At 42.2% G+C, this 144,179-nt stretch overlaps 1 protein-coding gene across 2 annotated transcripts; it reads right to left on the bottom strand.

Annotated features, from left to right (window-relative positions):
• Window positions 1-37,842: 37,842 nt before the first annotated feature.
• On the bottom strand, window positions 37,843-117,796 carry FAR2 (fatty acyl-CoA reductase 2). 2 transcript variants are annotated; one of them, XM_033148219.1, is made up of 12 exons: window positions 117,613-117,796; window positions 110,675-110,898; window positions 84,488-84,663; window positions 83,183-83,362; window positions 78,553-78,730; window positions 71,006-71,050; window positions 54,704-54,822; window positions 53,103-53,170; window positions 46,188-46,359; window positions 41,939-42,068; window positions 39,876-40,003; window positions 37,843-38,227 (listed from the first exon to the last, which is right to left on the bottom strand). In XM_033148219.1, the coding sequence occupies exons 2-12, from the start codon at window positions 110,861-110,863 to the stop codon at window positions 38,065-38,067; spliced, it is 1,548 nt and encodes a 515-aa protein (XP_033004110.1). In that variant the 5' UTR covers window positions 110,864-110,898; window positions 117,613-117,796; the 3' UTR covers window positions 37,843-38,064. The 2 variants fall into 2 exon arrangements, with proteins under 2 accessions (XP_033004110.1, XP_033004111.1); XM_033148220.1 differs by having other exon boundaries at window positions 117,592-117,796.
• Between the last annotated feature and the right edge of the window lie 26,383 nt (window positions 117,797-144,179).

Here is a 144,179-nt window from a genome sequence, read left to right on the forward strand (position 1 = left end):
GAAGCATGGTAGAAGCTTATTGGTGTGGTTTTAGTGCGTTTGGGCCCGAAAACAGCTCATTGGGCTAGGTTTGGGTTTCCTACGCTTAGTTTTGCTTAGTTTTGCTTAACTTGTGAAGCAACGCACCTTCAACTCAAAAACTCCAAACTAGATGAATTAAGCATGATAGAAGCTTGTTGGTGTGCTTTTAGTGTGTTTGGGCCCGAAAACAGCTCATTGGGCTAGGTTTGGGTTTCCTACGCTTAGTTTTGCTTAGTTTTCCTTAGTTTTGCTTAATTTGCGAAACAGCGCACCTTCAACTCAAAAACTCCAAACTAGGTAAAATAAGCATGGTAGAAGCTTATTGGTGTGCTTTTAGTGCGTTGGGCCCGAAAACAGCTCATTGGGCTAGGTTTGGGTTTCCTACGCTTAGTTTGCTTAGTTTTGCTTACTTGTGAAGCAACGCACCTTCAACTCAAAAACTCCAAACTAGATGAAATAAGCCTGATAGAAGCTTATTGGTGTGCTTTTAGTGTGTTTGGGCCTGAAAAGACGTCATTGGGCTAGGTTTGGGTTTCCTACACTTAGTTTTGCTTAATTTGCGAAACAACACACTTTCAACTCAAAAACTCCAAACTAGGTGAAATAAGCAAGGTAGAAGCTAATTGGTGTGCTTTTATTGCGTTTGGACCCGAAAACAGCTCATTGGGCTAGGTTTGGGTTTCCTACTCTTAGTTTTGCTTAATTTGCGAAACAACACACTTTCAACTCAAAAACTCCAAACTAGGTGAAATAAGCATGGTAGGAGGTTATTGGTGTGCTTTATGTGCGTTTCAACCTGAAAACAGCTCATTGGGCTAGGTTTGGGTTTCCTACTCTTAGTTTTGCTTAATTTGCGAAACAACACACTTTCAACTCAAAAACTCCAAACTAGGTGAAATAAGCATGGTAGAAGCTTATTGGTGTGCTTCTTGTGCGTTTGGGCCTGAAAACAGCTCATTGGGCTAGGTTTGGGTTTCCTACGCTTAGTTTGGCATTGTTTTGCTTCATTTTGCTTAATTTGTGAAACAACGCACTTTCAACTGAAAATCTCCAAAGTAGGTGAAAGAAGCATGGTAGAAGCTTATTGGTGTGGTTTTAGTGCGTTTGGGCCCGAAAACAGCTCATTGGGCTAGGTTTGGGTTTCCTACGCTTAGTTTGGCATAGTTTTGCTTAATTTTGCTTAACTTGTGAAGCGACGCACCTTCAACTCAAAAACTCCAAACTAGATGAAATAAGCATGATAGAAGCTTGTTGGTGTGCTTTTAGTGCGTTTGGGCCCGAAAACAGCTCATTGGGCTAGGTTTGGGTTTCCTGCGCTTAGTTTTGGTTAGTTTTGCTTCCTTTTGTTTAATTTGCGAAACAACGCACTTTCAACTCAAAAACTCCAAACTAGGTGAAATAAGCATGGTAGAAGCTTACTGGTGTGCTTTTAGTGCGTTTGGGCCCGAAAACAGCTCATTGGGCTAGGTTTGGGTTTCCTACTCTTAATTTTGCTTAGTTTTGCTTAATTTGCGAAACAACACACTTTCAACTCAAAAACTCCAAACTAGGTGAAATAAGCATGGTAGAAGCTTATTGGTGTGCTTCTTGTGCGTTTGGGCCTGAAAACAGCTCATTGGGCTAGGTTTGGGTTTCCTACGCTTAGTTTGGCATAGTTTTGCTTAATTTTGCTTAATTTGTGAAACAACACACTTTCAAATCAAAAACTCCAAACTAGGTGAAAGAAGTAAGGTAGAAGCTTATTGCTGTGCTTTTAGTGCGTTTGGGCCCGAAAACAGCTCATTGGGCTAGGTTTGGGTTTCCTACGCTTAGTTTTGCTTAGTTTTGCTTAACTTTTGAAGCAACGCACCTTCAACTCAAAAACTCCAAACTAGATGAAATAAGGATGATAGAAGCTTATTGGTGTGCTTTTAGTGTGTTTTTGCCCGAAAGCAGCTCATTGGGCTAGGTTTGGGTTTCCTACGCTTAGTTTTGCTAAGTTTTGCTTAGTTTTGCTTTACTTGTGAAGCAACGCTCCTTCAACTCAAAAACTCCAAACTAGATGAAATAAGCTTGATAGAAGCTTGTTGGTGTGCTTTTAGTGCGTTTAGGCCCTAAAACAGCTCATTGGGCTAGGTTTGGGTTTCCTGCAATTAGTTTTGGTTATTTTGCTTCCTTTTGTTTAATTTGCGAAACAACACACTTTCAACTCAAAAACTCCAAACTAGGTGAAATAAGCATGGTAGAAGCTTATTGGTGTGCTTCTTGTGCGTTTGGGCCTGAAAACAGCTCATTGGGCTAGGTTTGGGTTTCCTATGCTTAGTTTTGCTTAGTTTTCCTTAACTCGTGAAACAACGCACATTGAACTCAAAAACTGCAAACTAGATGAAATAAGCATGATAGAAGCTTATTGGTGTGCTTTTAGTGCGTTTGGGCCCGAAAACAGCTCATTGGGCTAGGTTTGGATTTCCTACGCTTAGTTTGGCATAGTTTTGCTTAATTTTGCTTAATTTGTGAAACAACGCGCTTTCAAATCAAAAACTCCAAACTAGTTGAAATAAGCATGGTAGAAGCTGATTAGTGTGCTTTTAGTGCGTTTGGTCCCGAAAACAGCTCATTGGGCTAGGTTTGGGTTTCCTACGCTTAGTTTTGCTTAATTTTGCTTAGTTTTGCTTAACTTGTGAAGCAACGCACCTTCAACTCAAAAACTCCAAACTAGATGAAATAAACATGATAGAAGCTTATTGGTGTGCTTTTAGTGCGTTTGGGCCCGAAAACAGCTCATTGGGCTAGGTTTGGGTTTCCTACGCTTAGTTTTGCTTAGTTTTGCTTAACTTTTGAAGCAACGCACCTTCAACTCAAAAACTCCAAACTAGATGAAATAAGCCTGATAGAAGGTTATTGGTGTGCTTTTAGTGCGTTTGGGCCTGAAAAGACGTCATTGGGCTAGGTTTGGGTTTCCTGCACTTAGTTTTGCTTAACTTTTGAAGCAACGCACCTTCAACTCAAAAACTCCAAACTAGATGAAATAAGCATGATAGAAGCTTGTTGGTGTGCTTTTAGTGCGTTTGGGCCTGAAAAGACGTCATTGCGCTAGGTTTGGGTTTCCTGCACTTAGTTTTGCTTAATTTGCGAAACAACACACTTTCAACTCAAAAACTCCAAACTAGGTGAAATAAGCATAGTAGAAGCTTATTGGTGTGGTTTTAGTGCGTTTGGGCCCGAAAACAGCTCATTGGGCTAGGTTTGGGTTTCCTACGCTTAGTTTTGCTTAGTTTTGCTTAACTTTTGAAGCAACGCACCTTCAACTCAAAAACTCCAAACTAGATGAAATAAGGATGATAGAAGCTTATTGGTGTGCTTTTAGTGCGTTTTTGCCCGAAAGCAGCTCATTGGGCTAGGTTTGGGTTTCCTACGCTTAGTTTTGCTCAGTTTTGCTTAGTTTTGCTTAACTTGTGAAGCAACGCACCTTCAACTCAAAAACTCCAAACTAGATGAAATAAGCATGATAGAAGCTTGTTGGTGTGCTTTTAGTGCGTTTGGGCCCGAAAACAGCTCATTGGGCTAGGTTTGGGTTTCCTGCGCTTAGTTTTGGTTAGTTTTGCTTCCTTTTGTTTAATTTGCGAAACAACGCACTTTCAACTCAAAAACTCCAAACTAGGTGAAATAAGCATGGTAGAAGCTTACTGGTGTGCTTTTAGTGCGTTCGGGCCCGAAAACAGCTCATTGGGCTAGGTTTGGGTTTCCTACGCTTAGTTTTGCTTAGTTTTGCTTAACTTGTGAAGCAACGCACCTTCAACCCCAAAACTCCAAACTAGATGAAATAAGCCTGATAGAAGCTTATTGGTGTGCTTTTAGTGCGTTTGGGCCTGAAAAGACGTCATTGGGCTAGGTTTGGGTTTCCTACACTTAGTTTTGCTTAATTTGCGAAACAACACACTTTCAACTCAAAAACTCCAAACTAGGTGAAATAAGCATAGTAGAAGCCTATTGGTGTGCTTTTATTGCGTTTGGACCCGAAAACAGCTCATTGGGCTAGGTTTGGGTTTCCTACTCTTAGTTTTGCTTAGTTTTGCTTAATTTGCGAAACAACACACTTTCAACTCATAAACTCCAAACTAGGTGAAATAAGCATGGTAGAAGCTTATTGGTGTGCTTTTTGTGCGTTTGGGCCTGAAAACAGCTCATTGGGCTAGGTTTGGGTTTCCTACGCTTAGTTTGGCATTGTTTTGCTTAATTTTGCTTAATTTGTGAAACAACGCACTTTCAACTGAAAATCTCCAAAGTAGGTGAAAGAAGCATGGTAGAAGCTTATTGGTGTGGTTTTAGTGCGTTTGGTCCCGAAAACAGCTCATTGGGCTAGGTTTGGGTTTCCTACCTTAGTTTTGCTTAGTTTGGCGAAACTTAAGCACCACCTTCAACTCAAAAACTCCAAACTAGTGAAATAAGCATGAGTAGAAGCCTATTGGTGTGCTTTATTGCGTTTGGGCCTGAAAAGACGTCATTGGGCTAGGTTTGGGTTTCCTACACTTAGTTTTGCTTAATTTGCGAAACAACACACTTTCAACTCAAAAACTCCAAACTAGGTGAAATAAGCATGGTAGAAGCTTATTGGTGTGCTTCTTGTGCGTTTGGGCCTGAAAACAGCTCATTGGGCTAGGTTTGGGTTTCCTACGCTTAGTTTGGCTTAATTTGTGAAACAACGCACTTTCAACTGAAAATCTCCAAAGTAGGTGAAAGAAGCATGGTAGAAGCTTATTGGTGTGGTTTTAGTGCTTTTGGGCCCGAAAACAGCTCATTGGGCTAGGTTTGGGTTTCCTACGCTTAGTTTTGCTTAGTTTTGCTTAACTTGTGAAGCAACGCACTTTCAACTCAAAAACTCCAAACTAGGTGGAAGAAGCATGGTAGAAGCTTATTTGTGTGCTTTTATTGCGTTTGGACCCGAAAACAGCTCATTGGGCTAGGTTTGGGTTTCCTACGCCTAGTTTGCTTAGTTTTGCTTAATTTGCGAAACAACAGCACTTCAACTCAAAAACTCCAAACTAGGTGAAAGAAGCATGGTAGAAGCGTATTGGTGTGCTTTTAGTGCGTTTGGGCCCGAAAACAGCTCATTGGGCTAGGTTTGGGTTTCCTACGCTTAGTTTTGCTTAGTTTTGCTTAATTTGTGAAACAACGCACTTTCAACTCAAAACTCCAAACTAGGTGAAATAAGCATGGTAGAAGCTTATTGGTGTGCTTTTAGTGCGTTTGGGCCCGAAAACAGCTCATTGGGCTAGGTTTGGGTTTCCTACGCTTAGTTTTGCTTAGTTTTGCTTAATTGCGAACAACGCACCATTCAACTCAAAAATCCAAACTAGAGTGAAATAGCCTGATAGAAGCTTATTGGTGTGCTTTTAGTGCGTTGGGCCTGAAAAACAGCTCATTGGCTAGGTTTGGGTTTCCTACGCTTAGTTTTGCTAGTTTTGCTTAATTTGTGAAACAACGCACTTTCAACTCAAAACGCCAAACTAGGTGAAATAAGCATGAGTAGAAGCTATTGGTGTGCTTTTAGTGCGTTTGGCCCTGAAAACAGCTCATTGGGCTAGGTTTGGGTTTCCTACGCTTAGTTTTGCTTAGTGTTTGCTTATTTGCGAAACAACACACTTCAACTCAGAAACTCCAAACTAGGGGAAAGAAGCATGGTAGAGCTTATGTGTTGCTTTTTGTGCGTTTGGGCCTGAAAACAGCTCATTTGGCTAGGTTTGGGTTTCCTACGCTTAGTTTTCCTTGTTTTTGCTTAGTTTTGCTTAATTCGTGCAACAACGCACTTTCACTTCAAAACTCCAAACTAGTGAAATAAGCATGATAGAAGGTTATTGGTGTGCTTTTAGTGCGTTTTTGCCCGAAAGCAGCTCATTGGGCTAGGTTTGGGTTTCCTACGCTTAGTTTTGCTAAGTTTTGCTTAGTTTTGTTTAATTTGCGAAACAACGCACTTTCAACTCAAAAACTCCAAACTAGGTGAAATAAGCATGGTAGAAGCTTATTGGTGTGCTTTTAGTGCGTTTGGGCCCTAAAACAGCTCATTGGGCTAGGTTTGGGTTTCCTGCGCTTAGTTTTGGTTATTTTGCTTCCTTTTGTTTAATTTGCGAAACAACGCACTTTCAACTCAAAAACTCCAAACTAGGTGAAATAAGCATGGTAGAAGCTTATTGGTGTGCTTTTAGTGAGTTTGGGCCCGAAAACAGCTCATTGGGCTAGGTTTGGGTTTCCTACGCTTAGTTTTGCTTAGTTTTGCTTAACTTGTGAAGCAACGCACCTTCAACTCAAAAACTCCAAACTAGATGAAATAAGGATGATAGAAGCTTATTGGTGTGCTTTTAGTGCGTTTTTGCCCGAAAACAGCTCATTGGGCTAGGTTTGGGTTTCCTATGCTTAGTTTGGCATTGTTTTGCTTAATTTTGCTTAATTTGTGAAACAACGCACTTTCAACTGAAAATCACCAAAGTAGGTGAAAGAAGCATGGTAGAAGCTTATTGGTGTGGTTTTAGTGCGTTTGGGCCCGAAAACAGCTCATTGGGCTATGTTTGGGTTTCCTACGCTTAGTTTGGCATAGTTTTGCTTAATTTTGCTTAATTTGTGAAACAACGCACTTTCAAATCAAAAACTCCAAACTAGGTGAAAGAAGCAAGGTAGAAGCTTATTCTGCTTTTAGTGCGTTTGGGCCCGAAAACAGCTCATTGGGCTAGGTTTGGGTTTCCTACGCTTAGTTTTGCTTAGTTTTGCTTAACTTGTGAAGCAACGCAGCTTCAACTCAAAAACTCCAAACTAGAAGAAATAAGCCTGATAGTAGCTTCTTGGTGTGCTTTTAGTGCGTTTGGGCCTGAAAAGACATCATTGGGCTAGGTTTGGGTTTCCTACACTTAGTTTTGCTTAATTTGCGAAACAACACACTTTCAACTCAAAAACTCCAAACTAGGTGAAATAAGCATAGTAGAAGCCTATTGGTGTGCTTTTATTGCGTTTGGGCCCGAAAACAGCTCATTGGGCTAGGGTTGGGTTTCCTATGCTTAGTTTTGCTTAGTTTTGCTTAATTTGTGAAACAACACACTTTCAACTCAAAAACTCCAAACTAGTTGAAATAAGCATGGTAGAAGCTTATCAGTGTGCGTCTTGTGTGCTTGGACCCAAAAACAGCTCATTGGGCTAGGTTTGGGTTTCCTACGCTTAATTTTGCTTAGTTTTGCTTAGTTTTGCTTAATGTGTGAAACAACGCACTTTCAACTCAAAAACTCCAAACGGTGAAATATGCATGGTAGAAGCTTATTGGTGTGCTTTTTGGGCGTTTGGGCCTGAAAACAGCTCATTGGGCAAGGTTTGGGTTTCCTACGCTTAGTTTTGTTATTTTGCTTCCTTTTTGTTTAATTTGGCGAAACAACGCACTTTCAATCAAAAACTCCAAACTAGGTGAAATAAGCATGGTAGAAGCTTATGGTGTGCTTTTAGTGCGTTTGGGCCCGAAAACAGCTCTTGGGCTAGGTTTGGGTTTCCTAACGCTTAGTTTTGGCATAGTTTTGCTTAATTTTGCTTAATTTGTGAACAACGCACTTTCAAATCAAAACTCAAACTAGGTGAAAGAAGCAAGGTAGAAGCTTATTCTCCTTTTAGTGCGTTGGGCCGAAAACAGCTCATTGGGCTAGGGTTGGGTTTCCTACGCTTAGTTTTGCTTAGTTTTTCTTAACTTGTGAAGCAACGCAGCTTCAACTCCAAAACTCCAAACTAGAAGAAATAAGCCTGATAGAAGCTTATTGGTGTGCTTTTAGTGCGTTTGGGCCTGAAAAAGACGTCATTGGGCTAGGTTCGCTTTCGTACACTTAGTTTTGCTTAATTTGCGAAACAACACACTTTCAACTCAAAAACTCCAAACTAGGTGAAATAAGCATAGTAGAAGCCTATTGGTGTGCTTTTATTGCGTTTGGACCCGAAAACAGCTCATTGGGCTAGGTTTGGGTTTCCTACTCTTAGTTTTGCTTAGTTTTGCTTAATTTGCGAAACAACACACTTTAAACTCAAAAACTCCAAAGTAGGTGAAATAAGCATGGTAGAAGCTTATTGGTGTGCTTCTTGTGCGTTTGGGCCTGAAAACAGCTCATTGGGCTAGGTTTGGGTTTCCTACGCTTAGTTTGGCATTGTTTTGCTTCATTTTGCTTAATTTGTGAAACAACGCACTTTCAACTGAAAATCTCTAAAGTAGGTGAAAGAAGCATGGTAGAAGCTTATTGGTGTGGTTTTAGTGCGTTTGGGCCCGAAAACAGCTCATTGGGCTAGGTTTGGGTTTCCTACGCTTAGTTTTGCTTAGTTTTGCTTAACTTTTGAAGCAACGCACCTTCAACTCAAAAACTCCAAACTAGATGAAATAAGGATGATAGAAGCTTATTGGTGTGCTTTTAGTGCGTTTTTGCCCGAAAGCAGCTCATTGGGCTAGGTTTGGGTTTCCTACGCTTAGTTTTGCTCAGTTTTGCTTAGTTTTGCTTAACTTGTGAAGCAACGCACCTTCAACTCAAAAACTCCAAACTAGATGAAATAAGCATGATAGAAGCTTGTTGGTGTGCTTTTAGTGCGTTTGGGCCCGAAAACAGCTCATTGGGCTAGGTTTGGGTTTCCTGCGCTTAGTTTTGGTTAGTTTTGCTTCCTTTTGTTTAATTTGCGAAACAACGCACTTTCAACTCAAAAACTCCAAACTAGGTGAAATAAGCATGGTAGAAGCTTACTGGTGTGCTTTTAGTGCGTTCGGGCCCGAAAACAGCTCATTGGGCTAGGTTTGGGTTTCCTACGCTTAGTTTTGCTTAGTTTTGCTTAACTTGTGAAGCAACGCACCTTCAACTCAAAAACTCCAAACTAGATGAAATAAGCCTGATAGAAGCTTATTGGTGTGCTTTTAGTGCGTTTGGGCCTGAAAAGGCGTCATTGGGCTAGGTTTGGGTTTCCTACACTTAGTTTTGCTTAATTTGCGAAACAACACACTTTCAACTCAAAAACTCCAAACTAGGTGAAATAAGCATAGTAGAAGCCTATTTGTGTGCTTTTATTGCGTTTGGACCCGAAAACAGCTCATTGGGCTAGGTTTGGGTTTCCTACTCTTAGTTTTGCTTAGTTTTGCTTAATTTGCGAAACAACACACTTTCAACTCATAAACTCCAAACTAGGTGAAATAAGCATGGTAGAAGCTTATTGGTGTGCTTCTTGTGCGTTTCGGCCTGAAAAGAGCTCATTGGGCTAGGTTTGGGTTTCCTACGCTTAGTTTGGCATTGTTTTGCTTAATTTTGCTTAATTTGTGAAACAACGCACTTTCAACTGAAAATCTCCAAAGTAGGTGAAAGAAGCATGGTAGAAGCTTATTGGTGTGGGTTTAGTGCGTTTGGGCCCGAAAACAGCTCATTGGGCTAGGTTTGTGTTTCCTACGCTTAGTTTTGCTTAGTTTTGCTTAACTTTTGAAGCATCGCACCTTCAACTCAAAAACTCCAAACTAGATGAAATAAGGATGATAGAAGCTTATTGGTGTGCTTTTAGTGCGTTTTTGCCCGAAAGCAGCTCATTGGGCTAGGTTTGGGTTTCCTACGCTTAGTTTTGCTAAGTTTTGCTTAGTTTTGTTTAATTTGCGAAACAACGCACTTTCAACTCAAAAACTCCAAACTAGGTGAAATAAGCATGGTAGAAGCTTATTGGTGTGCTTTTAGTGCGTTTGGGCCCTAAAACTGCTCATTGGGCTAGGTTTGGGTTTCCTGCGCTTAGTTTTGGTTATTTTGCTTCCTTTTGTTTAATTTGCGAAACAACGCACTTTCAACTCAAAACCTCCAAACTAGGTGAAATAAGCATGGTAGAAGCTTATTGGTGTGCTTTTAGTGCGTTTGGGCCCGAAAACAGCTCATTGGGCTAGGTTTGGGTTTCCTACGCTTAGTTTTGCTTAGTTTTGCTTAACTTGTGAAGCAACGCACCTTCAACTCAAAAACTCCAAACTAGATGAAATAAGCCTGATAGAAGCTTATTGGTGTGCTTTTAGTGCGTTTGGGCCTGAAAAGACGTCATTGGGCTAGGTTTGGGTTTCCTACACTTAGTTTTGCTTAATTTGCGAAACAACACACTTTCAACTCAAAAACTCCAAACTAGGTGAAATAAGCATAGTAGAAGCCTATTGGTGTGCTTTTATTGCGTTTGGACCCGAAAACAGCTCATTGGGCTAGGTTTGGGTTTCCTACTCTTAGTTTTGCTTAATTTGCGAAACAACACACTTTCAACTCAAAAACTCCAAACTAGGTGAAATAAGCATGGTAGAAGCTTATTGGTGTGCTTCTTGTGCGTTTGGGCCTGAAAACAGCTCATTGGGCTAGGTTTGCGTTTCCTACGCTTAGTTTGGCATTGTTTTGCTTAATTTTGCTTAATTTGTGAAACAACGCACTTTCAACTGAAAATCTCCAAAGTAGGTGAAAGAAGCATGGTAGAAGCTTATTGGTGTGGTTTTAGTGCGTTTGGGCCCGAAAACAGCTCATTGGGCTAGGTTTGGGTTTCCTACGCTTAGTTTTGCTTAGTTTTGCTTAACTTTTGAAGCAACGCACCTTCAACTCAAAAACTCCAAACTAGATGAAATAAGGATGATAGAAGCTTATTAGTGTGCTTTTAGTGCGTTTTTGCCCGAAAGCAGCTCATTGGGCTAGGTTTGGGTTTCCTACGCTTAGTTTTGCTTAGTTTTGCTTAGTTTTGTTTAATTTGCGAAACAACGCACTTTCAACTCAAAAACTCCAAACTAGGTGAAATAAGCATGGTAGAAGCTTATTGGTGTGCTTTTAGTGCGTTTGGGCCCGAAAACAGCTCATTGGGCTAGGTTTGGGTTTCCTACGCTTAGTTTTGCTTAACTTGTGAAGCAACGCACCTTCAACTCAAAAACTCCAAACTAGATGAAATAAGCCTGATAGAAGGTGATTGGTATGCTTTTAGTGCGTTTGGGCCTGAAAAGACGTCATTGGGCTAGGTTTGGGTTTCCTACACTTAGTTTTGCTTAATTTGCGAAACAACACACTTTCAACTCAAAAACTCCAAACTAGGTGAAATAAGCATAGTAGAAGCCTAATGGTGTGCTTTTATTGCGTTTGGACCCGAAAACAGCTCATTGGGCTAGGTTTGGGTTTCCTACTCTTAGTTTTGCTTAGTTTTGCTTAATTTGCGAAACAACACACTTTCAACTCAAAAACTCCAAACTAGGTGAAATAAGCATGGTAGAAGCTTATTGGTGTGCTTCTTGTGCGTTTGGGCCTGAAAACAGCTCATTGGGCTAGGTTTGGGTTTCCTACGCTTAGTTTGGCATTGTTTTGCTTAATTTTGCTTAATTTGTGAAACAACGCACTTTCAACTGAAAATCTCCAAAGTAGGTGAAAGAAGCATAGTAGAAGCTTATTGGTGTGGTTTTAGTGCGTTTGGGCCCGAAAACAGCTCATTGGGCTAGGTTTGGGTTTCCTGCGCTTAGTTTTGGTTATTTTGCTTCCTTTTGTTTAATTTGCGAAACAACGCACTTTCAACTCAAAAACTCCAAACTAGGTGAAATAAGCATGGTAGAAGCTTATTGGTGTGCTTTTAGTGCGTTTGGGCCCGAAAACAGCTCATTGGGCTAGGTTTGGGTTTCCTACGCTTAGTTTTGCTTAGTTTTGCTTAACTTGTGAAGCAACGCACCTTCAACTCAAAAACTCCAAACTAGATGAAATAAGGATGATAGAAGCTTATTGGTGTGCTTTTAGTGCGTTTTTGCCCGAAAGCAGCTCATTGGGCTAGGTTTGGGTTTCCTACGCTTAGTTTTGCTCAGTTTTGCTTAGTTTTGCTTAACTTGTGAAGCAACGCACCTTCAACTCAAAAACTCCAAACTAGATGAAATAAGCATGATAGAAGCTTTTTGGTGTGCTTTTAGTGCGTTTCGGCCCGAAAACAGCTCATTGGGCTAGGTTTGGGTTTCCTGCGCTTAGTTTTGGTTAGTTTTGCTTCCTTTTGTTTAATTTGCGAAACAACGCACTTTCAACTCAAAAACTCCAAACTAGGTGAAATAAGCATGATAGAAGCTTACTGGTGTGCTTTTAGTGCGTTTGGCCTGAAAAGACGTCATTGGGCTAGGTTTGGGTTTCCTGCACTTAGTTTTGCTTAATTTGCGAAACAACACACTTTCAACTCATAAACTCCAAACTAGGTGAAATAAGCATGGTAGAAGCTTATTGGTGTGCCTGAAAACAGCTCATTGGGCTAGGTTTGCGTTTCCTACGCTTAGTTTGGCATTGTTTTGCTTAATTTTGCTTAATTTGTGAAACAACGCACTTTCAACTGAAAATCTCCAAAGTAGGTGAAAGAAGCATGGTAGAAGCTTATTGGTGTGGTTTTAGTGCGTTTGGGCCCGAAAACAGCTCATTGGGCTAGGTTTGGGTTTCCTACGCTTAGTTTTGCTTAACTTTTGAAGCAACGCACCTTCAACTCAAAAACTCCAAACTAGATGAAATAAGGATGATAGAAGCTTATTGGTGTGCTTTTAGTGCGTTTTTGCCCGAAAGCAGCTCATTGGGCTAGGTTTGGGTTTCCTACGCTTAGTTTTGCTAAGTTTTGCTTAGTTTTGTTTAATTTGCGAAACAACGCACTTTCAACTCAAAAACTGCAAACTAGGTGAAATAAGCATGGTAGAAGCTTATTGGTGTGCTTTTAGTGCGTTTGGGCCCGAAAACAGCTCATTGGGCTAGGTTTGGGTTTCCTACGCTTAGTTTTGCTTAACTTGTGAAGCAACGCACCTTCAACTCAAAAACTCCAAACTAGATGAAATAAGCCTGATAGAAGGTTATTGGTATGCTTTTAGTGCGTTTGGGCCTGAAAAGACGTCATTGGGCTAGGTTTGGGTTTCCTACACTTAGTTTTGCTTAATTTGCGAAACAACACACTTTCAACTCAAAAACTCCAAACTAGGTGAAATAAGCATAGTAGAAGCCTAATGGTGTGCTTTTATTGCGTTTGGACCCGAAAACAGCTCATTGGGCTAGGTTTGGGTTTCCTACTCTTAGTTTTGCTTAGTTTTGCTTAATTTGCGAAACAACACACTTTCAACTCAAAAACTCCAAACTAGGTGAAATAAGCATGGTAGAAGCTTATTGGTGTGCTTCTTGTGCGTTTGGGCCTGAAAACAGCTCATTGGGCTAGGTTTGGGTTTCCTACGCTTAGTTTGGCATTGTTTTGCTTAATTTTGCTTAATTTGTGAAACAACGCACTTTCAACTGAAAATCTCCAAAGTAGGTGAAAGAAGCATAGTAGAAGCTTATTGGTGTGGTTTTAGTGCGTTTGGGCCCGAAAACAGCTCATTGGGCTAGGTTTGGGTTTCCTGCGCTTAGTTTTGGTTATTTTGCTTCCTTTAATTTGCGAAACAACGCACTTTCAACTCAAAAACTCCAAACTAGGTGAAATAAGCATGGTAGAAGCTTATTGGTGTGCTTTTAGTGCGTTTGGGCCCGAAAACAGCTCATTGGGCTAGGTTTGGGTTTCCTACGCTTAGTTTTGCTTAGTTTTGCTGAACTTGTGAAGCAACGCACCTTCAACTCAAAAACTCCAAACTAGATGAAATAAGCCTGGTCGAAGCTTATTGGTGTGCTTTTAGTGCGTTTGGGCCTGAAAAGACGTCATTGGGCTAGGTTTGGGTTTCCTACACTTAGTTTTGCTTAATTTGCGAAACAACACACTTTCAACTCAAAAACTCCAAACTAGGTGAAATAAGCATAGTAGAAGCCTATTGGTGTGCTTTTATTGCGTTTGGACCCGAAAACAGCTCATTGGGCTAGGTTTGGGTTTCCTATGCTTAGTTTGGCATTGTTTTGCTTAATTTTGCTTAATTTGTGAAACAACGCACTTTCAACTGAAAATCACCAAAGTAGGTGAAAGAAGCATGGTAGAAGCTTATTGGTGTGGTTTTAGTGCGTTTGGGCCCGAAAACAGCTCATTGGGCTAGGTTTGGGTTTCCTACGCTTAGTTTGGCATAGTTTTGCTTAATTTTGCTTAATTTGTGAAACAACGCACTTTCAAATCAAAAACTCCAAACTAGGTGAAAGAAGCAAGGTAGAAGCTTATTCTCCTTTTAGTGCGTTTGGGCCCGAAAACAGCTCATTGGGCTAGGTTTGGGTTTCCTACGCTTAGTTTTGCTTAGTTTTTCTTAACTTGTGAAGCAACGCAGCTTCAACTCAAAAACTCCAAACTAGAAGAAATAAGCCTGATAGAAGCTTATTGGTGTGCTTTTAGTGCGTTTGGGCCTGAAAAGACGTCATTGGGCTAGGTTTGGGTTTCCTACACTTAGTTTTGCTTAATTTGCGAAACAACACACTTTCAACTCAAAAACTCCAAACTAGGTGAAATAAGCATAGTAGAAGCCTATTGGTGTGCTTTTATTGCGTTTGGGCCCGAAAACAGCTCATTGGGCTAGGGTTGGGTTTCCTATGCTTAGTTTTGCTTAGTTTTGCTTAATTTGTGAAACAACACACTTTCAACTCAAAAACTCCAAACTAGTTGAAATAAGCATGGTAGAAGCTTATTAGTGTGCGTCTTGTGTGCTTGGACCCAAAAACAGCTCATTGGGCTAGGTTTGGGTTTCCTACGCTTAATTTTGCTTAGTTTTGCTAAGTTTTGCTTAATGTGCGAAACAACGCATTTCAACTCAAAAACTCCAAACGGTGAAATAAGCATGGTAGAAGCTTATTGGTGTGGTTTTTGTGCGTTTGGGCCTGAAAACAACTCATTGGGCTAGGTTTGGGTTTCCTACGCTTAGTTTTGGTTAGTTTTGCTTCGTTTTGTTTAATTTGCGAAGCAACGCACTTTCAACTGAAAATCTCCAAACTAGGTGAAAGAAGCAAGGTAGAAGCTTATTGGTGTGCTTGTTGTGTGTTTGGACCCGAAAACAGCTAATTGGGCTAGGTTTGGGTTTCCTACGCTTAGTTTTGCTTAGTTTTGTTTAATTTGCGAAACAACGCACTTTCAACTCAAAAACTCAAACTAGGTGAAATAAGCATGGTAGAAGCTTATTAGTCCCTCTGACTCCACCCCCCCGGGTTCTGATTGGGTAACCTGTTTAACTATTTCACGTCCAGCGCTCTCATATGTTAACGTCACAGCGGCCCATAAGCAGTTCAGCTGGACTCCGGCCTGTGGCTGCATGAGGGGTGATGTGCTGCATGAGCAAGTATTCAGTGACCCTCTTTTGCTGAGAGTACCATTCTCTCTGCCTGTCCATTGCTGGCCAGGTGAAATGGTGCCGTTAGGGCATGGCGGATGCCCAGCCCCAAGAGGTACCTTTCAAAGGTGCCTGATGTGAACTGAGGTCCATTGTCAGAGACGAGGACATCAGGACATCCATGAGTTGCAAACAGGCCCCACAGTACCCGGATGATGGCTTTGGTAGTGGTGGAGGGCATCAGGGCCACCTCCACCCATTTGGAATAGGCGTCCACCACTACCATAAAGGTCCAGCTGTGAAAGGGGCTGGCAAGATCGATGTGCACTCTTGACCAGGGTGACTTGGGCGTCTCCCAGGTGTTCCTTTAGCTGCCGGCGGTGCAGGTCTCGACTCTTGACATGCTTGACAGGAAGCAACCCAAGAGGTGATGGCATCGTCCATGTTAGGCCACCAGACGTAACACCGAGCCAATGCCTTCATTTCGACGATTCCTGGGTGGCTGATGTGTGTGCCTCGAGGACGCATTGGCGGAGTCTTTGGGGAACCATGACTCAGTCTCCCTACAGTAGGCAGCCGCGATAAACCGAGAGTTTGTGCTGTCTGGTTGCAAATGGTTGGAACTCTAATGCAAAAGGCCCCTCCACACCCAGTTGAGCACATGTCTGATGGTGTGGTCCTGGGCAGATGCAGAGGCCACATCGGCGGCTGACACTGGTGCTGCTGGGAGGTCTTCAATCAGGAGTAGCGATGAAGCAGGAGCTGGGTCTTCCACAAGTGCTGGAAGAGGGCAATGACTGAGGGCGTCGGCGTGGCCCAGCAATTTTCTCGGGTGATGGATGAGCCGGTAGCTGTAGGCTGCCAGAAAAACAGTCCATCGCAGCATGGACTTGAATGCGACCCAGAACTGGCCGACGCCTACCGTGGGAATGTCTCTCAGGTGTATGCAGTGTGGGTTGAGTTGCCTTTTAGATAGCTTGGGCATGAGTCTTTTGATGGTGCTCCAAGACACAATGGACAGGGCAGACCCAGTGTCAATCTCCATGTCACACAGAGCTCCTTCAATGAGCACTGTGATGTGTAGCTTGCATCGTGTAGGCGAGTCAACCAGTCGTGGTTCTGGATGAGCAGCAGCAGTTGGTGAGAGCGAAACAGCTACTGTTGGCAGACCGGGGTGATGACTTGGACTTGCGAGATGGTGAAGAGGCTGTGTCTGATGGAGCTGATCAGCAGACCTTAGTGATGTGGCCCTTTCTAGAGCATCGCCGGTAGATGACGTCTCTGAATCGACACTTGACACTGGGGTGGTTGCCTCCACAGCCAGCACATTCTGATTGGTCCTTGGTCCTCTGTTTGAACTTCCCGAACTCCCGCTTTGTCTGGTGCATGCCATCGTCTTTGCTGGAGGACTGCTAGCCTCCTCGTGGTGTACTGCAATTGGCTTCTTAGTAGGATGCGGGCTGCTGGCCCTGTGGATCTCCTGGGCAGAGAGTTCAGCAGCTTCTGAGGCTGCGGCCTCCTCAAAGGCCTTCTGCAGTGTGAGGTCTGACTTGGTGAGGAGACGCCATTGCAGATGGTTGCCCTGGACTCGGCAAACGATTCGATCCATCAGAGCATCATCTAAGTCTCGGAACTCACAGTATAGTGCGGCCTTTTGGAGGGCGGCGATGTAGCTGTTGATCAACTCCCCCTTTGCCTGGTTCTGGTGGTAAAATGCATGGCAGGCAGCAATTTTGGATGGCTTAGGAGCGTGGTGGCTGCGTAGCTTCTCTTGTAGCACGTCCCACCTGGACTGCTAGTGGTGCAACCAAAACTCGGGCTGTCTCAAACACCTTGGGCATGCAGAGGCTGAGGAAGAGGCCTCGATTTTGCTCCTCTGACCCTTCCATCAGCTCGTTTGCACTTCGTAGCAAGCGAACTGAGTGAGGTATGAGTCCCATGATTCAGAGGCTGGGGCAAACGGTGGTAGAGGCACGAATGAAGCCATGGTTCCGATGCCATGGTGGGCGATGGATGGAACACAGTGCTTTAGCCAGAACAGTCAGCTCTGAATTGGTTCTGTTCAGTGATTTTGCTCAGTGTTTCAGCTCAGTGGTGTTTCAGTTCAGTGATTCTGCTCAGTGAGTGCCCGAGTCTGGCTGTGCTCTGATTTCCATCAGATCCCACCTTCATCGCCAGTATTAAGTAGTGGGTGGACATAGCAGATGACACAGTGATTCTCCAAGCAGCTCTCTTTATTCTCAGGCTGGAACAGAACTGGACTGAAGGGCTCAGCCAGCCTGCTTATATAGTACTCAGTAACATGCAACAATAACAACTCTCTCTAGCTACCCAATCCGTGAACGGCACTCTCAATCCTTCATTTGCATGTTGTGGACCTGAGTGAGAACTGCAGTCACGGTGGGCAGAGTGAAACTATAAGCACAACACCCCTAGTGGCCTAGGGTGAGAACTTCAATACATAATAGCAAGGTGGGGTGGAAATATTTTAGAATTCTAGACCTCAAAATCATATACTGAAAGGACAGTTGTTGAGTTGTGTAAATGTGCCAAATTTCATAACAACCTGTTAAAAAATGCCAGATGTATAGCAACTTGAGAAAGTGTGGAAAACTGACACATTTAATTTGTACTCCATTCTGCCTCCTCTCCCCCACCCCAAGAGGCATCTCATATAATTCTGTCACATGTTAGTGAACATTATGAATGTACTTTATTCCAGCTTTTCATCGAAGGCTATCTGTGGCGTTTGCACAGAGCCCCCGGTCGTTCCACTGACTGTTGACCCTGCACCACCTCTCTTCAACTGCCACCAACCAGGTTTCCCCGGTAATATATTCAGACTCAGTCAGGTTGTAATGTATTAACAAAGATTCCAGTTTATTGTGAATGCAAACAAGTTTTAAATACATTGAAACACTGTAATCTGATTCACTCTGTCTCCCCTCTGTCTCTAACTCACTCTGACTCCTATGCCTCCCACCCACAAGAAACCAACCGAACTAACTGCCAAAACCCGTGTTGAGCCTTAAACACAGTTGAAATGGGGTAGAGATCACAGGTAAAGGACACAGTTTGGCCTTGGTCTTGTACTGCCCTGTACCTTGTCATTGGCAAATATCACATGCCTAGCAATATAGCTTGATTTGTTTGCCCATGCCTGGCCAGTAGAAGTTCTGGGCAACCCTTCGTTTAGTGCACGTTATTCCTATGTGTGCACCAAAAATGCTATTATGGGCTTGTTGCAAAATCTTTTCTCTTATATGTATGAGGGGTTACCAGTTGTTTACAGGTTCTCCCCGCCCATAGGGTGTGGCAAGGACTTCCCTATACAAAAGCCTGTTGTCGATGCAGAATCTTTCTGGACAGTCAGGGGTTAAAGGAACGGCAGGTTTTGTTGCCTCAAAACAACTGCTTAACCCAACATCCTATTTTTGCTCGCAAGCGAAACTAACCTTATGTGTGTTTTTAAAAGGAACTATAACGGCTTTGGTTTCTGCCCCACTCAAACTTTCTTAGGGAGGTTCCCTAGCACTGCCTTCACTGGCAATTGTTTCATTTCCCCCAGTATCGGGTGATTGTTGGCCCCCCTTTTGTAGCAGTGGCCCAAAGGGGCCACAATGAATATGATAATGTGAACCCAAATAAATCATTGCCTATGCTTCTATAGAGAATTATGGTAACCTGCTGCTTTAAGAAACAGATGATTTGGCATGAGACCTTCCCTACAGGGAAAGTAGTACAGTGAATACGTCAATCACACAAAGATGCCATTCATAAGCTAGAACATAAGTTGATACATGAAAATGGCTACACGTAACACTGGTTCCCATGCATTGCAAACTAACGAAAATGTAACAGATCGGTGAGAACCAAGGTTTAGTTAGAAATTGTATTGTATTAGATTAGGTAATGTACATGCGTACTAAACTGAAATGAGGTAATGAAATATGATTGGTTAATTTGAAATCCTTTGTTTGACCTTTGGGCGGGGTTGCAAGTTTGCGAAACGATTTGACTGTAACCCTTATTGCTTTGCAATAAAGAAAACAAAATGGACTCCTAGCTCCTCTAGTCTCCGAGTTTTATTGGCGTAGCTCAGAAGAAGGGCCTTTTGCTCAATGCAACATTTGGTGCCATGATTCTCGGATAAACCAAGGTTGAAGCGGGAGTATTTTGGGACTTTTTTTGTCTTCTACTACTCCAGTCGAAGTTCAGAGGATTTTTCTTCAAGGCATGAGCCAAGGGAGAATTCCTAGAAAATCGGTGAGGCAGTGGAGAACAAAGAAGGCCCAACCTGCATTTCAACCACCTATAAGGAGAGGAGCAGGAGCCCCACCAACCAACAAGCCTGGATGTGAAAGGTATGAAATCCTTTGTGTTGGGAACCTCCTTTTTAAAAAGGGGAAGCAGGATCTGATCAATCCTGGAAAAAGGTCAAAGTCCCAGTGGGGTACTCTAGTGGGCCAAATTGGGAAACCAAGTTGGGTATTGTGAGGAGAAAAGCAGCTAACCTGAGCTAGCTGAGGCAGGTAAATTGGAATCTTTGTTGCTGTGAAACAACTTATGACTCTCTGTGTGTTTGTGTGTCTTTCTGTATGTTTGTGTGGTTCTGAGTCTGTCTGTGTCAGCAGAGATCAGCCCAGGGAGGCTGTTTTCGGCTGCTAACCCAGTAGACCTTGTGAAGTGAAATTTTTGTATGTGTGGGCCTGTGCGGGTTTCCAGGAGATCAGCCTATCTTCTCTAACACACACACACACACACACACACACACACACACACACACACACTTTCTCTCCCCTCTCTCTCTGAATCTCCTCTCTCTATTTCCTTCCTTCTCTCCTCTCTCTCTCCCTCTTCTATCCCTCTCCCTCTCTCTGTTTCTGTCTCTCCTTTCCTCTCTCTCTTTCTCTCTCTCTCTGTTCTCTGCCTCTCTCTGCCTCTCCTTCCTATCTCTCTCTCTCTGTGTGTCTCTCCTCTCTCTGTGTTTCTTCTCTCTCTAAGTCTCTCCTCTGTCTCTCTCTCTCTGTCCTCTTTCTCTCTCTCTCTCTCTCTCTCTCTCTCTCTCTCTCTCTCTCTCTCTCTCTCTCCCTCTCCCTCTCCCTCTCCCTCTCCCTGTTCCTCCTCTGTCTCACTGCCTCCTCTCTCTCTCTCTCTCTCTCTCTCCCCTCACCTCTCTCTCTCTCTCTCTCCTCTCCTCTCTAAACTCCATCTCTCTCTTTCTTCGATGTCTCTCTTTGTCTCTCTTTCTCTATTCTCTCTCTCTCTCCCCCCTCCCTCTCTTTCTCTCTCTGTATCCCGTCTCTCTCTCCTCCCTCCCCACTCTCTCTTTGTTTCTGTCTCTCCTTTCTAACTCTCCCTTTCTCTGTATCTGTCTCTCCTCCCCTCTCTGTCTCCCTCTCTATATATCTCCTCTCTCTCTCTCTCTCTCTCTCTCTCTCTCTCTCTCTCTCTCTGTGTGTGTGTCTTTCCCTCCACTCTGTCTCTCTCTCTCCATCTCTTTCGGTTTCTCCTCTCTTTCTCCCTATTCTCTCTCTCTCCCCCTCTCTCTGTTTATGTCTCGCCTCTCCTCTCCAACACACACACACACACACACACACACACACACACAGTCTCCTCTCTCTCTCTGCCTCTCCTCTCTCTATGTCTCTCTCTGTCTCTCTCGGTGTGTCTCTTCTCTCTTTCTGTCTCTCTGTGTCTCTCTCCTCTCTCTCTCTCTCTCTCTCTCTCTCTCTCTCTCTCTCTCCTCTCTGTGTCTCTCTTCTGTCTCTCCTCTCTCTCTCCCTATTCTCTCACTCTCCCCCTCTCTTTGTTTCTGTCTCTCCTCTCCTCTCTAACACACACACACACACACAATCTCCTTTCTCTCTCTCTGCCTCTCTCTCCATGTCTCTCTCTCTCTGTGTCTCTCTCCTCTCTCCCTCTCCCTCCCTCCCTCCCTCTCCTCTGTCTCTCTCTGTCTCTCCTCTCTCTCTGTCTCTCCTCTCTCTCTCTCTCTCTCTCTCTCTCTCTCTGTGTGTGTGTGTTTCTCTCTTTCTCTCTCTCCTCTCTCTCTCTCTGTCTCTCTCTCCTCTCTCTACTTCTCTCTCTCTCTCCTCTCTCTCTACTTCTCTCTCTCTTTCTCCTCTCTCTACTACTCTCTCTCTCTCTGTTTCTCATTTTCTCTCCTCTCTGTCTCTCTCTATCTCTCTTTCTGCCTCTCCTCTCTCCCTCCCTCTCCTCTCCCTCTCCCTCTCTCTGTTTCTGTCTCTCCTCCCCTTTCTAACTCTCTATCTCTCTCTTCTCTTTCTCTCTCTGTCTCTACTCTCTCTGTCTCTGTCTCCCTCTCTCTGTATCTCCTCTCTGTCTCTCTCCCCCTCTCTTTCGGTCTCTCCTCTCTTTCTCCCTCTCCTCTCTTTCTCTTTCTATTATGACATAATAGGCATCACTGAAACCTGGTGGGATGAGTCTCATGATTGGAATGTAGTAATAGAGGGATTCAATCAATTTCAGAGAAATAGACCAAACAGGAAAGGAGGAGTAGTAGTGTTATATGTCAGGGATGTGTATACCTATGAAGAGATCCAGGATTTGAAACTCCAAAGCCAAGTTGAGAGTATCTGGGTCAAAATTAAGGGAGAGAAAAATAGCAGTGATCTCATTGTGGGAGTTTACTATAGACCCCCAAGCCAAACTGAGGACACAGATGATGCCTTCCTGGAACTGATGGCCAAGCATTCAAAAGGAAGTGAGATAGTAGTAATGGGGGATTTCAACTCCCCTGATATTTGTTGGATGTCAAACTCAGCCAAGAGCATAAGGTCGAACAGATTCCCCACTGGCCTTGCAGACAATTTCATTGTCCAGAAAGTGGGAGAAGCAACAAGAGGATCAGCCATGTTAGATCTGGTCCTAACCAATAGTGATGACCTGGTTAGTGGGGTAGAAGTGACCATGCTCTCCTGGAGTTTATTATACAGCAGAAAGGAGCAAGCAAGCATACTAAGACTCAAATTCTAGACTTTAAGAAAGCCGACTTCAGAAAATTTAGGGAAACGCTGTGTGTGATCCCATGGTCAGTAATACTAAAAGGGAAGGGAGTTCATGATGGATGGGAGTTTGTTAAAAGGGAGATATTAAAAGCACAACTTCAAGCAGTACCAATGTGACGAAAACATGGAAGGTGCCTAAAGAAGCCAGGGTGGCTATCTAAAGAACTTTGAACTGAGTTAAGATTTAAAAGGGATATGTACAAAAAAATGGAAAAGGGTGGAAACCACCAGAGAGGAATTCAAACAAATAGCCAGCACGTGTAGAGACAAAGTCAGAAAAGCTAAAGCACAGAATGAACTCAGGCTTGCTAGAGAGGTTAAAAGCAACAAAAAGGGCTTTTGTGGGCATGTCCGTAGCAAAAGGAAGAACAAGGAAACAGTGGGGTCACTTAGAGGAGAAGATGGTGAAATGCGAACAGGGGACAGAGAAAGGGCAGAACTCCTCAATGCGTTGCAGCCTTTTAAAAGTTGCTGTGCCGTCGATCGTGGGGGTGGGGCCTGTCTCCAGTGTGTCACCCTCCCCAGGGCAGTACCCAGGGCAGCCCGCCCCTGCCCCCTTGCTCCGCCCCTGCCTTTGCCCTTTTCTTGCCTTGTACCCCTTTCAGATTGATTCTGCACCCCTAAAAAGCATTGCTGCCTTTCTGTGTGGTTTGCATTGCTCCCTTATGGCCCTTTTGCCTTCTGGGCGAAGGGGGTGGGGCAATTGCAGTTGCGCCTTTGCCCTTTCTTGCCTTGTACCCCTTTCAGATTGTTTCTGCACCCCTAAAAGTATTAAGGAGTTTTCTTTTCTGTTTGAGGCTTGCATTCCAATCAAGAAAGGGGGGAGCAGTGGGCAGCCCTAGTATGTGTGTGTGGGAAAGGAACTGTATGTTGCTAGCAGCATGGTTTGTATCATATTTTGTTCTCTTGTTCCTTGCATTGGCCTTGCTTCCCAGACCTTTGGCGTGGGAAGGGGGGAGTGGGGTTTGTGTCTGCGTGTTTTCTGGCAAGCTTTACCTCACAAGTTACATGACAGGCTCAGGCCTTCTTGGCTTTAATTAGCAGACATGCACCGTTGTTTTATCAATAGCAGGTATCACCTGTGGCCTGCTTGCACACCTGCTACACAGATTTTTATTTTTTATTTTTCACTGGTTTCCTCCGCCTTTGGCCTGGCTTATCAATAGCAGGTATCACCCATGGCTTTCTTGCACACCTGGTTCACACATACTTTTGTTTTCTTCAGTTTTCTGCAGCTTTGGTTAATATTGGTTCTTGATTCTTATTACAGGATACTTGCTTTCTACCACTTACTGGTGCTTACTGGTCTGCTTTCCTAGCTTACTGGTTTAACTGGTTTCTATTGGTTATTGGTTCTTTTTCTGTTTCTGGCCTTTTTCTTTTAGGTCTACATTGGTTACTGGTTCTTGCTTTACACTACTACTGCAGGATACTGGGTTTGTTCTTTTTAGGTCTGCCTTTTTGTTTAGGGTTTCTGATTTGTACTCTGTGTGTCTCTCTGTATATTTGTGTGGTTCTGAGTGGGTCTCCAGGGATTAGTCAGAAGGATTGATTCACTGTGGACGCTACCAGCCTCCCTGTTGTTTTACCTGTGTGATGTATGTGTCTTTAAGTGTGGAATCTCATTGTGTACACCTGAATCCTATTAGCTGGGATACGGGTATTTAAGTTGTAATCTGTTCCCCTCCCATGCATTCATTTTAGTGCTTTACTCCCTCTGTGTGGGGGATGTCATCGCTGTATATGATCGTTTAATAAACAATGGCTGCAGCTTAGTAAAGACTGCTTTGGCAGCGTTGTTTCCTCATTGCCGAGGTCCAGGGTTTCCTTAGAGACATTACATGGTGTCAGAAGATGGATTCTTTTCGACCCCCGTGTCCTCTTGTGCTCCAAGGAAACCTGGCAGAGAATTGGAGACGATGGGAGCAAGCATTTCATGTGTATTTGACGCCGTCTAGAGCTGTCCGCTTTTCGGCAAAGAGGCAGGTTGCTGTTTTGTTGAATTGTGTGGGAGAAGAGGCGGTACAGATTTATGAGACATTTAGTTTTCCTGATGACGAAACACAGACTGTGGATGAGGTTCTGGAAGAATTTCAAAAGTACTGCACTCCACGAAAAAATGTGATATTTGAAAGGTATTCTTTTTTTTAATCATCCTTGGAAGGTGGGGGACACTGTTGAACGCTTTGTAACTGAACTTAAATTAAGAGCTGGCAGGTGTGAGTTTGGTTCAGCATTTAATGAGTTGGTCAGAGATAAGCTTGTTTTTAGTGCACCGGAGAGGTTGCAGCAGAAGTTGTTAAAGGAGTCTGACCTTACTCTCGAAAAGGCTGTAGAGATTTGCCAAATAGAACAAATAACAGCAAACCAGCTCAGTGAGATGTCTACTATGGCGGAACAGCTTGATGAAATGGCAGAGATAAAAGAGAACTTCAAAGTTCCAGTACAGACTCTTGGGAATGTGAACTCCCGTTTGGGGCAGAGACAAGACTATGGTGGACATAAAGGATGTTTTCAGTGTGGGAGTACACATAAGTTTCAGAAGTGTCTGGCGTTAGGAAAAGTTTGTCATAAGTGTGGCAAGAAAAACCATTTTGCCAGTTATCATCTGCAACTGGAGTCACTAGAGATCAAAGAAGGCGCCAAGTTCATGATATGGACTAACACAGCCTGTTTATAGGAGTACTATCTCAGGAAATGGACACTGTAGCTGTACAGCCTCCAGGATGGTTTGCGGACATTTTTTGAGAGGGTTAAAAGTGCAATTTAAGCTTGACACTGGAGCTGAGGCAAATGTTCTCCCAGTTGAAATATATGACAAGGTCCCAGGGCAGAAGAGTCTGGCCAAGACAAAGACAACATTGATGGCCTTTGGGCACAATTACTCTTGAGATCAGCACCACTAAAAGGAGTTTGGAATGGTTATTTTATGTTACTGATATATCAACCACTCCACTATTGGGAAGAGTGGCTTGTGAGGCTTTGATTTTGGTATGTAGAGTTGATAATGTGCAACAACCTGAATTGGTGTCAAAAGAGCAGTTAGTGACAATGTACTCTGATGTCTTTGAGGGGCTGGGAGAATTTGAAGGCTCTTACCATATAGAGGTGAACCCTAGTGTTCCCCCTGTAATTCATGCTTGCAGAAAAGTGCCTTATGGTTTTAGATAGACTGAAAGAGACTTTATGTCAGATGGAAGCAGCTGAAGTAATCTCCAAAGTAGAGTGCCCTACTGAGTGGGTGAGCAGTTTGGTGATTACTGGGGAAAAAATGGAAAACTGTGTGTATGCCATGATCCTCGTGATTTAAACAAGGCAATTAGTAGACAGCACTATACTATTCCCACAATTGATGATGTATTAAGCTCTTTAGCTGGTAAAAGATTCTTCACAATAGTGGATGAAAAGGATGGTTATTGGCAAGTGAAGTTAGATGAGAAGTCAGCGTTGCTGTGCACATTTAATACTCCATGGGGAAGGTATTGTTTTAATCGTATGCCATTTGGGCTGAAATCATCTAGTGAGGTTTTCCAACAAAAAAATGAAGAGACATTTGGGCACATAAAAGGACTGCACATGATAGCCGATGATATGATTATTGCAGCAGAAACTTCTCAGGAACATGACCAAATATTGCGTAAGGTGTTTGAAACAGCAAGGGCTAAAAATATTAAGTTTAATAAAGAGAAAATCCAATGTAAAGTGGATTCAGTAAAATATATGGGGCATATAATAACTGCTCAAGGTGTCAAAGTAGATGAGGAGAAGGTTAAAGCAATTCGAGAAATGCCTTCCCCGCAGGACAGGCAAGGTGTGCTTAAATTTTTGGGGTCTGTGCAGTACTTATCAAAATCCAAGAGAGGCAGAATTGACGGCACCTTTGAGGAATTTAGTAAAAAAGAGTGTGTTGTTTCAATGGATGCCCGAACATCAGAAGTCTTTTGAAATGGTAAAACAGCAACTGTGTCGGGCACGTGTGCTTCAATATTTTGATGCATCTAAGCCACTGGTGGTTCAAGCAGATGCTTCAAAGAATGGTTTGGGTGCATGCCTCCTTCAAGAAGGGAGGCCAATATGTTATGCATCCCGGGTACTTACTATGGCAGAGCAGAATTGTGCTCAAATAGAGAAAGAACTGTTGGCTGTATTGTATGCAATAAGAAAATTCCACCAGTATGTGTTTGGCAAGTTAGTATTAGTACAAACTGATCATAAACCTCTAGAGGCAATCTGTAAGAAAGCTTTAGGCAGTGCACCTGCTCGCCTGCAAAGGATGCTGTTACAATTGCAGAGATATCAGACGGAGGTGAAGTATGTGCCAGGGAAAGAAATGTACTTGGCAGACACATTATCTCGGGCCACGGTAGATCCACCAGAGAGTGATGTGGAACCCATAGATGATGAGAAAGTAATATATGAAATAGGTGAAATAGTAATGCACCCTACAGGGGTAATAGCTATACAGGAAGCAACAAAACAAGACATACAGTTACAGGAGGTGGCATCTTTAATATCACGTGGATGGCCACTGCATTTAAGAGATGTACCATCAGCAGCAAAAGCATTTTGGGCCGTGAAGGACTTGCTGCGCTGTCAGGATGGTGTTCTATATGTTGATGAAAGGGTAGTTATTCCCGTATCTCAAAGTTTTGGAGCAGCTTCATGAGTCACATCAGGGCATGCAAAGAACAAAAATGAGAGCAAAAACAATAATGTATGGGCTGGGTATGGGCAAGGAAATAGAAACATTCATAGAAAATTGTTCAATATGCGCGAGATGTGCGCCAAAAAAATAAAAAAGAACCTCTCATACCACATGAAATTCCAGAGCTGCCCTGGGAAAAGTTGGGATTAGATATTTTTGAGTACAGGATGCAACCGTTTCTGCTGGTAATAGATTATTTCTCTAAATACCCAGAACTGGTGAGTCTCCCAGATAAAACAGCAGGAGCAGTAATTAGTAGACTGAAAGCAGTGTTTGCGAGGCATGGTGTTCCAAGGACAGTTATCACTGATAACATGCCATTTGCATGTTATCAGTGAGTTCCAGCAATTTGCCCAGGACTGGGGGTTTGAACAGCGTTTCAGTAGTCCAGGATACCCACAGTCAAATGGAATGGTGGAAAGGGCAATACAGTCCATAAAACTACTCCTAAAAAAGGCAGAGCAAACACACAAAGAACCCCAATTAGCATTATTGGAGTATCGTAATACACCGGTGACTGGACTGGAATACTCTCCTGCTCAGTTGTTGATGGGTAGAGTCCTGAGAAGTAAGTTACCAGTGACTGACGAAGTGTTGCGTCCTAAAATACCTGTGGGGGTGAGGGAGAGCCTCAAAAGGAACCAAGAACGGCAAAAGTATTTTTATGATAGCACTGCAAGGCCTCTTAGGCCATTGAAAGAGGGAGATCCAGTATGGTTTGAGTCAACAGAAGGATGGTCCCCAGAAAGTGTGATCAGCCACGTACATACCGGGTAGTAACTTCATCAGGACGGGTGTATAGGCGTAATAGGCGAAGAATAAGGCCTAGGAGTGTACAAGCTGAGGAGAGAAGAGGCAGATTGATTGATAATAGAAAGAAAATGCAAAGAGATAATAATGGAGAAGGAACTGGGAGAATACCTGAAACGCAAACAGATGTAAGGCAACCCAGGTATGTGACCTCATATGGCAGGTGTGTGTATATGCCTCAAAGATATATGTCATGACCTTGGTTTTAATATGTGTGTTTATTATTGTAATTTTGACTTTTTCCTTAGCTGGGATACAGGTATTTAAATTGTAATCTGTTCCCCTCCCATGCATTCATTTTAGTGCTTTACTCCCTCTGTGTGGGGGATGTCGTCGCTGTATATGATCGTTTAATAAACAATGGCTGCAGCTTAGTAAAGACTGCTTTGGCAGCGCTGTTTCCTCATTGCCGAGGTCCAGGGTTTCCTAAGAGACATTACAACCTGTTCACACCATTTCACATTTTGTTTAGGTTTTCTACACTTTTTCACATTTTGTTTAGATTTTTCCCCAGTTTATGGTTTTAGAAGCAAAAAAGGGGGGAGGTGGTGCAGCTTGCAGCTTTGACTTTTGAAGCGGGTTGCACCTGCTCCTCCACCTGCGATGCTGTTTGTCTCATTTCTAGTTTTTATTTTGTAATGTAGCCCCTCTTGCACAACAATCTAAGCAAGAGGGACGAAGGGGGGGGCCTCACAATCCCTCCAGTGACCAGTGAACATGTCAACAGAGTTGTTATGTACTGAGGGTGTGGGAATGTAGATGAAAGTGAATGTGATGTGGAAGGAGGGTGGCAATTACAGAATGGGATGTTGGGAAAAGGAGAAGGCAGGGCTCTTGGCAGCAGCAATTGCAGTAGGAGCCCCAACACTGTGAGGACATGGGGAAACTTTGAATCATAGAATCATAGAGTTGGAAGAGACCACAAGGGCCATCCAGTCCAACCCCCTGCCAAGCCTCAGGAGAAAAGGGGGGAGAGTGGGATGCAACTGCTGTGCAAGCCGGGGGCAGACATTTGGAATGATTGAAGGAAAAAATGATGGTAAAGAGAATGTGTACACATTGAAGGCAATATTTGAAGTGTCCTTTCACCATCCTCCATGCCCATGTTGCACAGCACATTGAGGGGTGACTCCGACGTCAGAACGGAACACCGTGGAGCGGAGTTGGTGGCCCGCTAAGGAGTTGGCGCCCTGCCAAGCTGGCTGCCACAGGAGCGTGGGACGATGAGAGGAGCCTGAAGATGGCTCTGATTTCAGGAGTATTGGGGGGAATGGACAAAGCAAACACTTCAGAGACTGTGTTAAAATAGACAGAGGCCCTTCCTATTGCCCTGTCCAGAATTCGTTGTTACTCAAAAAGAAACCTGAAATTGACACCCTTTGAATGAGCACATCGAGGGATTAACTCCATTGTCCAAACGAAACACCGTAGTGCGGAGTTGGCAGCCCTGCCAAGCTGGCCGCCACGGGAGTGTGGGACGATGAGAGTTACCTACTGATGGCTCTGAACTGAATTCAATGGCCAAGCTCTGTCTGGCAACCCAACTCTGTCAGAGCTGCTCCCTATTGCCCTGTTTGCAGACCCCACCCCAAATTTCTCCTGAGGGTCAACAGTGGGCTGGTGGTTTTGAGGGACATGTATTACGTCACCAAGTGCAGTCTCTCTCCCGTGTTTTGTTTCTTTTTCTCCACAGGTGGGTCCTTGGGCATACCCCTTTGATGGCCTCTGCACCAGTGCATGAGTACACATCTGGCTGAAACAGTGAATGGACGAGCCATTAACACTGCGCTGGCGAGAACTGTTTGCTGTTTTTGCTGACCACAGACTGCGATTGCTGGGGGGTTGCTCCTTGGATTCACCTTTGATTTGTAGGCACCAGGACGTGTGCTTAGGCCCAAGACTCTGACTTGAAATTAACTTTATACCGACAGGACCCCTGCATCTGGCTCTGCCTGGAAAAGAGCCTGGCCATGGGCAATGAGAAAACACCCTGGAAACTGGTTTGCTCTATGCAGAAGAGGAAGCCTGAAGATTCTTCGACCCTAACCTCCACATCTAAAAGATTCCCCTATTATTAGCACCCTCACCCGAATATGGCAATGATGCATTTTTGGATGTTAGTAGGGGGAGTGGCTCTGATCTTATTGGCAAAACAGAATGGTGCCAACCCCATACTAAATTTAGGTGACAATCTGTATATCAATCCTTCGCAACATAGCCCAAAAACATGGCCCAAAAGCAGATACCATCAACTGCCTCAGGAGGGTCTAAATGAGTTACATAAGTGTCAAGCTGATCTGTGTGAATAGTCTCACACCTTTAGCTTGAAAGGACCCAAAGGGGCCACAATGTAGCAGTGGCCCAAAGGGGCCACAATGAATATGATAATGTGAACCCCAATAAATCATTGCCTATGCTTCTATAGAGAATTATGGTAACCTGCTGCTTTAAGAAACAGATGATTTGGCATGAGATTAGTACAGCGAATACGTCAATCACACAAAGATGCCATTCATAAGCTAGAACATAAGTTGATACATGAAAATGGCTACACGTAACACTGGTTCCCATGCATTGCAAACTAACGAAAATGTAACAGATCGGTGAGAACCAAGGTTTAGTTAGAAATGCTTATTGCGCATGAGTATTAGATTAGGTAATGTACATGCATACTAAACTGAAATGAGGTAATGAAATATGATTGGTTAATTTGAAATCCTTTGTTTGAAATGTTATAAATACCCCTGCCCAGACCTTTGGGTGGGGTTGCAGGTTTGTGAAACGATTCGGCTGTAACCCTTATTGCTTTGCAATAAAGAAAACAAAATGGACTCCTAGCTCCTCTATTTACTTATCCCACCACCTGCGTATTTATTTATCCCGCCACTGCTGGCAATTTTGTGGCATTTGCACAGAGCCCCTGGTCGTTCCACAGACTATTGACCCTGCACCACCACGGCTTATCTCTTCCACTGCCACCAACCAGGTTTCCCCGGTGATATATTCAGACTCCGTCAGGTTGTAATGTATTAACAAAGATTCCAGTTTATTGTGAACACAAACAAGTTTTAAACACATTGAAACACTGTAATCTGATTCACTCTCTCTGTCTCTGACTCCTATGCCCACAAGAAACCAACCAAACTAACTGCCAAAACCCCTGTGTTGAGCCTTAAATGCAATTAAGCTCCGCCCCTGGGCTTTCTTATTGGTCAGCCTATTAACCCTTTCTCCCCCCCAGTATGACATCTCCATAATGAGTGGGCAAACGCCACACTATCTTTCATTGGTTTAGTGATGTTCTGAAAGGGTTAATTGGTCATTAAAAAGGGGTTGAAAGGTCATTTAAAAAGTTGCAGCCATTTTTAGATTCTCCATTAAATTGAACATGGAACACGACTTTGATTTATGGCTCTGAACTAATTAAAGTGCAGAGGGCACAGAGCAACTCAAACAGTGAATTTTGAAAATTCAGGAACAGATGCAAGTTGAATCCGTGGGCCTATGCACACCTTTAATTTTCAATTACAGTACTTGTCCTTCATAGTAGTGAATAGAAACCATTTCTATAGGAGGATGTAATAGAGTACACAATTGGGACTGGAGATAAACCAGTTCTTGCTAGCTCTGGCCATTAAGATTCAGATTTGTTTCTGTCTTTATAATATTAACTTGGGTTTTGTTTCTTGGTCACACAAAAATGTGCAGAGGCTGCATATACAGTATATATTTAAAAGCACATTCCTCCCTCCCATCACAAAAAACCGTGGGAACTGTAATTTGTGGGATGTGAAACACGAGAGCAGTCAAATATAACATCGCTAGAGTGGACATGAAGGTTGCCTCAGTCCTCCAGCCGGAACTTCCTGTTCTCCTGGGCTGAGACAAACTTCCTCTGTGTAACTGGAGATTGGTGTGGCCTCACCTGTGCAGGTTAACACAAAACCACTGGGGCCAGACTCCATCTTCCTCTTTTTGATCACCTGCTCAAGAGAGCAACATCTAGTTAGGGCAAAGATGCTCTCTTGGAAGAGAGGACAAAGGGGCTTTCTCCCATATGGAGATAGTCTCCACATGTATACTATTTTCTAAGCTAAAAGTCTGCCTTCTGGGATCTTATTGTGAACAGGATGATGTATGTAAGTAAACTCTTTTTATGCTTTTATAGAAGACTGTGTAGTGTCTTATTTTGAGAGGGATTAAAAGGAGAAAATACCAGGACATTACAGAGGTTCTAGCGAACCTGAGCAAGCTATCCACTGTGTGTGTTTAGAAGGGGAATGTAAGACTCTCCTAAGTTCTGGGACTTGTTAACACAAGTTGGAATAGGATATCTTAAACAATATATCCTCTCCTGCATCCCTAAACATTCCCACATAATTTGCAAATATACTGGAAATTGAAGCTCTGTTCCCAGGAGGGGTGAGATGTGCTTTAAATGTATGGTGTGTATAATGTATGTATAATGTTGGGAAGGAATATTGTTAACTATTTTTAAATTATGTATTGAAATGGATTTTTTTGTGACACGAGTGGTTTGCCCATTGCTACTGGGTAAAACTATAGCTGAGCTGGTGTTTTAAGTCATTGCCTTGTCAACAAAGTACATGTTTGCCAGATCTCTGCTGCTCATGTATTTTCTCTCTCCTGAGATCCAGACAAGAAAAGAAGATATTTGGCATGCCTAGGAAGGATTAGTACAGTATTTCTTTGAGACAATGTTATTAAAATATTGTTTATTAATTGTTGAAAATAACAGTAATTCCAGGTTACTATATTTGTTTAATTTCTCACACCCTTTTACTTTACGAGTCATTCAAGATAAGAGCTCACAGAACACCTTAAAATCACAAACCTGATGGGCAGCTTTAATCGCTGTGAGTTGTCTTGTATATAACGAAAGAAAGACATGTTTCATTTTACAATTTTTTGGATGGTAGGAGAATCCATATTCTGCTACAGAGTGGCTTCATTTTATCAATACGATTATACATAAATGGGAAAAAGTATTCTAAACATTGTCATTTCTCACATAACAAATATAAAAGCCACAATTTCTTTATAAACAGAAAATGGGACGGAATAACTTGATTTGGTCAAACATCACCTGCTAGTTTAATGGTATGTATATTGTCCTAAGAAAGATTCAGCTTTGTTCCTGCCCAGATTTAGCACCATGTAGCAGGCTAGTTAAGAGATGCAGGTGGTGCTGTGGTCTAAACCACAGAGCCTAGGGCTTACCGATCAGAAGGTCAGCGGTTCAAATCCCTGCGACGAGGTGAGCTCCTGTTGCTTGGTGCCAGCTCCTGCCAACCTAGCAGCTCGAAAGCACGTCAAATAGGTACTGCTGTGGTGGGAAGGTAAACGGCGTTTCCGTGTGCTGCTTTGGTTTGCCAGAAGCGGCTTAGAATCATAGAGTTGGAAAAGACCACAAGGGCCATCCAGTCCAACCCCCTGCCAAGCAGGAAACACCATCAAAGCATTCCTGACAGATGGCTGTCAAGCCTCTGCTTAAAGATCTCCAAAGAAGGAGACTCCACCACACTCCTTGGTAGCAAATTCCACTGCCGAACAGCTCTCACTGTCAGGCTTAGTCATGCTGCACGCCGGCTCCCTCGGCCAGTAAAGCGAGATGAGCGCTGCAACCCCAGAGTCGTTTGCGACTGGACCTAACAGTCAGGGGTCCCTTTACCTTTAGCAGGCTAGTTACTAACAAATTTGCTGATAATGTAATGTGCTTGCTTTCTTCTGCAATTGAATCTATTTTGTGAATTTCAGTGCAGACAGCAGCAAAAGCACACAATTTAATTTCAAGCTGTGTACCAGGGAGCCCTGTTCTTTAATGAGAAAATCAACAATGGGCAGATTTCTCAGAAAGACTGTTTGCCTGCTGCTATCCATACTTGGCTGCAATGTTTAGTTGCACTGGATATGACTCCAGCACAGAGTGACAGGGAGACCCAAGAGGCTTAGCCAGTCTTCTCCCCCGGAATGGGGATACCCAAGCATCTTCTGCAGCACACTTGACAGATGCTGATGTGGGAAAGTTTATCTGAAGTTAGGAAGTCTGAAAAACACTGCTCTTATTAACAAAGTTGCAAAGTTTACAAAAAAATTCTTCCACCCTCTTTAAGACTACCGGGCAACTTTCCTTTCTGTGATCATCTAGGATTGCTAACCTCTTATCTTGTTATTAGAATCTCACAGAGGCAAATCTTTATCAACTGACATATTGGAAAAGCCTGAAATAATTAATTGTATTAATGCAGGGGAACTGTTGGTTCTCCAGGTATTTTTGGATTGCAGCTCCCATAAGCACAACATGTATGGGTGTGTTGGAAGGATGGCTTCTCAAGCCAACTTCTGTAAATACTGAATTGCCACAGGTTCCTCACCCCTAGATTAGAAATCTTTTTGTTAATGACGACTAATGGGACTTAGCCCCAGAGTTGTAGGCCAGACTCAGTCTCCAGGAAAAGGACCCATACTTCTGGCAGTCCTGGACAACCAAGCCAAGATTGGGGGTTCTAGGACACAGTGAGGTCCATTCCAGCTTTCTAGGTATTTTATCTGACCATTTGCTCCTTCAGCCTCAGAACTGTTTCGTTAAATAAATTTTCTGAGTCCCCCTGTCCCCTCTTACAGGTTTAAATTCCTATCCTGTCAGTAACTGCCAGGCATCACATCCTGGAATGCTCAGACATGAGATATGAACTCAGGTATCAAGAGGGGCAAAGAGCCAGAGAAACACACACAGTCTAGAAACCTGACCAAATCTAGCTGAGATTCCAGATGCAAAGACAGGCAGGTTTGCTATGTATTCCCAGCAGCTGATCAGACTGTACCCAATACCAAAAAAAAGCTGGCCTGAAACCACTGACACTAACAAGGCCAAGAAAGACCTAAGGACTCAGTCTTGACAATTCCTCAAACAAACACATGCCTTTCAACCATTTGCAAACTCTAGTATTATCTGGTCAATCTGGTCAATTGACAATACACTTTTTGGGGAGTAAGTCCCATTCAAGTTAGTGGGACATGAACAGAAGCAAACACAGGGGTTTTTTGGACTGTATATCTCTCCCCTTGAAATCAACAACTAAAAAGTGCTGAATTTTGGCTATGGCTTGTGCCTAGTGAGTTCTGTCAGTCATTTGTTTTTGTTTTTTACACCTCTTCTTCCTCATTGCCAGCTAATATCTTATTACACATCCCTGAAAACTCATGCAAGCAAAATAGTATTATGTGTTCTGCTATGTGGTACTCTTGTCTGTTGCTGTAGAATCCAGGCACTAGTTCCATAAAACTGCTAAAAAACCCTGCAAAGCAATATGACTACTAGGTAAAGGGACCCCTGACCCCAGTTGTGGATGACTCTAGGATTGCGGCGCTCATCTCGCTTTACTGGCTGAGGGAGCTGGCATACAGCTTCCAGGTCATGTGGCCAGCATGACTAAGCCGCTTCTGGCGAACCAGAGCAGCGCACGGAAATGCCGTTTACCTTCCTGCTGGAGCAGTACCTATTTATCTACTTGCACTTTGACATGCTTTTGAACTGCTAGGTAGGCAGGAGCAGGGACTGAGCAATGGGAGCACACCCCGGCGCGGGGATTCGAACCGCCGACCTTCTGATCGGCAAGCCCTAGGCTCTGTGGTTTAGACCACAGTGCCACCCGCGTCCCTATGACTACTAGAATTCCCCTTAAATGTGAAGACACTATATTTTCTGTGTCATAAGCAGAAACTACATTAGATGTGAATATTACCTTTCATATCTCATTTCTTTTTCATAGCTTTGGGTCATGAGAAAAAAGTATCCTACTTTGATACGCTGAATTCTCCCATAAATGTGATGACAATGGTAAAAGCCCATTCCAGGCCACTTAGCTTAGCCACCTGAGACTTACAATAATCACTGTTCTCCCTAACATGGGCTAGGGCAGCAGTAGTCTGATGTTTGCCTTCAGACTGTTCCTCCCCCCAGCTTCAAACCTGTCTTTTTTAATATTAACAAAACAGGGGGGTTCTCTGGCTATTAGCCTTAAATGAGTTGCTTTCTTACAATTGCTGAATAAGTCATTGTGGGCAAGCTGGAAAAGATTTTCAATCAGAACAGTAATCTTCCTTCTTTTTAAGACACACATTAGGAAATCATATTTGAAACACACTCAGAAAGTTGGAAATGAGCTAGTTTCTTGCACCCATTCCCTTTGCTCTTGCCTGATGTCATTAACAATCTTAAGGACAAGGTCAAAAATGGAGACCAGGAATTTCCTAGTGTACAGGTCAGCCTTACGGACCAGAATATCTGTATACAGGGCTGCTGCCACCCCCAAAAAGAGAGAATAGCATCTCCTATGTGTCATAGTATAATTATGCTGTGTGTTTTCACCACCAACCACTTGTGGGTTGTGGCGGCTACTGTGGAACAGGGAAATGCATAAAGCCACAATCTAAGGCAGAACTTTCCAAACTTTTCATGTTGGGCCACACTTTTTAGACATGCATCATTCCACGGCACAGTAGTTCAGTTTTACTAGCAAACCTAAACTCACCCCTGGACCTGGGAGAAGCAAGGGGATCATTCACGTGACACACTGCAACCAGCACACTAACATGTCACAACACACAGTTCAAAAAGCTTGGATCTAAGGATACATAAAGCTCAGGGAAATTAATTTTGCTATTTTCAGTAGCTGCCTCCACATGTTCTAATGTAATGTTTAGCTTTAGCAGCAACAGAAAAGAGAAGGCAGCATAGCTGGAATTAGAAACTTTTAAAAGGTTCTGTGAATGAACCTTGCAAGACCCAGATATGTTTCAGCATTGTCTTCAGGAGTAGTAGTAATAATAATAATAATAATAATAATAATAATAATAATAATAATAACAATAATATCATCAATTCCACTGTTATGGCACATCACTTAAAACATATAATCTCAAAAACCAACATATATTGAGTGAAGAATTACAATCTATTTGGGGTGGGGGAGAATGCCACTGAAGACGACAACATGATGTGTTGTGCTACTGTAATTTTCAATTAGCCTTTTTCATTCCCAGCATCTTAAGACATTATTCTGCTTTTCCTCTTTGGATTTCTAATTTTGGCCTTAATCATTATACTACACTTGCTATCAGGCCATTAATGGCTTTCACAATATCTGACCTGGGCTTGACAATGGGCTTCTTCAGACTGAGCAAAAGGCTAGTCAACTCTAATGCAATATTCCTCCTTTCAGCCTGAATGCCAATGTAAGGGTTGCAACATATTGCAAAAAGAAGAGCAAAGAGTTGCATCTCTCATGTAATAGCACAGCATGGTTCAAAGCTTTTGACATTTGTGCAATTGTATTCCACACAGCTGTCAAAATTGCCATGACACTGCAAATGGTAGAATCTCATTTTATCAGCATCCTATAGTTTGAGTTCTGGAAAAAGCAGTATCTGAACCCAAAAGGAATATTTGCAAATTGCTACTGTCCATATAAATGATCGTCAGGACAGGGAAGGCCCTTGAACTTTGTAATGAATTGGCCCATATTATATGGGGACGATTTATGCTACAAATATATCTGATTTATATCAGCTTAACTCTGGTGGCTTCTGCAAAAGATAAAAGGAAAAAAGGAAAATGACATACTTTTTAGACATGCATTATTTTACATCATAAAAATGAAAAAAAATCATTGAAATTGTAGTATGTTGGGCATTTTATGGTTTAGGGGCCCATAGTTTTTTTTTATCTTATTACAATTTGCAGTGCTCCCCATGAAAAAGAAGAAATATATAAAACCAGCTAAGTCTGTGGGAAAGACATGCATTTTATTGGCCATCCACCAATCTCATGCAGATTTTATTTTCTCTTGTTTATCTTTGAAATGAGGCAGCCCCATGCAAAAGCAAAATATTTAAACCCTACTCAATCTAATGAAGGGTTTTGAAAAATATACCTCCACTTAGTCAGCTATTTCTTGTTTTATCACATATTTTCTCATTTCATTTGGGGCATGGGAAGAGATGAGACTGAGGGTTGGGGTGTGTGTGTTATGTATCTGAGGTGAAATAGGGCAGCTTTGGTCATCTACATGCCTTCAGCAGGGGTAAGTGCTCTAAAATGACCTGTGTCCAAATATTTAGTTATGGCTTTGATATGTAGCCTGGTAGACTTAGAGATGGAAGATGGTGGTTTATTATTAACATATGAAATATGTTGAATGACACAGCAGCTGAGAGATACTCTGCTGCTCTGAAGCTCAAACACGCACACAGTTGTTGACTGGAGGTCCTTCCAAGAGCTGGTACAGGTATGTTCAATGCCTGAGGGTGCTGGAAACTCTAAAGTAGCTAAGGAACTTGTAGCAGAGCTGTACCACAAAGTACCACATATTTTGTGCCATTTGCGACCTTGCAATAAATATGCGCCAGATGAACACAATCAGGGTGGTGTTGATGACATATTGAATGTTTCTTAGCCTGGCAGAAAGAACAGAGAAACAAAGCTCTTACAAAAAAGAGGTTAACAAATTAGAAAAAGAATGTTAAAAATCATTATCTTTTAGGAAAGCTTAATAGGTGCTAAACAACAAGAACAACAACTAGACTGTATGGATGCACATAGATATAAAAAATTAACTACACCAACAACCAAAGCAAGCAAACAGAATACCTTCAAATGGGGTAACAGGTTGGTAAACTATTAGTCTAGCAATGCAAAGAACACCAACAAAAGAATATTGCTCCCCTATGAGAAAGGAAATCTTAGAATAAAACTTCAAACAAATTCTATAAATTATATGCAACAAATAAACCAGAGAAGGAAGAGTGAGTGATTTTTTAAAAGCAAATATTAAACTATCACAGGTTTCAAATGATACCATGTTTGGGAGAAGGGAGCACCCTTGATAGCGTAATGGCAGCCTTTTCAAAAGTAAAGATTTGGTTCTTCAGGGTACTATGATCTCTTACACAGCAGTCCAGGCTAAGTTGCAAGGAAGAAATTCTCTTGGGTTTAAGTTCTCTCAAGTTCAATCTTGTATTGAAAAATGCCTTATAAGAGAAATGACTGAATTTGAACTAATAACAAATTCAAAACCAGAGCAAGTGAAAGGTTATATGATAAAATTGGCTGAAAATATTGGGGGAAACATATTGTTGGATATCTAGGAAAATATCTGGAAAAATGCTCACAGATTTCCCTTACATATGGGAATAAGGAGAAATTGCTTTAAGATAGCGAGTAGGTGTATATCATTCCAGATACAAAAAAATGAATAAAACAACACCCAATCACATATTGGAAATATCTAAAAGTACACAGGGAGATTTATTTCACATGTGGTAGAACTGTGATGAGACAATTCAATACTGGGATAAATAAAATGTCACATTAAAATGATCTGGGGGTATGAAATCCCCCTCCACCCAGTGTTTTCTCTACTAGTTAATGTGGAATAGTTCGTGAAATCAGATGGCATCTTGTATGCTGGCTGCAGCCAGAATACTCTTTGTAAAGATGTGGAAGATGTGGAAGCAAACTTTGAGAATTTGCTGCAATGGCCTAATTGATTCACTAAATTAGATTTAGGGAACAAAAACAGAAGCATGGTAGCTTTGCAATAAGATGGAATAAAAGATTAAGGCTGCTACCAGAAGCAAACAACTTGTTTGTATACGTATCTTAAGTATACGTAAAAGTATACGTAAAAAACCCCACTCTTAATTTATTTTATAAAAGTGAAATGAATTGTCAATAACCAAGATGCTTCCAACTGGATCACTTAAATATAACTCATTATGTTTATGCTTTGCAAAGTAGTTGTAGACTTTGCAGACCCCCATGATGAGAGAGAGAGGGAGAGAGAGAGAAACAGCTGAAACATTGGTAGAGTGGCAAATAGTGCAGAAAGTCGATCAGCTACATTTTTCAGGTTGTTCTCAGAAATGAAACATTGTTGGCATCAAAATTCCAGACTGTATTTTTCTCCAACTTTATTTGATTTCATTGTTTGTGGGGGGCAATATCTCAAATACTTCTGGCTTTTTCAAATGCAATTTTACTCTGTGAGTAAAATGTCCTGTTCTGTCTGCTAAAAGTATACATGAAAGATTGTGCATGCCTTACTTTCGTAAATGCTCCTTTGCTGCAGGAATGCCAGCCAAATCTTCATTCAGCACATGCGTCTTAGCTCCTAGACAGAAACATTCTATGTATGCTGACCAATTCAACTGACGGACATCAAAGAAGAACAACTGGAATTAGGAAAAAGAAAGAACGTCAGTGCCATGTTTATTTGCATGGCTTGAGCAAGCGATGCAGCCCAGAGAGTGGGGAAAGAAATAAGGCAATCAGACTGGGGAAGGTATTAAAAAAGGCCTGAACTTTTATAGGTTCCTGCAAGTAAGCGAGACTGGCATGGCATAGGACCGTGGTGGCGAACCTATGGCATGCGTACCAGAGAAGGCACGCAGAGCCCTCTCTGTGGGCACGCACACAGTCGCCCCACCGTGCCACCCCACCCACACTTCCAAAGCCTGCAGCCCTAGTGCCGTAGCTTCTGTGCCGGGGGTAGGGGAGAAGTGAGGAGATGAGGGCTGGGTTAGGGTTAGGGTAAGAAGAGGGGGGGCATCACTGCCGTTGAAGCGGCAGCCTCCCTTGACTTGAGGAGGTGACTTGAGTGCAAAAAAACCAACCCCCCCCCAAGACGGGAGGGGATCTGGTGTGGGAATTTGCGCACGGGGGCCTTTGAAACCTTTTGCACTTTCTCAGGATGGAAGCGTTGCTGAGGTCGGTGGGGTTTACTCCCGAGTATGGGTGTGCAGAATCAGGAGGCAGGGACTCAAAGGGGGCAAAGGAATTAAGAGTGACATGGTGGGCGACACTGGGGTGTGAGAGATGGGTGTCCTCTCTGGAGGGTTGTTTCCCATTATAAAGAGTATCTGAGGGATGGATCAACAGGACTTCAGCCAGCTGAGAGGGGTGCATGTAAACATGCTTGTGTAGGTTGCATTTTGCAATAAACAGGTGTTTAATTGCTGGCAGGCAGAAGAAAGACCCTTTTCGGGTCATGTGGTTTGTGTTTACCCTTTTATCTTGTGAATGTAGATGTTTACATACGGAATAAGTATTGGAAGGGAGGAGGGTTCTTGGTTTGTTCTTGTTTTCATTATGTATTTTGTGTTTTTCATCTTGTATTTTTATGCTGTGTACTGCCCTGATACCTGCACATGAAGGGTGGTATGCAAATTCAATAAATGAATAAATAGGAGGGGGTGCGGCTTAAGAGAGAAAGGGACTGAATGGAGAAAAAAAGCACTGAGTTATACCATAAAATTATATATCAATGGAAAGATAATTTAATGAAGAATGTAATTCTTTCGTGAAGGATTATTTATTATAACAGCAGTCATAAAGAAGAAACGTGAAACACACAGAAAAAATGAGATATAATAATAATAATAATAATAATAATAATAATAATAATAATAATAATAATAATTTATACCCCGCCCTTCCCCATCAAACCGGGCTCAGGGCGGCTAACACCAATAAAATCACAACAAAAACATAAAACAATTCATTAAAATACAGATTAAAATACAATTTAAAATTTAATCTAGACTGCAGCCTCATTTTTAAGTAGCCCACTAACCACACCAAAAGAATGAAACATCAGGGTTAAACTGAAATCAACCCAAAGGCTAGGTGGAACAGCTCTGTCTTGCAGGCCCTGCGGAAAGATGCCAAATCCCGCAGGGCCCTGGTCTCTTGTGACAGACTGTTCCACCAAGTCGGGGCCAATACTGAGAAGGCCCTGGCCCTAGTTGAAGCCAACCTCGTATCCTTGTGGCTCGGGACCTCCAAAAAGTTATTATTTGAGAACCTTAAGGTGAAATTGCCGTGTTGGCACTTTGCGATAAATAAGTGGGTGTTGGGTTGCACTTTGGGCACTCGGTATCTAAAAGGCTTGCCATCACTGGCATAGGGGGCAATAAATTATTGTATTTTAACATTCTGTTGGAAGCCACCCAGAGTGACTGGGGAAACTCAGCCAGATGGGTGGGGTATAAATAATAAATTATTATTATTATTATTATTATTATTATTATTATTATTATTAAATGTGACTGCTGCAAAAATGAAGAAAACTCATCTCTAAAGATATTTTGGATTAGAACAATGCTTACTTTCTTGTCTTTTGGACTAAGTTGGTTCAGTAACATGTTCATATTGTCTGATTTCCATTCCCAGGAACGGCTGGCAAAGAAATCAAAGAGCATCATGGACTTGTGGAGGCGGTTGTACATCTTCATCATTCTGAAAGACAGAACAGAGATCCCATCCAAAATGGACGGAATTACCACAGTTGATTCACAATCCACATAGCCATGCAAGAATTCAAAACCCTCTGAAGAGATTGGCTACTCCAGACCAAAGCCTGCTGCAGTGACGTTTAAGCCTGCACTTGAAATAAATTTTGAAAGTGATTACCAGAAGCACAGAGAATGAGTTTCTTCAGGCATTCTGCAGCCTCTTAAATATTCTTTGAAGAATCTAATACCAACCATCGGACTGGCAGGCCTTCCATTCTTAACTTGCCTTCTGTAGTCACGATATGTGTAGTGCTATTCATACCGCAAACCCCTTCACTCCATGTGTAATCCACATATTCTTATTTATGCTGGTCTGTATTGTAATGCAGCTAGAGATTTTTGAGATGGTGATCACAAGCCTCTGGCAGTGATTGGCTGAGCTGCTCCAATGTTACAGAGGAATGGGAAAAGAAAACACAAAGGGGTTGGGCCTGGGAAATGAACAGGCAGTGGTCAAAGAAGAGAGAGAGGAGACAGGAAGGTTGGAAGATGCAGCAGCCAAAGAGAACATGAACAAGCAGGAAAAGACCAGAAGCGAGAGCTACAGAAAACTGATCTTTACCTAGGGATTTGAACGCAATCTGAAATCCGACTGAACTTTCACAAACCCTTTCTTGCCCATCAAGAGGGTGGACAACTAATATGGAAATAATTTTCAGGTTTGTGTATTTTTTTTTTTTAAATTGAGTTGTTAAGGGTTTGATTTACGTTTTCTGTTAGCAAAGTTTCTAGCAGTGTCAATTTTGTTCACCTTTAATACTAAAAATGTAGGATACAATGCAACACAGAGTTGAGAATCTTTAAGCCCATAGAAATTAAATCAGTGTGCACAACTTTTGTGTTGGAATGTGAGAGATGGGACTTCCGGTTGGGCACCATAGCGATCAGTCAGGGGAATTTCGCTCTGAGATTCCCTGATGTGGCAAGGGAGAGGGGAACCCGCAACTGTGCTGCGGACCCCTGAAGAACCCCAGGAAGAGTGTCCTGGGGGCATGGATGATCCGGCGGGTGCTCACTATGTCTGCCCCGCTCCCCGGTAAGCTCTAATAAGAGCCGCCAAGAGCGAGCAGTGCGGGAGACAGAGCACTGTGGATCCAGCAGCTACCCTTGCTGTGGGAAGTGGCGACGATCGCCAGGAGCGCCCAATTTCTCTAATAAATTGGATTGGAATCTATGGAACTGTAAGTAACAAAAAAGAATTGAAGTTAATTGGGAAGAAATAAGGGACTTAAAATTACGGAAGTCGGTCCCTTATCGTTGAAGCAGAAGGAACAGTAACAGCTTAACCAAGGCTGCTGTCAAAAGTACTAGAAAATAAGGAAAACTTCTGTGACTGTGTCCCTAAAAAAGGGATATTGAAGTAGGATTTATTTGTTCTGAACTCTGATTTGGAAAAAAGTTACCCTCCCCCCCCCCGTGGTCTTGAAAGATTTAGCAAGAAACTTTGGCATTATGACTGTTGGAGATACAATATAACAGATTGTTTTGGCTACAAAGTTGTTTTTTGACCTTGAAAATGACAAAGGAAAAATGGTCTGCTGCTTTTCAGAAAAGGACTTTGGATCTTTTACAAGAGATGGAACAGACTTTGAGAGCCTCCAACCAGGCTTTAGGAGGTGCAAATCAGACTTTGGAGAGCTTTGATAAAAATGCAGTTAAACAAAGGATGGAAATGACAGTGCCAGTCCTAAAGGAACTTGTGGAAGTGGAAGGAAAAGTGATAGAAATAAAACCAGCCAAAGACTTTCTATCAAGCAGAGTACAACAAGAAACAGGAATGAACAGTGAGGAACTCAATTTAAAAGGACTGTCTGGTATAGAGGAAGATATAGAGGATGGAATATCTAAAGATGAGGATTTGAAAAACAATACATTGCAAAAGAACAGAAGAGAAGCCCAATCAGCCTGGATGGTATCCTGTAAAGATAATGATATATGGATCAGTACACTGCAAAAGAAGAGAAGAGAACGAAAGACAGCATTGACTGACTTTCGGGCTCCTCAATTTCAGAGGGCTGAAGTGGGTTAAAATTGATGTATTGTGCTTTAGTTTTCTCTCCATAAGTGGCTAAAATGGTTGGATCTGGATATTGGCATTAATGAAGTTATGTTAAAAAAATTGGAGGTTGGAGGTGGGTAAAATAGCTAAAAATTTCGAGACCGGAGGTAGGGAAGGGTGCATAAAGAAAAAAATTAGGATTATAAAATTAGGTTGTAGTAAGGGGACGACAGAGGATGAGATGTTTGGACAGTGTTCTCGAAGCGAGTGGCATGAGTTTGGCCAAACTGTGGGAGGGAGTGGAGGATAGGGGTGCCTGGCGTGCTCTGGTCCATGGGGTCACGAAGAGTCGGACACGACTGAATGACTGAACAACAACAAGGGAAATTGATAAGGGTTTAAGAGAGTTTCAAAAGTCGCTAGAAGCCAAGGTATGGAAGAAAAGGAGTTAGTTTAAGTTGAATTAGGATTAGTAAAATAAAAAGGGAAATGATTGTGGTAATTTATGACTTTGTGAAAAAGGATGAAGAAATGAAAAGAAAAAACTATAATATTGTGTAAAAATAGATATGATCATGAATTTGGAAAACTGTTAAAGAGGATAGAAATTGAATTCAACAGGGGGGGGGGGGTCTGAGGAAGTCAACCTGAAGATGAACTTGAGGAAAGGATGAATATCTGGTCTGCAGAATTGGGCCAGACCTAAGCAATGATTTTTTGTATGTTAAGTATGTTAAATGTGAAATGTTTACTGTCTTTCCCGGTGAGAGAGGGGATTGGTTTGCTTTCCCTAGTGAGTGGGGGGGAGGAGATGAAACATTTAGCGGTATTGTGATGTGCTTAAAATTGTAAAAATTAATGGAAAAAAGGAATGTGAGAGATGGCCAGGATCCAAAGAGCAGTGCAACTAATTATGTGCACTTAAGAAATCCTCGAACACCAGCCTCCATGCAAAATGGAGAGAACTTCTTTCCAAGTGGAGAGAACTTCTGAATGCAGTTTGAGAAGGTGGTGACTGAAAAAAGAAATCTACTGGGAAACCCAAGACTTTGAGTATACTTAAAGTAGTTATTTCGGTCCTCGTGACTACAGACGACATTTACTTAAATTCTACTGAAATCAATGTGTCTTCAGCATATCTGCTTGTAAAACTGGGTGAAGACACAAAATTTAAACAAGCTTAAAGACAGGGCACTTTCGGATTTTTCAACTGTAATCTTGACAAATCTCTATGAACTGGTGCACCATTGCTGCTCTTTACACACACACACACACACACACACACACACACACACACTTGTAGATGTAATGACCAGAACAAGCTGTCTAGACCCTACCCACACCCTCTCTGTTGCTTCAGTGCTGAACTCATTAACAGCAATAAAGAAAGAACAACAGACAACATGGTTGCTTTTTTCTTTTTGTTCATGTATATAGCAAGTCAAATTCCCTACAGTGCTTGCCAGTACAGGCAATGGTTGTTTGGGGTAGGGGCTGCCCGTTACCCCACACTTTGGTTCCTTACCACTTCTGGGTTGCTGCAATGCATGTGTTCATGGTCAAACACCAATTGGTTGTTAACTGTACAGGTAACTCTCAATTTACGCAGGGGTTATGTTCCACGGCACCACACATTTAAGTGAAATTGCATATACAGTGGTACCTCGGGTTAAGAACTTAATTCGTTCTGGATGTCCATTCTTAACCTGAAACTGATCTTAACCTGAAGCACCACTTTAGCTAATGGGGCCTCCCGCTGCCGCTGCGCCACCAGAGCACGATTTCTGTTCCTATCCTGAAGCAAAGTTCTTAACCTGAAGCGTTATTTCTGGGTTAACGGAGTCTGTAACCTGAAGCGTCTGTAACCTGAGGTACCACTGTATTTGAAATGGCATTAGAAAACCCTGCAAACAACCCATTCAGCCCTGCCCAGTTCCACCCCTTTTTGTGATGTTTTCATGTCCCTTCCAGGTTCGATGCGATGCACATGGTTGTAGTTGCACACATATTAGACACACCTAAAATGGTCACTGCCTATTTAACCATTTAGCAGTTTCCCCTCACCTTGGCTTCCTTCCAGTTAGCCTTAAATACAAATCATAGAGAAAGGCAGGGAACTTGTGACTAACAGTTCTCCAATACTCATACGAAAAGTCGCTTTTGGTCATGCATGCATTAGGGATTCTGAAGGCTTTCTCCAGGGGAATCCTCTCAAATATGCCCATGGCAACATCGCCTGTAAAATAACAGGGGACATGGTTGTTGTTTTTGCTTTTATCAAAAGAATAATTGCATTGAAATCGTACTTGCAAGAGCATATATATAGGCCTGAATCAATTTGTTTGATTACAGAAAGGCAACGAGAAAAGGCTGCAATTAACCTTTGCACACTGTAAAAAGTATCTGGGAAACTGAGAGATCTTTTGCAGTAGGATTCATTCCATCCTTTGTCTACATACCTAAGAAAGTTAATAGGATTACAAATAGAAAGCCACCTCTGATTAGTTTGACGTAACTTCAGCTGGCGTGCATTTCCCCCCCCTTAAAACACCCACAAGAAATAATGTGTTTCTACCTTTCACTCAAGGGACGCAAGTGGCACTGTGGGTTAAACCACAGAGCCTAGGGCTTGCTGATCAGAAGGTCGGCGGTTCGAATCCCCGCGGCGGGGTGAGCTCCCGTTGCTTGGTCCCTGCTCCTGCCCACCTAGCAGTTCGAAAGCACGTCAAAGTGCAAGTAGATAAATAGGTACCGCTCCAGTGGGAAGGTAAACAGTGTTTCTGTGAGCTCCTCTGGCTTCGCCAGAAGTGGCTTAGTCACGCCGGCCACATAATCCAGAAAAACTGTCTGCAGAAGCAGACAAATGCTGGCTCCCTCGGCCAGTAAAGCGAGATGAGTGGCGCAATCCCAGAGTCGTTGGACTTAACTGTCAGGGGTCCCTTTACCCTTTACCTTTCACTCTGCCTTGAACAGAAAGATAATGACAAGGCCCAAGGGGCATTTCTGATCTTCCTTACGTGTGTTATCCCCCCGTTTGGACGGTTTGGAACCGCAGCAGGGTGGAAGTGTTGGATTCTGTCTCTCTGACATCGACCAAGGGGTGACTGCGGGGGTAGCTGAATTTTTGGCAGCAGTGCTTCAAGGAGCACTTTAACAGGAGGAAATTTTAGATTTTACTAACACACACCATACATCAGCCCATGAGTTTAAATGTTGTTTCTTTGTGTATATATATTTTAAAGTTTTTGTACGTGATTCTTGATCTTGCAATTTTACATGTAAATGCCTAATAAAGGTTTGATAAGTGATAAGTGTGTGACCTTCCTTACACTTTCAGTGAAGGCAGTGATGGAGTGGAATTAGAAATTCTGTCTAGAGGAGGAAAGGCCATCTGGGGATCCAGGAGACTAACTTTTGGCTGAGTTGTGAGCCCTTCCTGGCACTACTACTCACAGAACTACTTGTATCTGTAACTGTTGATTTACACTATCCCCCTTAGAGATAAACTACATTAAGGACACTTAAAAATCACCACATCACATTTTCCCAGAGCACGTAGCTTCAGTAGCTTCAGGACCCTAAGGCTTCAATTCACAAGACTTTAAATCTTCTAAGATTCTTACATTTCAGTGGTTTTAGCCATATGGACTCTAATGCCAACTGACATAAGTCACTGTGTGAAATAGCTTCGGAGCAGTTTTGCCAAAGGACCTTGTTATGTACTGAGCTGAATAGGATCCAAACTGCAGCAGTCTGATTGGTCCTAGAACAATAGGATTGAGATTGCAGCAGTGTGACTGGTCCCAGAACAATAGGATTGAGATTGCAGCAGTCTGATTGGTCCCAGAACAATAGGATTGAGATTGCAGCAGTCTGATTGGTCTGCAGGAGCCACCCAATCCAGCTCCAGGTGGAAGTGAATCCGCACTCTGATTGGCATACAGGAGTATCCCGGAATTAGCCAATCACGTGGGGCCCATTGTGTAAATAGTGTATATAAAGCAAACGTTTTGGGGGAACTACATTCCTCACTACTGTGAGCTGAATAAAGAGCATGAAAGTCACACTGGACTCCGAGTATCTTTCAGACCTTGATTCTATTCTGTTCCCCTGCTGCTGCTTTTTGATGGGCACACTCTGCATTTCATCTCCACTGCACACTCTGCATTTCATCTCCATACAGAACTCCTGCTGACCTTTGTGCATGATATGCAACAAGGGAGGAGATTTACTGAGTGGAGCAGAGAAAATGTACAGAAGCTGAATTGCGTAATTACATAAGCACTAGAATTGTTTCAGACCTAGGAAGGATAAGATCTGACAAACAAGAACAAAAACATAGAGGAAACAGAGAAAAAATGATGAGCAGAGGAAGGGGTAAGCCATGGATGTTGTTGTTTAGAATGTTTAGTCGTGTCCAACTCTTCGTATCCCATGGACCAAAGCTCACCAGGCACTCCTGTCTTCCACTGTCTCCCGCAGTTTGGTCAAACTCATGTTAGTAGCTTCGAGAACACTGTCCAACCATCTCGTCCTCTGTCGTCCCCTTCTCCATGTGCCCTCCATCTTTCCCAACACTCAGGGCTGATTTCCTTAAGAATGGATAGGTTTTCGTGCTCTTCTGGAGTTTATTATACAGCGGAAAGGAGCAACCAAGCATACTAAGACTCAAATTCTAGACTTTAAGAAAGCCGACTTCAGAAAACTTAGGGAAATGCTGGGTGTGATCCCATGGTCAGTAATACTAAAAGGGAAGGGAGTTCATGATGGATGGGAGTTTGTTAAAAGGGAGATATTAAAAGCACAACTTCAAGCAGTATCAATGAGATGAAAACATGGAAGGTGCCTAAAGAAGCCAGGGTGGCTATCTAAAGAACTTTGAACTGAGTTAAGATTTAAAAGGGATATGTACAAAAAATGGGAAAAGGGGGAAATCACCAGAGAGGAATTCAAACAAACAGCCAGCACGTGTAGAGACAAAGTCAGATAAGCTAAAGCACAGAATGAACTCAGGCTTGCTAGAGAGATTAAAAGCAATAAAAAGGGCTTTTGTGGGTATGTCCGTAGCAAAAGGAAGAACAAGGAAACGGTGGGGTCACTTAGAGGAGAAGATGGTGAAATGCGAACAGGGGACAGAGAAAGGGCAGAACTCCTCAATGCCTTCTTTGCCTCAGTCTTCTCCAAAAAAGAAAAAAAGCCCGACCTGAAGAATATGGAGCAGATGATTCAGCAGGGGAAACACAGCCCAGAATAAGTACGGAGGTAGTACAAGAATACTTGCTAGTTTAGATGTATTCAAGTCTCCAGGGCCAGATAAACTACATCCAAGAGTATTAAAAGAACTGGCAGAGGTGATTTCATGACTGCTGCCACCACCTGCAGTGATAATGGAGCCCAAGAAAGTAAAATCTCTCACTGTTTTTGCTGACTGTATAGAGCTTCTGCATCTTTGGCTGCAGAGAATATAATCAATCTGATTTTGATGCTGCCCATCTGGTGATGTCCATGTGTAGAGTCATCTCTTGTGTTGCTGGAAAAGAGTGTTTGTGATGACCAGCTTGTTCTCTTGACAGAACTCTATTAGCCTTTGCCCTGCTTCATTTTGAACTCCAAGGCCAAACTTGCCAGTCTGCCTTGGATTCGTATCGAGCTCATTCTATCATTTTTGAGATTGCATCCCAGTACAGCTTTTGCCTTGGGACGCAGATGGCGCTGTGGTGTAAACCACTGAGCCTTGGGCTTGCCGGTCAGAAGTTTGGCAGTTCGAATCCCCGCAATGGGGTGAGCTCCCGTTGTTCAGTCCCAGCCAACCTAGCAGTTCGAAAGCATGTCAAATTGCAGGCTTCCTGTTTCCAGCAGTGAGAAATGGCTGACTCCCACACAAGTGGACCTCAGCCGTGCTAGTAATTCAGGGTTAATATGGGGGTAATTAGCCCTGGCAGACTCCCCAGGGTGGGGGAAGACTGTCTCGTGGACCCGCAGACTGTCCGAGATTGTCAGCTTGCAACAAGGTGCAAGTGGCAGGATGCTGGGTCCCAGAGCACGACATGGCTGGCACTCTCTGAAATCTCACAAGCTGGAAATATCTGTTTGATAAAATAATTAGATTTGGACAATAAACAGACATTGTCTGGACTAAAGAAGACTGAGGAAAAACCTGCAGAACCTCACAGTCCCTGCTGTTTAAGATCATACTTCAAAGAGATTCTCATCATGGTGTTTGGATTTACGGAGATAAATGGTACATTCTTTTTTTCTTCTCAATACCTACAATTGTTTTTCTATGCCAAGCCTCATTAAGAAACCTTTAAAAAAAGTACAGATGGACTTCTATTTATAATTAAGTACTCAATTGCACAGCTTTACTTAGACTTGAAAGACTTGAGAAAGATGAAAGAAGAAACAAGATGGCGCTTGTTAATACGACGCAGCACGGAAAAATGAGAATTCCTCCCTTTTTCAAGCGAAGTGGGAAATGCTTGCTAGCTGACTTTATAATGACTTGAAACAACAATTTGGGATAACATACAGTGCATCTGTTTGCAGAATTTCTTCATTATGAGCGAGAGACAAGGCTAAATGGATGTCCAGCAACCCCCCTTCTAGGGCCCAGAGGGGGAGATTGTGTGGTCTCCGGGAAAGCTGATCGATCGCCAAATGACTTATATCTGTGGAATACAGTTCATATTGCAAACAGTATGCTCAACAATTTAGCAATGGGAAATCATTATGAACTGTAATAACTTAACTTGGAAGTTACTGCGTCATTAAATTTCAAACAACAGGTTTGGATGAAAGCCCGGATTGGAGTAATTTAACAACTTGGGAGTTGCTGCGTCATTAAACTTCAAATGATATTGGACAACAGCCTGGATTGGAAGATTGGAATGAAGTCAGGAAAAGCTGCGCCGGCAAATAGACAGTTGAATATATATATATATATATATATATATATATATATATATATATACACACACACACACACACACACACACACACACACACAAATAAAGCTGTACTTAATGGATAAAAGGATATATGATTTCTGAAATGATTGAGAATCACATAGCCAGGGATGGAGAACTTTAAAATGTTAAGATCGGAATGTGGAAAATATGAGAACAAGAATAAGGCAGGAACAAAGATATTGGAGATATACTTCAGAGGTCCAGACTATGGGAAGCCTGGAAAAATTATTAATTAATAATTTGGATTGTAATTTGATTTTTTTTATTTTAGTTTTCTGTTTTTAATTGGATTATGATCATGATTTGATGGATTTGTTAAGTGGCTGCTTTTATTGGAAAATTAATAAAAATGATTTAAAAAAAGAAAGAAAGCACGTCAAAGTGCAAGTAGATAAATAGGTGGGAAGGTAAACGGTGTTTTCGTGCACTGCTCTGGTTTCACCAGAAGCGGCTTCGTCATGCTGGCCACATGACCTGGAAAAACTGTGGACAAACGTAGGTTCCCTCGGCCAGTAAAGCGAGATGAGTGCCGCAATCACAGAGTCATTCGGGACTGGACTTAACTGTCAGGGGTCCTTTACCTTTACAGCTTTTGCCACTCTTTTGTTGAATATGAGGGCCACTCCATTTCTTCTTTGAGAGTCTTGCCCACAGTAGTAGATATGATGATCATCCAAACTGAATTTGCCCATTCCCGTCCATTTTAGTTCACTGTTGCCCAGGATGTCAATATTTATTCTTGTCATCTCATTTTTGACCACATCCAGCTTACCACGGTTCATGGTTCTTACATTCCAGGTTCCTATGCAATATTTTTCTTTACAGCATTGGATTTTACTTTTGCTTCCAGGCATATCCGCAACTGAGCGTCCTTTCGGCTTTGGCCCAGCCGCTTCATCAGCTCTGAATCTACTTGTACTTGTCCTCTGCTCTTTCCTCAGTAGCATGCTGGACGCCTTCCGACCTGAAGGGCTTATCTTCCAGCGTCATAACTTTTATATGCCTGTTGTCTTTGTCCATGGAGTTTTCTTGGCAGGGATACTGGAGTGGCTTGCCAGTTCCTGCTCCAGGTGGATCACATTTAGTCAAAATTCTCCACTATGACCTTTCTGTCTTGGGTGGTTCTGCACAGCATAGTTCATAGCTTCTCTGAGTTATTCAAGCCCCTTCACCATGACAAGGCAGTGATCCATGAAGGAGAAGCCATTGATGTAGCAACTGTGAAAGTGACACCCTGTTCAGCAGATGATGAGCCAAGCAGAAAGACTGTCTGTCTGTCTGTGTGTAAAGACTGTGTGTGTGTGTCCCATAGCAAGTAACAACACATAACTCTAGGTTGAGCTGCAGCTCGGTTTCATTGGCTAGCTCCACAGATGCCTCCACAGATGTTAAAGAGACCTTGCCTATTTTAACAGTCAATGGCTCCACTGACCCTCAAGAACCAAAGGGCAGCAATGCAACCTCCTCAGGCCACAGAGGTGCTGTATCAGATGTTTCAGAGCAGGAGGGTATTCCAAGGCAGGCTCTGAGGGCTCTCGCCTTCTGATGCAGTCATGACACCATCCCACCACTGCCTCAGGAGTGTCTTTCCTGTGATGGTTGGGCTTGGCTTGTTTGGTATCACTGGTGTGAACTGCATACAAGATGAGGGGAATGGATGCAGGGCCAGATAATATCACCTGCCCCTATGGTAATCAGAAACCACAATATATTTTGGACTTTGAGTTCTCTCTCACCACTGGTTTGTGACTGTGCTTGTTCTGGAACAAGCAATGGAGCACAACATAAAATTTCAAGTTGCCAAAACATTGGGGCTCTTTGCTTTTAATTTTATAAAGGAAGAGACAGAAGGCCACAGGGTTAATCAGAGTAATTCATAACGGGGCCTTTAACTGTGGATGTACCAGGGCAAGCTTTCAGGATTGCATTGGCAGAATCCACCAAATATGTGCCATGTCTGAAACCTCTGATTTTCATGGAATCCACCTTGCACTTTAAAAAATAAACTTACGCATTTCTCCCCAGGAAAATGGGTTGATGGTACTTGTTATACAGTTGTATACCAACAGTGACTTGGGCCTGAAAAATAAGCAAGGAGGGAAAGAATGAAATGGAGGAGAAAGAAAAAAACCACAGTATTGTTTGGTTTCGAATGGCTATCATTCTAAATTTCCTAAATTTCTAACAGCTGTCATGCTTCTTTACTGAATTTTAAAAGGGAGGTTTAAAATTAGAGGAACTTTTACATCCCAAAGGTTTACTTTTAAATAGCAAATACCCGTGCACTTCTGCATAAATCACCAATCTTACAGTTTAGGAGGAGCCCAGCCCAGAGCAGTGACTCATGCAGAAATGCGGCATGTTGCACATCTTTGCTGGGGCAGATGCCATCCCACACCTGATGTAATGGGCATGGCTCTTACTTTGGTACAATAGCTTAAATTGTAGTAAAACCAGATGTTTCTACACACACACACACCCTCCATCCAAGCAACCAAGAAGCATAATTGCAATTCAAAGACACTTTCCACCCAGGCAAAAGCGATGAAGGGCATGAGCCATGACTGGTGGGGTGTGTGGCCTGTGGGTGGACTAGTCAGAAAATATCACTCATTTTTTATTTCTGTGCAACTGAGTATTTCTCACACATTTTACTCTTGAATAATGTAATAAATGTCTCAAATTAGAAACCTGGCTCTGAGTAATGAGGCTTTATTTGCAGATCTCATCCCACAACTATTCTGCCCAGTGCTATGTAATTGCTAGAAGAACAGCTGGTTAGGTCTCTCTTCTTCCCCTTTAAATTTTTGTATGATGTTATTTTATTTGTATTGTACTGTTAAAAGGCTACTGTGTTGGCCGCCCTGGACTTCTCTGGCAGGAAGGCTGAGATATATATTTTAAAATGAATGAACGAATGAATGAGAAGTTTGAATTTTCACATGTTCATATTCAAATGTGGTGGTGGTGGTACCATAAGCACACTAGCTACAGAAAATGCATATCTCAGCATTCCTACCTCACAAGGGAAGATAGAAACTAGAATGCATGTTCATAACATCGGTTCTTTAAAAAAAGTATTTTATTAAAGGTTTTCAACCTAATAAACCATAAAATTCCAACTAAAATAAAGGGAATAATAGAAAACAATGTATCAGACAGAAAGAACTAACAAGAAAAAGAAAATACAGCACATTAATAATCCTCATAGGATACTCAGAAGACACAAAAGTTTAAATATATCTATATAGCCTTCGGCCACCCTTTTATCTTTATCTTCACACATACAGAGTTGAATCCTCCCACCTCCCACCTGGGAGAGCTTCTTCTTCCTCTGTTTCACGCCCTGAGAAAACCACTTTCATACAGGCCCCTTCCTTTTCTCTCTGTCAGCTCCCTGTACATGTCTTCATCTATCAAAACATAATTTTTTAAATGTTAAGACATACATCTAGTTAGTACTAATCAAGAGCCATCCAAAATAAAGATCATATAAGAGACCAAACCAAAAAAGAAAAGAAAAAGAAAGACAAGAAAAAAGAGATAAAGTAAGAAGGGGAATCTCAGTAACCTATTTGTCCATGTAAGTCCATCATAAAACATCAGTCCTACCTCTGAACTGCAGTGTACCATCCAGCAGCAAGGATCAAATTGATGGCAATATCTACAGGAATGATATCTGCAACTGCATCTTCGTTGCATTTTACAATCCGTGCAATCCCCTTTCCAGTCTGTGGGATGGAGAAGATGCTAGTTAGCAAATTTTGTGGTATAATTTCACTGTGCAGAGACAATGCACCTGAAATAAGATCGAGATTTCAGTAAAATGGAGAACTACTTTCATCACCTGAAAGTTGATAGTTATGAGTAAATTATCTTTGCCTTGCCTTGAAAATCATTCTGATTTTGTATTGGTTTTCCAAATCATCCATGATTACATGCAAAGGAACTGTGCACCCACACCCCAGCATATTCTTGAGGAAAGCAAAAAAGACCCACATGAAGAATGGCCACCCTCTCCTCATTCTCGCCACTGCCTTCCCAAGCAGCAAAAAACAACCAATCAACCAATTTAAAGGGGGTGGGGAATAACTGGCAACAGGCAAGGTTTGCTTTCTGGCCTGTCTTCAACCGGAAATAAGCGAGGCTACAAAGACCTCCCCTGTATATAAATTTTACTACTGCTGCTGCTGCTGCTGCTACTACTACTACTACTAATCAGGTCCACCCTCACTGAGGCACGTGTTGGGGTGTGACCTGGCAACCAGACGCTGTGTTGTAGGTGGGAATGTTTGGATAGCCACAACACCCTATTAGTAGGTCCCTTGATGCTGGGAGCAATCTGGCCAATGGGACACAAGGAAAGGGCATCGAGGGACCTATTTAAGCCAATGCACGTGCACCTGAGCTTTCTCCACCTGCTCAGAGAGACTCCGATTCACCTGTGACTTTACGGTGATCATTCTGATATTTCCCTTCCTTCCCTTGCCTCTCCACTAGTTCCCCCCTTAATTTCCCTGCTTCCCCTTGTTTGTTAAGGGGCTATCGCCCCATGGAACTTCAGCCCTTTGGGCCTCCGGGGCTTGCCACTGCCGGGACTGGCTGGCCGGCAGCTGCCGCCTCCTGCACCGCGAGTTAGCCTATGGAGTTCTTTGTAGAGCGTTTCAAGTGATCTGAGTTACAGTTGAGAGCTCCCTCTTGTAAGAGCTGGTTGGAGGGCTCCGGGGTGCAAAATTTCATCAGTTTATTGAGTCCTCCCCCCCCCCGGGTTTGCGCCAGGGCGCGCACCATTTTTTGAACCTTTCTTCTAGGCCAGTTTTGGCAGGAGCACCATTTTAGTTGCGGGCACCATCTTGTTTTGGCGTGAACGCCATTTTGAGTGCGCAGTTAAATTTAAGGCAATTTTAAGTTTTTATAAGTAAATTCCCTGCTTTTACAGTGCCAGTTAAATGCAATCTGAGCCAGGCTTTGCCCCCTAGAGGCTTGTCGCAGGCACTCCACTCTGCTCCAGTGCATGCATTGCCACAGAATACGCTGGATCACTTGTGGTCTATTATGACTGGTATTGTGTCAGACCCTGCGACCTTGGCAAGATTCAATACTGAGCTTGAGTCTCTGGCCCAACAAGTTCGGAAGGCAGCCTGTCCCACAGCCTGGCCTCTCGACGTCTTTGACAGTTTATGAGCCTCAGGCCCCTTCCGATACAAGTGAAGGGAGTGAGGCTTTGGATGCCTCAGGGGCCTTATTTTTCCAATTCCAACAGCCCAGTGTTCTGGTTCCAGCTAGCCCCCGAGTTAGGGCTGGGAGCACGGGTGCTTCAAGGCGCTGACCGGCCCAGCAGGAGCTGCCTCGCCTGCAGTCCACACCCCCGGGGCCTGGGGGGCTGGCCCCTCAGGTTGTGCAGCGGGTGGGGAGGGGCTTCTTCCCAGCATAGCTCCTTGCACCTGTCTGTTTCTCCTTCATTGCAGGTGCGTTCCCCCCGCCTATGGAGGTCTGCAGCATCCAGTCTTCTGAGGAGCATCTCCCTATGCCTAGAGTCCCTTCTTCGGGAGGCAAGAGGTATAAAAGCAGCCATTTCAGATGCAAGGCCAAGAGACGCAGGGATGGCGATTCCTCCTCTTCTACTGGTACGTCATCCGAGACCTCTGAGGATGAGTCTGATGTGGCCCTTGGCTTGTGCTGGGATCATGGCAAGGGAGCTTCTGACCAGGTGGGCTTGGTTAAGGAGAGCCAACACAAACAGGGCAAGGTACGGCCTACCTTTGGAATGCATAGATGGTGCACCGGCAAAGGACGTTAAAGTCTCTACCAATTCAGTAAGGAACATAATCCCTGGTGCTCATTTGTCTTCCAGGATGCAAAACAGGATTCTTAATGGGTGTTACATAGACATTTTTAAGCTTCTTCCCCCCGGATAAGTGCCCCAACAAAGACAAGGTGGTGGCCTCAGGCAAAGGAAAGGCAAGCTCCAGTAAGCTGGAGATGTCCTTCGGAAAATGACTTGATGCCTTTCAGGTGTTTGCAGGGGTGATTTCAGCAGCTTACCCAAAAGGAAGTTTGCACCTGTGGATTTATCTGTCCTTGGTGCGTATAGCTTTTACTATAGCCGGGGAGGTGGCAGCCATTGCCAATGACCAGCATTTTCTGCGCAGGGCAGCCAAGATCCCCTCAGCCCGTTGGGATTGGAAGGATCTTGATGTTTGGACTACTTACGTCTCTCCACACTTCGAAAATAAGCCCATGGAACAACAGAGGCCTAGGCAGGATGCAAAGAAGCCTGCCAAGCATCTCTTTTTTTGGGAATATAACAAAGGGTCCTGCCAGCGTCCGGGTTGTAAATATTCCCACGCTTGCGATAAATGTTCTGGGAATCATCCTGCCACTTCCTGTGGGGTTAAGCGGCCCTTTCGAGGGGCGAGGTGAGGCTTTCAGCAGGAACAGAAGTCAGCCTCTCCTCAAGCAGCAAGAGATGTTAAATGAGGTCTTAACGACCTTAGCAAACACTCCCATTGGACTGCCCACCTTGAAGGTGTGGCTCGATAAATACCATTTCCCAGCCTTTCATATTCTGATTTACACCTTTCTCCTTTGGGAGTGGTGCCTAAAAAAGCACCAGGTGAATTCCTTTTAATTCACAATTTATCTTACCCACAGGGTACATCAGTAAATCTTCATATTAAATCTACGAGAGAGGAAGATGGCGTCAGCGTAACAAGCAGGCTTCGGAGCTCTTGAGATAACACGAGCGATAATTATCGCCCACTGCTTCCAGGGAAGTAAATGGCTTTTAATTCCCTAATTTTACACATTACTCTTACCTTCCCATGGGATTTTACCGATATCTCTTATAAGCTTCCACGAGACACCCTGGGCAGGCTGCCAGCCGATAGCCGTTACTCGTCAACTCCCTTCTTTGCTTTGTTTTTGGTATTATGAAGTTGGGCTTTTATCTCTCTTCTCGTCCTTCTCGTCCTTCTGGCTTTCCTCCCACTTCATTATGACGCCTACTAGTAAACGCAGTAGAGACCCAGAGGAAGCAGTCTCAGCACCAGCTCCCAAACAAGCTAAATTGGAGGACTCTTTTAGTAAACTGACCTTCATGGTGCCAATAAAAAACAGATTTTCTCCCCTTAAAGATGTCTGCGATAACGAAGTGGTTACTCTAGCGGAGGATTTGAATACTCCACAGACTATAAATGTAAATGGAAAAGCTACAGGGGATGGATCCCCCCTGGCGACAGGTCCAGAAATTGAACGGGGGGATTGTACTAGTTGGGAACAGCTCCATTTAATAATCAGAACTCTTCACTGTATTTTTGAAAGACTCGATGGGCTATCCTCACAATTCTGCAAACTTCAACAAAAAATTGTTATCCCTCCACCGAAGGCAGCCCAATCTGCGGCAACAGGTGATCCAGGCAGACAGTGATACCTCCCTTCGAGTAACAAGGAACTGGATAACTTTAAGTTTCAACTTAATCCTCTATTGACCCACCAATCGCTGATTCTGCAACCAAGGAAATTATGCCTCACTATCTGGGATGGGTCTCCATGGTGGGGTACCTTGCGTGGTGTTAAAGAGCATCTAAGCAAACTTCTAAACATTGTGTCATCACAAGTCGACCTTATTGCAGTGCTACCACTGAATTATCAGCGCAGGCACCAGAAAGTAATGCTTGCTTTTTATTCCTCAAGGATTCCCTCTATCTCCATCAGGCGGAAAGCATTCCTGGCAAGTTGCGGCATTATACCAACAAGAGTTTTCACCGATTCCAAGATAAAACCACTCCTAATCGATAGATCACCCGATAAGACCTCCTCATTTACTATCCCAGATACAATCCGGGACCCTGAGCCACCTACCTTAGACACGTATGTCCCGCAACAATCCATGTCCCATGCTTCCACTGTAGTAGCTAAGAATCATAGCTGTGAGGACAAACACCGGACACCCCCGGAGGAAAGATGTCTTATCGCCTCTTTTGGTGAGCTACCAACAACTGAACAACAGGAAATAATCTGTAGGCTGGACTCACTTAAACAACAGCTCTTGCACATCCTCCATACTAAATCGTTTATGAGCATCAATCATCCCAGTTCAGCAGAACCGTGCTATATGGAAATGGATGAGTTAATCCCTCAAAGCCCTATGCCAAAGTGTGTGACACCCTTGCTGGGTGCCAGGGCCTCTCTCCAGGAAACAGATCCTCGCTCCATACCTCAAGTTGGACACCTATCTCCACCATTAATAGATCTACATTCATCCCTCTTGGAAAACGAGCCGAAGAATGACGTTCAAAATCCCACCTCTCTTAATAAATCATTGCCACCCTACTCTTCTATGCTGGAACTGGAGTCCTCCTACCCAACCGAAATACAAAGAGCGGATGCATTAGTGAATTCTCCTTGCTTAGCCCCAGAGGCAGTTCCAGATCTACAGTCTCCTTTGATACCGAGACAAACACAGGAGGATGATGTCCCAGTGCTGAGAGTTAACACTGTGCTGATTGAAGATCCTGCAGGACATATAAACCAGATCACCTCAACCTCATCTGGTTTGCCTACTAGGGGGCCTGCCTCTGCCATCCCTGCGAGAACTGATACACAATCCCTTAAAGACCAACGGCTCCACTTGGAGGCCCTCCACACATCGTCCCCTAACATCATGGAGGCGTGTGACCTGTCTGTATTAGAAACTCCACCCAATAGAGGGAATGTCCGGCTGCATCAGCTTGTCTATCCCTCCTTGAACTCTATGCCAGTGCGGCCCCCACTAGAGCCACTCCTACAAAGTAAAATAACCGATTTCTTCGCGGGGCCCTCCCAGCCTCCTAAGGACACTATCTTTCCCCCTAAATCAGTGTTTTTCAACCTTTTTTGGGCAAAGGCACACTTGTTTCATGAAAAAAATCACGAGGCACACCACCATTAGAAAATGTTAAAAAATTTAACTCTGTGCCTATATTGACTATATATAAAGTAATTTTTCAATTTTCCCCACGGCACACCAGGCAACATCTCGCGGCACACTAGTGTGCCACAGAACAGTGGTTGAAAAACACTGCCCTAAATGACAGTTAATTGGAGAGCATAGAAACTGTCCGCTATTGGTTCTTTGTTGGAACATTGCCGGTTGGCGTGGGAAAAAATCTGACCCCGAATTTCTGGCATATATTAACTTGTTTCACATCATCCTATTACAGGAAACCTGGGAGGAGGAGGAAATTGTTATAAATGGTTTCGACCTCCTAACACTCCGTGCTAGCCCCTCCTTGAAAGGTGGTCGCTGTGGCGTTCACCCCTAAAGGTTCTCCAAGGGTTAACTTGGCAGGGAGGAGCTTGACCAATGGGAGCTCTCCAGGCAATTAGAGTGTGGAAGGATGACAGTTAGAGAGGATAGAAAAGGCAGTTAGAGGTTAGAAGTTAGACAGTTGAGTTGAGTTAGGGAAGGATAGAGAGAGGGAGATAGAGCCAATGAGCAGAGCTAGAGCAGAGTGAATAATAAACAGGATAATAATAAATTAGGGATAGTTATTGGAATACTAGGTTGAGAGTTGAAATATACTTATCTGAATAACCATACAGTTATACTAAACATTTCACCAAGTCATTTGAAACCATTACGCTTTGTACAACAATAAAGAAACTTATGTTTTATTTTACCAAAATCTGAATCTGAAGTGAGTTATTCATTTGCCAGAGTGAATACTGGCTGGTGGCAGCGGAAATACCATATGTTGTTGGGGCAGTTACCAATAGACCGTTAAACGTCGGGGGGTGCTGCTCAGGTCTGAGAGAGTGACCGCAACAAAAGTGGTGGCAGCGGCGGGACGAATAAAATTTGAAAGGGTGGAAAAGGCGTGAGTGTAGTGTGACAAGGGAGTAAACGTAAAAGGAGGCAACTTTACAATTCTGTAAGGGAGAGGATCACAAACACCAGAAGGGGAAAGGGAGAATTCTGTGAGAGTTACTCAGCCCTGTGGTGTGAAGTGATTATTCCAATAGTGAAGAATTGTAAGAGGAAGCCAGGTGTACGTTATACTCTAGACTATTTTGGGCAAAAGGGTTTGGTTTTGAGAGGGCGCTGGAGAAAGTTCTGAGGTAACTTTAGGCGTGTATTTGTGACCTGAGTGATAAACCCAAGCCAAACAAAATAGTTAACTGAAACTCTCCATATTAAAGGTGAAGTAAAACCACCCACCAATAACTAAGGATGCCACCTAGAAAATCTAAGACTGCTCTGAGAAGTGCTAATGGCGAAAGCTCTGAGGAGGAGAATGGGATTTCCCAAGGGGAGGAAATCAGTACTGAGGCCTCTATCATAGATCCTTCAAGGGGAATGAGTTCTAATGTCTCAGAAGAGTTTGAGAAATGGAAGTTAGAACAAGAATATAAACTGAAGGAATTAGAAATGAGATTGCAAGCTGAAGAAAGAGAGAGAAAAATGCAAGCTGAGGCAAAAGAGAACGAACTGAGATTGCAAGCTGAAAAAGAGGAGAGAGACAATATAATTTAGAAATGAAGAGGATGGAATTGTCAGCTCTGAGCAATCAAAATAACAGCAACAACAGTACACCTCAAACCGTTAACAAAATAGATTTAAAATGATTCCCTGAATATAGGGACACTGACAACCCTGAAGCTTACATTTTAGCTTTTGAAAGGGCTATTCAGGATTTTGGAATGTCAGCTGAAGATCAAATGCCAATATTAAGGGCCCGCATCAGCGGAAAGCTGACAGAAATTTATTCTCAACTACCCTTAGACCAGTCTAGAGATTTCCAAGTTTTTAAAAAGATGGTCTTTGTGAGATTTGGAATAACAAGGGAGCAATTGAGGCAAAGGTTTCTCAGTGTATGCAAAGTGCAGGAAGAGACATTTGCTCAGTTAGGAGCGAAAACCTGCGACTATTTAAATAAATGGTTAGAGCAGGAGGAGGCTAATTCAGTCGACAAGATCAAAGAGGTGATTGCGTTAGAGCAATTCTACAATACCCTACCCAGTCATCTCAAATATTTAATTAAAGAAAGACACCCTGCTACTTTGCAGGAGGCGGCAGATTTAGCTGACCAGATAAACGAAATTAGAGACCATAAGTTCGACGAACCAAATTTTGGCGGGAAACATTGGGGGACTCCCAAAAGCAAAACTCAGCCAATGAAGGGAAACTTTACCTCAGTAACAGAAAAAAGAGACAGATCAGTGCTCAGTGAACCAAAAGAAAGAGCAACTGGCAGCACCAGTAGTAGTGAAGATAAGGGGAGGAAACCTAATTACACTAACCCCAAAGAAATTAAATGTTGGGTCTGTAATCAATTTGGACATAAGGGATATCAGTGTAAGCATAAGACAGATAAAACTCCAAGTGTTAACTCCCAGAAGCAGGCTTATTGTATCAAGTCCGCTGAGGCCATTCAAGCTAGTGAGGTTACCATGGCAACCGCAGCTTCTCCAAAGGCCGAGGCTGTGGCCGAAGCTCACGATACTTTAGCCCACTGTTATGTGATTTCATATAACCATGAATTGTTAAGGAAGGCTGGGGAATTTATTCATGTAGAAGGGAAGACAGTTGTGGGGATAAAAGATACAGCATCACAACTGACACTTGTCCATTCAAGCTTGATTAGTCCCACTAACATAATCCCTGGCAAGCTAGTGAAAATAAAGGGAATTTCATGACACCCTGAGATTCTACAAATGGCAGACGTACATATAACATATAAGGACTGGTCAGGAAGGTGGGAAGTGGCGGTATCTGAGGAGATTCCCGCTGCAGTTTTAATTGGATGGGATCTCCTAGAGCATGTACAGAGTGCGTTTGTGGTGACACGCTCGACAGGGAGTCAGCAGTTATGCAACTCTGAGGAGATGGCAACTGTTGCAAAGGAGGGTGGTGAAGGGAAAGATGAAGCCCTGTTGGTTCCTTTTAGAAGTAAAATAAAACCTAACTTTGGTCAGGAACAAAAAGGTGATGCTGAGTTGATAAAGTGTTTTGAGGCAGCCCAGGCAATTAATCCTTTAACCCCTGAGAACCCTGAAAGGTTTTGCGTGAGCAATGGACTATTATATCGGGAAGTCCTTGTTGGACCAACTAGAGGGGGAAGTGAGATTAAAAGGCAGCTAGTGATCCCTAAAGTCTACAGAGAGAAGATTCTGCAGCAGGCGCATGACGTTTTTGGGGCGCATATGGGGATTACCAGAACCAAACAGCGAGTGGGGCAAAAATTTTATTGGCCAAACATGGGCAAGCAGATTAAACAATATTGTCAAGCTTGTGACATTTGTCAGCGGAGGGGCACAGGCAATGATAAAACTAAGGCAAAGTTATGTCCTTTACCGGTGATATCCACACCTTTCCAGAGGCTGGGTCTGGATATAATAGGACCTTTACCTAGAGCAACACAGAGGGGAAATCGTTATATCCTTACAATTATTGATTTTGCGACTAGGTATCCAGAGGCAATCCCATTGAGTAGCATAGACACTGAAAAAGTAGCTGATGCTTTATTAAATTATATGAGCCAATTTGGATTTGCGAGTGAACTCATATCAGATTTAGGATCTTCTTTCACCTCACGTTTGATGAAAAGATTGTGGGAGATGTGTGGGATCCGACATATAACTTCTACGCCTTATCATCCAGAAAGTAATGGATTGGTAGAAAAATTTAACGGGACACTGATTAGAATCCTCAAGGCATATGCAGCAGACAATCCTAACGATTGGGATAAGAAATTGCAACCTATGCTGTATGCATATCGTGACATACCCCAAGAGAGCACCGGATTTAGTCCATTCGAGCTTTTGTTAGGACGAAAAGTTAAGGGGCTGTTAGACTTGCTAAGAATGAATTGGGAAGACAATCCAGAACAAGATCCCAAAACAGTGCTAGATTACATGTATGATTTGCAAAACACCTTAAAAAGATCACTGGAGATAGCTGGAGAAAATCTCAAGGCTGCACAAACAAAACAAAAGACCTGGTATGATAAGAAAGCCAGGGTAAGAACGTTTGAACCAGACAGTGAGGTGTTATTGTTGAGACCCATTAAGGGAAATAAAATCCAACTGGCATGGGAAGGGCCTTATAAGGTAGTATCCAAGATGAGTGAAGTAAACTATGTCATCCAAAAAGGGGAGGAAGGGCGGAAAGTAGTACATGTAAACATGTTAAAACCATATTTGCGATCTGAATGCTGGACGTTGTATGCTTTAAGGGAAGATGAGGAAGAGTCTGAGATAAAATGCTGGGAGAGGGCAGGGGAGCAAAAATGTACCCTACAGGAAATAAAAATGGCTTGTACCCTAACCCCACAACAGCAGAAAGAAGCATTCACAATCCTGCAAGAATATGCCAGTAGTTTCAGTAACACCCCAGGAAAAGCCAAGGGAGTGGTGCATTGTATAGACACTGGAGATGCCAAGCCAATAGCAATAAACCCCTATCGAATAACTGGGGAGTATGTGGAAAAAGTGAGCAAAGAGGTCAGGGAGATGTTGAAGGAGGGAATAATAATTCCATCAGAAAGCCCCTGGTCGGCCCCCATAGTACTAATAGAAAAACTAGATGGCTCTTTGAGAGTGTGTTTGGACTATAGAAAACTGAACCATGTGACAAAGGCAGACGGATTCCCCATGCCACGTCTAGATGACCTCTTAGAAGTGATAGCCCAATGTCAATATATCACCTGTTTGGACTTAACTAAGGGATATTATCAAGTTCAAATGAACCCTAGAGACCAAGAAAAAACAGCTTTCAGGAGTCCACTAGGGTTGTTTGAATTTACAGTCATGCCATTTGGATTAAAAAACGCACCAGCCACGTATCAAAGGCTGGTCGATAAAATCCTAAACGGGTTGAGAGCATTCTCCATGGCTTATATTGACGACATTGCCATATATAGTTCAACTTGGGAGAATCACAAGAAGCATTTAAAAGAAGTGTTATCACGAATTAAGGAGGCGGGCTTAACCATCAAAGCTAGTAAATGTCACATGGGGGCTCCATGATTAAATACTTAGGCCATATGGTAGGAGGAGGTGTGATAAAGCCTTTAGAGACTAAAGTGAGTGTCATTGCCACATGGCCAACACCTAATACCAAAAAGAAGGTTAGAGCTTTCCTAGGTCTAGCTGGGTATTATCGAAAGTTTATACCTGCTTTTAGTGACATAGCCGCTCCTTTATCAGATTTAACCAAGAAAACAAAGCCAGACAAAGTGCAGTGGACACCTGAGTGTCAGCAGGCCTTTGATGCTTTAAAAGGTGCTTTAACATCTGGACCTGTTCTCGTGGCACCTAACTATGAGAAAGAGTTCACCTTATATACCGATGCGTCCAATACGGGACTCGGGGCTGTGCTTTGTCAACCTGGCGAGGGGGATGACCTACACCCGATCACTTTCATCAGTAAGAAGTTGCTTCCGAGAGAGAGACATCTAGCCACAGTGGAGAAGGAGTGCCTGGCGATCATATGGGCTTTGCAGCGACTTCGGCCGTATATTTGGGGCCGGAAATTCACCCTATGTACAGATCATTCACCTCTACAGTGGTTGAGGACAATGAACAACAACAGTAAATTAATGCGATGGGCCCTCCAACTTCAAGACTATAATTTTACCATCAAGACAGTAAAAGGGACCTTAAACATCGTGGCTGATACTTTGTCCAGGAGACCAGAGGAAGAAGACTGATGGCGCATTAATAAAATTGTTTAATAGTATGCTTATTTAAAGCATTTAACAGAGGTATGTATATAATTAATGTGGCAGGGAGGTAGTAAGGAGAAAATGTGACATGGGTTAAAAAAAAAAGGTAAACAGGGGATAGAGAATATGTAAAAGTTATAAAAGTTATGTGTTTTGAGCTGTTGCTGTTTGAACAGGAGAGTAACTGTATTAAGTTAACCCTCCTGATTCAAACTTTATTAAGGGGGGAGGAGATGTGGCGTTCACCCCTAAAGGTTCTCCAAGGGTTAACTTGGCAGGGAGGAGCTTGACCAATGGGAGCTCTCCAGGCAATTAGAGTGTGGAAGGATGACAGTTAGAGAGGATAGAAAAGGCAGTTAGAGGTTAGAAGTTAGACAGAGTGAATACTGGCTGGTGGCAGCGGAAATACCATATGTTGTTGGGGCAGTTACCAATAGACCGTTAAACGTCGGGGGGTGCTGCTCAGGTCTGAGAGAGTGACCGCGACAGTCGCCCCAAAGGTGGTCTCGTAATTGGTGTTTCACTCAAGCTACATACCAAACTCTCTTTTGTGCAGGCTTGCCCCCCTTTTGTTCTTTCTGGGCTGAAAACGGGGGAAAAGATCTCACTTCTAATATCCAATGTTTACCACCCCCCAGGAGGGCGGCGCCCTGAACTTTGCTCTAGATGGGGCTCTTTAGAAGACCATCTTCTTTCTTGTTACATTAAATGCCCAAATATCCCTTCTATAATCGGTGGAGACTTTAATGCCCGTACCGCTGCCAATTTGGACTCTTTGACTAAAACCAAATGGTGGGTTACCCCCTGTTTTGACAACTATGAATGGGAGCACGCTGCAACAAGAATTTCTAAGGATTCCAGAGTAAATGAGGCAGGAGTTATCTTATCTAATGGCCATCCGCCTGAATTTAGTTTTTTTGAATGGTAGATACCCCCCTGATATACCGGGGGAGTTTACTCATCTTGGCACAAAATCTAACAGCGTCCTTGACTACCTGTTGGTTTCCAGGGATTTACCTATGAGTGTCCTTTCCTTTAAGGTCGATAATGTGCAAGTTAGTGATCACCTTCCCCTAACGGCCACGCTTTCTCTGGTTTGGCAAGGGGTTGATCATAGACACTCCCCCCCCCATGGAAATTAACGCAGCATCCAAATTAAGAGGGATTAAATGGTCAGAGGTTCTCGCCCTAAAGTATAAAGAATTTTTCCAGAAAGAAATCCAAGTTCACCCAATTGTTTCAATTTCTGACTCATGTGATCCCAGTGCAGTTCTGAATCTCTTTAGCCACCTTACAGCAAACTTTACTGCCTTTTTTACATCGCCTTCTCAAACAGTTATGCGAGCCCAATCTAACTCAGGAGCTCCCTGGTATAACTCTGTATGTAAACAAGCCAAACTCCAACTGCGTTCAATATACAACGAATATAAAAACTCAGACGCTTCCAGTTTACCACCTATATACTTTCAAGCCAAATTAGTCTATAAATGGCAAAATGGGAGTGGCAGTCTACCCGTTGGCAAGCCTTGATCTTAGCTTCCAAATCCCGCAGAGCTAATGAATTCTGGTCACTAATTAACAGCAGAGCTAGGAAATATCCCTTGACTGTTATCCCGGCCCCTACTTGGGAACAGTTCCTGAGGAAATGTTTCTCACAGGCAGAGGCTCTGGTTCCCCATCTGGAGCACTTGTTCGAACACCTACCCAGATGGCCGCCCACAGATCCAGGCGAAATATCAGTCCTAATATCCCAGTTGAAAGTCGGCAAGGCCCCCGGCCCTGACCTGGTTCCTGCAGAGGTCATTAAATCACATCCTGAGTGGTGGTCAGGAATCCTGGCCAAAACCTTTGATGCCATTAATGCTACTGGCTGTATTCCCAAGACATGGAAGGAAGCCATTATTATACCAATCTATAAAAAAGGTTCTCCTGCTGATCCAGGGAACTACCGTAGTATCAGCCTCCTTTCGACTATAGGGAAAATTTATGCCCGCTTGTTGCTGTCTAAACTGTCTCAATGGGCAGAAGAATCCAACCTGATTGGCCATGAACAAGCGGGCTTTAGACCCAATCGCTCCACCATAGATCATGCCATAATCCTTTATCACCTTGCAAGGAAATACTCCTTCCCCAGTCGAGGACATTTATGCGCTGCCTTCATAGACCTGAAGGCAGCCTTCGACAGCATCCCCAGAACCATTCTATGGGAGAAATTGGTGAGGTGGGGCATTGATAAAAGGCTCCTTTGGCTCATGATCCAACTGCATGGTGGATCCTCTGCCAGAATTAGACTTACCCCCGCTGGTGACCTTACAAATGCGGTCCCGATAAATAAAGGAGTCCGACAAGGTTGTATATTAGCACCTTACCTTTTCAACCTGTTTGTCAGTGATATGAGAGAGCCTCTAAATGAGTCGCACGCTTACATTCATGCCCCCCGCATCGCAAACTACCGCTGTCCGCTGCTTTTATATGCAGATGATGCAGTGATCCTTTCTTACTCAAGGGTTGGTCTATGTAGGGCGTTAAAGATCTTTACTGCTTACTGTCAATCTAACCAATTGTCCATCAACCACTCAAAATCAAAAGTTGTAGTCTTCTCTAGAAGTCGGAAACTTTTTCAGTGGAAGCTTGGTGGAGTAAAAATAGATCAAGTTTTTAAGTTCCAATATCTAGGGATTGTTTTTCAATATAACCTGAGCTGGAAATCCCAAGTTCAACATCTACTTAACAAGGGCAAAACTCTATCTCATGCACTTCTCCAGATCTTTTTCTCAGACGGAGCCCTACACGTGCCCTCGGCTTTAAAGGTGTACAACGCAAAAGTTATTACCACTCTTACTTATGCTGCTCCGCTTTGGGCAGCTCTGGTAAATCCGGCCCCGCTGGAGGTGCTGCAAAATCAGTTTCTTCGCCGGCTTTTAAAACTCCCTACGTGTGTTAGTAATGCAGCTATACGACTAGAATTGAAGATTCCTTCACTAGAGACTCTCTTATGGAAACGAATATTGATCTACTGGTTAACTCTTTGGCATAGATTACCCAGCCATTATCTCGTCCAATGTCTTTGGCGTGACGAATTTGCAAACCCTTGGACTGGGAAAATCCACGCCAAACTTCTGTCTTTTGGAATCTCTCCTTTAGATTCGCTTAATTTAGACCTCGCTTTGGCAAAAAGATTAATCAAACAAAGACTGGACGATTTGGAGCTACAGCGTAATCATATGCTGGGTGGGGGTGTCTGCTCGCCTTGGAATTTTGGAGTTATTCCAATACATCATGTCCCTCTATACCTATCCTCCCTCTCTACTGCTGGGCACCAATTCGCTTTCACCAAAGCAAGGTTTAATGTTATTCCTTCTAATGTCCTGAGACATAGATTTTCCAAGGGCTTAGTTTCCACCTTTTGTGATTGTGATAAAAAGTCGACGGAATCGCTCCATCATATAATCTTTATTTGTCCCCTGCATAGTGAGGCTCGGGCAAAATTACTAAGACCAATAACTCAGAAACTTACAGGTGCACCAGCTGAGTCACACCTTGCCTTATTCCTGCAAGACAACGATTCCTATACAACCTTGCAGGTGGCAAGGTTTTTAAACTCTGTCATATCTCAAAAAAGGCGCTGTGGCCAACTACACGACCACTAATACTTTTGTTTTCTGCTCCTTGGTTGCAATTTTAAATCTTGTATTTGTGCTGTGGTTTGATTCCCTATGAGTTTTGGGGAAGGTGCTTTGCTGGCCAAATGTGATGTGGAAGCAGCTTTTTGTTTGCTTCCTGTGCATCCACTTGATTTTAAACTGCTTGGATTCCATTTTGATGGAATCTATTATGTGGATAAGGCCATGCCCATGGGTTGCTCCATATCTTGCGCAGCGTTTGAAGCTTTCAGTACATTTTTGGACTGGGCTTTGCACAAGAAGACAGGTTTTAGGGGTGTGACCCATTACTTGGATGACTTTTCATTATGTTCTTCAGCAGATTCAGATGTTATTGGTGTTATTGCAAGCTTTTAATGACTTAACTAGTGAGTTGGGTGTCCCTTTAGCGGCTGATAAAACTGAAGGTCCAGCCACCAGCTTATCCTACCTTGGCATCCAGCTGGATACCGTGGCGCAGACATCTGTGTTGCCTGAAGCGAAATTGGTGGCCTTGTGCGCTTTGATTTTGCAGTTTTTGCCCAGAGAGAAGGTTACATTGAGGCAGATTCAGTCCCCATTGGGTCACTTGAATTTTGCCTGCAGGGTGGTGGCCCCAGCCGCCCCTTTTGCACACACCTGGCCAGGTTGTCTGCCAGCCTGTGTTCACCCCATCATAGGGTGTGTTTGCCTAGTGAGGTCAGAGCAGACCTCCAGGTGTGGCTGGAATTCCTCAGGGAGTTCAATGGCGTATCGTTGTGGCAGGATACTTTGAATTTACAATTTGATTTTCAGGTCAATTCAGACGCTGCTGGCACATTGGGTTATGGGATTTATTTCAGAGGTCGCTGGTGTGCTCAGAGATGGCCGGTGCACTGGCAGGGAACTGCTGTCACTCATGACTTAACATTTCTTGAGTTTTCCCCCATTGTAGTAGCGGTGCAGATCTGGACCAAGGAGTTCAAGGACCAGTGGGTCTCCTTTTGGTCCAATAACCAGGCTGTGATGAATGTTTTGGCTAGGCAGTCCTCTCGCTCTGGTAGAGTCTCTGCCCTGCTGCGCACATTTGTGTTGCACTGCCTCAAATTTAATATTGTTTTTTGTGCCCGCTTTATTCCTGGCGCTAATAATGACATTGCTGATGCCCTGTCACGTTTTCAGATGGAGTGGCCCCAACGGCTCAGCAACTTCCAGAATATTTCCCACTCCACCTCTGGAACATTGGCAACTCATTGTGATGCAGAGAGTAGTAGCATCTATTTCTCCTTCCACCTGTGTGAATTTATTTCTAGGGGGTGGTTAAAAGGTCTAAACACGCAAATAGTAATTTGCACCAATTGTTGCTGCTTCATTGTTTGTTCAAAGTATGCAACAAACTCCATCTGCAAGGATTCTGTGTTAAGCCACATTAAATATATTCTGTTTCTAAAGGACATTAAGTACAATAATCAGAGGTTACATATGACTGAAACACCCTGTTATCTAAATAGAGGCCCCACCTCCACATCTACCAGGCTCTAGTCCTGCATCCCAGGGACCTAAGAGTTCTACTAAGTGACACATACCGCAATCAAGAAAGTGCATGGTCCATTGAACTGATCAATCCACCCCTGAAAAGAAAAAAATAAGGGAAAGCAATTATAGAGAGAGAGATTTTTGAGTGTCTATTACCGGGGTGGGGATTATGCATAGTATATTTCCCATATTAAAATCTATGAATCTGAAGCCTAGTGCACATTTCTTTTGCCTGAGATTGATGGTTTTTATTGATGTGAGTCAGCAAACAAAAGTGGGTTAAAAATATGGTAAAAAAATAAAAATGGATTCGGGTCACAGACCACTTTTTTAAGAGTGTTGAAAATGGTTTTGGAGAGGTTTTGCGTTCTGTGGCATTCACATATTTTGTCTAAGCAAGCTACTGCTCAAATAGGTTTTGTAGATTTTAGAAATACAAAAATATTCCAAATCCATTTACCAGAGGCAAAAGTGGAATGAGTGGACACAATATGGTGAGGTATCCCTCTTTCAAATTGTCTCCAAATACACTCTCTCTCTCTCTCTCTCTCTCTCTCTCTAAAAAAGGATGGTTGTGGCAATGCTGGGATACGTGACTCAGGCACTCATCAATCTACCACCTAAATCCAATTCACTAAAGAAAACCCTAGTTTTTTTGGGGGGTAGAAAAAAAGCTGCCAGTACTCACCATGAAGTGCCACACTTTTAACCTTTGGAGAACAAAAGGTGCTGGTACTTGAGTACCATTGAGTACCCCCAGAAAAAAGCACTACAAAAAACCATCCTCATCTGTTTATGTTAACAATCACCACTTGCCCAAAATATTCTGCCCAAAGCAGTTCACCACATTCTAAGTAAACAGCAGTAATACAAAATGCATGATAGGAATAAGTACAAATAAGCATAGTGTTAGGGAGTAACTTCAAGTCTGAAATCACAGTATTAGGGACTTCCGGTTTGGTGCCGGTCAATAGCGGTCAGGAGCTGAAGAGCTCCGGTTCTCCAGGGGGCTTTAGGGGTTACCGTGCCTGCGCCGCGGGCCCCTTAAAGCCACGGGAAGAGCGTCCCATGGACTGGGTCTTGTGGGCTCCAGACGTGCCGCCCCCACTCTCGATTGACCCTCGTAAGGGGGGAAATCGAGCGAGTGAGGCAACGGCACGGAGCTGAAGAGACGGCTGCCCCAGGAGAACAAAGCAGCGATCCCGTCAGATTCGAGCACCCAGCACTTCCTAATTAGAACCGGCAAAAAGAAACTCTGTAAGTAATACTTTATGAACTTTTAAAATTAAAGGATTTTGGACTTGCAGAGAAGATCTTAAAAGGAAGCCCGCTCTCTTTGAACTGCTTAACAGAGCAGGGCAACGGCAAAGAAGCTAAGCCACGACTAACGGAAAAAAGTTTGCTAGTTTTGCCGAACTTTTTAAAAGTCGTTTAAAAGTTGTTGGAACTGTTTTAAAAGACTGAATAATAAGGATTATGACAAGAGAAGACACCGCTCGCCCTCTGGATTAGGATTCCGGGTCGGTAGCGGGCTGCGTTATTTTGTTGCCATTTGTTTTGTAACTGTTTGCCAGAGGAGACATTTTAACTTTCTTTGTGGCCGGCTGCAGCCTCTATTATGGAATTGGTGGATACATTGCAAGGGAAAAAAAAACAAGGTACTGCTTTGGACTGTTTTAAGAGCTAACCCTTCTTGACTTTTGAAGAGTTTAAAATATTTGGAATTAGTGACATTTAAGCCTATATTTTGGATGATTGGTCGGAATTGCTTGGGACTTCTGGCTCAGCAGCCTCTTTGTTCTCTGAATTCAATTGCTGGCCACCTAGTGTTGATTTTTGGGACTGTTGGCTTTCTTCTGTGAATGTCTGAGACAATTACAACAAAAAGGTGACCTTGAGATACCAGCTGCAGAGTGTTTTGGAAATGCAAGATAGTACTAGAGCCAAAACACAAAGAAAATCTTCAATATCTTTAACTACACAGGAACAGATGGCTGCAGCTATTGAGAAGCTAACTGCTAGTATTGTGGAAGTAACAGAAGGACTGAAAAAAGTATCTGAGGAGGTGAAGCAAACGCAGGTTTCACTAAATACAACAGTAAACTCTGCAACAGATAAACTACAAGCTGAAATTAAAGATTCCACGCAAAGATTGGAGAAATCCATTGGAGCAATTGAGGAAAACGTCAGGAAAAATAGAGAAGAAATTAATAAGATTGGACAGGAGGTGACAGTTTTGAAGAAGGAAACTGAGGAATTTAAAGAAGTTAAAGAGAAAATAAAAACGGTGGAAGAAAAATTGGACAATATTGATTTGGAGAAAATAGAAAGAATTGGATCACAGCAGAGGAGCGTAGAAGAATCTCTTGCTTTTCTTCAACTCCGACAGAGAGAGGGGAACATCCGCTTAAGAGGACTTCCAGAACTGGAAAAGGATAGCCTAAAAGCATTTATAGTGAGTGAATTTGCAACATTTTGGAATTTGGAGGAAGACGACGTCTCAGCTTACATAGTGAAGGCCTTCAGATTTGGATCCAGAGGAAAGAAAGGTACCAAAGGAGTCAGTGACTGTTTGATTGTGTTAAACAACAGATACCAAAGAGACTATATTTTGGACCTGCATTACAAAAACAACCTGGTGGTTCAGCAGAGCAAAGTCATATTGTTTAAAGACATCCCCAAATACTTCCTGGATAAAAGAGTATCCTACAACGACCTAACATCTGAATTAAGAAGAAGGAATATTCCTTTCAGTTGGGAATTTCCAGAGGGCCTCGCTTTTACGTTCAAGGAAAAGAGGATAAGGATAAAATCCCCGGCTGAGAAACAAAAATTCTTGGACAAACACCTGGAGGACTTTAAAGGTACAGCATTAGATCCAGCTTTTTTGTATCGACTTCCAGGAGTATTTCCACCGCCAGGGGTACCGGGACCGAGTGACTCAAAGGATTCAGAAGAAGATAAGAAAGCGGAGGCAACTGGAGGAGTAGAGTAAAAGATGGCCCTCAAATTGATGACCTGGAATGTTCGGGGATTGAACCAGAGACCGAAGAGACGCAGAGTTTTTCATAGTTTGGAAAAAAAGAATTTGGACATAGTATGTTTACAGGAGACCCATGTAGTTCGACGACACAGAAGAATTTTACAAAACAAGAAATTAGGCCAGGAATTTATCTCATCGGATAAAGTCAAGAAGAGAGGAGTGATAATTTATGTCAAGGAAAAATACAGCCCAAAGCAGATATTCAAAGATGAAGAAGGGAGATACATTGCTATAGAAATTAAAGTACAAGGCGAAAATTTTTTGATTCTGGGACTTTACGCACCGAATGATGGGAAGTCAATCTTTTACAAAAAGATACATGATTTGCTGTTGGACTATTTGGATTATAAAATTGTGTGCCTCGGAGATTTTAATGGTGCAGTTTCCACATTAATGGACAGATCGCAAAGAGCTAAATTAACAAATGATGGGAAACTGCCAAAAACATTCTTTGAAATGGTGGACAATTTGAATTTGGTGGATGCTTGGAGGTTAAGGAACCCCACTGAAACTGAGGCAACTTATTTTTCAGAAACTCAGAAGTCATGGTCGAGAATAGATTACATTTGGATTTCGAATGAATTGGCACCAAAAATACAAAAAGCAGAAATCGGTCCAAAAACATATTCGGATCACAATCCTGTACAATTGAATTTAAGAGTAATTTCCAAGGATTCTTTCAGATGGAGAATGGATGATGCTTTGATGAGAGACACCAAGCTGGTAGAAAGAGCGGTAAAAAAGATGAAAGAATATTTTCAAATCAATTTAAATTCTGAAGTGGAAAAAAGAATTGTTTGGGATGCAAGCAAGGCGGTGATGAGAGGGTTCCTTATAAGTGAAAAAGCAAAAAAGAAGAAACAACAAAATGCAGAGATGGAAAGACTCTTGAAATTGATCAAAGCAAAAGAAAAAGAATTAAGAGGACACCCCAAAAGCCAAAAAATTCAAAAAAAAATTAAATACTTGCAATCCCAATATGCTAAAATAATGAACCAAGATATTGAATGGAAGATTAAAATGATGAAACAGAGAACTTTTGAATCTGCAAATAAATGTGGTAAATTATTAGCTTGGCAGTTGAAGAAAAGACAGAAAGCAAATATCATCAACAATTTGGTAGTAAATGAAAAAAGTGTGGAGAACCCAGAGGAAATTAGATGGTGTTTCCAAAGATTCTACAAACAATTGTACAAGGAGGACAAAATAAAAGAAGAAGAGATAGACCGGTTTCTGGAAAAAAATGGATTGCAAAAGATCCCAGAAGATAAGACAAACATGCTCAACCACCCGATTTCCACTCAAGAGATAGAGGAAGCAATTAACAACATGCAGATAGGGAAAGCCCCAGGACCGGATAATAATAATTTATTATTTATACCCCGCCCATCTGGCCGGGTCTCCCCAGCCACTCTGGGCGGATGGACTGACTGCAAAGTATTACAAGTCTTTGAAAGATTGGCTATCACAGCCTTTTAAAGAAGTTTGCAAAAAAATACTAGAAGGAGGTAGGGCACCGGAGACATGGAAGGAGGCCTATATCACACTGATTCCGAAACCAGATTCAGATAAGACCACGATGAAAAATTATCGTCCAATTTCGCTCCTAAACGTGGACTATAAAATATTTGCAAATGTTATGGCTATGAGATTAAAAAGAGTGCTGAAGGACTTTATTCATAAAGACCAAGCAGGTTTTTTACCAGGAAGACAAATAAGTAATAATACAAGAATTATTGTGGATATTTTAGAGAAACTGGAAAAAAACATCAACACGGAGGCAGCACTAATGTTTATAGATGCAGAAAAAGCTTTTGATAATATCTCTTGGACATTCATGAAGAAAAATTTAGAAAAGATGGCAGTTGGACAACGATTTTTAAATGGCATTAATGCCATATATTCAGAACAAAAAGCTAAAATTATAATAAACAGTGTGATATCGGAAGAAATTAGAGTCGAAAAAGGAACAAGACAAGGGTGCCCTATCTCCCCATTGTTGTTTATTACGGTCCTGGAGGTCCTTTTAAATATGATAAGAAAGGAGAGATTGATCAAAGGAATAAGGGTGGGTGAGAAAGAATACAAATTACGCGCCTTTGCAGATGACCTGATGTTATCCCTACAAGAACCTGAAAGCAGTGTACCCAAAGCCTTGGAATTAATTGAATCATTTGGACGTGTAGCCGGCTTCAAACTAAATAAACTGAAGACCAAAGTATTAACTAAAAATATGAATTTAGAGCAGACACAAAAATTACAGGAACGTACTGGCCTCAACTTTGTTAAGAAAGTAAAATATCTAGGTATCAATCTTACTGCAAAAAATCTGAACCTGTACAAGGACAATTATGAAAAAGTGTGGACAGAGATAAAGAGAGACTTTGAGATATGGACAAGATTGAAGCTCTCATTGATGGGCAGAATAGCTGCTGTTAAAATGAATGTACTACCAAGGATGCTGTTTCTATTCCAAGCCATTCCAATTTTAGATAAACTGGACTGTTTTAAGATGTGGCAAAGGGACTTGACGAAATTTATCTGGCAGGGAAAAAAGCCAAGAATTAAATTCAAGATATTAACAGACTCTAAAGAGAGAGGAGGCTTTGCCCTGCCAGATTTAAAGATATATTTCGAAGCAGCGGCCTTTTGCTGGATGAAAGATTGGTTTAAATTAGAAAATGCTGATGTGTTGGACTTGGAAGGTTTTGACAATATGTTCGGATGGCACGCCTATCTTTGGTATGACAAGGAAAAAGTCCACAAGGCTTTTAAGAACCATATAGTCTTCTGACTGTATCATATAGTCTAAGCCCTGTATCAGGTTTGGATGAGATACAAAGACTTGTTAGAAAGACTCCTAGATGGATTTCACCCGTGGAGGCCAAGGCCTACAAGAGACCTAATATGTCTGCAAGATGGTTAAGATATGTAGATATATTGCAGCGAGAAGGTGAATCGTTTAAGCTGAAAAGCTATGATCAAGTGAAAAGTGAAGTCACCGACTGGCTGCAATATCATCAAATCCATGAGGTTTTTAAAGCAGATAAAAAGACTGGTTTTCAAACGGAAAAATCAAAGCTGGAAACAGAGTTAATTGAACCGAACTCTAAAAACCTTTCCAGGATGTACAATTTGTTGCTAGAGTGGCATAAGAAAGATGAACTGGTTAAATCGGCAATGATAGACTGGGCGAAAGATGTGGGACATAATATTATGTTGGATGACTGGGAGAAGTTGTGGAAGGAAGGTATTAAATTTACGGCTTGTAACAGTTTAAGAGAAAATATCATGAAAATGATTTATAGATGGTATCTAACACCAGTTAAGATAGCTAAGATGCATCCTACAGTGAGTAATGTGTGTTGGAAATGTAAATCTGTGGAAGGTACCTTTCACCATATGTGGTGGTCATGTCCAGGGGTAAAGGCTTTCTGGGATAAGATTTATAATGAACTTAAGAAGGTAATGAAAATTACCTTTAGTAAGAAACCAGAGGCTTTTCTTTTGAGCATGACCAATGATGTGATACCCAGCCAGGATAGAGTGTTTTTTATGTATGCCACAACAGCTGCTAGAATTTTACTTGCAAGAAACTGGAAAGGCGAAGAGATCCCGACAGTGGAAGAATGGCAGATGAAGTTAATGGATTTTATGGAACTCGCCGAACTGACCGCGAGAATCCGAGACCAGAGGGAGGAGAAGGTGTCGCAAGACTGGAAGAAATTTAAGGACTATTTAATTAATTGTGTAAAATTGAATATTTGAGCAGAACTAGCCAGTAGAATTGACTTTAGCTAGTTAAGGTTAGATAAATTGTTTATAATAAGTTTTGTTGTAAATGATATAATTGTTTAAGAATGTCTTAAGATATTTAGTTTAAGTGAGGATTTATATTTGATTAATTAATTCTAAAGATTATCAAGAGATATGGTTAATGTTAATGAAAAAAGATACAAAGTTACCCAAAATATATACTGATTTTGAATGCAGTGGAGGGAACGGGGGAAGTCCCGGATAGAGAAGATAGAAACAAGAATTGTATAAGGATAAGTATATGTTCCTGTTTATTTTAGGTATGTATGTTTTCTTATGTTTATTGTGATTGTTGTTTAATCTGTTTATTGTTTATTGTGTTTTTTAGTTGTGTATACGTGTATGTGTTTTCTTTTTTGTTCTTTATACGGAAAAATAATAAAATACTTTATAAAAAAAATAAAATCACAGTATTAGTTGTAGGTGCTTTATAAACGAGTAATGAAAAGTGGTTATCTATTCACTGCAGGATGCATTCATCCCCACACAAAATTGGGAATGAATTTCCCCAAAGGGGCATGGAGGAGAAATCCATGGTCCAGGATCCATACGGTTCTCCTTCCTTCCTCCCCTTGTTGCCAAGAAGCATGACATACCAAGGAATGGATGCTGTTGAGATTTTTAGCAAATGTATTTGTAGCAACAATTTCCAGAGAGGCAATATGCTGAGAGCAAAGCAATAGCTGCAGTTGGAATTTTCAGAGTACTCAGCAGAAATGGAAGAGCAGTCATGCTTACGGGGAAAGGTTCTTGCCAGCTGCAGCACACGATGGATGGTCGAACGATGGCAGTATTTAGGTTACCTTTCTCTTGCTGAATTACGTACTCTGTCAAGGCTTTGGTGAATGTGTAGGTGTTGGGCCAATCCCCAATCAGTTTGGGTGTGATCTCTTGAATGAGGGACTCATCCATCCACCTAACAGGATAAAAACAACAACAACAACACCCATTGAAATGTAGCCATGAAAAGAAAAGATGCAAAGGAGGAAAAGGGGAATTAGATTTGTAGAACAGCCGTCAAAATAAGATGGACAAGATTTCAGCACTCCCCATTGCAAGTTGAGATATTATTTTATTACTATTATTATTCTTACTATTATTTATTAAATGTGTATACCACCCTTCATCCGTAGATCTCAGTGCAGTTCACAGGTTAAAATAAAAAAAAATACAAATACAAAATGCATAATAAAAACAAGAACAAGAACAAGAACAAACAAGCCCATAATCCCCCCTTCGCACACACATTTAAAGGAAGAAGGCAGTAGGAGTCTTTCCCTTTTTAAATAAATATTCTTTATTCATTTTATAAGAAAAATACACACACAAATGAGAACAAACATAAAAACAAACAACACAAAATTTCTTATACAGTTAACATTTTAACCTTAACATCTTAGAGTGGCTTCCCCCGATCTCCTACTGCTGGATTTCATTGACAAACTTCCTTGACAGTTTCTTAACTTTATTTACCCTCTATCATCTTTATTACATCTTAACCTCCTAAACACTCTACTTGTCCAACCTATTTTTAAATTTTATCACCATATCATTCAACTTTAAACACTTCCCTATACTATCTTTTCCAATAACTAATTTCTCATTAAACATCTAATTTCTCTCTTAATATCAAATCAAATTAAAATCTGTTTTTCATTCCTCAAATCTTGAATCATTTCTCTAATATATATCTATATTAAACATAAATTCTAATCATCATAATTGTAATTTAATACCGAAAAACCTCTGCTCCCTTCCCTAAGGTGTATCCAACTTCAGAAAACAAAAAAGTTTTTTTCAAGTCACTCTGAATTCCTTCCAATCTTCATACACGGTCTCCTCTCCCTGGTCACGTAGTCTCGCTGTCAGCTAGGCAAGTCTTTTAGGATTATTTTTTCCTTTAACCATCATCCTGAAACAATCGGACAAGTCTTCATTCAAGTCTTTATTCGGTCAATCCTTCATCTTCTTAATTTCAATTTCAATTTCAACTTCAACTCTCATTTTGCAATAATCCTCATTCGGACTCTTTTGTGGAAAAACAATGTCTTTCAATATTGGGCCTTATAATTTCTCCACATCCAGTCGTCTTAAATCTTCCCATTGTTTCACACTTTTGTCATCCCTCGTGACTTTGTTGTCAGAGACTTCCCGCTTCAATAATCCTGGTTCCATTTTAATAACTTTCAGTTTTTTATTTATTTCATTCAATCCATCTCCAAAAGCCTTAACTTGCTGTTTAATTTCTCCAAGAAGTTTTAACACTCTCTTTAAATTTGCTTTTCTCCATGCCTAAAAGGCGACTTCAAAGAACCCAGCTGTTGCCTTTGTTTTGCGGATGTTGCAAAGTGAATGGTGTCACCAAGACCGTACTTGTTGAAACAATATGTCCTTTTTACTCCAGACCGCAAAAATGAAAATATTTATGTCCAGTCTCTTTGTTACAATATAATGGCGTCTTGCTGTTGCCGATCAGCGGTTCCGTTTCCAGGAATGTGACGGATTTCAAAGATACAATCTAAAGCTTTACAGGGTCATATAGTAATTAAGACCCCCCCTTCCCTTACCCTCCTTAAGGGGGGGGGAGTTTTCAACAGTACCTTTGGGAAGTTGAAAAACACACTCTCAGGCTTTGGTTACGGTTCAAAGATATCTGCCTTCCTCTTTATCCAGCGTAAGGGATTGGCTTCCATTTTTAAATCCCTTGCGTATTTCAAATCGATCCCAATCAAAGTCCCAATCTTGATTACTCAGTTTCTTGAAATTTAATTTTTAATTGGAAAATTGACCGGAAACATCCCAAGGACCTGAAGCTTTGCACAATGAAGGAAGCATTGAATCTAATGGGCCTCCGTCTTCCAATCCTCCCGCTCTCAGTTCATTCTACAGAGCTCTGCCGGGGAGAGGAGGAGATGCAAAGGGCAGCTGCTGGATCTCCACGTCCCCCAAATGCTCAATTTGGGGGGGGGGGTTTCAGGGGTCTGCAGTGCTTTCGCTGCTCTCCCCCTCCTTCAAAGTGCTGGAATTCCTCAGCCAAGGTAATTCCCATCCTCAGTGATGGCCGACCAATCCAGAAACCCACTAGGAGTCTTTTCCTGCTGCCTGACTCCACCCCCCTTTCTACCTGCTAGAAAAGGAATTGTAGAGTTATAAGGAACCTCAAGCATAGGATCCAACTTAGGAGCCAACTCTTAGGGGCCATGGGGTCTTCACCCCCCCAATAAAATATTAGAGGGGCAGCCCCCCCAAGTTGATGGCCGTTGCCATTCATAATAATAATAATAATAATAATAATAATAATAATAATAATAATTGGCTGGGTTTCAAATGGTGTGCATGCCCTGCGTCATGTGATTATGTGGGGTGGGGCTTACCAGGGCCCCCAATTCAAGTTGGCACCCCTGACCTCAAGGGTCATCCAGTCCAGCCTCCTGAACTGCAAGGATCTTAAATATAACACCCAAGACAGAGGGCTGTCCAACCTCTGCTTAAAAGCCTCCATGGAAGGAGAGTCCACCACCTCTTGTGGAAGTCCACTCCAGTGTCGAACGGCTCTTACTGTCAGAAAGTTCTTCCTGATGTTTAGTCAGAATCTCCTTTCTTGTAACTTGAAGCCATTGGTTCAAGATGGAGACCCTTTTGTTCAGTCTGGGAGATTATAAATGATGACAGGGGAAGGTAGAGAGAGGAATTTGTGGCAGCGTGAAACAGGGTGAGGGTTGCAAGTAACAAGAGGAGGAAAGATGGGTCTAGTCTTACAAAACTTACAAAAACAGCATTTAGCAGGGGAATGGATGGGTCATATTTTAAAAAGCCTATTCAAAGCTCTGCTGCTTAAATTTTAAATCTTAAAAAAAAATAGGCAAAACTGCTAAATGATGAAACAACACAAGTTTTTACCAGGCATCCCACGGGGAGCACAGAAAGAATATAGTTGGTCAAGGGAGGCGTGGACTCAAAAAGGTTAAAAACCTCTGGTACAGAAAAAAGAATTTGAAAAGATACAGCCCTTTGTGACATGCTGTAGCAGCTACTGAAATTCCTTCTTCTATGCAATATTAAAAGTACAGAGTCTTTTTCCTTCTTGTATCTGTTCACCTTACCTACCAAATCCAATCTCCCTCTTCCCTGCTTAGCCCCCCCCCAAAGTAAACAAATAAATATTTCCACATCACTTTTTATACCAAGCCAGGAAAAGCAAATGGCACAGGCAGGGACAGGGCCTCTAATAAGGCGACAACCCTAATTATTACTTGAACATATATTATTGACAGTCTACAACCAAGAAAGCTAGACTGCTTGGATGCAAACATTTTTCTCTAGTTCCTTTTAATATGGAGTTCAGCATTAACTGCTGGTGTGGATACAATTTTATTTACCTATTGTTAAAAGACTGCCATGTTCCCCTTTGCTGGCTTCCTTGTTAATGAAGTGTGACAATTAATCTCTGCAAATCAGAAGTCACAACATCTGTGGACCTCAGAGCAGCCAGGGTAACAAGTAATCTGCCATATCCAAAGAGGTTTTTCTTAATCTAGTGCTCAGAGCAATCAACTTTAAAGGGTATGCTGAGGCAAAAGAGCAGCACAGGAAATAAAGGTAGCCTGGCATGCCCTGGCAAAGAAGGCAGAATGTCTCCAAGCAAAATGGCAGGCAATGCAGAAGTTCACATTCACACCAGAAAGCTGCTTCTTGGTGTTACACTTAAAATACTTTTTGCACCAGAACTGCAAGTTATGCTAGTAAAGATGGATTCCCAATCCCATACTTGAAGAATAAGATGAGAGAGGGGAGCTTCGGAGGAGAGATGTGGTGTGGGCAGCAGAGCTCCTTAACTTGCCCGCAAGCTTCTTTCCACCTGCAATCTCCCTCTTCCTGGCCACCCCGCCTGGCCTCCTGCTGAGCCTCTTGCCCGCCTTGGAGCTAACTGGGGAAATAGACTGAAGGAGTTGTGGGGGAAAGTGCCGTGGGGGGGGGGAGGGTTAAGCACTCACCATGCTGCTGCTCCCCACAAACGTTTCCTGTTTCCTGAAAACAGGATGCTGGACTAGATGGGTCATTGGCCTGATCCAGCAGGCCTCTCCTTATGTTCATAATTTCCTCATCTCTACATTTACATTCTTTGGCAAATATCAGCTTGGAAAGTGCTCAAGGTAGTTGGTGATTTGCAAGTTGGCTACCTTTCTGGGAAAGCTTTCCCACTTCATCATGGAGGTAGGGAGGTGATGAAGATGGGAAAAGCCTGCACAAGTGGTATGTGGGATAGCACCACAACAGAGTGGCTTCCATGTGCCTAGGAAGAAGCACTTAGTGTTCCAAAATCATGTTTACATCAGCAGCAGAAGAGAAGTTTATTTCCATCACTTACTCTACAAGATCAAAAAGTTTCTGGGGATCCACAGGAGGAGGATAAATGACTTCATCTATGTAACTCCGATTACAGTATGCATAGGCAGTTGAAAGGTGGATGAAGGCCTCAAGGTTCTGTATCTGGTGGGCCAACTTCAGGAGCTGCTTTGTTCCCATGACGTTTAACAGAAGGGCTTGCCTGGTCAAGAAAGCATTAAAGGGTTATTAAGAAGTCCTGTTGGCATGACCATCTAAGCATTAACAGAGCTACTTCAGATGTTTAAGGGGAACATGAAGAAAAGTAAGCGAGGCAGCCCGCACTTCCTTCCATGTTTCTGGATCTTGGGTGAGTTCTGGTGCTGCTCCTTTTCTTGTAACTTAGGATGTGTCTATATCTCTGTGGTATTCTACAATCTTGTCTGCAGAACACCCTGGATTCAATCCATGCCACCTTATCGAAGGATCTCAGCTATCAGAGCATGGTGGGACCTCTTTTGAGCTAGTGAGGAGATGCTGCAAATCAAACATTGGGCAACATGGTCTTACATAAAAGGTTGTCCCTATATTCCACGGGTCTGCTCAAGACTCCCCCAAAGAAACACTGCTTTGGGTTAGGTGCAAAGTTGGAATTGTCTTTGTACCTCATGATCTGAAGTACTGTGATATCAGTTCATTGAGAATGCTTAGTGAAAAGTTTGGACGAAAAGCTAACAGAATGAAAGCATGTACCTTCCCCTCCCTTTTCAATGGAAAACTGTCAGATATTTTTTTAAAAATCTGTTGACTATTGACTATAAGTTTATGTTTATAACTAAGCAGGGATTACTTATGTTGCTTTTGTAATTTTTGGCTATTTTTATTTATTGCAATTCATTGCTCCCGGAAGGAAGGAAGGAAGAGGTGATTTTCCTGATACAAGAAGCCTTTTGCTAGAATATCAGGAGTGTTTGCCATCACCAAGCACTGTCCACCCTTTAAAGTTCAGTGTCTGAGTGCAGAATTCCCAAACTGATGTTTGCTCTGATTCAGTTTTAAAGAATGAGTTTTCACAGCGAAAGCTCGGGACAAAAAGAAAAAAAGAGAGAGAAGAAAGAAACTCAGACATGGAGTGTTAAAGTGCAACAAAAGGTAAGTGTGGATAATCCCTAAATGAATGCATGGAACTGTATTTAGCGGGCAAAATACTCTTGTAACTCTTTTCAAAGTGAAATTCACCATAGTATTGCTAGGAAAGTGTCCCATTGAGCTCAGTAGTTTTACTTCTAAGTAAACCTGATTAGGACTGTGGGGTAAGAAACACAAAGGAAAAGCAAGCATAACATACCTCAGTGGCTCATCAAAGCGAATTGTTGCAGCACAATGGAAGATAATGTTAACTTCGGAGAAGAGCTCCTGAGCATCCTCAGGAGCAATGGCCAGATTTGGCTGGGCAAGTTCAGCATTGATTGGTTTAATCTTCTCATAGAAGTTTGGCCACACTTTTCTGACTCTATCAAACACCTAAACACAAACACAAAACACAGATAAATGGAACCAGGCAGAGGGCCTTCTTGGTAGTGATGCCCACCCTGTGGTACGCCCTCCATCAGATGTCAAGGAAACAAACAACTATCTGGCTTTTAGAAGACAGCCCTGTTTAGGGAAATTTTTAATGTTTGATGTTTTATTACGCTTTTATATTTGTTGGAAGCCACCCAGAGTGACTGGGGCCAACCAGTAAGATGGGTGGGGTACAAATAATAAAATTATTATTTTATTCCAAACAATGAGGCTCAGACAAATGCTTTCTCCATTTATTTATCCACAAAAAATGTTACATATGAAACCATTCTTTTCTGAGCCCACTAAAAACATTTTTCTTCAGACAAGCCTACCCAGATGCTTAGGAAGTTGAGGGGATACCATCAAGAGGTGTATAAATTTTATGAAATAAATAAATAAAAAGAACAGATAAATTCAACTCAAATCACATAATGAGGCCGGCCCCATATCAGTGGAAGTTCAGAGGTATTGTAGGGAATTAAAGATGGTGGGTGGGTGCGAATGGAGTTTTGTCCATATTGCATCACCCTCTGTCTTGCAGTGCTTAGTGTGTTAGACGAGGGCCTGGGAGAGACCAGGATTCAAATCCCTCACTTGACCATGAAGCTCACTGGGCATAGCTGTCAAGTCTCCCGTTTTTCGCGGGAAACCCCGTTATTCCAAGCTGTTTCCCGCTGCTCTCCCGGTTTGCTGAAATCCCTTAAAATTCCCGATTTTAAGGGATTTTAAGCTCCTCTCCCTCCAGTCTCTCTCCGATTTGTGCCTCGAACGATCCCACCTCTCCACACTTTTCGCTCGCTCGCTCGCTCCCCCTCCCTCCTTCCCCCAGGAGCCTTCCCTGCGACACTCACTTTGCATGAGAAAAGGTGAAACTGACACGGTGATTACTTTCCAATCATTTGGAACGCCTTTCAAAAGAAAAGCGAGGGTGTGCGGGAGGGGGGGAGAAGCGCTGGAAAGACCCTGGAGGTCCTCCCTCGATCAGTGCTGTTTTTTTTTTAAAAAAAGTTTCTTTTTTCGTCTCTCCTCTCCTAAACATCTCCCCCACCATCAATCTCTCCCTCGCTCTGCTCTCTCAAAGCTTTTCATACTCTCTCTGCCTTTCCTCCCTGCCCAGTCTTACTCCTGCTCCTCCTCATTTGTTGTAACAAACAAGTTTCTGGTTTGGGTTTTTTAAGTTGCTTTTGAAACCTCAGAGCCATATTTTGTTGTTGTCCAGGAGTTCAAAAGCATGGTTCTTATGCACCCCCTTTTATCCATACAACACTATTTTGGGGTACGGTAGGCTGAGAGATAGTGACTGGCCAACAGCCTTCCGGGGATTTTTGTGGCTGAGTGGGCAATTGAATTCCTCTCTGGAACACCTATGTCACCTCTAAGAGATGCTGCTCTCTTAACTTTTCTTAATTTCTAAAACGGATTGGGGAGGAAATTAAACTTCTTTTGGTAAATGCAGGAGGCAAGCTTTGGGATGGCACACAATTGTTCATTGAGGTTATTATCATTTTGTTTTTATTCTTTTACAAATGGGACCTGGTTGCAGTGTCCTCTCCTCCTGCATGAATTTGCCTAATCCTTTTCTATTTTTTTATTCATAATTTCTATTGGTTTTTTACATAAATATATCTTATACATTACCATTACATTATATTTTATACTTTAGATTTACCTTTAGATTTACAACTTCATTTTCAACTTTATATGCCACAACCTTCTTACAATACAAACCCACCAACAATTAACCCCCCCTGCCCCACCCTCCCACATCATCCCCCCTACTTCTTCCTCTGTTTTATTCTTCCTCTTGATTAGTTCTTGCAGTTTTGCACTTCTTTATTGTTTCTGTCTTATGATCTAAATTGTTTCCTTAATCTGTAATCTACATATTGTCTTTTTTACATTATACCTTTTATACTTCCAATAAAGAATTATATATTAATTCTTTTGTTTCACAGTTCATATTCCACATATCCTATTCAAATATGACAAGAATTTTCCCCATTCCTTTTCAAATGCTTCACTTCCTGATTGCCGAATTCTAGCTGTCAGTTTCGCTATTTCCATATTTTTTGCCGCCATTCCTCTGTAGTGGGGGTCTGTTGCTGTTTCCAGACTTGTGCTAACAAAATTCTAGCACCTGTATTTGCATACAAAAATACCTTCACATCCTTTTTCTCGATATCCTCTCTCACCATGCCCAACAAAAAGGTTTCTGGCAGTTTCCTAAATGAATACTTATAAATCTTTTTTAATTCATTATATATATTTTCCCAGTATTGTTTAACCTTATCACAACTCCACCACATGTGGATGAAGTTTCCCTCCTTCAAACCACATTTCCAACATTTTTTGTCACCCGATTTGTACATTTTATACAATTTGGTTGGTGTGATGTACCATCTATACATCATCTTATATATGTTTTCCTTTAATTGTATAGATGCTGAAAACTTAAGTCCTGAATTCCACAATTTGTGCCACTTTAAATATTCAATATTGTGTCCTAGGTCCATTGCCCATTTAATCATGACACTTTTAATTTCCTCATCTTTGGTATTCCATTCCAGTATGAAATCATATATTTTAGACAAGATCTTCGAATCATTCCCCATCACTATTTTTTCTAACAATGTCGCTGTCTGGTCAAAGCCTCTTTCTTTCTTATCTTTCAGAAATAAACTGTATATCTGACAATATTCCAGCCACCCTTTTAGTCTATCTTTAATGTCTTCATATGGTCTTATTGTGATGTCCTTATTTTCACCTGCTAGTAAAAACCATTCTTTATATTTATTGCAAACTAAGAACAACGATTTTCTTATTGAATGGTTTAAGAAACATTTGTGTACCTTAGCTTTATCGTACCACAGGTACGCATGCCACCCAAATCTATTTGAAAAGCCTTCTAGGTCTAATAATTCTACATTTTCTAGCTTGAGCCACTCTCTTATCCATACTAAGCATGCCGATTCATAATAAATCTTAAGATCAGGCAGTGCAAAGCCCCCTCTTTCTTTCCTATCTGTCAGAATCTTGAATTTTATTCTGGGCTTTTTTGCCTTGCCATACAAATCTAGATATTGTTTTCTGCCACTCTTTAAACTGACTTTGACCCATCACAATTGGTATTGTTTGAAAGAGGAAAAACATTTTAGGCAAAATCATCATTTTTACCATGGCAATCCTCCCCAACCAAGACAATTTAAGTTTTTCCCAAATTTCTAAAAAAAATTGTAATCTCTTTCCATGTCACTAAATAATTATCCTTGTACAAATCACAATTTTTCGATGTTAACCAAATACCTAGATATTTTGCTTTTTTCACCACTTTTATACCTGTTTCTTTTTCCAGTTGATCTTTTTGTTCTGCATTCAGATTCTTTACTATCATACTAGTCTTGGTCCTATTTAATTTCAACTCCGCCAGAGCACCGAACTCTTCAACTTCTTTTAATGCTTCTCTTAATGATTGTTGCGGGTCTAGTAATGTCAACACTATGTCATCCGCATAGGCCTTCACTTTATGCTCTCTATACCCTTGTCTAATCCCTGCTATAGCTTCCGTTTTTCTTATTTTTTGAAGGACTTCCAAAGTTGTTATAAATAATAGGGGCGATAGTGGGCAGCCCTGTCTTGTTCCTTTAGATATTCTTAAATTCTGTGTAAGGTCATGTTTACAATAATTTTCGCATTTCTGATCTCTATATATCGCCTCTACACATTTCATAAGTTCTTTCTGACTCCCATCATTCTCATGTTTTCTTTCATAAAATACCCAGGAAACGTTATCAAACACTTTCTCCGCATCTATAAATATAGGGCTGCTTGCTTGTCTATTTTTTCATCCAAATATTCAATTATGTTCAAGATGTTCCTCATATTATCCTTAACTGTCGTCCCGTAGGAAGCCTCTCTGATCCGCATGTATTGATCTATCAAGACTGATTTCAATCTTTGTGCCGTATATTCGTGAATATCTTATAATCCACTACTTAGTAAAGATATCGGCCTATAGTTTTTTTACATTTGTTAGGTTTGATCCTTGTTATGAATCAAGTGATAAATGCCTCTTCCCACGTCTTGGGAATCTGACCTGTCTTCACTACATTATTTATTACTTCCTTCACTGGTGCCGTTATTTGTTGGTTCAATTTTTTATAATATTTATAGGTAACCCGTCCGGCCCTGGCACTTTTCCATTTTTCTCCTTTTTAATTGCATTTAAAATTTTCCTCTTCTGTTATTGGTTTTTTCTAACAGATCTGATTGTTTGTTGTGAAATTTCCTTTAATTTATCTATTTCCAAGTATTTTTTTATTTTCTCTTCATCCTCCTTTGGTGCCTTATATAATTCTTTATAGAATTCCAAGAATGCATTTTTTATCTTTCCCTCTTTGTCTAAAGTTTCATTGTTTTGAATAATTTTATTTATTGTATTTGCATCTCTTCTTTTCTTCAGCTGCCAAGCCAACATCTTTCTGTTTTGTTGGCAGATTTCAAAACTCCTTAATTTCAATAAATTTATTTCCCCCTCTACCTCCTGACTGATAATTCCTTCCATTTGTGTTGTAAAAGCTTATACTTTGTTTTATTCCTAAGTCTTCTGGCTTTTTTACCAATTGATTTTCTACTTCCTTTATTTTCTTCAATATGTTTTTTTTATACTTCTCTCTTTCTCTCTTCCTAATTGAACTCTGTTGAATAAGAAATCCCCTTATTACAGCCTTACTTGCATCCCATACTACAGTTATATCCGTTCCTTTGTTTAAATTGAATTCAAAATATGTATTTACTTGTTCTTTTACTTTTGTTAGAATATTTTCATCATCTAGTATGGTTTCATTCATCCTCCACCTGAAATTTTTATTTCGTTTCATTTCCCATTCCATACATACAGCTCTATGATCCGACAGAGTTTTTGGTAATATTTCTGATCTATGGACCCTAATTGTTAATTCCTTCGTTACCCATATGTGATCTATCCTACTCCAACTTCTGTTTACGTCAGAGTAAAATGAAAATTCTTTCACAGTCGGGTTTTTCCATCTCCATATATCTATCAAACCATTCTTTTCTACCCATCGCTTCAAATATCATTGGCAGCTTTCCTTGGTTGTTCTCTTTTTCTCCGATCTGTCCATTTCTAGAGATGGTACTCCATTAAAGTCGCCCATCAATATCACTTTACAGTCTATGTAGTCATTTAGTAATTCGTCTAATTTCCTATAGAATTCCACCTTATTGTCGTTTGGTGCGTAAATTCCTACAACAATTATTTTTTCATCTTCAATTTGAATTGCAATCCTAGAATTCTGCCTTCCTTATCTTTAAATATTTGCTTTTGCATCGTATTTATTTTTTTACATATATCACCACCCCTCTCTTTTTCTGAATATCTGAGGATATGAAATTCATTTCCCAATTTTTTTATTTTTTAGGACTCTGTTATGTCTTTTTATCACATGAGTTTCTTGCAGGCATATTATGTCTGCCTTCTCTTTTTCCAACACATGTCCAATCCTGTTCCTCTTATTTTTTATCATTCATGCCATTCACGTTCCACAAAATTATTTTAACACCTATTTTATTCATTTATTTAAATAATTTATTTCAATTTGTTTATTCTACAAAACATGTTTATAGTATCTACCTCTTTAGTCTCCTGCTCCTGTACATCTCTCTCATCTCCTGATTCCTCTTCAACACCTTCTATCTTTCCTAATTCTTTGTATCTCCTTCCAAACTTCTCTATTTCCTGTGTCGAATCACTTTTAAATTTTTGTGTTTGTAAAAAAAATGACACACCCTCTGGATACTCCCATCTAAATCTTATCTTCTTTGCTGCCAAAATCTTAGTCAGTCCTTTATAAACATTTCTTTTCTGCAAGAACCTTTCGGAATGTCTTTAAAGACTACTAGTTGTTTCCTGTTAAACCACCCACCTTTGTTTCTCTACCTTTCCTTAAATTTCATTTCTAACTTCTAGAGAGTTTAGAGTGACTAAACAATCTCCTGGATATTTTTTTGTTCTTCCCCTGGGTTGGGTTGGGCCTAATCCTGAAAATCTTTATAATCTGTTCTTCCACTTCCTCTATTTCCAGTCAAGCAGTTTAGCTAGTTCATTAGAAATTTCCCTCTTAAATCCTCCCCCTTCCTCTTCTGTTATTCCTCTAATTTTCACATTCTGTATTTTTTTATTCATTTCCAATAATGCTATGTTATCCAGAGTGGATTCCTGTATTTTTCCAATTCCTCCATTTTTGCTTTAAATTTCTCCCCCTTTCTTATTTTCTCTAACTTCTTTTTGAACTCTCTTAGTTGTTCTTCAACTGTATGAAATTTACTGCTTAGATCTTTCATTTGACTTGAAAATTCTGTTACAATTTCCATTTTCCCCCAATACTTTTTCACTTTCTTTCATTTCTCTCCTTATTTTCAGATAAGATTTTTTGCCTTATCCCCTTCATCTCGACCTTAGATGGTCTTCTTTCACTTGGAGTTGCTATTTTTGCAGCTTTATGAGACATTTCCCCTGTATTACTTTACCCGCCTTAGCCACTAGCGGTCGCTTATTCCAATGTTGTTCCAATGTTGTTTCTCACCTTATAACCATACAATCCTGTCCATGAGTTTATACAATTATACAATTGTGCCTTTATATACCTGTACCTAAGAAACCTTCCATCAATGTGATGAATGATTATAGACCAGTTGCTTTAACATCTGTGGTAATGAAAGTATTTGAGAGACTAGTGCTGGCCTACTTGAAAGACGTTACTGATCCCTTGCTGGATCCGCTGCAATTTGCTTATCGAGCTAATAGGTCAGTAGATGATACAATCAACATGGCATTGCACTACATCCTGCAACACCTGGATTCCTTGCGGACCTATGTACGAGTGCTATTTGTGGACTTTAGCTCAGCTTTTAATACTATTGTACCATCTAAATTGTTTTCTAAATTAATTAATCTCAATTTACCTGCCCCTGTTTGCCGATGGATATACAGCTTTTTAACGGACAGGAGGCAGCAAGTGAGGTTGGGGAAAATTATATCGAGCAACAATACCATCAATACCGGTGCTCCCCAGGGGTGTGTCCTTTCCCCACTGCTTTTCTCTCTCTACACAAATGAATGTACCTCAACTGATCCATCGGTTAAGATCTTGAAATTTGCTGATGACACAACAGTTATTGGGCTTATCCAGGAGGACGATGAATCTGTGTATAGGAGGGAAGTAGACCATCTTGTTTCATGGTGCACCGAAAATAATTTGGTACTAAATACCCAAAAGACAGTAGAAATGGTAATTGATTTCAGAAGGCACTCCGTTCTGCCACCACTTTCCATTCTTGGTAACATGGTTGTAGTAGTAGAGTCCTTTAAGTTCCTGGGCTCTATAATTTCTTATAACTTAAATTGGCCAAGCAACATCAATAGTATTATTAAAAAGGTCCACCAGAGGCTGTATTTCCTGCGTCAACTAAGGAAATTTAAATTGTCCCAGGAAGTGTTGTTCCAATTCTACAGGGGCATCATTGAAACTGTTCTCTGTAATTCTATAACAGCTTGGTACGGTACAGCCTCCAAGAGAGACAAGAAAAGGCTCCAACGAGCTGTAAGAATTGCAGAAAGGGTAATTGGTGTTAGCTTGCCTTCAATATAGACAATTTATGCTACCCGAGTTAGGAAGAGAGCAGAGAGAATTGTAGCAGATCCTTTACATCCCGGTCATCATCTGCTTGATTTACTTCCATCTGGACGTCGCTACAGGAGTTCATATACAAAATCGGCCAGGCACAAGAATAGTTTTTTCCCTTGTGCCATTAAATTGTTAAATTCATAGTTGTATAGCTGAAGGGGGGGTAAATTATGGGTGGGGTTTCCTTGCTTCTTTGTATTGTGAGAGGAACAGTGTCTGTATGTTTACATTGCAATGTAGCTGAAACAAATTCCAAGTATGTTGGAAAATGTACTTGGCCAATAATAAATTATTCCTATTCCTATTCCTATATATCTAACCAGTCCTCCCCCTTTTCTCCCTTCGTACCCCCCACACTCTGAAGTGTCTTTATGTCTCTTCTATTTCCTTCTGCGGAGTTCTGTTCAACCTTCCATATTTCTTTTTCCGCTTTGCAGCTGACTCTTCCAGGAGTCGGGATTTAAACTTTTTAATTTCTCAGTTCAGGACAGTGTCTTTAAACCTTCCCACGACGCTTCTTAAACACAGCGACCTCAAAGATGCCAAGGAGGGTTGTTTCTTTCTCCTGCACTTCTCAGTCCTTCGCAACCCTCACCCTCTAGGAGTTCAAACAGTTCAAGTATTCTTTCTTTCTAGTAGTCTGAAAATAAACAATTTAGGAACAGCATTTCCAGTCCCCCAAATAATGTCCTTTCAGCTTTCCAGAGAAGTGAAACTCTTTATCTTTCACATCAATCACTTTGTTACACAGTTTACACCAGTCGGCTACCTTATTGCAGTTACTCAGCAGTTCTTCCTTCTCATAGCTCCGCATCCATTTTCTCTTGCAGCGTCCGAAGGGTTTCCTTTTTTTCTGTCTTTTTTCCACCTCCCATGTCTCTTTTCTTTCTGTCTATGCTTTATTTTCGTTCTCTATTTTGCTGACAATATCGGGAGTACTTTTAAGTTCCGGAAGGTTTCTCCGCTTTCTCGTGGAGCTCGAGGCAGCGCTTTGCAGGTTTAGATAGACCCGTGCGTCCGCGGCTCTTCCCCGCTCCCTCCAGACCCTTCAAAATACGAGCCTGGTATCCGAGCCGGGGAGCCTTCTCTTGGATGCCGCCGTACCCTGTGTCCCCAGGACTTTATTGTCCTGGGTTTGGGCATTTGTTTAGCCCTAACAAACCCCTTTTTTACCCTACAAAGCTCGGGTTCCCTCCTCAGAGCTCACCCGCGCTTCTTCCCGATCCACGGAGAAACCGGAAGCATCACGAGTCAAGCCTAATCCTTTTCTAAAGCCATCCAAGTTTGTGGCCATCGCTGCTCACTGTGGCAGGGAGTTCCAGAGGTTAACCATGTGCTGTGTGAATAAGTGCTTTCTTTTCTCTGCCCTGATTTCTCTTCCCTGAGAGCTCTTTCCTGGCGCAAATTAATTTGTAGCTGGGGGGGGGGAATTACCACGACGTGGACTGTCCCTGAGAACCATAGACTGTCCCTGGGACAGGTGAGGGTGCTGATCCCTTATTTTCAAATCCAAAACTTGACAGCTATGTCACTGGGTGACCCTAGGCCAGTCTGTCTCTCAACCTAGCTGACCTCACAGGGTTGTTGTGAGGATAAAATTGGGGGGGGGGGGACAGACCAATAACCTTTTAGGTCCTTGGAGAAAAAGGGAGGATATAATCGCAATAAAAACAACAGCAACAACACATGTGTTCTGTTAAAGCTTACATGACAGGTTTCCTGAATACAAAGTTGCTGACTATTCCTAATGATAGGGATATGTGTATTCTGCAACCAAAAATAGAAAATAAAAATCGGCACCCAGCTGATTCAAATTCTGCACCAACAAAAACTGAATGATGCATATGCCATTTTGCATAATTTATTCTAGTTTTACCAGTCTGGGGGCAGAGGGACACATAGCACATAGAGGGACACATGCATAGCACCCACCAGAAATGTTACCCAGTCATATCTCTTTCTTCAGACATTTCAGCAAATATTCAAATGAAGGTAGAGATTCTCAGGATAAATTCCATCCACCATTGCACACAACAACAACTGTAGGTAGCCAGGTAGGAGCTCAATATTGTAAGTGTATTGTTTTCAACAAGTTTTTTTTAACTTACTGGATTTTTTTTTTAAAAAAAAATACTGGTGATTAAATGGTGCTTGTATGTAGAAAATGGGCTGGCATTTTTATGACAACATCATGTAGAGAAGGCAAAAAAACGTGCATAAGGAGTGCTCCTTCACAATAACGCCCATCTTGAAATACTTTATACATGAAAAATCAGCTTCACCATTCTATGCAGGCTTCAGGCAGTTACGCAAACTCAGTTTTACCCTATGCCTCTTTGCTATCTCATTTCTTTTGCCCTCTCTTTTCAACTTAAGCAAACAGCAGAAAGACATTCAGTTCACTTGGTTTTTTCTTGCAGCTGGGAGCTACAACCACATGGCTTCTTGTTTGTTCGGGGAAAGCAGGAAGGAGAAAAAAAATAGGCTGCAGGGAGCCTTCCAAGCTCCACCCCCACTGGGACCTTCAGGTTAACCATTTCATGCACGCAAATGTGAGTCACTAACTGTATATTACAACAATTTCCCTTCTCTGACAAGTGCATGCATACATGCAAAGAACATGCAAAAATACAGCACGTCAAGAACCCCCTGAGAGTCCCACCTTGACCCAAAGGTTCTTGAAGCTGTCTCTAGGTAGAGGTATGGTCAGTATGTCAGCTGTAAGTTGTGGCAATAACTGATTCCATAGTTCCGTTCTGGACAAGTTCACAAATGTAGTGATATCTCACCCCAATGTGTTTCATGTGTGCCATGAATTTATCAGTTCTTGACAGCTTCATTATTGTAAGTTATTGAATTTATTAGCACCCTGCATAAAAATCATAAAGGTCCATGTCTTGGATCTACTTTTCTGTGCCATGATGATGTTCCAAGCGATTTGTGATTTTTACTGTGCAGTGTATAGACATCAAAAGAAGCTTTTATTTGATCACACACACACACATGGAGGGAAATCCTATGAGGAAAAGCCATGTAAATTCATGATTATCGGCTTTTATTTATGAGATCCAACTTTTACCTTCATTTCATTTTGCATGCAAAACATGGTGGTGCCTAAGGGATTTTTCTCAAAATTCTCTTTGGGTATGAATTTTAAAGCCCTTAAAAATAAATAAATCTGCAAACATCTATAAGAACACATTCTACAAGAATAAATTATCGTGGCAAACCAGGTGATATACAAGAATAAGATGAAAACAAACTGTATTAAATAGATTGTAGTTGCTGATATGGAATTTTCATTCAGGTAATGAGCATTCAGGTACGAAGAAAGAAAGAGAGACTAACTATTTTGAAGCAGTGTTAAATTTCATTATGGAAAGATGCAACTTACAAAACATTGTGGATAGGGTCGAAAGAACTCAACATCATGCCTATTTCAGCTAAAACACAGCATGGTGGCCACAGCAGGAGTTTGCTTGCAAATAAATGTTTCCAGAACAATTATTAACTCAATTAAAATCTGTTAAGACAGAAATGCATAAAGGAATAATCTGCTCCTTTTTTTTCTTTTTTTTTTGCTAATTATTGCTGCTTCTTAAACCTCAGGCAATATCAGTGAGACGGAAACATGGAAGGTGCCTAAAGAAGCCAGGGTGGCTATCTAAAGAACTTTTAATTGAGTTAAGATTTAAAAGGGATATGTACAAAAAATGGAAAAAGGGGGAAACCACCAGAGAGGAATTCAAACAAATAGCCAGCACTGTAGAGACAAAGTCAGAAAAGATAAAGCACAGAATGAACTCAGGCTTGCTAGAGAGGTTAAAAGCAAAAAGGGCTTTTATGGGTATGTCCGTAGCAAAAGGAAGAACAAGGAAACAGTGGGATCTCTTAGAGGAGAAGATGGTGAAATGCGAACAGGGGACAGAGAAAGGGCACAACTCCTCAATGCCTTCTTTGCCTCAGTCTTCTCCAAGAAAGAAAACAATGCCCGACCTGAAGAATATGGAGCAGATGATTCAGCAGGGGAAACACAGCCCAGAATAAGTAAGGAGGTAGTACAGGAATACTTGGCTAATTTAGATGTATTCAAGTCTCCAGGGCCAGATGAACTCCACCCAAGAGTATTAAAAGAACTGGCAGAGGTGATTTCAGAACCACTGGCAGTAATCTTTGAGAATTCCTGGAGAACAAGCGAAGTGCCAGCAGACTGGAGGAGGGCAAATGTTTTCCCTATTTTCAAAAGGGGGGGAAGAGAGGACCCAAACAATTACCGCCCAATCAGCCTGACATCAATACCAGGAAAGATTCTAGAGCAGATCATTAAGCAAACGGTCTGTGAGCACCTAGAAAGGAACGCTGTGATAACTAAAAGTCAGCATGGGTTTCTGAAAAATAAGTCATGTCAGACTAACCTGATCTCATTTTTTGACAGAATTACAAGCCTGGTAGATGAAGGAAATGCTGTGGATATAGCCTATCTTGATTTCAGCAAGGCCTTTGACAAGGTTCCCCATGATATTCTTGTAAAGAAGCTGGTAAAATGTGGGCTAGACAATGCTACCATTCAGTGGATTTGTAACTGGCTGGCTGACCGAACCCAAAGGGTGCTCATCAATGGCTCCTCTTCATCCTGGAGAGAAGTGACTAGTAGGTGTTTCCTGCTTGGCAGGGGGTTGGACTGGATGGCCCTTGTGGTCTCTTCCAACTCTATGATTCTATGATTCTAAGGAAAGGGGCAAAGACATAAGGAAGTATTAAGCATATGGCCTAGAGGCAGAGGTGTAGGAAGCCGCTCAGGCACCCAGAGCGACAAACATGATGTGCACCTGGGGGCGGGACACTGCTACGTACGATGCATGCGTCATATGTAGCAACACCGTGCATGCGCGCTACGCAGTGGGTTGCCGGCGGCACCGCTCCAGCACTGTACAGACGGTGCTGGGATCCTCTGCTTGTGGCTGTAGCCGCGAACAGAGGATCCTCTACATGCGGCTGCAGCCGCAAGCAGAGGATCCCAGCACCATCCATACAGCGCTGGAGCGGCATCACCGGCAAACCGCATGCCTTGTCAGCCCTGGAGACATGGCACCGGCAGCAGTCCGCCCCCACATTGCTACGCCCCTGCCTAGAGGCCTCATCAGTGCTGTTTGGCAATTCTGCAAAACCTTCTGAAGTTGTCCACAGTTTAACAAATATGCATGTCACTCTAAACCTACCGGAAATCCCTGAAGTCAGTCATTGCATGTTTCTCTGGCCCTTGTCTGCTTTCTTTTGCTATGTAAACTCCCTGAAATGACCTCTTGCAGAAGTTTTCTTAGGAAATCACTAGAGCCCAAAGACCTACCCAGGCATTTGCAGAACTGTAAACTTAAAGAGCAGTGGGGCTCACTGGATAGAGCAACTGGGACCCTGAAAGAACAGGCAAAGGAGTTTCTTTTGTTTTGGCTGCTTCTTGAATTGCTGAGCTGAGAGCCTAGCAAAAAGAGTGTTGGCCAATGTACTAAGAGGCCTTGATTTCAAGGAAGAGAGATATTTTGGCAGGCACCATTTTCTCACATCCCTAGAGAGCTAATTAATTTTATTTGCAGAAATGTCCATACCACCAACATTAAGAACAATTATGGTGGCCAGCAGCATAAGATCAACAATAAAGTTGCATTAATGAAATCACAGAGGAAACCTCTCTGTTGTAGAGCAGGACCAGAGGGCTTGCATCTGATGGTAGATCTCAAGAATAGATTAGGAAGTAGTTGGCATGCTGCCCACCCTGCGGCACAGCATCCTCCCTGACTGAGGTAGTTTTAAGCTTGGTGTTCGAGGAACCCTACATGAGTATGCTGTGTGACTCCAACATCCATGCCAAGGCTGTTCTTGAACCAGCTCAGGATTTCATGGACTCCATGGTCACCACGGGACTGTCTCAGGTTGTTACCAGCCAGATGCACAGAGCAGGAGATATCTTTGGTTTTTGCTCCCAGTGGAGTGAGTAGTCTGTAACTAACAGGTTGGCTAGCTGCGGCACCCCACTGTCATGGTCACACCAGTTTCTGGTTAAGTCTGGGTTTATGGTAGCTATGCCCCTCAGCAGAGGTGGGTGACTCAATAAGATAGTCCTTCCCCAGAGACTGGTGGACCCTGATGGAGACTTTCCAGAAGAGAAAAGGCAAGTATCAAGGCTCTTGTCTTGTGCTGTTGACATTATTTCTCCTTAGTTCCCCCTCTGGTGCTGCAGAGCCCATAAAGCTCCCTGGCATTTTAGTGAGCTTTGGGGAATGAAGAATCTTGGAGTACTGGTGGTTTTGATCCCGCTCTGAAACTGACCAAGCATGAGGCAGATAATATAATTGCACTTACCATGCAGCAACAAAAGCAGTGAAGAAGTTGTAATTTGCTGCTTCCCAAGCATCCAGCAGAGCTTTTCTGGACTTTCTTGGTCTCCCCAGAGCTCTGGGGGCCTCCTGTGACCATCTGGCCCACCATTTTGAGGCTCTGTGGTGATTTAGATACTGCCATTACTGTTGCAGTCTGGTTGACTCTACTCAGCAGTTTTATGCAGATGTTAAACAGCATGGGTGATAAGATCAAGTAAGTGAGTATAAAATCCCAAGTTTGCTACTGTAATGGGTGCATATTACTTTAAATTCAGCTAAAAAGGATGTGTACTGCACTTTAGGAAACAAATACAGTGGTACTATTTCAACTAAAGTTTGATTAAGCTACAGCCAAATCTGCATGAACAACATTTTAACAAATTAGAGAGGTTGGGTTTTTTTTGTGCAGAAGTGGTAAAAAATATTCAGGAATTATTTTCAATGTTAAGGTAAAATTATGCTTTATTACATATTTTCTCTGGGTGGTCTTAGTATTTTTGTTTTGTTTTTTACACTCTGAAGAGAACAAAGCCTCACCAGCTCAAAATGAACTGGAAGGTTAGGTCAGTCTTAAGCAGGCTCTCAAACAGTTAGAATCATAGAATCATAGAGTTGGAAGAGACCACAAGGGCCATCCAGTTCAACCCCCTGCCAAGCAGGAAACACCATCAAAGCATTCCTGACAGATGGCTGTCAAGCCTCCGCTTAAAGACCTCCAAAGAAGGAGACTCCACCACACTCCTTGGCAGCAAATTCCACTGTCGAACAGCTCTTACTGTCAGGAAGTTCTTCCTAATGTTTAGGTGGAATCTTCTTTCTTGTAGTTTGAATCCATTGCCCCATGTCCGCTTCTCTGGAGCAGCAGAAAACAACCTTTCTCCCTCCTCTATATGACATCCTTTGATATATTTGAACATGGCTATCATACCACCCCTTAACCTTCTCTTCTCCAGGCTAAACATACCCAGCTCCCTAAGCCGTTCCTCATAAGGCATCGTTTCCAGGCCTTTGACCATTTTGGTTGCCCTCCTCTGGACACCTTCCAGCTTGTCAGTATCCTTCTTGAACTGTGGTGCCCAGAACTGGACACTGTATTCCAGGTGAGGTCTGACCAGAGCGGAATACAGTGGTACTATTACTTCCCTTGATCTAGATGCTATACTCCTCTTGATGCAGCCCAGAATTGCATTGGCTTTTTTAGCTGCTGCATCACACTGTTGACTCATGTCAAGTTTATGGTCTACCAAGACTCCTAGATCCTTTTCACATGTACTGCTCTCAAGCTGGAAAAATAAGGAGCAATATAGTTAGCTATCCAAAACCAATGGACTTAACCATTTCTTAATTGCCTTCCAGACATTTGTGGTTGCCCTCCTGCCACTGGCATCACTGCAGCTTATCTGGCAGAACTGGGCTGGTCCTGAGTGGACACCAGATTTGGAGTGCCAATTCAGATAAGCTGCAGCTGCGATTCATGTGGTTCTGCAACACTGGCCACCAGTGCTGTCAAGTATCCCGTTTTCCCTGGGATTCTCCCTTATTTCAAGCAGTTTCCCGCTGCTCTCCCTGATTTTTTATTTCCCTTAAATTTCCCGTTTTTAATGGAAGCAGCTCCTCCCCTGCTGGCCAGGGACTGGGTGGGAAGACCTCGCCTACTTGGAGAGAAAAGCCTCAGCCCTCAAAGCAAGTGGGAGCCATTTCCCGTGCTTACAGGGGGGTGTATTCCTCCCCCAGCATCAGCCCCTATCCATTGCCGCCGAGCCCCTGTCCTGTTTTGATGGGATCAGACAAGACGACGATGGCGCTCCATTGCGCGGAGCACATGGCTGCCCTCCTATTTGCCCGAGGCCGCTTGGAGTTTACATTGCTGCTCTGCCCACTTTTGCTTCTGGCTCCGCCCACCACTGACATGTGACTGTCCCCGGGATAGGTGAGACTGCTGATCCCTTATTTTCAAATCCGAAACTTGACAGCTATGCTGGCCACCCCTACTTCAAGAAATACAGATTCAATGACTGCTCTGGTCAGTTCTGAGGAAGAGACTGTCTGCTTTATGCTAATTGCTAGGAGGCTTGGCTGTGTAGACGTTGGTCTGCAAGGCACTTTACTGTTGGAAACTTAGCCAGATGGGCAGGGTACAAATAATAAATTATTATTATAAAATGATTATTACTATAAACCAAGAAAGCAGATTAGAGTTACAGGTGGCGACTATTATAGGTGCATTCAATAGATGCGCAATCACTAATACATGAGTCCTTTTGGATCCAGAAGGCAGAATGGGGGTGGGGCAGAACAGGGTGGGGTGTGCTTACATTATATGCACTCTGACACATATGGGGGAGAGGAAAGGAACCACCACGTGAAATGGTTGTGACCTTTACTTAGCACAGATTTAGTTATTTAGTTATTTTGTCTTAACTTTTACAGATCCCGAGTAGGTACTCTTTGTAAGTTGGATGCAGGTCTAAGAGACTATGAATATTCTTCCATGTTTTCCATGTTTTCAATACAGTATTGATGTGCCTCTGAATAACAGCTGCTAGAAAGCAGAAGCAGGGAGAGTGCTGTTGTGCTTTAAAAAAAGGTAACGGTAAAGGACTCCTGACAATTAAGTCCAGTCGTGATCGACTCTGGGGTTGCAGCACTCATCTCACTTTACTGGCCGAGGGAGCCGGCGTTTGTCTGCAGACAGTTTTTCCGGGTCATGTGCTAGCATGACTAAGCTGCTTCTGGCAAAACCAGAGGAGCACACGGAAACACCATTTACCTTCCCACCGGAGCGGTACCTACTTGCACTGGTGTGCTTTCGAATTGCTAGGTTGGCAGTGTTATAGGAATTTTAAGGTCTTAGATATATAATAAATGTTCATAAGTGTACCAAGCAAACATGTACATGAATGTATAGGCCACATGTCTGAGGCAGCATGGGAGGACAGTCCTGAAACCATTTTGACTCCCAAGCTGACCAAGTGTTTCTCTGAAAGAAGGGAGGAGGTGAAATAAACCTTTCCATTGTCTCAGGAATTAAGTGATTACCATCTCAAAGGAATGGCCAGGAAAGGCAATCAGATAAGGCATTATCAGATAACCTGGCAGACAGGAGATAAACAACGCACACAGATTTCTGTTGTAGACCACCTTTTCCGTGATGTAGGTATGATGTATCTGGGGTGATGGTATTGGGCTACACCCCTTCTGTGATGTATGTATGATGTTTCTGAGGGTGGTCTTGGACTCCAGGGTGGGAAATTTAAATGTCTATATAAGGGCAGGCACACCTTTGTTCTGGGTCCTCCTCCAATTTCCTAAGTGTGAGGGGAGCACCCTGTTGCAACAGCTTTAATAAAGATCAGGCTTACTAGCTGCTTTGCTTCTCAATATTCTCTGGTTGGCCTCTGTTATTTTCTCCTACTGATGGAGAACCTACAAAGGACTCTATAAGGGCTCTTGTGTACCTCATAAGGGAATAAGGGCAGATTTTATTTACAACAGATGGTGACCCATGAAGGGACCTTCGGTTGCTCAGATTCTGGGGGTGAGGAAGGAGCGCACCAGGCCATTTTGCCAGGAGGAGTCACCAGTCCTCCAGCGATCCCAGGGTCTGGAAATAACTGGAGTTCCAGCGGGGCTAACCAGAGGAAGCAAAGTTTGACAGGCTGGCCTTAAACAACCAGTCAAGAGATTCTGGGGTCGCCAGGAACAGTGCATGCAGAAGTGAGTATAAGAGAGTATAAAGGGTTCTGGACACGGGGAGTGGGCTAACTGACCACAGCAACAAAAAATCTTTCCTCTCTCTTTACTTTTCTTTTCTGCTCTTAACTTGGACTTTGGCTGTGGCAAAGCTGTCGAGGCATAGTGTTAAAGTAGAACCAAGTCCCGGGCAACATTCCTTATGTCTAACAAAGCGCTAAGAAGCAACTGATCTTAGCTCGCTCCTGCTAATCTGCGCAAGGAGTCTAAGTGGGCTGTCTCTCTTTTCTATCAAATTGGGTAAGACACCCCATGAATTGGCTCCAGCTGTTTTTGATAGCCAGTGACCCAACTCTGTTTCCTTTCTCCATTCCTGAGGTTGCCTTTTCCATTTCAAAAAACTCTATCCAAGACATTACCGCCTTGGCATTGCACTTGCAAGCATCCGAGGGCAGGTCGTCTTTTCCTTATTGTGTAAGAGGCAGGGAATTTGCTGTGGGACCCTTGGACATTAGACCAAGAAGGGGGGTTTCTTAGGTAGTTCAGCAACACTGACAGCTTAGTAGCCAGGAAAGGCCAACGGCTGTGCCACCTAGTAGTTAAGTGCAAATGAACGGTGGGCAGGTCACAGCATCGACTGTGGGATCCTAGATCCAGAAGTTTACGTGTCCAGGGTTAAGGAGGGTACCGTACCCCAACTGCTGTATAAAGGCTAGAACCATTCAAATAATGGGTGCACCCCAGTCGAAGGAATTCCTTTCTCAGACTCCCGGTGAAAAGGAAGCCAACATATGGCTTACTTCCCACCTGGACTCCGACAGCCCCTTCAATTTATGCTTCAGAAACATTTTTTCCCCTATGTTTAAATTTGCCTTAGAGGGAACATCCTGCAGCTGCTTGTCTTAAATGTGCAGTTTTAAAAATGCAAGCAGCTCTTCGTGACCCCATGGACCAGAGCACGCCAAGCACTCCTGTCTTCCACTGTCTCCCGCAGTTTGGTCAGACTCATGCTGGTAGCTTCAAGAATACTGTCCAACCATCTTGTCCTCTGTCGTCCCCTTCTCTTTGTGCCCTCAATCTTTCCCAACATCAACTTTGAAAATGTTTTGAAACTTGAAAGTGTTTCGCTTCATAAACTCCATCTATAGGAACATCCCTGATCCTTTGAACACGAGGCTCTGAATCCAGTCTCTTGTGCCATGTGCTCTGTACTTAATTTTTCCTGCTGCAAAGTCTAGTTAAGCACAAGATGCTTTACAAGTATTATAATAATAAAATAATATAATATATAATAATAATAATAATAATAATAATAATAATAATAATAATATAAAAATGCAGTGTCCGGCTTTCCTTAGCCTTAGGTAAGTCTCCTTAGAGTAAAAGGTCTTTTGAGGCATCTTAAAATTGTTTGTAAGGTAGAATTTCCATGGCTGTGTCCGTAAGATTAACCCAGACACAGGCTTCCCTTTTGAAATGTTTTTTCCCTTGTTCTGTCTCTCTAAGCTTTTCTTACTTCTGTGTTTGAACAGGTAAATCTACTCATGAGTAAGCTTCCTTTAACAAGGAAACTGCAAAAGGGGGACAGTGTTTGCAGGGCTGGCGCGTCCATTTAGGCGAACTAGGCAATTGCCTAGGGCGCCAAAATGGAGGGGGCGCTGGCCAGGCTTGGGCGGGGGGACAGGGCGGGCTAGCAGCAGCTTCTCTGCTGTAGCAGAGAGGTGTTGCTTGCCCCCTACCCCACCCCCGGCTCCCGCTAAAGCAGGTTTGGCGGGGGCGGGGGCGGGGCGGGTGAGCAGCAGCTTCTCTGCTACAGCAGAGAAACTGCTGCTTGCCTCTCCACCCCCCCCCCAACTCCCGCTAAAGCAGGCTTTGGCGGGGGGGGGGGGCGCCAGAAGGTGGTTCGCCTAGGGCAGGGGTCAGCAACCTTCGGCTCTCCAGATGTTTCGGACTACAATTCCCATCATCCCTGACCACTGGTCCTGTTAGCTAGGGATCATGGGAGTTGTAGGCCAAAACATCTGGAGAGCCGAAGGTTGCCTATGCCTGGCCTAGGGCATAAGAAGCCCTAGCACCGGTCCTGAGTGTTTGCTAGGAACTCCATTTGGTGTGAAAGGTACTCACCCCTTCTCACTTTCTGTGTGTGCTTATCTTAACCCTTAAGTTGCTCCTATCCTTTATACTAGGCTTACCCTTATGATGCAAGTTCAGGAAATTGTTTACTCTTTATCTTTATTTTATAACTCTTCTCTTGAAACTTCGCCCAACCTGGGTATTTTATGTGTTATAAGCACCCCTTAGACTCTTTAGTTTAAGGAAGCAAATTCCCTCTTAAAACTGTTTATCTTAAGGTTTGTTAAAGGCTTCTATATAAAGTTGGTATCTTCCCCTTCCTTCTTTTTTCCTTAAGTACACATGTGTGCTTGCATGATAGGGCATAGCCTGTGTTTCCTTTCCCAGTTGGACATGTGTACTTAAATGTGTGTCTCTCTCTGGTAGTACAAATATTGCTATGAACCCTGTATTTTAGAGGTTTGGACTAGGTGACCCCAGGGTCCCTTCCAACTCTCCCAATGTGGAATGCAATGTGTCTGCAAGCATTGGAAGGTAATTTTTAAGTTCTGGTGTGTGGTGATGGGTTGAAATTCAGCCCAGCTTTGCTTTTGGGTACAGAAATATGGAAAGATTGGTTTTCAGAGTTTAGAAGAGAGTGTTTTCTTAAAGGGTAAGAGGTGATAGTTGGTGATAACAAGCATTTGAGTAATTATCTAACAGGTTTTACCATTTTGTCTATTATTTAAAATGAAACTTCAAAGTCTATCCAAAGTTTAAGCACATACAAATTCATAATCAAGTAGAATGAGCCTTGACCATCCCTGTAAAATAAAGGGCAGAAAATTTTGTCTGCAAATGGTAAGGCTGAAATGAATGAGAATGTAAAGTATCTTAAGAATTCTGACTCTCTGGCCATTTTATCCATACATAAGGGTGCGGGTGATTGTTCCGCAAATGACCGGGGGGGGGCACACAAAATAATGATAGCTCACATTTTTTGAATACCCCAATCCTGTAGATAAAGGAGGAAATATAGTTCGATTTCCTTTGTCTGGGCTGCAGATATGTCTATTTAATGCAGTAGACATGATTCATTAGCGCTGAGACTTCTTTAGGAATTTAATTTGACCAAACTTTTATTGCTGCCTTTCGGTGGAAGGTTTGGGTTGCCTGGGCTGTCTGGATGTTGAAGTTCTATATATTTAAAGTTTAAGATTTATAAGCCTACTTCCTAAGCAGCAAGAAACAGGAAAAATATGTATCAGAAATGTTTTAGGACCTCAAACTAGGAAAATGGATTTAAACTGACTAATCTTCTCCTTCCCCTTCCTTGAGTCACTGCTGAAAAAAGCCCCAATCATGGCTTTATTCAAATTGTAATTTAGTCAAAAGATGCAACACTTTAAATGGTATAATAGATTTGCTGATGTACAGAGGCTATGTCAGCTTAAAAAGAGAGAAAGAGAAGAAAAAGGAGGTTTTAAGAGGTGAAAAAGTTATACTTTGCACATGAAACTTTATTCAAATTTCTTAATATAAAACTTTGAACCATTGAGGGAAAACAACCTCATGTGTGTTGCCCTAAATCTTTGCCCCATGGGCTAGTTAAGGGAAAACAAGAGGATTAAGTACTGGACCAGCAAAAGTTAAGAGGTTGCCAAGTTCCAAATCTAACATGCCAAATTCTTTCCACAGGTATAAATAGCAGAGTACTCCTGCCGTAAGTTTGTCTCTTGAGTAGTTTTTAATTATAAAAAGAAAAGAAAAAAAGAAGGGTTTTAATGAATTTTATAATAGGTTTGGTTTTGTGTGTATGTGCCAATGCATTTTAGGAACAGCATTTCCTGACAGATTTTTCACATGAAATAATTTTCCCTTTCAAACAGGATACGTGAACCTCTAAGAAGACTCAAACCCACATAAGGAAAATGTTTAATAACTTGCCAATTGTGTCCAAATTAGCAAAAACTTTGTCCCTTCGTTTCTTCCACAGCCAAACTAAGTGAAAGAAGTTAAACAGACTGAGGAGAAAATAACAGAAGTAATTATATGGAAAAGTGATAATAATAGTGATAATAATATTGACATGAATAAAATGCTTAACTCTTAAGATTCTTATTGTTTGCAGCTTCCCAAGAAAATTCAAGGATATTCTCTAACTGTGTCTTTAAGTACCCCAAACCCTGCTCCTTACAGGATATCCCTTCTACAGATGTTACTACAGACCCAATGATGAAAAACCTTGAGCCCAATTCCTTGTGACCACAAGACTACAAGACTATTTATTACCTGAAACAACAACAGACACCAGAGTTTTCAAAGTGGCCACAGCAATCTCTTTTCAAAGGACATAGACAGACGGGGGTGGGGGGCTGACAAAGTGGGGAAAGGACATACTCTTTCTTTTTGACCTCAACTCTGTACCCTAGGATTGAAAAGATATGTAAAAGCAGCAAGAATTGGCCTCAAGATATGCAACTGATATATAATTATTATGTTTTATGTTTTGTGATATTATGCAGCAACATTGAACTATGTCTGACAGTATATGTTATTTCCACAAAGGGGGGGGGGAACGACACAATTTTTGTGTGTAATTGTTTTTATGTTTAATGTATAGTGTTTTAATGTATAGTGTATTATTGCTTATACCATAATGGAGGATTCTCATGCATTTAATGATTTCTAATAGATCAATATTTAGATTGGATCAATTTATGACCACATTTCCTTGTCCCACCTGGCACTCTGCACTCTGCCAACCTTCCCTACCCATTTTAAATTGTTTTAACTCATTTTACCAAGAAGCTTCAGGATCCATGAAATACCAGATATATGAAGGTATATATGCCTTGATTTAGCAGGAATGATCCCTTATAGAGTTAAATTGACTAATTTGGACAAGTGCCCTTTTTAAGAATGGGTTTTGGAAAGTTGAGAACTATGGGGCTAAATAAATTCTAATTGGGCTCAGTTCTGATTGGGTGTGTATCCCAGGTGCAATGAACTTTCTCTGCTCCCCTTAGAACAACAGAGCAACTATCCTAGAGTGCAAGACCAATGCCAATAATAATAATGCCATCCCATAGAAAGGCAAAGACATCTCTCTCACGACATGTCCAAACCTATGCCAGGCACAAGGCGACATGGTCAAAAGGAAAGCCCTAAGGGGATTCACCAGGAGTTGTTGCTATGAGTATGTTGGAGGTGTTGGAGGTGTGAGACCAGAGAACTGACTTTGACACCTGAGAACACACAAAAAGGCAGAAACAAAGCAAACTGCATTTTTCAGTCATTGGTGGACCTTCCTGGTAAAAGTAAAGCATAGACCACTATTGAGAAAATGTTTCTCCCAAAGTGCTAGAATGCCACAAGTAATTTAGTAACAAAATGCAACATGTGTTATTTTTATGTGATATCTATGTCCAGCTATGTGCCTTGCTACACTTGCAAATAGCCTTAAGGGGCCTGACATGCACCCCCATTTCAGATTTACACAAAGGTATCCATTTCCAACATACCAGGTTAATATTTTGTGGGGCAATTTTTTTAAAAGAAAAAAGTATAGCCCCAAAGGGGGAAATTGTTATAGGAATTTTAAGGTCTTGGATATATAATAAATGTTCATAAGTGTACCAAGCAAACATGTACATGAATGTATAGGCCACATGTCTGAGGCAGCATGGGAGGACAGTCCTGAAACCATTTTGACTCCCAAGCTGACCAAGTGTTTCTCTGAAAGAAGGGAGGAGGTGAAATAAACCTTTCCATTGTCTCAGGAATTAAGTGATTACCATCTCAAAGGAATGGCCAGGAAAGGCAATCAGATAAGGCATTATCAGATAACCTGGCAGACAGGAGATAAACAACGCACACAGATTTCTGTTGTAGACCACCTTTTCCGTGATGTAGGTATGATGTATCTGGGGTGATGGTATTGGGCTACACCCCTTCTGTGATGTATGTATGATGTTTCTGAGGGTGGTCTTGGACTCCAGGGTGGGAAATTTAAATGTCTATATAAGGGCAGGCACACCTTTGTTCTGGGTCCTCCTCCAATTTCCTAAGTGTGAGGGGAGCACCCTGTTGCAACAGCTTTAATAAAGATCAGGCTTACTAGCTGCTTTGCTTCTCAATATTCTCTGGTTGGCCTCTGTTATTTTCTCCTACTGATGGAGAACCTACAAAGGACTCTATAAGGGCTCTTGTGTACCTCATAAGGGAATAAGGGCAGATTTTGTTTACAACAGCAAGAGCTGGGACCAAGCAATGGGCGCTCACCCTGTCATGGGGATTTGAACCGCCGACCTTCCTATCGGCAAGCCCTAGGCTCAGTTGTTTACACCACAGTGCCACCCGCATCCCCTTGTGCTTTTAAACATATCTAATTATGACATGTCTGCTGCCCTGGGCTCCTTTTGGAGGAAGGCAGACAGACAAATTTATACTGAGATTTGAAAATATAAAATACACATAAAGACGCAAAATGCACCATTTCACTTCAATTCACATTCTTTGCTTGTTTGAATCACCCCCTTCATTTCCAATTTCTTATTTATATTTGTGTCATTTACAAAAACGCTCCCATCCAGAAAGAAGCTTGTGAGGCTGACAGCTGAAAAGAAGATCCCTCATTCATAGATCCCTGTCAGCTAACTCTCTAAACAACTGTGGTGCTAAATTTTCAGCTACTGCAGCTTGCCACCCTCTTCCAATCCAGCCACGAACTGTTTACCCTGATAATCTTTCCCAGTGCTTTGTAACTATTATTCTCACAGCTGCAAGCATGAAAATTATTACCTCCTTATGTAAAATCTGAGCCTGAGTAGCTGGAAATAAAGATAATGAAGCCAACTGAAGATAAGGGATTATTACTTGTCCTGTTCAGTATTATATAGTGGAGAATGGCGGCAGGGGGAGGGGAGTCAGGTGCACCAAGTTGCCTCCAACATTGTGGGGGCTGGTCATGTGTGTGTGACATCACACATATACCGCTCCCCCCAACCTGGCCAGGCCGCCACCCACCTCCCCACCCCCAGCCGCCTTACCTTTGCTGCATCCCTGGAGGAGGATGTCCCAGTGAGAAGAGACGTCCTGCTGGTGCATCTTTGACAGAGATCACCAGAGTGCTTTCCTGGAAGGTGCTCTGGCGTTCCTCAAAGGGACGTGCCAGGTGAAGATGCTTCCCCCTGACAGGTCCTTTGGAGGATTGCAGTGGAACCTCGGGGGGGGGACCCTCCTTGAAAATATTGGGGGCCCTGGCACCGGGGTGTGTGTGTGTGTGTGTGTGTGTGTTGTGACAGGACTCACCAGAACAGAGCACCAGCAACTATTTTGTACTGACACCCTTGATCAAGATATGAATACCAGCACCTCATTATTTTTTTTACAAAACCCCCCACTCACCACTATTTGATACATGCAGATATCAAATATATATTCAATAGAAACTAATATTGATACCACAAATGCTAAAGTGGGAAAAAAATCCCTACCACATATTGTACAGTTAGTCTTTTCATTCACAGCCTCTCCAATGTCTTGGAGAGAGGCTGTTACGAACAGGCTGAAGTTTCACACCTGAGAATAAGGCTAAGGATTCATTTGCTGCGACTGAAACCGACACAAGCCATTGTTGAGTCCACCCATACACTGTCTTAATGGATAGTTACTCCAAGGTCAGATTCACATGCCACTTTAAAATTTGTATTGCCATTGTTTTCCGACACTGGCATATTTGAGAAGTAAAGAGAACTCACCTACAGATTGATACTGCATTTAAAATAAAATACCACCCCACCAGTCCTGTATATTCTGGGTTCTCTGTGAGGAGATGCCAGCTAGACATTGCATGCAAGGTGCTAAAATGAGATGAGCAGAGGGCAATGGAGATTCAATCCGGCTCCCTCACCACCTGCTGCCTTTTACAGACTTCGGCTTTCCATGCGTATGTGAATAAGTCTAGTATCAGACCATGGGGCATTATTAAAGCAAGACTCCTATGGGGGATTTCAGTAACTAATGGCCAACATATCTATGGTGAAATTATGTAGATTATATGGGAAATAGGGGCATGGTAACCCTGAGGTGCCGAGGCACAAGACACTGCTGCCATAAATTCCCATATAAAGTTAAATGTCTTACCTTACACTTCACCATATCCTGCACTCTCTCTTGTGTTGATTGTCCAGACTTGGGTCTCACAAGAATATAAATACTTTTCACATCAGGGCTGCAGTGCAACAGCTTTTCCACTAGCACTTTGCCCAAAAAACCTGTGGCTCCGGTAATAAGTACTGACTTTCCATTGTAGTAGGATGCAATCGATGACATGTTGCTTTTAGTTTCCAGCTTCTTTGTGGAGGTATCTAGCAGAAAGATGGAATAAAGCAAGGTGTTAGATGTCTGAAAATTCTGGATCATTGGTCTGGAGTAGTATTGGCACTGTTTAGGCCACTGATGGCCAAACATGGCCCTCCGGCTTTTTTGGGACTACAACTCCCATCATCCCTAGCTAACAGAACCAGTTGTCAGGGAGGGCCAAGTTTGGCCATCACTGGTTTAGGCCATACCTTCTGCTAAAATTAGAGAACTGGGAGGAAGAAAATTCTATATTAACGGAAGAGCAAGTTTTAAGAAATGAAGATCAACTACAGAGAACCATTTTACCTTACTCCAGATGATAATGAAATCTACAGCCTATGGTGGGCAGCTTTGTTGTGACTGAGGACAAAGGACTCCATAACTTAACTCAAAAGCGCAAGAATACCACTGCTCATCATGTTGCTTTTGAACTGTTTCAGAGCCTGTTTTTAACTTACCATCAAACAAGCCACAATGAAAATGTTGCAACAACAAGCTAGATTCCTAGTCCTAACAAGGAGGATTTAAAAAGAAGAAAATGGAATGCCGGTATGTATGCATTATTATTAATGTTGATTTGTTCAATGTCTTCTAAACTACTGTCTCAAGGCAATTTACATTTAAAATGATTAAAAAACAGAGAGAAAAACACCCAAACCCAAATACATTTAAAACAAGACTAAAACAAAGGATTTATCTTTCTAAAACAATACAGAGCTCGACACAGGAGCCCTGCAGGTCCCCCCACCCACAAGGTCAGGTGTGTGGGGTGGTTTCAGCCCATCCTGCTCCAACACCCCTGGAAGCAATGCCACTGGGAAATACCTGGCCTGGCGCTGGGCACTGTGAAAGTTCCTGTCAACCACCAATTTGAGTTATGGCCAATTAGGCTATGCCTGGGGGGCGGGGCATGGGAGTGGACCAGAGGGCAGCAGTCTTCACTTTGATCAGCTCCCAGCCCTTAGGGCTCATCCACACTTATCTATTGTCCCACACTTTCTAGGCACAGGTCAGCACTTCAAAGCACCATGTCCAAGCATTTTTTGGCAGGTATTGACACTTTCCCTGCAAAAACCCACTCTTTATATTGCTGAATCAGAGGAAATGGCAATCCATGAATTGCCATTTATTCTGATTGAGGGGTAAAGAGTGGGTTTTTGCGGGGAAAGTGCTGGGCCAAAAAATAAAAAAGTGCTTTGAAGTGCATAGAAAAGTGGCATAAAAGGAAGTCTGGATGAGCCCTTAGAATGGCAAGTTATTTGTATCTTCCACTCACACTCAGTATCTTCCACTCACACATGGCCGATGTGTGTGGGCAGAGAAAGGTCCATTCATCCGACACACCATTAGATTATATATTTTACCTTTAGAAAAAAAACCAATTTTGAAAAATCAGTTGCACTAAAATGATTTTTAAACTCCAGTGTTAAAAAAATGGGGCAAGGAAGACACAAAATAGAATAAAATATGATTGTATGAATGGAACAGCACACACACACACACACACACACACACACACACACGTGCACACATATAACAATTGTAAGACTGATTTTAAAATGTAGCTAAAATGAGTCTGACTGGAAAGGTAACAGCTAAAGGTATGTCAACAGAGATGCAGGATAAGCTCAAATGCCTAATAAATCACTGGACACCATCAAAATCTAGTCTCTTAAGAAGAAAATTGCAGTGCAACCCGAGTGCTCAAGATCCTTGTATGAATTTACAAAGTCCTGAAGAACTTCGGTTCAGGGCACCTTAGGAATCACCTGACATGATGGCTTCAGAAGAGGACTGGGTGAATTCATGGAGAGCCAGGCTATCTGTGGCTCCTAGTCATGACAACTATGCCCTGTCTCCACAGTCAGAGGTGGTAATGTTTCTAAATACCAGTTGCTGGAAGTCTCAGGAGGGCAGAGGTCTCTTGTGCTTGAGGCCTGCTTGTGGGTTTCCCACAATGGGCATCTGCGTGGCCACTGTGAGAACAGGAGGCTGGACTAGATGGGCCATTGGACTGATCCAGCAGGATCTTCTTTTGAACACTTCACTGAGGTCACCTGTAGGAGTGCTGAGCTCGTGAAACTGGTTTGTCAGCAACATGAAACTGACACCTGTGGAATGCTCTTCCAATAATTAATGCCTTCCGTGTTAACCTTTTAATGATTGCTGAAAACATTTCTATGATAATGCAAACAATTAAGACAGTTGGTTTCTGTAATAGTTAACTGGTGATCTGTAATTTCAATTTTTATGTGACTTATATATATATCTATATATATATATAAATGATCCCATTGCGTGCGCGGGTGTTACCAACTTGCTCCGTAACTGCTGGACCAAACAGCATCAAATTAGGACACAGCATTCCATGACCAACAGGGAATAACATAGGATAATTAAATTTCAAAAAAACCACACCTGACATACCTAAAATAAAGAATAAACGCAAAAAATTGGTGTGCCTATTAGATGTCACCAGCAACAGCACTGACATCACAACCAGCAACCAATAGAAAGGCGCTACCCAACTCCCGAGGTGACAACTTACAGCCGCCGCCTCAAGCGGCTGTCCACCATTTGCGGCCTAACTTTCAGCCGCTGCCTCAAGGGGCCCGACAACACATAACAAGCAGGCAGCTGTTCGCAGAGAGGTGGGGGGTCGGGGGGGGGGGCGATAGAGCTGCTACTACACGACCAAACCTCAAGAGACAGGAGAGAAGCCAGGCTGCTGCGAGGCTAGGTTGCTATGGTAACGCGGGGCAAAAATGGAGGCCACCAACCCCCGAAGAAGCCATCTGCGTGTGCATGTGCGCCTTCCCAGGCCACAGCAATCGACTGCCGCTTTCCAGAGCGCGAGCTCCATTTGCAATTATACAGTAGTAAGCAATAGAGTTTCAGGGTGACCAGGGAAAGTGCGGGGGAGGGGAAGGTAGCAGGCAGAAATAGGGGGAAAGACGGAGAGAAGGCAGGCGGAAATTCAACGGGAGAAGCTGTGGGCATGGACAGTTTACATATATATATATATATATATATATATATATATATATATATATATATTCCATTTCATGAAAAAGCCACCACAACGCGTGGCCGGGCCAGCTAGTATATTTTAAAAAGTTACATAACTTTATTGAAATTCATAAATAATGTACATAATATACACACCCTTAATTCAACAAAAATGAAAACAACCATGTACTGATATTATTCTTTGAATTCACAAAAATTAAACTTAGTTTAAATTTATAGTCTCTTTTTTCCTATCTTTTTATTAACATAAAATAGACTTCCTATCATTTCCTGATGCAAACTTTCTTTCTAGTGTTGAATGTACTTAACATGTACTTAACCTTACGCTTTCTGTATTTTCTAATACCTTCTTACAACAATTACTTCTAATACCTTCTTAACAATTACTTTAAACAAGGGTCATTCAAATGCTGCCATAGGTATAATAATAATAATAATAATAATAATAATAATAATAATAATAATTTATTTATACATCTGGCTGGGTTGCCCCAGCCACTCTGGGCGGCTTCCAACAGAATGTTAAAATACAATAATCTATTAAACATTTAAAGCTTCCCTAAACAGGGCTGCCTTCAGGTGTCTCCTAAAAGTCTGCTGGTTGGTTTTCTCTTTGACATCTGGTGGGAGGGCGTTCCACAGGGCGGGTGCCACTACTGAGAAGGCCCTCTGCCTGGTTCCCTGTAACTTGGCTTCTTGTAGCGAGGGAACCGGCAGAAGGCCCTCGGCACTGGACCTCAGTGTCCGAGCAGAATGATGGGGGTGGAGACGCTCCTTCAGATATACTGGACCGATGCCGTTTAGGGCTTTAAAGGTCAGCACCAACACTTTGAATTGTGCTCGGAAACTTACTGGGAGCCAATGTAGGTCTTTCAAGACTGGTGTTATGTGGTCTCGGAGGCTGCTCCCAGTGACCAGTCTAGCTGCCGCATTCTGGATTAGTTGTAGTTTCCGGGTCACCTTCAAAGGTAGCCCCATGTAGAGCACATTGCAGTAATCCAAGCGAGAGATAACTAGAGCATGTACCACTCTGGCGAGACAGTCCGCGGACAGGTGGGGTCTCATCCTGCGTACCAGATGGAGCTGATAGACAGCTGCCCTGGACACAGAATTAACCTGTGCCTCCATGGACAGCTGTGAGTCCAAAATGACTCCCAGGCTGTGCACCTGCTCCTTTAGGGGCACAGTTACCCCATTCAGGACCAGGGAGTCCTCCACACCTGCCCGCCTCCTGTCCCCCAAGAACAGTACTTCTGTCTTGTCAGGATTCAACCTCAATCTGTTAGCTGCCATCCATCCTCCAACTACCTCCAGGCACTCACACAGGACCTTCACCGCGTTCACTGGTTCTGATTTAAAAGAGAGGTAGAGCTGGGTATCACCCGCATACTGATGAACACCCAGCCCAAACCCCCTGATGATCTCTCCCAGCAGCTGCATATAGGTGTTGAAAAGCATGGGGGAGAGGACAGAACCCTGAAGCACCCCACAAGTGAGAGCCCAGGGGTCTGAACACTCATCCCAGACCACCACTTTCTGAACACGGCCCAGGAGGAAGGAGCGGAACCACTGTATAACAGTGCCCCCAGCTCCCAACTCCTCTAGATGGTCCAGAAGGATGTTATTGTTGATGGTGTCAAAAGCCGCTGAGAGATCCACAAGAATTAGGAAACAGCTCTCACCTTTGTCCCTAGCCCGCCGAACATCATCGACCAGGGCGACCAAGGCAGTTTCAGCCCCATGATGAGGCCTGAATCCCGACTGAAAGGGATCCAAATGGTCCGCTTCTTCCAGGCATGCCTGGAGTTGTTCAGCAACCACTCGCTCAATCACCTTGCCCAAGAATGGAAGATTTGAGACTGGGCGATAGTTGGCCATATTGGCCACATCTAAAGATGGTTTTTTAAGAAGCAGTTTAATAACTGCCTCTTTCAGCGGGGCTGGGAAGGCTCCCTCACAGAGAGAAGCATTCACCACCCGGTGAAGCCCATCGCCAGCCCTTCCCAGCTAGCTTTTATTAGCCAGGATGGGCAAGGATCAAGGAGACAGGTGGTTGGTTTCACTCGTCCAAGCAGCCTGTCCACATCCTCGGAGGTAACAGATTGGAACTGATCCCACGCAACTGGACTAGACAGGACTCTAGCACTCTCCCACCCCGGCCCTGCTCCCAAGGTGGAATCTACCTCTTCCTGAATCTGAGTGACTTTATCTGCGAAAAACTTTGCAAAATCATTGCAGGAGATTATGTGGCCCGTACTGGGCCCTGATGGAGCAGTTGGTTCCGCTAAATTCCGGACCACCTGAAAAAGTCTCCTGCTGCTGTTTTCAGCAGATGCAATAGAGGCGGTGAAGAAAGTTTTCTTTGCCGTCGCTACCACATTGAGCTCTAACCTGTGTCTGGTCAGGTCTGCTCTAGCCGTCTCAATGATTGTTTCATTGCCCTCAGATCCGGGGAAAACCATGGGGCTGTCCGGGCTCCATGCAATCAGAGAGGGTGCTTCAGAGCCAAACAGTCAGTAGCCCTGGTTAACTCCACATTCCAGTGGGTCACCAGGGAATTAGCTGAAAGGCAATCAACATGGGATAAAACATCCCCTACCACTCTCTGGAAACCATTTGGATCCATTAAATGGCGGGGCGGACCATCTGAATCGGTCCCACCTCCCTGCAGAGGGGAAGGGCCATGGAGAAGTCCAGTTGCACCAAGAAGTGATCTGACCATGGCACTTCTTTTATATTATATTTTTGTAAGTAACTCTTATACATATCCCATTTTTGAATAAATGATTGTCTTGTATTGCCTCAGTCTATTGGTCAATTGCACCATTTCCATATATTCTTGTAATTTGCCTTGCCAATCTGATAAAGTTGGAACTTCCCCCTTTCCAATTCATAGCAACCAGTGTTCAGGCTGCAGCCATGGCATATAGGAAGATTTCTCTTAATTTTTTTGGAATGTCTTCACCTAAAATACCCAGTAGGAAGGCATCTGGCTTTTTAAAGAATGTTAACTTAAAGATCTTTTTCAGCTCATCATAAATAAGATTCCAAACTCTCTGATCTTTCTGCATGTCCACCACATGTGATACATATCTCCATTACTTTCACCGCACCGCCAACAGTTATTTGATATATTTTTGTACATCTTTGAAAGCTTTGATGGGGTGAGATACCATCTGTATTGCATCTTTAGCATGTTTTCTTTAATGGTGTAACATGCCGTAAATTTCATGTTTGCTTTCCAGAGGGTTTTCCACTCACTCTTTTGCATCTGAGCATTGTGCATTTATCTGAGAGAGGGGGGAAATAGGCAGATGCAAAACAAGGTCTGCCTTCAGCAAGTTTTGCATAGGCATAGGTATGAATGAACACATAGCTCAGGTTCATTATTATTTATACTATGGTCCTTCTGTCACTTCAATTCTGTGAGGGATGTCAGACAGGAGAAAATGATTTACCAAAGATTGCCCATGGCTGAACAGGGATTTTAACCCAGACACCCCAACCAAATCCAACAGCTTCTCAGCTGAAGAACTCCAGGCTTACAAATAAGTCCACAAAATTTACAAGCCCACAAAAATCTTTAGTAGCTCAACTGTCCATACCTTGGGGAGGGGGGAAGGACCCATTCCCATCCATTTTAGAAAAACACTCCCCAGCCTGCTCACCTGGAAGTATTCTTTACTTACCAGAGGTAAGTGGCTATTTGTAAGCTTGTAGTACCGTGTCTTGCAAACATGCCCAGGCTCTAAGGAACTGCCATACCACTTCCTCTGGATCAACTTGGGTGGTAATTGCTGAAGTTTCTTTTAATCTCTTCATAAACTCCCAAAGCCTGCATCATTGTCTCTGTCATCAGGATCAACCTATGGAATGGTCCTGGCAAATGATGTAAGCAGCTTTTGCATAATTCACCATAGCTCCACTATAATTTATAGGGATAGGTTTCATAATTGTACAGTTCTTATTTCACCCTCCTACACTTGGAAATGCATTTGACTACTGGGAAGTTGCTAAATCCCAGTTGAGTATGCAATCCAATGGAGAGAAGGTATCAGTTAGGGATGGGCAAGAAATTCAAGCATGCGTTTAAATCTCAGTCTATCAAATTTGCAGTTTCCAAAACAGTGTTAAATAGGTCAAGAAGAAGAAGAGTTTGGATTTGATATCCCGCTTTATCACTACCCGAAGGAGTCTCAAAGCGGCTCACAATCTCCTTTCCCTTCCTCCCCCACAACAAACACTCTGTGAGGTGAGTGGGGCTGAGAGACTTCAGAGAAGTGTGACTAGCCCAAGGTCACGCAGCAGCTGCATGTGGAGGAGTGGAGACGCGAACCCGGTTCACCAGATTACGAGTCTACTGCTCTTAACCACTACACCACACTGGCTCTCTTAGAGACAAAGGAAGTAAGAGGTGACATTATAGAAGTTTATAAAATTATGTATGGTGTGGCTCTCACACTGGCTGGAGCATAAGACTCTTAATTTCAGGGTCATAGGTGTGAGTCCCACATAGGGCAAAAAGATTCTCGCACTGTGGAGGGTTGGACTGCATGAGCCTCGTAGTCCCTTCCAACCCCACAGTTCACACTTATTTGAATTTTGTGATGCAGGTTGACAATCAACATTTATTTCTGGGAAAGTGTGCATAAAAGTGAGGATATTTGTGAAAATAACATACAAAATGCATTACATTAGGGAAATACCTTAGTAAAAATTGGTAAAATATCTCATTAAATTGCTGTTGAATCTTCATGAGGATTAAAAACACCACCACCAAATTCCTACAAAATGGAGAACTAAATTTAAGGTTGGAAAAATGAGAAACAATGAACTTAAACAGACAAATCCTTCCACCCCTTAAATGTGATTCAGGCCAATGCATTTCAGTTGCAAAGGCATTGTAACACAAAGGAATGCTGCATGTTTCCTTTGTAGTTGTTACAAAACATTTCCTTGCCTTGTTCTGTTTTGTGATTATAATCAAAATGCCAAATTAACCCTAATTACTTCACCTGCGAAGTTCTTGCTTCACATTCCTGCAATCCTATACACTTAAATAGAAACAAAATAAAAAATAAAAAAAATCCTTCCAATAGCACCTTAGAGACCAACTAAGTTTGTTCTTGGTATGACCCTGATGCACACGAAAGCTCACACCAAGAACAAACTTAGTTGGTCTCTAAGGTGCTACTGGAAGGAATTTATTTTTTTTTGTTTCGAATACGGCAGACCAACACAGCTACCTACCTGTAACTTAAATAGAAGTAAACCCCAATGAATATAGTAGGGCTTACTTCAGGGTAAACTCCCATAGTATTGCATTGTAACTCAGTTTTCAGAAATTAAGTATCTTTGACAATTGTCCCAATTTTAAATAAATTGTATGAAGGATTTAATAAATTGTATGAAGGTCTTTAATGATCCTGTAGAGTACTCGTTTACTTATGTATTTCTCAATTCAAAGCCAAACCTTCTTGAAGTGTGAATAAAGAAACAGATTATAAACTCTACCTATCTCAACTGCAGCATCAATATAGCATCATGCTGTTCAATGATATTGTGCTGAGTTCCCATCAATTAATTTCTATCTGGCTCCAATGCATTGTCTTGTGCTTTTTATAAACAAACATTACATTGGTTTTATTCATTTATATTATATATATATGAGAAAATATACAGAAATGAAGAGCCAACAAATATCTATATAAAGGACAGACTAGATAAATAATACCTTTCCTGTTATTTGATTAAAAAGTCACTGCAATTACAAATGTAAGAACAACATATATTGTTACGCTAGGAGAAATACCATGTTTCTAATATTTTCCAAGTATATTAATATATATTTTGAATGCTATTTTATCAAGCTCATGTCTAACCTCAATATTCTGTCATGAAGCATTAACAGACTGGGTTCTAGCTTAAAATTCAAAAAGGTACAAAATTATATGTCTTCAAGAAACCAATGAAAGGAAAAAATGCTGAACATTATTTGCTGCTGTGTATAATAAGTATATGATGGGATCTATTTTATGCCCAGTTAACTTTTAAAATCCGATTTACTGCTTCAATCAATAATTTTTCAAGAGGGGTATTTAATATTATTTTTAATAAGCAATTGGATAAAAAATACATAAATCCAACAAATCAAATTATTCTAATTCAGCATATTCTTATTAATTGAAAAACAAAGTTTGATTCCTAAATATTCCAGCATCCTAAAGAATGAGAGTATACTTTCCCCCCAAACAGATATAATATATTATATAATAAATAGTATTTTAATTTCAGATTACCTTAACCCCACCCTTATATTAGTTATAATTGATTACTTGTGTGTTTCTGATCATAGTCCTGTATTTCTGACCAACATCCCTGCTGGGAAACTTTAACATTAGTAATTAGATTAACAATGATCAGTGAAACTGCAAAATGAAACAGCTTAGAAATGTAGAGAATGAATTTACTAAAATCTATATATGAATTAGAACATCAGCACAAATCAACAGTTGAACCTTTTACCCTCACAAAATAAAAAAGAGAAAGAATGAAAGAAGGAAGGATAATGCATTAAATCAATCATTTTATAAATTTGAAAATAAAAATCCAACAATTATGGCAAATAAATTGAGGAAGAACATAAACAAGGAATAAAATTTTAACTCTTAAAAGAAACTGAAATAAACAAGAAAAGATTCAATACTGATGACATACTAACCAAATTCCTATCTTTTTATTCTGCTTGTATGCATCAAAAAAAAAAAATCAGAAGACACACATACAGAAAGTGTGAAACTGGTAATAAAGTGATATATATACAACTTCAATATAAATAAATAAATGATTGAGTCCTAGCCCAGACTTAGATGTATTACAAGTCTTTCACAATATCCTGAAAGCATCATCAATCCCAGCTCCCCCAAAAACCTAGGAGTTTGAGCTATTCCAGTTAAGTTAGGCCATTTGAGGACAACTCTGTCAATCAACTTGGTTGTTTCCCCCATTCTGCAAGCCAATCAGGTCTTCAACAGAACCACAAGACAGGCATCCACCCACATCCACGCCTCCAGAGGTTACATCAATCCATGTCAATGAAGTTATTGCTACCTCCCCCAATCACAGAGGCTTTAATCTCATTTTAATAAGGGCTGAGCACCTTCATTGCCAAACACAATATATGCAAGATTCTTACATTCATTGCAGCACCCTCATTAAGCCATTGAGCCAGCCTGCCAGTTGCATCACAGAATTGTTGATTTGGAAGGGACCCTGAGGGTCTTCTACAATGCAGGAATCTCAACTAGATCATCCATGACAGATGGCCATCCAACTTCTGCTTAAACACCTCCAAGGAAGGAGAGTCCACCACCTCCAGAGGGAGACCATTCCACTGTCAAACAGTTCTTGCTGCCAGAAAGTTCTTTCCTTCATCCGAGGATCACAGGGTGATTTACAGTATAAAAACGCAAACATACATACCATAGTAATGAACAAAAACAATACCCCCACAGTTTAAAAGGCCATAGGTTGTTTAAAGAGCCAAAGGTCTATTGTACTTAAATAATCCTGCAATTGAGTTACCCTTGGTACAAGTCATAATAGAAATAGAAATACTTTATTGTCACTGTATCACATGCTTACAGTGAGATTAAACGAGCCCCCCTCCCCCCCACAATCTCTCAGTCCTTGTGTCTATGTGCTGTCATACTACCACCAACCCCAAACGTCAGCTGCAATGTTGCTGTCTTTCATTCAGTAGCCTCACGGCCCATGGGTAGAAACTGTTCTTTAACCTGTTGGTGCGGCTTATCATGTTTCTATATCTCCTGCCCGAGGGAGATTATATTACTAATTATAATACCTGGGAATATCCTCATTTCTTACATTTCCCCCCTCTGTGCTCCATTATTTTTAATACCCTCTGCTAACAAACTCCTGGCCCATGCACAGGAGAGCATTCCCACTAGTAAGAGATCAGTCTTGGGTAACTACAACACAGAGAGGCAAGAACACACAGACTTTCCACTCCTTTCATTAGTGTTACAACAGAGTTAAGCAAGCAACACCTGCTCAGTCATGCTCCATTAACTTGGATACACATTGAATGAAGCCATGTAGGCCTCAGAGAGTGTCATGTTAATGAGGTATTGATGGCTTTATAAATTTTTAGGTTGCAAAATGGGCCTTACTGGTTGCTGCCCAAGTAGTGTTGCTTATAAACAAAGACTACTTTGTTGAGAAGCAAACCTTCTGTTCTGTCTCTCTGTCTTACAAAGCTTGTGTGCGTCACAATATTCCTTTCCCGTCATCCCTAGACTCTGTGGTCTTGGTACCAGAGCTGATTTCTGTGAAGCAGGATCTTACTGTTATGTGACCTCTCTCTACAACCTGAAGAAAATGAACTGTCACATTGTTTGGCAACCCATTTGGGCATGCCCCATACCTACATTTGCATTTTGCTGAGGGAAGGGTGTTTTTTAAAAAAATAAAAAATAAAAAAATAATAATTTGCATTTTCAAAAACAGGAACCCCCTCCCTCCCCCTGTCCCACTTATAACTTCGAACCAAATACTTTCCTGGTTCCTTTACTACTCCACGTAATTTGCATCTTTTTAGGGAAATAAACAACTACCTGACATTCAGAAAAAACCTGAAGGCAGCCCTTTTTAGGGAAGTTTTTAATGTTTGATATTGTTGTATTTGGTTTCTGTTGGAAGCCGCCCAGAGTGGCTGGGGAAATCCAGCCAGATGGGCGGGGTACAAATAATAAATATTATTATTATTATTATTTTAATCATCCAATTTGTTATCTATTAAATGCTCTTGTCTATTACTTGAGACCTGCTAAGCTATGTTTCTGTCTATACTGGTTCTTGAAATAAACATTATCCATTCCTTATGTTCGTTTTCTCTTATCCTGTTTATCGGATCAGCCAGTTCAGCATATTCGAACATTTTACACTGCCATTCTTCTTTGGTGGGTACTAGACTTGTTCTTGCCACCTCCCCAGCCTGACCCTTCCAGAGAAGAGGAAGACAGTTCAGAATTATAACAGGAGTTTGAGGGAGGGTCACAGCTCAGAGGAAGATGAGGGGGCAAGTTGGGAAATAATGGGAGAGGAGGAGGAGGAGGAGACAGGGCCAGAGCAGCTGGCTGACACATTATCACTAGAAAGCATTCCAGACCCACCGTCCCCCAGAACCTGGCGAGCCTTGAAAGAAGGGGAGCAAAGAGCTCAGAGACAGAGGGCACTTGTCAGAGCCCATGGAGGAGGTGATGAGGATGACGAATGAGGATGCGAGTGAAAAAGGGGGGTAGAGAGTCACTTGGAAGAACGCCATTATTCCAAGAGGCTGCATTCCAAGCCTCTCTCTGTAAATATTGAATAAAAAGCAGATGGTAAGGACTTTCCCTTGTCTTATCCGTTCCTGGCAACCGGATGTGGGGGTTGGTTCCTCTGCTGCCTGACAGTTCTCCACCTTTGTGACAATAAGGTTCTAGCTGCAGCAGTGGCATATAGTGATAACCTCTTTTTTTGGGGGGGGGGAACCTCCATTGTTACCATCCCCAAGAGGAAAATATCAGGTGTTTTGGGGAAAGCTTTTTAATGTATCTTTTCTAATTCATTATATATAGTTTCCCAATATCCCTTAATTATTTTACAGGACAATACTTTTATATTTGTATCTAATAGGTAAACTGAGACTTTTGTTCTGCAAAGCCATTTTTCCTGTCAATCTTAAACAATCCATTAATCTGATGTATCTGTAGCCAATCCATAACCAGATTTCTTAATTCTCCACATTTCTCAGTTTTCATTCCTGTCCTTTAAGATCTAAAATTTCACTGTAATTAATCACTGCTTATCCATATTTGTTCTTTTCCTGGTCGTAGCTTCCACTGGGTTGCTGAGGGAAGGGATTGTGCACTGAGATGTTCATAATAGTGTAAGGAATCCAGAAATTCACCTTCAGATCAAGTTCTATTTCCTCCTTATGGTGACACCAGAATTCATATATGTTAATGTGCAACCCAAGATTCTGTTCTCAGACAAAAACATCTGTGCTACTTCTTACAATAAACCTAGGGCTGGAGATTGAAATACTCCTTTCTATGGATATTCTGGTCATCTTTACTATGCTTTTTTGGAAAAGCTACTCCGAGAATAATCACTTACAGATGACAGCAATACAGGATTCCAAATATACTGCAGAATGCAAACTGGAGTGCTTTTTTTAAAGGGAGAGCACGGACTTAGTGGATAGTTAATAACTGGTTGGAGAACAGGAAACAGGAGTTGTCTCCTAAAGGATGGATGTACAATGATACTTACCCCCTTGGAACTATGTTTGGGTTTGCATATGTGCTCTGGAAAGTTTAGCATAAATTGGATAAAGAATGTCCAGGATTCAACAAGTTACTTTCTCCCATAAAGCTTCCCTCTCATAAAATACATAATCAGAAATTAATGAGAAACTTTGAAGTTTCACTGCTTTTGATCAGAAAGAATTATTTTGTTTCTATTCAGATACCACCCAACAACAATAGTTTTCAGGGTAGCTAACACCACAAAGAAAGCAGTAAAACATAAAACTATAGCAATGTGTAAGCCTAAAATCTAAAATAATATATAATTAGCAACAGAATAAAACAACAGATTAAAATCAGATTAAAAACCAGCAATGTGTTTAAGCATGTGCTGAACTCCCTGGTTAATATCAGAGTGTTAAGTTTAAGAAATCTAGACAAACATGTTTCTCACTAAGGTGTGTCCAGAAGCAATAAGCTATGGGAGCTTACTGTATCACAAATCTCTTGGAGTGCAAAGAACTGAATGTGCAGTGATGCCAGTTGTGTAGGTGAGGCAAGAAAGAAGAGTCTCAGACCAAGTCTCCAGTGGTTGGTTGTTGACAATGCCAATTGCCAGGTAACAATCAAGTCCAGTTGGTGTCAGTGACCTGACCTTCGATGTCCTGATAGAGAATAATTTGTGTGTAATGCAGAGGCTGTGATAGGAGAACAGCTCGAGCAACCTTTTTACCATACAGTATTGGCCTGAATATAAGCCTCGGGTTTCCCCCCTCCCCCCAAATTCCGACTGTGAAAAGTTAAAGTGTGACTTAAATTCACAACCTTACAAAAACTGGCATTTACAATATTGCAGCTGAAACAGACATATGGTAAAATGGAACAAAAAATGTTTTATTGCCAATTTGCGAGCTTGGGACTTCATTTGCCATTTATGGGTGTGAGTGCCTGCAGAATTTTAGCAATTGAATAGTGATTTGCCTTGATAACTTTCACCCTGTAACCCAATTTTAAGTGAGCGCCTCATATTTGGTTATTGTCTTTTTAAATACCCCGCCCCCTGAATTTTAAAAGTGAGGCTTATTTGGGGGTGCTGCTTATATTTGGGCCAATATGGTACATTCTCTGCTGGAATGCACACTCTGCTTTGTGCACATTGCTCAGACCAGTTTTGAAACTACGTTTGGACCATTGTTCCTTCAACTTTTTAAACACCTTCTGGAAACTACCATCCAAGTAGGACCAGAACCACTGCAAGACAGTGGCACCCACCCAGGGGTGGAGCTACCTGCCCCGGCACCCGGAGTGGTGCGTGGGCAGGGCTAGCCAGCCCACAGGGGCGGGAATAGCAGCCCACACAGTGAGCATCCCTGGCTTCCTGCCACCTGTGCAGCGAGCGTGGGGGGGGGCACCGCTTGCCACCCATGCGGCAAGCTTCCCTTGCTGCCTGCCGCCCACACGGCAAGCATCGGGAGTGGCGCCACTAGCTGTCTGTGCAACAAGAGCTGGGGGGGGCACTGCTAGCCACCTGTGGCAGCAGCATCCCTAGTGACTCGCCCCCCGTGCAGTGAGTGGGGTGGTGGTAGTGCGGCGATGTCACCCACCCTCATAGCTGACACCGCACCCCCCGTACCCGCCTTCCTCCGCCAGTGCACCTACCCTCAATTAGGGCAGCTGCCCCAGAAGGATACCATGGTCAATGGCATGGAAAGCTGCTGAAAGGTTGAGGAGAATTAACAGGGACATATTTCCCATGTCTCTTTCTCGACAGAGGTAATCCTACAGAGCGACCAAAGCAGTCTTTGCACTAAAACCAGGCCTAAACTCAATGGATCTAGGAAATCAGTTTCCTCTAAGAGCAATTGATCTGATCTGCATCCACCCACTCAATAATTTTGCCCAAGAATGGAAGCTTTGCAACTGGCTCATAATTACTAAGTTTTTTCCAAATTCAGGGATGGTTTTGCCACTGCCTCTTTCAACCAGGCAGGGAGTATCTTGCCAGGAGGTGTTACTCATCTCCCAAGCCCAGCCAGCTGTCCCCTCCCTGCTAGTTTTTATCAGCCAAGGGGAGCAAGTGGTCACCTTGACCGATCCAAGCACATCCTTGAGCCTTACTAACTGAAACCCATCCAATATAAAAGGAGTAGACAGTGCTCTGGACACCTCTCAAGATTCATCTGTAACAGTGTAGTCAATGCAGATATAAGCAATTTTATCCTCAAAATGCTTTGCAAACAAGTCACAGTGAGCTACCTTTGGTTCTGTCACCTCCTTTGGGCCAGACAATATAAGGTCCTGCACTACCCAGAAAAGCTATGTTGGACAGCACAATGAAAATACACTGGAGGCACTGCCTTCACTGCCACTAGGTAGGCTCGATGATGAGCTCCCCCCTGAGTTCAATTGCATTCAACTGGAATTTTCCTCTACTTGCCTTTAAACCATCTCCCAGCTTGTTTCCTTGCCCTAAGCTCTGGAGTATACTAGGGAGCCAAATGGGCTTCATGAAGTGGGAGAGGGTGCTTAGGGGCAATCATGTCAACTGCCCAAGCCATTCTGATGTTCCAGAGGTTGGCCCAGGGCTTTGACAGAAGTGTCAGTTTAATCAGCCAGAAAATCCAGCAGAACTATCTGGAAACTCAACCTCTGCAGAAGAGAAAAGGTGCTGAAAGCTGAAATTTCAACAGGAAGTGAACTGACCACGACAAGGGACTGGTGTCAGTATCCTCCACTTTCAGATCAACCTGCAATGGGCAATCTTCCTTCTCTGTAGGGGCACCCCATCTGTATTGCTGTTTCAGCACAGTCCACCCTACTCTATCTAGAAATTCTGCATCTTGCCTAGCAGCTCAAAGTGCAGAAAGGTGGGCCACAAATTGCTGTACCTTCTCTTCTATCAACAGAAGAAAGACCAACAATGGGGTACACCTGACCAGCCACCTTGCATAATCTAACAAGGATGCTTGCTTACCATTACTGAGGTAGACAGTAAGGAAGCTGGAATGCTTCTAGAAAACAATTTGCAAACCATTTACCCAGAGCTTCCTTGCCTCCTCTAAGCACTCCTTACTTCACTGCCTACTGTTTGTGAAATGTTGAGGCTGATCTATATCATGGTATATTATGCTTTCCCCAGCTGCTGCTATAGTCACAACTCTGTTCCTCACAAAGCACCCTCAGCCATCCAGTTGTGAAGCACCAAGGTGCACTGTGCCAAAAATGTCTCCTGACCATTCCCCATCAATTAATCAGAAAGCCAGTGCATCTGAAAATGATCCAAAGGGAAAGAAAACTGTGGGGGTTTTCTTACACTTACTGTATTTCAAGACCAGGAAGTATGAGCAGGCAGGGAGGATACAAAATGCTGGATAAATATTTACTGGAAAGATACACACACTCTCAGCCACCACTCAATGATATGTCAAGGTCAAAATCCTACACCCACTGAAATTCTACAATCCCTTAAAATGAGGCAGAAAAAGTATTTTTTGAAGGGGAAGAAAACAGGGGAAAGTAGAGGAAAGCCTTTGGCGCAGCCAGAGTTAAGACATCATCAACCTGTAGCAATAACTGGTATTCTTCCTTTCACAATCCCCCTACTGTGCCACTTCACACACCTGTCAAAAGTCACCTTTCAGTAAGACCAGCCAGTGTACCACTCCCTGAAATGAAACAGATCAGAAGGTACACAAAGGTTGTGTTTCCCTCTGTTGTTGCAGGGTAACAAGCATAGAACCAATGCTTTTGCTCATGATCCACAATTGTTAAGCAGGGCACTTAGGTATTTAGAGCTGTGGTAGGAAAGAGCTAAAGTACAAAAGAGGATAAGAGGCAAGGATGTCAGAATTTGACTTGGGAAATTCAAAATAGAAGTTTAATCTGCTTTTCTATATAATGGGCTCTCAAAGCAGTTGATCCTGATTTATATAACAAATTTAATTGTTGATAACATTTAAGTCTAATATCTAATTTCAAAATGCATATGAAAAGACAATAAAACAGCAACATACTCAACTACTCAGCATCATATAATATAAGGGCAATCTATACGCAGCCCTCATATCCCCCCACTGCCAGTTTTGCAGCTGTTGCTGCATTCATTATTCCTCGCCACCTCTGCCTACTGCTGAATCTTGTAAAATATTGCTTCTCTGCCTATTTCCTACGTCTTGGTGCACTCTGTAACCAGCCCTCTGAGAGTGTCTTAAAGCAGATACTTTGGCAGCTCAAACAGCACCAGCTGTGGGGAACTCCAAGGTGTGCAAAAGGATTTAAGAGGGGGAGCTGCTTAAAATTCCAAATACATAACCCCCTGCAAAAAAATAGAATTAGAACTACACATACATACATTGATGCCCAAATGCAGGGTAAACAAATGGGAGTGGGGTGAGGAGTGCAATGGCAGGTAAGAAAGAAAGCTAGAGATAGGAGGCAGTGGCGTAGGAAGGGCAGGGCATAGGGGGCGCTGCGCCCCGGGTTCCAGGGGAGGGGGGTGACATTTGGCAGCCCCTCCCGCCACTCCCCACCACCCAGCACCCCATCTGTGCTGCTCCCCTGGTCGTCGTGGGAGCAGCAGCGCCAGGCCAATGGACTGCGCATGCGCGGCATTTCCGCGCATGCACAGCCCATCCCGACATGCATCGTGACGTCGTGATACCCAGCCCCAGGGGGGTGCCTCCGTGTGCCCCTCCGGGCAGCGCAGAGGCTTCCTCTGCCACTGATAGGAGGCATAGAAGATTGATGCTATGTACTGAGCTGAAAGCTAGAACAATCTGATTGGTCTGCAGGTGGAAGTGAATCAGCAACCTGATTGGCTTGCAAGAGCAGCCAATCAGGCTTCTGGAGGAAGTGAATCCGCAACCTGATTGGCCTACAGGAGCAGCCCAGAAGTAGCCAATCACGCAAGGCCCATTGTGTGAATAATGTATATATAGCAGTGTATCTGAAAAAGTGTGCATGCACACGAAAGCTCATACCAAGAACAAACTTAGTTGGTCTCTAAGGTGCTACTGGAAGGATTTTTTTTTGTTTTGTTTTGTTTTGGCTATGGCAGACCAACACGGCTACCTACCTGTAACTGCATTTATAGCAGACGTTTTGGGGAAACAGACATTCTTCTTCTTTTGCTACTACAAGCTCAATAAAGAGCATGAAATTCACACTGGCGACGAGGATGGGATCCTGCTGAGTTGACCGCCACACACTGCACCGCAGCACCACCACCTGCCGCACCGCTGCATCGCATCATGCATCCAGGCTTCAGTTCCAGGACCCAAGGAACTCAGAATGGCAACCGACAGCAGCTTCTCGTCGTTCAACCCAGCATCAGGAGACTCGGAAGGTTATGCCACCCGTTTCAACTTCCTCCTAGAAGCTAAAGAGGTCACAGAAAATGCCAAAAAGATGGCGACATTCTTCAGCATCTGAGGAGAGGAGACGTTCAAAATCTCCCGGGCTCTCCTTGCGCCTGAAGATGTTGCTAACGTTTCTTACCAAACAATAACGGAACTGCTAAAGGGGCACTTCTCACCGCAGCCCTCGATTGTAGCTTGCCGAAATGCCTTCTATGCAAAGCGGCAAGCCCGCAGGGAAACCATAACTGGGTTTGTGACCTTCCTCTGCCAAGCCACCCAGTTATGCAGCTTCTCAGAGTTGGAGAACATGCTTCGTGACCACCTCGTTGGTGGCCTGACGGACAAGAAGCTGCAACAATGCCTCTATGCCAAGAAGGACCTCACGTTCCAGGTTGCTCTGGAGGAGGCCCTGGCAACCAAAGCTGCCAAGAGGTCAGCAAAAGAGGCACGGCCGAGCCTGCCAACCCAACTGAGGGTCCACCACGAAGACCTTGCCAACGACTCAGAATCTGACAGGGAGGAGGTGAAGAAGAAGAAGAAGAAGAGTTTGGATTTGATATCCCACTTTTCACTACCCGAAGGAGTCTCAAAGCGGCTAACATTCTCCTTTCCCCTCCCCCCCCCACAACAAACACTCTGTGAGGTGAGTGGGGCTGAGAGACATCAAAGAAGTGTGACTAGCCCAAGGTTACCCAGCAGCTGCATGTGGGGGAGTGAAGACGCGAACCCGGTTCCCCAGATTACGAGTCTACCACTCTTAACCACTACACCCCACACAAGCAGCACACACACCACAGCTGCCTCGACGAGAAGGAGGGAACTGCGCACGCTGCGGGGAGAGCCAAGAGAGGAGGACCTGCCATTTCTGCAAGGCGGAGTGCAGGCAGTGCAGAAAATTGGGACATATTGCCCGGGTGTGTCAGGGTCAGCCCACCAAGCATCAGAGGACTGACCCAAGAGCCCCAGGTCACGCAGCCCAATGCACCAAAGCAACTCTACAGAGATCACGGACTGCCAGGTATTCTAGTTGCCCCATCGCAACTCAGAGAAAATTTACGTAGAGGTACAGATAGAGGAGGCCCCGTGCTGCATGGAGCTGGATATGGGTTCAACTCTATCCATAATCTCAGCCCAGACTTTAAGGGAACTGTGCCCTAACGGGGGTCCCCAACTAAGGCCGGCCCCATTCACCCTCTGGGACTTCCAGAAATGTAAGGTCCCCACAAAAGAGGTTGGGAGTGGGAGTGGGCAAATGAACAGAGGTGAGAAAAGGAGGTGGGATCAGAGCCACCTGGGGAGAGGGAAAAGGATATAGGAAGAAGTGGGGCAAGGTTGCTGGAAGCAGGTCCAAGAACAAAAGAGGGAACAGAGATAAAAGAGCCAATGAGATGGCAGGTAAGAGCAAAGACATGAAGAATGGCAGGGCCAATAACAGAAGAGAGAAGATGAGAAAGGAAGTCTAAGAAACCAGAGGATGAGAAGAGAGTGAGGTAAAGGAAGCCAGCAATGGAAGGACAGGTGAAAGAAGGGAAAGGTCGGAGTTATAGGAACACAATAATGTCTCTGATAGCTAAGAGTATTTTTTATTTTAAATTTTACTGAATTTTTTTATTGTATAATTAAATGCAAGCAGAATTTTTTTTTAAAAAAATAGAAAACTGGTGGGAATTTTTGTTAGCTGAGAACAACAGAGCACAAAATAATTAAGTTGTCTGATGAGAAGTGGGGAGAGGGAAATGGAAGGTGGAGAAGAGGAGATGAAACCTGGGAAAGTGGCTTGCTCATTCCCCTAATCCCATGGGGAGAATGGGAGAATGTAACCAGGGAAAGCTGGCATCATGGCTAAATCATAAGAGTACAACTGGAGTGGCTGCACTAGGGTTCAGGTCTGCAAGGGGCCCCAGAGGTAGCCCTTCTAGAAGAGAGGTTACGAAGCAAAACATCCAGGCAACCTTCTACGGGAGTTCTGTGAGACAAGCCATCATTGTGCTCCTGTCTTTCAGGGTTTGTTTTTTTGTTTTTGTTTTTTTGATAATGAGTAAAAGAGCAGTGACTGCTTAGTGAATTGTTTGGATACCAGGGCAAAGCAATCCCTGCCCGGGTCTAAGAACCGGCAGATTCCCCGTCCCTTTTCATGCCCTTTTCTTTCCAGTCCTTGCCATCTCCATATGTTTAAGGACCCACAGAAAACATAATAACAGTACCCCACTTTACTGTATCTATATCTTTTTCTGTTCTTGCTTTGTTTTAGTCACTTAAAAGTTCAAGGCTATGGTTTGATCTCACAAGCCAGTCAAGATGAAGAAAAACACTTGCCTTTGGGGGAAACGCAAGACCTTATGTTTACTTCCCTGTAAAGTTTCAAACACTTGTCCTCACCCCAAAGTCTTTTTTTGAGCCCACAGACTCAAAATAGACACATTTTTCAGTTTCTTTTGTTAATCTCATTTCAAAAGACTTTTTTAAAATTAATATTTATTAAACAAATTTTTAAACATAACATAGAAATATAACAACAACAATTATAACAATAACAACTACAAAACAACTACAAAAAACTTTCTACCTTTAAACAAATTGTATTTTTCTCACATCTTAATCGGACTTCCTCCTATCTCCTCCTTCTGCGTCCCTTGCAAATATATTTGTGTAACTTCCAATTTTAACTAATACTATCCATTTTCTAACAACAACTTTTCCTTTAACATCTCATATCTCTTAACCTATGTTATATCAATATCACAATATCTACCTCTATCTCTTATCTTAATCCTAACACTTAATCATTTAACTATCTATCTTCTTTTCTACAACCTATCCTATCTTCAAAGAAAAATCTAATTTTAAATCTTACAATGCTCTTTTAAATACAGTTTAAATTTCCCCCATTCTTTTTCCACCGCGTCGTCTCTCTGGTCACGGATTCTCCCGGTCATTTCTGCGAGCTCCATATAGTCCATCATTTTCATCTGCCATTCTTCGATAGTCGGTAATTCTTCTGTCTTCGAGTTCTTGGCTATTAACACTCTAGCTGCTGTTGTGGCATACAAATTCATATCAAAAGACTTGCACCTCCACCCCTCCATGGTTATTTATTCATTTTTTTGCTGCATATCCTTTTAATACCACCGAAATCATTCTATACATTTACCATACTGTTTTAAACTGCTGCTCATATTTCTAACCCTACTTGGAAATTTGTTTGTTGTATCTCTTTGAATACCGTATATACTCGAGTATAAGTCGACCCAAATATAAGCCGAGGCACCTAATTTCCCTACAAAAATGTGGGAAAGCTTATTGACTCAAGTATAAGCCGGTTCACCTTTGCCACTGTGGTAGAGGAGGAACGAGCAGCCCAAAGCAGCCATTTGGGCTGCTCCTTCCTCTTCCTCCTTTGCTGCTGTGGAGCTCACCCCGTCGCAGGGTTTCGAACCGCCATTCTTCTGATCAGCAAGCCCTAGGGCTCTGTGGTTTAACTCACAGTGCAATGTTCCCTTGTGTTATACAGAGAAGGCTGGGATCCTGTCCTGTTTAAGCAGGAGCCAGGGAAAGTGAGCACCTGTGGGGTTTTAATACTTCCTTAACTGATAGGCTTTCTGCCTTCTGGGTTCTAAAGTTTGCATTTATGTGAGCAGTTCAGGAATGCAACAAGCTGCCTGGGGAGAGTAAAGAACCGCCGTTCTTGTACACTTCTTAAGGAATGGTTGACTTGAGTATAAGCCGAGGGCAGCTTTTAAAGCACAAAAAGTGTGCTGAAAAACTAGGCTTATACTCAAGTATATATGGTACTTGTCAAAAAGTCCCCACTCTACCCATATCCTTCTGTCATCTTGAACCCTTAACCTTGCTGTCATCTTTGCAAGTTCTGCATAATTTATATTACCATTCTTCTTTTGTTAGAATTTTTTTGTTCTTCCATTAATGAGCATATAACATCCTGTCCACTGGTGTTGCATAAAGGAAGAGGCTAAGTGTCTTTTTGAATTATGCTTTTGAATTATGGTGCTGGAGGAGACTCTTGAGAGTCCCATGGACTGCAAGAAGATCAAACCTATCCATTCTCAAGGAAATCGGCCCTGAGTGCTCACTAGAAAGACAGATCCTGAAGTTGAGGCTCCAGTACTTTGGCCACCTCATGAGAAGAGAAGACTCCCTGGAAAAGACCCTGATGTTGGGAAAGATGGAGGGCACAAGGAGAAGGGGACGACAAAGGATGAGATGGTTGGACAGTATTCTCGAAGCTACTGGCATGAGTTTGGCCAGACTGCGGGAGGCAGTGGAGGATAGGCGTGCCTGGCGTGCTCTGGTCCATGGGGTCACGAAGAGTCGGACACGACTGAACGACTGAACAACAACAACAACAAGTGTCTTTTTAGGGATATCTCCAGTATTTATGCTTAGTTTGTTTGTTTTTTGTTTTGTTTTTTTTAAACCTCCAGTTTTTTGGAGGTCAGTCTTTATCAATGACTTGGATGATGGGCTTGAGGGCATCCTGATCAAGTTTGCAGATGACACCACTTCAAAATGACTTTAACAGATTATAGAACTGGGCCAAAGCAAAACAAGATGAATTTTAACAAGGAGAAATGTAAAGTACTACACTTGGGCAAAAAAACAAATAAAAAAATAAAAGGCACAAATACAGGATGGGTGACACCTGGCTTGAGAGCAGTACATGTGAAAAGGATCTAGGAGTCTTGGTAGACCATAAACTTGACATGAGTCAACAGTGTGATGCAGCAGCTAAAAAAGCCAACGCAATTCTGGGCTGCATCAATAGGAGTATAGCATCTAGATCAAGGGAAGTAATAGTACCACTGTATTCCGCTCTGGTCAGACCTCACCTGGAGTACTGTGTCCAGTTCTGGGCACCACAGTTCAAGAAGGATACTGACAAGCTGGAAGGTGTCCAGAGGAGGGCAACCAAAATGGTCAAAGGCCTGGAAACGATGCCTTATGAGGAACGGCTTAGGGAGCTGGGTATGTTTAGCCTGGAGAAGAGAATGTTAAGGGGTGATATGATAGCCATGTTCAAATATAGAAAAGGATGTCATATAGAGGAGGGAGAAAGGTTGTTTTCTGCTGCTCCAGACACGGAGCAATGGATTCAAACTACAAGAAAGAAAATTCCACCTAAACATTAGGAAGAACTTCCTGACAGTAAGAGCTATTCGACAGTGGAATTTGCTGCCAAGGAGTGTGGTGGAGTCTCCTTCTTTGGAGGTCTTTAAGGAGAGGCTTGACAGCCATCTGTCAGGAATGCTTTGATGGTGTTTCCTGCTTGGCAGGGGGTTGGACTGGATGGCCCTTGTGGTCTCTTCCAACTCTATGGTTCTATGATTCTATGAGGTAGAACCTGTCTAAGTCTAATAGATTACAGTGGTACCTCAGATTAAGAATTTAATTCATTCTGGAGGTCTGTTCTTAACCTGAAACTATTCTTAACCGGAGGTACCACTTTAGCTAATGGGGCCTCCCACTGCCGCTGCGCAGCTGCCGCACAATTTCTGTTATCATCCTGAAGAAAAGTTCTTAACCCGAGGAACTATTTCTGGGTTAGCGGAGTCTATAACCTGAAGTGTCTGTAACCTGAAGTTTCTGTAACCCGAGGTACCACTGTATTATTTTTTAATTCCATCCAGTCCTTCAACCAGCAGCGATATGCTGCCTTGAAATAGAGTTTAAAGGCCGGTAGAGCTGTAATGGAAAATCCCAGGTGTGGAACTGCCCAGCCACCTGGCCCTTAGGGATAAGCCCACTGGTGCCTGCGGAGTTAAATAAAAGAAGTCCAGCCACTGGAGCAAGGACAAGACAGGGTTTATTGCGCAATAGGTTACAGTCAAAACTGCACACCCAGAACAGTGTTACAAGAACTTTTAAAAACTCCTATCATATCCCAGAATACAGTTTGGAAACATCATTACTACATCATCACTACATCACGAAAGGGAAGGGTTATACATAATTAACATATAGGAAAAACAAGATTAACATATGGGGAAAATAGAGCAATATCAGGGAGATAGCCCTGAGAAGTGTGAGAAAAGCCTTTTACCCCCATGCGGTTAGGTGTGACACTCCCTGGAGAGAAATGTCCCATCCTGCCCATCCTTGGGGCCTCTGTGGCTTTGGTCTTGCTCTCAAAGGGGTGGGCCTGCACTCTTGCTAATTAAGGGGATGAAAGCAAATGGCACCTTGGATACACTTGTCCAATTCAAACAAAGTCCAGTCCAAACCAATCTGTGAAAAACCATTCTAAAAAGGCAGTGGTCCAATCAATAATTTAAGATATAAGGAACCATTCCTGCTAAATCAAAGGCATATAGTCTATTTATTTCTTTTTTTTGGAAATAAATAAAATCTTTATTGTCAAATAAAAATGTTTACATCTGTTTCCAGATTCCGATTCAAAAGTTCAAAACAGAACAAAACAATCCATAACAAAATGCCAAACAAAATATTCCAACATTTAGCCATCCATAATTCCCCTCCCTCCTCCCCCTCCCCCTCCCTTGCTGCCCCTCCCCCACGAGTGATCGTTTATCAACAATTTCAGTTTCTCTTATTGTTTTCAGTTGCGTTCTTTCCAAAAGCAAATTGTCTTCTATCTATTTATAACCTATCTTTTTATCCTCCTTTTCTCGTGCAAGTCTCTCTACTTAGTCTATTAATATTTCGTAATTTGGACAGTATTTCTCCATGTATTCTTTTAGTCCTTCCCAATCTTTGATTAATTCTTTATTTGTGCGTCCTCTAATATTGGCTGTTATTTTAGCCATTTCAACAAATTCAAGAAGTTTTTCCCTCCACTCTGCTATAGTTGGTAAGTTTTCCCCTTTCCAATTCTTAGCAATCAGCATTCTCGCTGCTGCTGTTGCATATAATAATATATTTATTTTGTTTTTGGGTATATTCTCTGGAATTAGTCCAATCAGGAATAGATCTGGTTTTTTGTCAAAAATTATTTTTAGAATTTTCTTTAGATGTTCAAATACTTCGTTCCAAAAGGATTTTATTCTTTTGCACTCCCACCATACATGGAGAAAAGTACCTGTCTCCTTTCCACATCTCCAGCACATTTTTGATTGGCTCTTATATATTTTTGCAATTTTTTCAGGTGTCATGTACCAATGATAGAACATTTTAACCATGTTTTCTCTAATCGTGGAGCATGCCGTAAAGTTCATAGTACTCCTCCACAGTTTTTCCCACTTCTCTAATTCAATAATTTGTCCTAACTCCCTAGCCCACTTGATCATGACTGCTTTCGTAGTTTCATCTTTTAACTCCCATTCCAACAGGAGGCCGTATGTTTTAGAAATTGTCTTTTTTGGTGGGTTAATTAGTACTGTTTGTAATTTAGATGTTCCTAGTTCAAAACCTTCCTTTTTATCTTGCTTAAACCTAGAAGCCAATTGGTGGTATTGAATCCATGTGGTACAGACGTTTTTTAGTTCCTCATATGCTTTTAGCTTAATCTCATTCCCTTCTACTATAGTAAGGTCAGAATATATAGGCCATTTTATTCCTTCAATTTGTGTCTTAATTGATATTGCTTCTAATGGAGAGCACCATTTTGGAATTTTTGGTTCAAGTAGCCATTTGTATTTGTCCCAAGTTTGGTACAATGATTTCCTTATCGCGTGGTTCAAAAATTCTTTGTGGACTGCCACTTTATTATAAACCAGATAGGCATGCCAGCCATACCTGTTGTTCCACCCCTCTATGTCCAATATTTCGGGATTGCTTAGCATGATCCAATCTTTAATCCAGTCCAAGCAGACTGCTTCATAATATAGTCTCAGGTCCAGTAGACCCAGTCCTCCTCTTTGTGTTGTATCTGTTAGTAGCTTGTATTTTATTCTCGGTTTTTTATTTTGCCAGATGAATCTGGAAATATCTTTTCTCCATTTATCGAAGCAGTCGCTCTTTCCTATGATTGGTAACATTTGGAAGAGATACATCAACTTGGGCAGTACATTCATTTTTATTACTGACACTCGCCCCAACATAGAGATTTTTAATTTCTGCCAAACTTCAATTTGATTTTTGATTATTCTCCATGTTTTCCCGTAATTATCTTCATACAAATTGATGTTTTTCATAGTTATTACAATCCCGAGGTATCTAGCTTTTTGTACAATGCCCAATTTGGTTTCTCTCTCCAAATTTTCCCTGTCCTTCTGGTTCATATTTTTGGTCATTAATTTAGTTTTTTCCCTGTTTAATTTGAATCCCGCCACCGTCCCGAATTCCTCCATACATTTTAGCATTTTATTTACGCTTTCCACTGGTTCTTCCACCATCAGTAACATATCGTCCACGAATGCCCTTATTTTATGTTCTGTCTTTCCTACCTTAATTCCCTTGATTCCTTTGTCCATTTTAATGACTCTAATTAGTCTCAGTTGGTCTCTAAGGTGCTACTGGAAAGAATTTCCTATTTTGTTTCGACTATGGCAGACCAACACGGCTACCCACCTGTAACTGGATCTAATTAGAACGTCTATGACTGTTAAAAATAGCAAAGGGGATAGAGGGCAACCTTGTCTAGTACCCTTCTCGATTTTAAAGAATTCCGTAAGTTCCCCATTTATTATTATGTTGGCTTTTTGGTTCTTATATATTGCGAGAATACCTGTCGTCATTCTTCTGCCTAGTTCCATACTTTCCAGTATCTTTCCCATAAATCCCCAAGACACTCTGTCGAATGCCTTTTCTGCATCCACCAGAACAAATGCAGCTTTTTTCCCTGGTTGCCAATCAAGGTATTCTATCACATCCACCAATAGCCTCATATTATTACTCATTTTCCTTCCTGTCAGAAAGCCTGTTTGATTTGAGGTGATGGTCTCATTTAACACTGCTTTTAGCCTGTTTGATAGAATATCAGCATAGATCTTATAATCATTGTTAAGTAGGGAGATTGGTCGGTAATTACTTACGTCTTTTCTATCTCTGTCTTGTTTTGGGATTACTGTGATTGTAGCTAATTTCCACGATTCCGGTGTTGTTCCTTCATCTAATACTTTATTTATTACTGTTTTCAATGGGATGGCAAGTGCTTCTTCCATTTTTTTTGTAGTGTATGGCGCTAAGGCCATCTGGCCCTGGTGTCTTCCCTGCCTTAGCCTTTCTTATAGCCTCATGGATTTCCAACATACTTATTGGAGAGTTTAAAGATTCAAGTTTTTCTTTGTTTATTTTGGGGATTTGTTTATCTTGTAAATATTTTACAATTTCGTCGTCTGTTTCCATTCCTTTTTTATATAGCTCCTTGTAGTAAGAAGCAAAGGCTTGGTGTATTTCTAATGGGTTACTAGTTATTTTCACTCCCGTTTTAATTTGGTCAATTTGCCTTTCTTTTTGTTTTTTCTTTAATTGCCAAGCCAGCAATCTGCTAGGCTTGTTGGCAAATTCAAACACCCTTTGCCTCATCCATTTTAGATTGTTTTGAATTTCGATATTTAGTAGTCCGGATAATTGTATCTGTAATAATTTAATTCTTTCCACGGCTTCGGTGTTCTTAGGATTCTTTGCTAGCTTTCTTTCATTGACTGCTATCTCCCCTTTTAGTTTCTCTAGTTGTGCTTCCTGCATTCTTTTTTTCCTGGCACCTTGTTGTATATAGTAACCCCTGATGAAGGCTTTGCTTGCATCCCATATAGTATTGATATTAGTGTCCTGTGGTTTATTATTTTCGAAAAACTCTTTTAACAAATAAATCCCCCTCTCTACTATTTTTTCGTCATTTAATAACGAATCATTTAACCTCCACCTTCTATTACCCCTCAGGGTCTTTCCTATTTCTAATGTCACAGGGTTGTGGTCCGAAATTGTTCTTACTTGTATTTCGGCTTTTTTTACTTTTGTGATCAAATTGTTGGTAATCCAAATTGAATCTATTCTCCCTGCTGACTTTTTAACTTCCGAGAAATATGTATACTGTTTTTCTAATGGGTTCTTAGTTGAAAAAAGGTGTGTGGTAATCTGCCACTTTTATTTTTCTTTTCCCTTTCTGTCCTGTCCATATTTAGGGAGGGTACGCCATTTAAGTCTCCCATTATTATGGTTTCATATTCAATATAATCCAGTAATTTTTCATTTATCTGTTTGAAGTATTTTGTTTCATTACCATTTGGAGCATAGAGGCCAACCAGAACTATCTGGTCTTCCCCCTTTGTCACTTTTACTCCTATAGTTCTCCCCTCTTCATCTTTAAAAATCTGTTCAGCTTGCAGATTTTCATTTACATATATTACCACCCCTCTTTTTGTGTTTATCTGAAGTTATGAACTCCTGTCCTAGTCTCTTATTTTTTAAGATTCTTTCATGTTTTGTTGCAATATGTGTCTCTTGAAGGCATATTATGTCCCATTTCTTTTCTTCTTATCGTTCTACCCTATTTCTTTTCTTCTTATCGTTTAACCCGTTTACATTCCACGAGATTATTTTCAATTCCATTTAGAAATTAGACTAATACTTCAGACAGGTTTTAGAAATTTTTATTAGATATTTTATTTTGAATATTCTGGGGTTAAAAAACAGTCTTATGTCTTATTGACTTTAAACTGAAACTGTGTTGCTGTCTCCTCCTGCAGGATTTTTTTTTTTACTCTATTTTCTTCTGTCTCTTATTGGTGCCTTCACTTCAGATCTGGGGTTTTCGTTCCTAATTTTTTCTTGTTCTTTTGCCAAAATCTTTTGGCTTCCTCTGTAGTTCTAATTGTCGTCTTTTTATCCTTATATGTAAAGGTAATCCCTTCCGCGAATCACTCCATACCCCAATGAGTTTGCTCGGGAGGAGACTTTGCTTGGGTGACCCCCCCCCCATAATTTCCGTAACAGAGCAAAACCACCTCTTTCCTTCACATCCATTAGAATTTAATACATGGTTTCTTCCCTTGCCAGATAAATTTCATTATGTCTTTCTTCCAATGTTTGAAACAATTTACTTATCACCAGTAATGTTTGGAGTAAGAACACCATTTTGGGAAGAATATTCATCTGAAATTCTTGTTGATAGATTTTTGGCAGCTGGAACCCCTATCCATACATTCTTGGTCCTGTGTTGGTCAAAATGCTCCATCACTACAGATGGAAGGAATGCTGTTCACTTGAAGGCTAGGAGATGAGTCTACCTGGTGCATTGCCATCCCCTATGCTGAACCAGACGAGTACAATAATTGGTGAATAGGACTCTTGTCTAGGAGCAAACTGCAAGTATGTAGAATAAAGTGATAATATGTCTCAGGGCTGCCCTTTTGTTTTGGTTTGTGGATAAAAAAAGACTTTGGAGATGAGCGGGTTAAACAATGTTTTGAACTTTACAGGTAAGTAAACAACTTCTAGGGGCAGAGTTGGAGCAGGGAAATGGGGCAAAGGTGATGCAGGGAATCCTGTCACATCTCCACTTGCAATCACTCCCCTTCTGAAGCAGCTTTTTATCCAAAAGAGGGACCAGTGGGCTTGTGCATAAGTATGTTCAAATCTGAACTTATGATATGGTTGACATAAGATTGACATAACAGACCCTCCATGACCCTGGAACTTCCAGCTTCCTGAAAGGCATTTGGGCATATCTTGAGTTCACCCACATCTGACCTAAAGGTTAACATATGCAAATTTAGATGCCATGTACAGGGTGCTTGGCTCCAATGGGATCTATCCCCCCAAGGGTAAGGTAATCACTCAAGGCAGAGAGATGGCCAGGTTCAGTTAATCTTCTCACTATCAAAAGTCTTTCATCCATTTGTTAGGCAAACAGGATGGCCAGTTTTCAGTCCTTTTCTCAAGGTGAGAAATGGGCAGGAACTCTGGATTTGCTAATCTCAAATCCCCTCCCCTCCCTAGGCATTAGCTATGAATATTATTAAAACTCCAGATTTTCCAGTAGTTAGCTAGCTCTTCTAGCTCCAACTGGACAGCACTTACCCAGCACCCCCCCCCCCAAGACTCAACACACTTCTGGTTTGCTTTAAGGACACGTATACTTTCCTCTCTCCCACTTCTAGTCTGGGTTTACGGCAAAGTTGTCATGCCCATATTTCTGTAGGCCTTTTTAAATGGTTTAGGGAATCTTTTATTCTTTAATCAAGGCATGTATGTATTGTAGAATTTGCTATCTGCTTAGATTGTAACTTTGCTGTCTGAAGTAGCATTTATATATATTCTGTTATTTCTATTTCATATAATAAACATAGCTTTCTTTATTTCTTTCTGTGAGAGCTTTTTCTGGGCATTAGGTAAAGGGTTAACACACATCCATAACAAGCACACACAGTAACTTCAGCAAAAGATCCTTAACCTCTCAGCAGTGGTTATATGAACATGCATGAGTATTGGCTGCACACAGGTGAGTCCAGGTTCACACTTGTAACAAACTACCATTGCACCCTTTTGTGTGTGATGTGTAGCTCAGCACACAAGAGACCATGAAAAGAGCTCATCAAAGGCCATCTACCATCAACTACCTTGTCAATGCTCTGATGCGGCTGTTCTCTGATTGCTCTCTGGTTGACAGCAGTTGGGAAAATGCAGCCACACAGCTGTTGCAATCCAGTCTCTCCCCACCCAGACAAAATTATAAACCAGGGGAGGCACCAGGCTAGATGCTCTTGACCCAGTGCTCCTAAAGTCAATCCTCCTGTTGTTCCTGTTGCTGTTTGTGCCCAGCCAATTTGGGAGGAGGGAAAGAGAATGCAGCAACATTGGGAGAGGCAATAAAATTCCTGCTGCAGGAATGTTGCTTGCTGAGCAAGCCTTCATCCTCCTGGCAGCTGTTCTGTTTGCTGCAAGTAAGTGGTGAGACAGGGAGAGTAGCAGAAGCCCTGCCCCCCAAATCCCCATTCATCCTTACTCAACATTCATCCTTACTCATCCTTGTTAGGGATTACCCCTAAGAAGTGCAGTGCCTTTTGGAGCCATGTCCTACATGTCAAGTTCAATGTGTGTACTTCATTGTCACATAAAATAGCACCACACCTTACAAGGAAAAGTGAAAGCATCCAAGAGATGACTAATAAAGAAAGTGATAGAAGTTCATGAAATTGTGCCTGGTTTGCTGAAATTGAAGTGGGGAAACTGCCAAAAGGCCCTTGGAGCTGGACCTCAGTGTCCGGGCAGAACGATGGGGATGGAGACGTTCCTTCAGGTATACAGGACCAAGGCCATTTAGAGCTTTAAAGGTCAGACCAATACTGTGAATTGTGCTTGAAAACATATTGGGAGCCAATGTAGGTCTTTCAGGACCGGTGTTATATGGTCTTGGCAGCCACTCCCAGTCACCAGTCTAGCTGCCGCATTCTGGAGTAGTTGTAGTTTCCGGGTCACCTTCAAAGGTAGCCCCATGTAGAGCGCATTGCAGTAGTCCAAGTGGGAGATAACTAGAGCATGCACTACTCTGGTAGACAGCTGCAAAGAATATATGAAGGCCACTTGGGTATAGAAGAATGCTAAGGGAGTGCGTGTAGAAAGAAGATTGAAAGACTGCTTGGTATTTCAGAAATCTAGGTCAGCTCTGACGAAATAACCTATGATGTCAGCTGTGGGCAATCACCCACATTAAGCCATTCTTCATACAGCATGCATACACTCATATAAACAGATGCTTGGCAATTTGTTTCAAGATTTGGGAACAAAACTTTTAGCCCAAGGTATCCACAATCCAATGGCCTCATTGGTTTCAAAGTTTATGGGGAAAGGGCTATATTTTTTTAAAAAAGTAATTTTATGTTAGCACCATGTCATTTCTCGGCATAGCCACACTATAAACTCATATTGGAGAGTGGTTATTGGCTTATTTGTGTTTTATTATGTTTTGGTGTTCTCATTTTTATTTTTATACAGTGGTGCCCCGCTAGACGAATGCCTCGCTAGACGAAAAACTCGCTAGAAGAAGGCATTCGTCTAGCGGAAGGCTGCCCTGCAAGACGAATTTGTCAATGGGGCTGCCTCGCAAGACGAAATTTTTTTTCGTCTAGCGAAAACCGCGGTTTGTATTGGTGCTTCGCTAGACGAAAAAACCGCTAGACGAAAATACTCGCAGAACGAATTATTTTCGTCTAGCGGGGCACCACTGTATTGTGAACTGCCCTGACCTGTGATCATTGGATGAAAATGAAGGGTGGAGGAGGAGTTACAGTGAGCAGCAGTTCTACTTAGCTGATTGCAGCCTCTGGGAGTTGCACCTTCCTTCTGATTCATGTGGGTACAAACAGTAGTGCCAGACACAGACTTTGACTTATGAGATTCTGGGCAGGAGGCTGAAGGGCCTTGGGGCACAGGTAGTTTTTTCATCACTCCTTCCTGTTGAAGGTCAAGGAAGAGAGAGGAAGATAATGGAAGTAAACCACTGGCTGTGCAAGTGGTGTAGTCAGGAAATATTTGGCTTCTGGGGCCATGGCCTCTGCTTCCTAATTCCACAGTTGGTCTGTGAGCACTTACAAAAGGATGATGTGAATACTAAGCCTCAGCATGGGTTTCTCAAAAACAAATCATGTCAGATAATTTGTCTTCCCTTTTTTTTATAGAATTACAAGCTTAGTTGATTCAGCATAATGCTATGGATGTAGTGTATCTTGA

This window comes from Lacerta agilis, chromosome 5, assembly GCF_009819535.1.
Source record: "Lacerta agilis isolate rLacAgi1 chromosome 5, rLacAgi1.pri, whole genome shotgun sequence".
Classification (NCBI taxonomy): Eukaryota; Metazoa; Chordata; class Lepidosauria; order Squamata; family Lacertidae; genus Lacerta; species Lacerta agilis.

Bases quoted from the DNA above. Each gene is read 5' to 3' on its own strand.
- FAR2 (XM_033148219.1), bottom strand. From the start codon at position 110,863: ATGTCATCGATTGCATCCTACTACAATGGAAAGTCAGTACTTATTACC. The intron at 83,363-84,487 runs GTATGTTATGCT...TTTCTTGACCAG, and splicing joins CGCTTTGATGAGCCACTGAG to GCAAGCCCTTCTGTTAAACG. The intron at 42,069-46,187 runs GTGAGGGGAAAC...TCTGTCTTTCAG, and splicing joins CTAACTGGAAGGAAGCCAAG to AATGATGAAGATGTACAACC.